The following is a 130,022-nucleotide window of genomic DNA, read 5'->3' as shown; positions in this document are numbered from 1 at the left end:
CTCAATTAACTGTTCTGTTACTGTTGTACTTCTGAATATGACTCAAGCAGATAATCTTTGGCATGGACAGCCTGCCTTTTCGGGTTTTGTAACTCACATAATCGATTCTCTTCAGTACAACATATGGGCTTTCTCAATACATGCTTAATCTTTGAATTTGTCCCTTCTTACAACATGGATTTGATAGCCATACAACATCACTTCAGTGGAATTCAGTCTTATCAGCATTAAAATCATCGCAACTTTTCATTTTATCACTAGCTGATTTAAATCTTTCTTGGGTAAAGTCATATATGACCTCAGTGGTTTTCCTTAGTGTCTCTAAATATCATATGTTAGACTCTGTTGAATTACTATCTTTTTCATGTAAGTACAAAAGGTCCCACGGTGCTTCATGTTCACTCCTAAATTGATGATGATGGTGTGCTGTCCGTAATTTTAGGCACAGCTGCTCAGTAATTTATAAATAGTAATGGAAAATATTGATTCTAAGCTTCCTGATTTTCCTCGCAAGATGAATGAAAGACTGTTGGCCTGGTCTTTTTTACTTTAAGACTCTGACTCATTTCCAGAAACAATATCTACACAAGATTTTGTCCCAAGTGTGAATGAAGATACACCGTAGGCATCCAAATCTTGAAACTTATTCATTGACGAATTGCCTTACTAGAGTTTTTACTTCACAATCATGATGTATTTTTCTCGCTGTTATTCTGTAGTAGAGGACCATACATATTGACAGCAACTCACTTAGGTAGTGATCTAGCACAATGCTACTGAAGTTGTCAGTGCTGCTTTCTCCCTAGGACATTTTCGCTCATAGCTTAGTTCATACGACTTACACCCATTCTCTCCATATCTCCATCTCTCAACTTAATATAGTTGCTCTTTCACGCTCTCTAGTGTCCAGTTGTTGGAAAGATTATTCGATGAGAGAATACCACAGAATGTAAAGACTAAAAATACCAATTACAATCGTTGTTTCTGTCTACTGGTACAATCTGATTTCCTATATAACAAACCTCTACATTTTTATAGCTTTAGCACTAAAGTAATAGCAAAACTAAGAACACTACTTTCAAGCCTCAGTTTATATATATCAGAAATTTTTCCTTTGTTCTGAGGGTTTCTTCATAATTTGCCCTATTCAAGATTTTAAATCAGTTGGAATGTATGGGAATATCACATTCACCTAAAGCAATTGCAAGTATATTAGACTTAATAAATAATCTTGCAGTGTTAATAATTTTCAGTAAAGCCAATATAATCGTGATGATAGTAGGGACAAGTAAATTTATAAAACACTAAATAAGACTGTAAAGTGTGTATTTGATTCTTGGATTTAAATAAAAAATTAAGAAATAGGCAACAATTTGGTTTAAAAATACATCAGCTGTATCTGCAAGTATGCCCTACGAATGGCATTTATCAACTGATTTTTAATAATCAAAGGATATTTATTTACTCATGTACTATAGACTAACGATCAAATGATTTCTAAATACATCAATAATACAAGATGTAACGACACTTCGCTTATTTAGATAATAAAAATGTAATCTGTCCATAAAGTAGCTTGGAAAATCATGTTTACACAGTAATTACTTGATATGCATGAATTATTTATATACACCATCAAATGCGCTACATATCTCATAAGCACAGTAAAAAGTACTTTAACTAAATTCTATTTAAGACATGGAATGAAGCTTGCAAAGTTAAAATGCGGTATTTAAAAAGTTTTTTCTTTACATTTAAATTGTTTGCTGTTATTATTAATTAACGTCCAAATATGGAAATTTGTGATTTCCCTGATTTTCTACGATAAACTTCATACTGCTGTTTTTACTGTTCAAACATTTAAAAAAATAGGAAGACCTGATCAAAGTTTTTTTTCAAATAGTGAAATGTTATCCACATTCCTGTGATAGTAGAATGCTTTAAATAAATCTCTTATAAGCATAACGTATCTCGTTGCACCCAGTATATCTTTATCTTCGAGCTGTTTGGAATGACTGTTGGCCATCAAGGTTTTACTATGCTGTTCTTAATTCACTGAATAAATGGTTTTACACTTGCATCGTCTAATAATAAATAATGAAACAAGTTTTTCTGCAGTAATAGAACGTAAAAATGAAAGTTAAAATAATGCAAATCAATTTGACAAGTTAATATATAGTCGGCGTTCCCTTAGAGTTCAGTACTGCTTCACATTGATATGGTATCTTTCAACGAGTTTTGTGCTGTGAGTGAATGCCATCATTCTTTGAGCACTTCAAAAAGTTCGTCTTCTGTGTTTGGCTTGTGGTTTTTATTTAATCACTTTAACTCAGATCATAAATTTTCAGATTGATATCAGGTGATCGAGCTGGTCATTTTATAGCATCAATTGTTCTTATTTCTAAGACTCCACAACTGCAGGAAACTTGTTTGATCGTTTATGTAGGCTAGTTAGGATAAAAAGATACAAGAAACTACAGCAGATGCACAACAATAGTATGAAAATATGTAACTAAAATCATGAAAAGTTTGGGTACTTACGAAAGCCAGGGTTAAAATTAGAATTTTAAAGTCATATTTGAACTGATCTCGTCGAGTACATTCTAAAACCTTTTACATATTTTTCTGTTATATAATAAAAGATATATCAAATTAACATTTTAAGAGGAGCCACTTTTTTGTCCACCTCCTATATATTTAATATTTGTATGGACTTTATTGTAACTACTTTATATACGTTGTTCCCCTATACAAAGAATGAGTTACATATTAAAATGACTTTAGAGCCCAACGACATCGTTACAATTCATGTCACCATGTCTCGTTATTCTCCACTTGCGTCTTGATAATATTACCGCAGCATTGTTTCTATTGCCAAAGGTTCCATCCTAAAGCTATCATGTTCATATCAAATCTCTCCTCCATGCAGGCTTTCAATAATCCGTCTAGTGTATAAGAATGATGATTTCCTAGTGCCCATTTCATCACAGAAATATATAAGGCCTGAGTCTGGTGTCTTGAATTTTGTATTTATACGTAACAACATAAATTTCTGTTTAATTCTGCGGGTGCTTGAATTACGAAAAGGTTGAACTAATATGGCAAGGAAATAGTATTTTACAGGGGACTTATATAGTTTTTTTCAACAGAGAAATTATTATTGTTGTACAACAGTAAGAGTACGGATTTACAACGCTGAAATTAAGGTTTCAATTTCCTTTTATAGACACAGCAGATTGGCAGGTGTGGCTTTGCTATAAAAAATACGCACGTACACATACACACATTTTCTTGGTTATGTTGCCTTGAATATATATGACCGAGTTTAGCCACTGATGTTCGTGTTTCTAGATTTTCACTACATCTTGTCGACCAAAGCTGGGATAAAACTTGTTGCATATCGCTTTCTGGTTGGTCCTGATGATCCAAGTTGATTCATATTCATTCGTTTTCCGAATTGTTAACTATGTATGTTTTGAATTTCGCGCAAAACTACTTAAGGTTACCCGCACTAGCAATCCCTTACTTTTAATTTTCATGTGATAGACGAGAGGAAAATAAGCTAGTCAGCACCACTCACCACCAACTCTTCACCGACGAATATTGAGGTTGACTGAACATTATAACGCCCCTACGACGGAAAGGGTAAGCATGTTCGGAGACGGAATTCGAACTATAACCCTCAGATTGCGAGTTGAGTACCATTAAGTATACAGTGTATCTCGAACATTCTAAATATTCTATCTGAACACATGTTTATAGTCTAAATAAATTTATGTTTTTCTTGGGAAAGAGCTGTTGCATCTCTACCTAAAAACAATTAATTTTTCGATGGCATCTCACTACCTACTAAACGATATACAAAGTTAAATATAGTTATGTTACATTCCGTTTCACCGCAACTTTATATTGGCTGTGTTTCGCTGAATTGCAAGCCTGAAATCGTTTCAATATAACATACTCAACCTTACATAAGAAATGAAGTGTTTAGTATACTCTTTTTTTCCACCCCCTCTACGTTACTGCAGTATCTTCTTGAACAGAATATACATTATCTACTTTAGAGAACATTGATAAAAGGAACTACAAAAATGCAATCTCAACAACTTTCTGTACAACATTGATGTTAAAACTGCAAAAAACTCCAGATCAAGAACGCTTGATATGTCTGCAACTGATTATCTATAACAAATTGGAGGTTATATAAATGCATTTTGAAGTAACAAAATATCATAATTTACTATATGGATTCGATAAAAATGCACTGAAATTTGTCAGGTTTCCTAACTAAGCTGGTTTGATTTGTTTTGAATTTCGCGCAAAGCTACACGAGGGCTATCTGTGTTAGCCGTCCCTAATTTAGCAGTGTAAGACTAGAGGGAAGGCAGTTAGTCGCCATTAGCTACCGCCAACTGTTGGGCTACTCTTTTACCAACGAATAGTGGGATTGACAGAACATTACAACGCCCCCACGGTTGAAAGGACGAGCATGTTTGGTGTGACGGGAATTCGAACCCGTGATCTTCAGATTACTAGTCGAGTGCCTTAACCACCTGGCCATGCCGGGCATACAAAGCTGTATTTTGGTTTAAAAAGAACAGCAACAAAAAAACAATTAATTTTCGATTATTATATCACCTTGATTTCATTTTACAAACTTGCATCTGTAAAGATAACTTTATCTGTGTAAACACTTTAAAAAGATTAGCAGAATTACTTAGTTAAAATGAGTATTTTCACTTAATTATAAACATGTAATTGAAAGAAGTGGGCGGAGGTAAACAAGTGTTTCCAAAAAAGAAAGAGAAAGAGATGAGCGTAGCTTTTCTGTTGAATTCGTTAAAAATAATATCTTAGCAAATATAAAAGATAGGAGACCATTATTCTATATCTTAGCTAGTCAATATCAGTAATTTGATTTTATATTTTGTTAGAAACTTTTCGCACTGTAGTATGGGTGATAAAATGATAATCTGAATAAAAGAGAAGAGGAAGTACAACGTGAAAGGCAGACATTGATATTTTAGCAATTTTATTCTAATATTTACTTTTAAATTAAGACATTAAAGAATCCTGACCTGGCCAGGTGGTTAAGGCACTCAACTCGTATTCCAAGGGTCGCAGGTTCGAATCCCCCGTCACACCAAACATGCTCGCCCTTTTAGCCGTGGGAGCGTTATAATGTAACGGTCAATTCCACTATTTGTTGGTAAAAAAATAAGTCAAGAGTTGGCGGTGGGTGATGATGACTAACTGCCTTCCCTCTAATGTTACACTGCTAAATTAGGGACAGCTAGCACAGATAGCCCTCGTGTAGCTTTGCGCGAAATCTAAAAGAAATCATAAAATATATGTATGTATGTATGTATATACATAGTAGCAATGATGAGAAGGCAATTATTAAAAAAGTACTTAATATCATCATGTGTATCTGGCGAAGGTTGTTGGTAATTATACAAAACTTAATGAAAATATCTAAAAATGTAATTCACAAATGTAAAAGTATAACACATGCTGAAGAAATCTCAAATTTTATACAGTTTTGAGAGATGTATAACTGCTTACCACCATTCAAATAACGTTGAATATAGTCTGTTCCAATGCTGTGAAACTAGTAGGGATCCTGGACCCCAACAACTGCTAAACCCAAATACTTCAAAATGTATTAATAAAAGAGTAATAATGTATAAGATATGGAAGGTGGAAATAAGTGAACAAAATATATAAACTAATAAAAATGATTATGTTCTCCTATTATAAATATCAAAGCAACCCATCTTTCTTTAATGTATGCGAAATAAAGAGATATGCTAAAGAAAGGGGACTGTGTAAGTAATTATAGGTAGGAAGTTACTGAAACAGTAAAATTATTAGGAAAATTTAATTAGTGTAGGCAGATTGAATTTCATCACTTAGAAGTCTGTCTTTTCAGTTATACTAGAAAGTAAAATAAATTAATTTGAAGCAAAGACAAGCAGAGATAAGGTAAACACTATTAGGGTTAAAAAACTAAAAAATAATAATGAAGAAACGAAAAAGGAATCCTACAGTATAAAATAAAGTCATATAATAACTTTACCAAATCGTCCAAGATCACGGGAGCAATGTCAGTTAAGGTGAGAAAAGATTAATACGTTCGAGGTGAAAATCATATCTTGTGCAGAATAAAAGCCATATCTGTTCATTGTAATTTCGTATATATTGACAAATAATATTTATACTTTAGTTATAGCGGGAAAGTCACGACAATCAAACCTGGGTTTTTAAGTTAAAAGTTTGACGTAACTAAAAGAAATTACAAATAAACAAATATTTTCGGTTGTGAAATAATTACACCTTTGCTTACAGTATTATAGGATATACGTTCAACAAAAGAAATACCCTATACATGGAATTTGAAGTAGTTTCTTTTAATATAAACGTTTAAGTTCAAATGTTCATTAGGCCAAGAAAACAAGTTGTTCACTAGTTATATCAAGTTTCATTTTTACAGGGTAAATGGAAGAGACAATTAGTTCAAAGCCTGGATCGTTCAGAAAAATTAGATTGTGTAGGTATCGGAAAGTCAAACGATTCGGACTTATAAGATTATTACATGCTCGTAATAGGAAAGATACATATTAACTATATTAGATGGGTCGTTAAAACTTATCGGAATTTCTATTTATTGTTTATAGATTTATGGTTCAATTCCACAAAATTATTAAACATACAGTAAGTGAAAAAAAAAAAAAATTATTTCTTTCCCTAGAAGTTTAAAGTCAATGTGGAATTTTAATGGTATAATCCGGTTTCTAGATAACGATTAACAACAAAGAAAAACGTTAGAGACTTTAAAGGTATTTTAATGAGAATAGTAGTAAAATCAAAAGAAATAAGCAGAAAGTTGTTCGTGGTATGTACGTTATTAAGGCAGCTTAGTACATTTTTTATTGTCAATGATCTCATAACCTTTATTATAAAAATTAATAATATTGATTTTAATATTAGCTAAGACATTTAGTATTTTATATAGTAGACTAAGGGATTTGATAGCCGTTCTGAATGTAATAGAAGTTTTATGCAGTTCCGAGAAAACGTAAAGAAAAGACAGATGTTTACAATTGCGATTGAACGATACTTTCAATTTTTTAATATTTTAACATAGAATTACTATTGGTTTTGCTTAAAGCAAAAGCGAGGTTAGTGTTGACATCTTTCCAGAAAGAGCATAATACTTTGTACAGGCGAAAGCAAAATTGCATCCAGCGTGAATTTGTATTCTTAGGTAATCTGAATTTAGATCCATTTTTACTGAATTTTTATACGTTCAGTATCTTCCAAACATTTTAAATCACCTGTAATGACATATTGATGGAAAGCATCAGTTCATTTATTGTTAAAAAACAACATAGCTGACCATAAGCCAGCAGGTTTTAAAGTGTTTACAAAATTCTTACAACTGTATGAAGGACAATTGGTTTATTGGATTTATAAATCAGAGCTATGTACAATGTTTAATCTGAAAATAATTAGTAATATTTTGTTGAATTAAGAACGGTAGAGACAGACAAATCATTTAGTATTTCATGCTTGAAATCAATCACTATAATGGATTTTTCATTATTCTATGTATCGTGAAAAGTGAGTTTTCTGCTACTATTATTCTAAATTATTTAAGTTTATCTGTGGTTGGGTTGTTTATTCTTCATCATTGGAAATTATTTTCCGTATTCGTCGCATACGGTGAACGTGTGGTTTGTTTCATAAAATGGTTTTAAGCATCTGAATCAGGCCCTTTAATAATTTAAAATTAGTTAATTTAATGTTGCACAGCAGATTCTCACTCGCATTAATGTATTTGAAGCTCGATCGCAGTTGTACACAGCTCATAACTATATACAATAGATTTTGCTATTTTGTTCGGAATGTGTTGTCCTTTCACATTTTTGGATTACATTTTAAACTAAATATACATGTATCAAAACGAAGATGATTTACTGTTACAAGTGCAGAGATATAGCTTATCATAAATACGCAGATTTTCGTAACTTTGTAATGCACGTGTTAGTCAGAGCCATAGGAAACGGTAAAGCTAATCAGGCCGTGGCCTGACTATTTTTTCATGACATTTATGGTTACAATATATGTATTTAAACTTGCTTATTTCAATTCAATACATTAAATTGTGTATATATAGTGTTTGTAGTTAAAATGGCTCAATATTTCAATTCATTACTATGGTTGTTGTTTAGAGGTAAACGCAAAACTATATAATGAGCTCTTTCCACCACGGATATCAAAATCTAGTTTATGGCGTTGTAAGTCTGCAGGAATACCGTTGAGCTACCGGAGATTTTGTACGGAAGAAAGTTGGCACTGGCTTGTTTATTGTTGAGCAAACTCTGTTTTCGCCACCAGGGCGGCATATACTCTGTGTCTTGGTTTCTGTCCGCCAGTCAAAGTAATCGAAATATTGACGTGTCAAATCTCCATACTAAGGGCAATCTGAACTAGGTATGCGGAACACATGGTGTTCATATGTGTGTTAGTAGGGTAACACGCTCTTGCGAAACAGAAGTTTAAGCTTCAGTGTTTACACTTACAGGAAACGAAGAAGGAGGACTGAAACTTCAACTGAAAGTAACACGCTAATTGAAACGAAAGGTTATCCACACGCAAGTGAAAAGAAAATGGGACTTTCTTATGAGGTGTGTTACTACTGTTAGCACAGTTTATCTCCTCAGTCTTATTTAATAATAATATCAAACTTAATCTATTGCATTACAGTTTATACTTAGGAATTTGCATTGTGAACATATTCTAATTTCATTATATTGATGTGGTTGTAAAAATTAAACTACAGTTACGTCAGTACTGCAGAAACAAAATATAATTATATATGAACCACTTTAATAATGTGACATTGTAAACATGTGCTGTTTAGATTTGCAAATTAGTTATAATAATTATTTATGGCGCATTAACATTTTTGCGTTAGAGTTAGAACTTAATTAATACTATGTCCATTGAAGGAAAATACTTCAATTAAGTCTTATCTGTATTTCAAAGTATCAGCTTTGTGAACATTTCATTGTAATACTAATATATTATCCATTCTTACAATTGCAGTTCTAGTTAAATTTGATGTTAATTGTTGTTAAACATTATCATAATATGCCTAAGGTACTTTCTGTTGCTTTTAAATAGTTAAAGTTATAGAATAATTGATTATATTACCTTCTGCTGTTTTGGAGGTAAGTATCCATATTGTACAGAAATAATTAAAGTAGGAGCCCCTTTTCATTATTAAAAGTAAAAAATAAATAAAAACATGGTGGTTATGGGATGGTGCCAGATATCATGAACTTAAGTTAAAATATGTTGTATTTTCAGTGATATTAATATAAATATTGCTGCAGTAATTTCTATTTTATCAAACTTCCTATTTACTGTGATATTTTTGAAAGGTACATTTTCCAGTTTTATGATTTTATTTAATGAATTTGTGTGTAAATGATTGGTTTTAAATAGACAGTATTATTCACAGAATGGAATTGAGAGTGAGCCACTGTTTGACCCAAACATCTTGAAAGTCTTAGATTTTGGCAAGAGTAAGGTGATTTTTGACCCACCCATTTCAATAACAGATCCAGGTGAAAACCTTAAGGTTCGTCCACTTTCTTCTGGAGATTATGATAGAGGCAAGTCTCTTGAAAATAAAAGGAATGAAAACAGTTACAAGTGATGGTATTTACTAAAAGCAGTGACAGTGTCAGGATGCAGTATAGCTTTAAAGGTCTAAAATCTGGGCAATCTTAAATTTAGTCTTTGACTGTCTATATAAATGAATAAATTAATTAAAAACAAGTAAATAATTCAAGAGTAAATCTAGAGTTTAATTAATTAAACAATAGTTTTACCATCACATTGTTGCCTTGTTTTTATATCACTCATTATCAGCAAGGTACAATTATCTAGTTGTTTCTTGCCTGTTACAACACTTGGTGTAAAGAAATGACCAAACAAGTTATAAAATCACATAATTTCTATGTAAAATACACAGTGTAACCCAACAGCTTGAATGCTTTTTTTTTTTAAAAGTTCTATGAGAGTTTTATATGATTAGAAATACTGTAATCAACTAAATCGTGGACCCATAAACAATGTCTCTCATAACTATCTCAGAAAAATATATATCCATCTGTCTTTTTTTTTTTTAACCTTCCAATCCATTAGTGATTTGGGGGTTAGAAGTACAAAGTTTAAAAACTAATTTCAGTCATTGCCAAAATTTTATTAAATGTCTGAGGAATAATAAGAGGCCATTTGGCCAATTTAGACTAATCCATTTTCTGCACAAAAAATTACTACAAACTATATCTGGAGCTGTTTTTCCTATGTCCAATCCCAATTTATAAAATGCTCATCCAATTTCTGCTTTAATTCCAGTGTTTTAGCTTCTACTACATCTAAAGGCAAACTATTACTTTCACTGCTTTTAGTGTTTAAACTTTGTGATTTTAACCTCATTTTTAGGTAAGTGTGCAACTTTTAAAATTACTTTCCATGTTAATTTGTTAAAGTAGCTGTTCTTATGACAGCCTTTCTTTATAGTGCATTTTATATAAAAGGTAATGACCTGTTTACTCATAGATTAAAAATTTATGTAAATTGATTTTAGAACTGTTCTTTTTTCACATCTAGAAACAGTTGGTTGAACTTTCTAATTTGATGATTAATCACTTAAATTCCTTTTTTTATGCACAGTATCGTATCTTCCTATTTAAAAAGAGCTTGAGCTTAGTTTCCTGTAAATTTTCATATCCTTCCCCCAAGTGCATCACTAATTTTATTGATGTTACAGATGCATGCATTTTTTTATAGTTATCTTTCAATTTGCTAATATCCTTTTCAATTAGAATATTTTAAGAGCATCAAACTTATCCAGTAGCTCCATTATATCACTAAATTCAGGCATTAAAAACTACTAACACAGGTTGATATCCAAGTTTATAAAAATCCCTGAATGATGTCCACATTGTGTGAGGTTTGTTGTTGACTTGTTTGTTTCACTGTATTTTAGGCACTTGATTGCAGAATTTATGAACATTTTGGCACAAATTTAAAAAATTAGAGTGCTTTTTTTAACCTATCAAAAGGAGATATTGACACATTTTCAAGGAGGGAGTTATTGAGTTTTATAGGTATTTCTTTAACTTGACTCAATTAAGCATATTTTAATCACTGAGAACCTAGGTAAGCACAGCATATTAAAAATACAACCTCTTTGTTGAGAATGTGTAAAAGTTAAATGAAATTTAATAAACTTGAAAAATGGATATTAAATGCTATAAATCAGTAGATAATAGTCAAAATATTAGTAGTTACAAAGGTTAAAGTAGCTTTGCATGTTTTGTAAGAAACTAATAAAAGTATTGGAATTTTTCTTACAGGATATTTAAAATTATTGTCCTTTTTGACCAAAGTTGGAGATATTTCAAGGAAAAAATTCTTGGGTATGTTCTGCTCTTTGTCTGTAGTCACACTTGATATCATTTCTGTGATAGAGCATGAATAGTTTAGATAGTGTTTTTGTTTTTTAGGTGACTTAAGTTTTATTTGCATTAATGGAATTTGTATGTTCAATGTTAGTAATAAGATAAGATAAACTGTGTTAAAATCTGTCATCAGAAGAATGATTTGACTTTTCTACCCAATTACAAAAAGTAAACATACCACACACAAGGTGTGAAAATGTACATGGATATTATGCAAGTGTTATCTAGAAATAAAGATATGCAAAAGAAAAAACACAGATAGGCTGTAATCACAAATTTGTTAAAATACCAACTGCAAGATTGGCTGCATGTGCTGAACACTTAGTTAAATAGTCCTCTGTATGCACTTGTATATTAATTACACATTGATTTGTTTGTAAAACCAAATGTATAGTGTAATATGACTCAGAAATACAGTGGCTGATTTTGTAATTTAACCACATACACACACAGTTAAGTACTCTTGAAACTAAAAAACATTTGTGAAGAAAAGTATTTCTATGGTTATAAGTAGAAATGATATTCAGCATCAGATAAGAGACAAGGTCACCTTCCTTTACATGCTGAAAAAAAAAGGCTTCTCATTTCATATTTAACATTGGATTGACCTAGATTCAGCTGCTGCTGCATAGATAATTTAGGCTATAATTTTTTTTTGTTATTTAGACAAGGTCCATGGAAGAAAACCTGTCTCTGGAATCTTTTCTCTTGACAGTTTCTTGTTTACCTTGAATTTTAGTTGAAAACTAGCTCATGGAAATATTTTTAACTGTAATTATCAATAAACTTGATTATTGACAAAATTTTTTTAAAACAAAGGTAGAATTCTTGTTATTTTTGTGTTCATTGTAGTAAATTTAATAGATCCAATTCTGATTTTTATATTTAAGTTGCATTTACATATGTGACATACACATGCAGTCACAGTTGGTGAATATTGATCTTAGTAGTTATTCAGATTTTACAGTATTCCATAAAATACTGATATACATTGTGTGTGTGGAAGCTGCTGTGCTTTTCAGCAATGCTTAAAAATTACATATTTTGTTTTTCAACTAGATAGTGTTTTTACATGTAACACATTTATCATTGCTTTCATCTTTTAAGAGCAATAAACATTTTTATCATGAATTAATATGAAGAAATAAGTATTTCTCATTATGAAATAGTTTATTTTATAATGTAAGATAATGTTAGTTTTGAATTAAAATTAGTTCTAATTTTATAGAAAGTAATACAAATATGGCTGTATGATGTTTCATCAGATAAGATGAAAACCTAATTTGAGGGTCGAAAAGTTGCATGGCCACATTTATATACAAATGTGTATTTCTATGTAATAAACGTTTCATAAGTTAGAAACAATGAAGCATGATGTTTGTTTGTGATTTAATTAATGCAAGTATTGTCTGTGTGCATATATTTTAAAGAACAGTTATAAAATACAGGAGGTTGAATGTTGTCCAGTTGTTAGTTGCCAGACTGTGGATATGTAAGTCCATTGATCATGTTCCATTACTGCAGAAAAGAAATGATACTCTGTAGTTTTAGGGCATCGGTATATTATAAGGGTAATGATCAGTAGGTGCTCCTAACTGTTATTTATATTTTGTCAGTCCAAAATTAGAGATGGCTATCATAGATAACTTATGAGTATCTGTGCAACTGTCCAATAACAAAATTACATCTGGTGTTGGATAAAACTTTAATTTGGTTGAATGTAATTTTTATGATCATTAAAGTTGTAACAGTACATTTTGGCAGGATTAAATTAATGCTAGTTAACTACAACTTGCTGGTTAATGTTGCAGTTTAAATATTAAAATATTGAAAGCTCTAAAAATTTTGAGTTCACATTTTAGGTGTAAGGTATATAAAGTCTTACCATCAAGTAGCAATACATCTGTGGTACATGCATTCCATTTATTCATTTATACTAAAATATTTTGACTACACAATTGTAATTTAAGATGGTAGTTTCACTTGCTGTACCCTTGCCAGTCTTGTGATTCAATTTGAGTTACCTGTCCTTTGTATACTAAGTATCTGAAAGTAGGGATGAAGAATCCTCACCTTCAACTCATTTGATTGGTCACCAAGGCAATTGGCATGTGGGCCAGTCAGCCAGACTCGAACCATCTGTCCTGTGTAGCATACTTTTGCTGAAAGCATGGTTAGAAATACTGTGTTCAAGTGGTTGCTTATAGGAGATAAAAAATAAATAAATCCTAAACTGCAGATAGTTTATCCATGTTCTTTTTATTCTGTGTTATTTCTTTCAATAATTTCAGTTAATTTATCTTATTAATTTATTGTGTTTTATTTATCTGTATTTAACAGAATTAGTTTTTGCACCTACATAAATATTTAATATACACATGATGTGATGTATACATTCCTTTTTCTTATAATGGTTATTGGCTCTAATTGATGAAGGATCTTGGCCCAAAATATTTTTATTATTTCAAAATAATTTTAGACTTGGAAAATTTCTTTATTTTCCAAACTAACACAACATTGCTAGAAATTAATGTGATAAACATCCTCAACACTGAATACCATTTTATGGATTCCACATATCTTAAAAAAATTAGGGTTGAATCTTAGATTAAGTTTTGATCACAACATGAGTATGTCTAGTAGATGTAAAATCAGTTGTAAAATTCACTTACTAAGAAATATTGTGTTGATGCTACTTAAACAAGGATATGTTGAATATGAAACATAACTTTTGGCTTATACTTTATTTGGAGGTTACATTATGATTAGATCAACCAAGTCTTAAAATATTTGGGAATGTTAATGAATGAGAGGTTTAGCAAAATATCTAGAACAATGATTGAATTATAAATATGGGTGAATCAGTCAGTTGGCTAGTTAACATTGCAGTGAAAATTTGAAGCATCACAAAGATGTTTGTTTTCTAGCTGGTAGAGTGAAGTAGTCACTATATATTTTTTTAAATCTATATTAATTGTTGGGCATATTGAGTCACTTTGTACAATAAGATGATTTTTTACTTTAGTGCAGATAGTATGGCGGTAAATGTCAGCTAACAGTTGTGTAACCTATAAATACGCAAGCCCATAAAGAAAAATTAAAATGACATAAACCTAATTATTATTGTTACATGGATTTGGAAATAATTCAATTAAATCAAAGAACAGTGGTACAATACTTGTTTCAAGAGTGGAATTATTTTGGTCAGCATGAAGTAGAACTTTGAATATACTTATTGAATTTCAAGTATGAATATGGCATCAACAAGGTCCAAGACTAAGAGTGCTTTACTTGAGATGAGATTTTTAAGACAATATTTAGAGGTAAAAGAAAATTGAAAAAGGAAACAAGAATAAAATTACATTAAATTAAGAGGACAAAAAGAAAGATATAGAAAAATAAAAGAAAGTTACTATTTAGAAAGGATTAAAATAAAAATGACTGGAGACAAAATCAGTGAAATTGTTGAAGATGTATACGATAATACTGAATAAGGATATCAAAGCTGTAATGACAAAACTTACACAGAAAGACATCAATAAGTATAAAAGAAAATCAGTGATAAAAAAAAACATTTGAAAAATGATCTGTAGATGCAAAGAATAAATCAACCATACTTATTTTTGCGTTGACTCGGCAATTCCAGCCTGGAACATTATTCACAACAAAGTAAGGATTATAATTTGTTTGGTTTACACTTATTACAAGTACTGCTTTTTTCACTGGTTACTGAAGGATCTTTCTAGAATACTCCATCCATAGCACTACTAAATCCAGTTTCATAATGTAGATAGTTCATTCAAATTGACAAAACCATCTGATTATAATAGAAAGGTATTGTGGGAGGTATAACAGGCTCCATTTGAAGTAATTTTCAAAATAAGTATGTGTAAGTAATAATGAACAAAAAAGCTATGCCATCTTATTGCCCATATGAAGAGCCATCTTTGACACCATGGAATAACCTTCCAGATTAGAGCCAAAACAACTGCCAAACAATTGTTTAATCTCATACCAGAAAGAAGTATTCAGAGGAATGTTACAGGATAGGGTATGGATTAAGGAAGAAACCTTGACTAAACGTATAGTACATTTGGAAAGGCACGTAAACTTATAAAACATTTTTCATGAAATGGATTTGTTGGCAAGGTATAAATTTATAAATGCCATAAGAGACAAGGATATCAGAATTTTGCTGAAACAAAGTATGTGTATGTCTTTAATGGAAGCTGTGCAGTTAAGAGGGGAACTAGAATCCATTAAGTTGCAGATAAACTGACAGTGGTACAGTCTAGTAGTTATGAGAATTTTAGATCCTGTAGTGTTGAAGCATCAGTTTCACCTATTGACACTAGAAGAACTGAAGGTATAAGTTAGGCAACTAGTTAAATAGAACACAAGATATAAACCACAGGATATTCGATGCTTTAAGTGTAACATAAAGGAATATATTACAAGGAACTGCTGACAAAGGTATGCATAGAATAGCTCTTCTCAAAGGATATTGCAAAGAGTTAGCTATTAAAGCTGTGGGGAACATGGCCATTACAGGTAGACATAAAATGCAAGAAAAGGGGAAGTTACCTTTACTGTAGAAAGCTTTTCTGTACCTCATGATGTGTGACTAATTGACACTGAAGGATAGAACTTATTCAGAACTGATTTCATGCCAAGACAGTGGATGTAAGACTAGGTTAGCTTCAAATAACTTAGCATTCTGTAACCTGGAACTCTCTGGGCAGTACATAACAATTATAACTCTGATGGTTAGAGTTCTAATGGAAATGTTGTCAGTGGTTATTGCATTACCAAGAAGTGAAACACTCATACCAAAAGCTATTAGCAACAACTCTTCATCTGGTGATTCAAGTGACTGAGTAGTATTGAAACCAAATGCTCTGGAATGTCCTGAGGAATTGATGGTTAGAAGAGTTCTCATGGATGTGAAGAATGAAGATGTCATGTATAGTTCTACCCAAATGCTGATAAAACTGGATCTTATCAAAACAATATGGTATTGCTCAACAGTTCTGATTATAATAGAAGACAAACTCTAAAGTTAAGTAGGTATTTGGAGAACAGGCATTCCAAGCCAAAGGTCACCCATTGTGATCTTTTTTGGAAATACATTGATGAGAAAACAGTGAACTGGGTAGCTACAGAAAAGTAACTTGTCCACAGAACTCAACCTGTGGAGAAGACTGGAGTTTCTATTCTGACTGCTTCCTGAAAATCATCAAGGAAGGAATTACCGGTGGATTCACTTGATCACCTATCCAGAAAGAACTCCTACAGCAATAGGACAACAAAGGACAAACTCCTTTCCATCTGTTTACCATTGGTGAAAGAAATAATAAAAACATGAAAAAGGCTTGGTGACAGAGTTTAGTGTTTTACTTTTGTTGTTAAGATTGCATGAGGGACTTCAAAATACAGGAATGGGGCAATGCTATAAGCAATACTTATATTTCAGTAATTTAAATATTAAGTAGTCCTTAAACATAATTTGCCATTTAGTTACTTCTAGAATATTTGGGGAAAGTAAGGGATGAGAGGCTTTGAAAAAATCTATAATAAAGATTAAATTATAAATACAGGTGAGTTAGTTAATTGGTTAGCTAAGCTTGTAGTGAAATTATTAAGCATCCAGAAGATAGTTGGTGGAGTGAATTATTTACTATTTGTTTTTTTAGAGCTCTTTTACCCCTTGCACATAATGAGTAACTTTGTACAAATAAGTTGATTTTTGTTGGTGTATGTTGTAGATTGCCACTGACATCAGTTTGCAACAGCTGTGGTATACTTGCACATAGTTTCCCTTTCTACTACATTAAGGGTGTATTTATTTTTATCAGAAAGTGACTCATAACATTTTTTTAAAAATTCTTTTTATTACTCCATGAAATTAAATTTTACTTCTTACTGGCACCATTTAAATTTGTTTTCTCCTTTGCTTTTCTCTGTGTTTATTCCTTCTTGCTCACAGCTACTGGGCTTTCCCTTCTTTCAGTTAAATGCTGTTTTTTTTATACCTTTCTCAAATTAACAATCATTTGAAAATGTATTCAAAAATTAATGTTGAGGCTTGTTCTGGTGGTGAGTGCTGTTGTGGTCATATATCTACATCATTGTGGTACAAAACTAAAATGATGGATTATGTTTAGGGATAATGTTATAGATTGTATTACATTACAAAAGCAATTTAGTAAGGTAATGAATTTGCAGTGTAATTATTTAGAGTATTAATATGTATTAATTATCATTTCAAATGTTGGTGTAGTTAAACTCTGAATAATTACAATGGCTGAAAGCAAACCACCATAAAGAGCACAAGTTATTGGTGATTAGTAATGGTGCCTTCCATCTATTATGTTACTTTAAAATTGGGGAATACCAGTAGAGACAGCTCAAAAAACAAATAACTTTATGAACCAAGTACAGTAAGCTGATTACTAACTTTAGATTTACTAATTTATAGGGGTTATATGTAGAGAACTCCTCTCTTCAAAATTGTATTTTCAGTGTGAACTGAACCTTTCACATTAAGTGGCCTGGTCAGAGATTCTCTAGAATCTAAGTATAACTACTGAACTATTTATGTTTGGGAGGACAGCTAACTAGAAGTACCTAGTACCACAAAGCTATGTTTTGATAATAAGATTAACTGTTGGCTAAAATCTGTGATGGCAAGGAGCCCACTTAAGTAAATATATACATTATAGTATGAATAGAAGTTTTTAATACCCAAGCATTTTTAGTGATATTGTGTTTTGATTCTTTGAATATATCTTAAAGTTTATACTAAGTTTTTAAGATAGGAAATTTAACAGAAAAGGTATTGCATTGAATAAATGTGGTCACTACAAAAAATATTACAACACAAGCACATAAACAAAAATTAATTTATGATTTGAACAATCATTGTTGTGGCAGTTGAGGGAAGTATTTATTTTAACAAGTAGCAGAAAATTTTTTTTGTCTCTATTGAACTTTCAAGTCGGATAAAAAACCTAGTATGGTATACCATAATTCTAGATTACTACACCGAGAGTCATTTTCATTATACATTTAAAAATTTTAACTTGCAAGTATAGTACTAGCTTATACAAGTGTCTGTACCATCCATCCATTTGGTTATGACCCACTCCTAAGTGGAGAAGAGGTATGGAGTCTGGCTCAAATAAGTATGATGCTCATGAAAGATTGCTGTAATATGTAACTTTAGCTTTAGAAAATGAGAAGAACAAGTCCACAACAACTGAAGTCCTATTTAAAAATGTATACTAACTTCAGAAATGGAAATACTTTGAGGAATTTATTTGAAATTTTTATCTAATTTGCAGATACATTTTATTGTGATTATCAAAGATTAAGATCTGCCAGTTTCCATCTATCATATGTATAATTAACTTTTTGAATTTTGCAAATTTTGATTGGGGCTTATAGATTGTTTTTATTAACTGCTACAAGATTTTTTACCTGTACATTATATAATCTCCAGACAGGTTTCATGCAATGAGCTCATGCAAAGGTATGCACTACATCATTGTAATTGAAGATACAGTCACTGGACAAATCATTGGATCAGCTACACTGGCTGTAGAACACAAATTTATACATGATGCTGGATTTGTAAGTTTTATTATTTTCGTAAAGTATATATATGTTCATATATATGTAAGAATATCATACTAAATTTATATTTACTTTGTATTTTTCTTTAATCATAACATTCTATTCATATTCAGTTAACTTCAATTGATTGCAGAGTTGTATAATTTGAAGAGTAAATAATATTATTTTTTTTATTTTGTGTGTTTTGATATGTTTATAATGAGAGTAAAAGTAATCACCTTAAATAGTTTAGTTTGCTTTCTTTATTTCTGGAAGTCTCTCTTGTTATTCCATGTTATATTGTTGAATTGTTATGGTGCCATATAGTTCATAAGCTTGTCATACTTGAGCTTCTTGGAAACAAGTCTAAATCATTAATACTAAAGTACATTTTATGTAAACCATCACAAGTTTTTATAAAAAAGATTATTAATGTAATCTTTATTTTGTGGTAATAAAGTAGAATGGTAAAACCTCATAGAATTTTCCGTCAACTTAGCACTTTGAAAATTTTGGCTTTTGTAAATTTGTGTTTGTAGCTTTAACAACTCAGTATTTTGGAATTTTATTTTCCTTAAGTATCCATACAAACAAATTGATAAGTTTTCTTAACCCTTTAGACACAGTTTTTGTTTTATTAAAAATATATTTAGGTTTATATAGATGTCCATAAGTGACATATACCTCTTCAATCACTTCAAAATAGTTCAAGAAACATATGGAAACACTATTCAATACAACTGGAAGATTCTAATTATTCAAGTAATTTTATCTAATTTGTTTCTGTGACATCACACTTCAAATATGGCTGCCATTTGAGAAATTTATTGATTTATTCTTTTTTTGTGTAATATGTCCACTTTTTGACTCAGGTAATACAAAAGCCTTGAATCCCCATTTATTTGGTTTCTTGTGGTTGCACTGTTTCAGTACACTTATCTTGAATGTAATTTGTCATTTCATTCAATTCCAAAACATTTTTTGGACCAAGAAGTTTTGCACATTTGTGAATTATCTTGTCAGTCAGTGGGTGCACCTTGAATAGCCTGAAGAAACCCTTCTAATAGTTTGATCACTATTGTTTAAAAAAGTGTAGGTGGCTCGAGACCACTTCAGATCTCTCGTTAGTAAAGACATAGCAGAAACCATGAGTTTCAGTTAGCCAAAATGTGTCCCAGTACTCATTTTTTTCTCTCATTTATTGACTAACTGCAAGATTGAAAGCAAAGGATGCTCTCATCTCTTGATAGTTAACAGGTATCCATTTAGGAGATTGTGAATGTGGTTCCAAATCATCACTTTTCCTTTGTTAAAACAGGTTTATTTTTATTACTTCAAACACTGTGTGTACAAGATCTTCTTTGAATTATATATATACCTTGCAGTTAGTCATCATCATCCCCTCCTCCATCATGGACCTAGTTTTGATATTACTACTGTATCTATCCACATCAGTCATATCATGCTAAAAATCACTGTCAGATAATTCAGGTTCAGGGCCATAATTGTCATCAGCTTGCAAAAGTTCAGTTTGGTTTTGTGTGCTTGATTAGCATTTCTTGTGGGAAATTGAAACTGCATTATGTGGTCACCATACTAAACTGGGTAGGTGTGCCTGAAAGTTTAAAGTGCAAGTCATTTTTTCTCTTCTCAGTTTTATAAAGTGTGTGTTGCACATAAAAACTTGGAATATTTATTTACTCAGAGAGGGAGATTGGAAGATGTAGTTGTGAGTGATGAATACAGAGGAAGACAGCTTGGAAAGCTGTAAGTTGTATTTATGCTTTATTTTTAATGTATTTAGTTAGTATGTATAGAATACAAAACAGGGGTCTCATTTAGCACTGATACCTTGTTTTATTACTAATGGTTTCTGCTGTTTACAATCATGATGAGTGAAGTTTATACTCGTGCACTCATCTAGTATTTCACTTTAGAAACAAATCATCTACAGGGAAGAAAACAAATATGAATAAGTAGTCAGTTTTATATATATTTTTATTCAGAAATTTCAGCTGAATCTGAAACTAAATCTGTATAATATTTTTATTTTTAGTTTAAGTGTAGTGTTTGTATTTTCAGTGGCAGACTTGAACTTTGAAACCAAAGATGTCTCATAAAGGCAATCTGTATAGTGGTAAAATTTTAGAATTTCATGGGCTTGTCGTTTTTAGTAACCTTTAGTCTGACAAAACAAGTTACAATTCACTAACGTGGAGACAAGGTAATATTTTCTCAGTTTTGTATATTGTGCTAATTGGATACTTTTAAAATTCTGTGCAGGTTGGTTGAAACTGTCCGATTGCTGGCTGAACACATCGGCTGTTATAAGATTACTCTGGACTGCAGGGATAGGATGGTCAAATTCTACGGACAGATGGGGTTTCACTTGGAGGAAGGAAATAGCAATTGTATGACCATTAGATTTCAAGACTGACTGGTGACCAAACATAAGTTGTAGTGGTTTTTGGTTGTAGTTCTATTTGGACTTGATGTAAGAAATATATCCTTTATTAAAAAAATTTAGCACTTTTTAAAATATGGCTTTCATTTAAATGTAAGCTGCAAGTATATTCTTTAGAAATGTTTGATTGATCACCTGCATTTTTCCTTTTATTTCTGGAAACAAAGATACAGTAACTTTGTTTGTTTTTTGTTGTTTTCTTTTAAAATTTGTGGTGCATACTGGAGGAATTTGCACAATTTAATAACAAAGATAGAGCAAAATTACCTTTCTATTCCAGCTAATTTATTTTAACTGCTGTTGCTCCCCAGAATCCAGGTTACAGTACCTATGATGGGCAGAGCACAGATGGCCCTTTATGTAGCTTTGTGCTTAGTTCCAATACAATAAACCAAAACAATGTAACTGCTGTTTTGCCCTTGTGGCACTAACCTTGAAGAGGTTGCAAAAGTAGTATTAGTTAAAATAGAATTTCTCTCAGTTATCTGGAGCATAAATGTTGTTTCTTTAACTATTTACCTAATTATTTTTTGTCTTACATTAAACATTTTGCCTATCTTTTGTTTCAGTTGGTCTTGTAAGTTGCTTTGAAAATGATCACATACTATAAATTGCTTTTTTATATGCTATGTTTCTCTTCTAAGTGCACTGCATGGGTGGTTCATCACTAGTGGAGGTAAATTACTCATCAAAAATTCATTTATGGTGTATATCAAATGTATTAACAGTGAGACGTAGGTAAATTTAAAGTCGAGTTTTATATTGAAATTTTTATATTATTGCTTTAAGAAATGATACTTTTATAAAATTCTCAGAAAAAAGAAAAAAAAAAGGAGGGCACTTATCTGGGTGATGTGGACCTGTTGTTGAAAAAGAAGAAAAAATAAATTTGAGGGTTAGTGAATAAAATGTCCCAGTATTAGCATTGCTGGAAAAAAAAAAAGATAATGTCCAGTACCAGCAGAATTTCACCCTTAAAATACATAGAAGAAAAACAATTTTGTGTAATTTGACTTTATAAAATTCAAGAATGACTTTGCTGTCACCTAGTTGGATTAATGAGAACTGATCTAGCCTGAAGTTGGTTCTTAGGTATTGTTTATTTCACACTTAAATATTTTCATATTAAATGTGCATTTGTTTTAAGTTTAATTCCATATAGTAATATATCTACTTGTACTTGAAAAAACTGCATCACAGTTAATCTTTTTGAGTGATTCCCCCACCATCTTGATAAACTAGTGTAGCTAATAAGTACATTTTGATTTTTTACTTTTCTAACTAAAAGGACAGAATTGAGCAACTTTAGAATGTGTATTAATAAACTATAACTATTCTTAAATGTACATACCTCTTAGAAGTATTTGTACAGTGTATGTGAAATATTGGTACTTATGATGTTCTTTAGTAATTTGTTTTTCTGATGTTATTTTTGATGAATGTGGTTTTAATGTGATTACAGTCTAAATTGTTAAGCACTTAATTATAGATAGTTGTAATAAAATATGAAAAAAAATGTCAAGCATGCTCAGCTTTAAATTCCAAACATGTATGTGATGTGATACTCCTGCTTAGATAGATTCTACTTCTTTCAGGTATCTTTCTTGATTTTTACCCCTTCTAACATTGTACTTCATGCCTCAGTTTTGTCTGCCATTTGTATACATGCTTTAGGTTTTGGTCATGGTGTTAGTTTGTAAAATTGTTTTGAAATATTAAGATATGTTATTTTTATGTTCTCTTCCTATTAGTTGTTAAAATTAACAAGATTGTTGTTGAATCTTCATGTTTGCACGTTTGTGTATCTGCCTTTACACAGAGTGTTATAAACTTTATGCAATACTGTGATTTTTCTAAGTTCTTCCCTTACAGCTGTTTGAAGTGTGAACCATATATGTTTACACTACATTATTCTTTCTACCAAATTGTGGTCCACTTCTACATATTCTTGCAAAGTTATTGACATTACAACCAGTTGCAATGTAAGAAAAGATGGTTAGTGAAACTAAATATCTTGTGATTGCATGTAATGGAATTATCAAGGTAAACCGTTGTTTACCTTGTAAACAAACTAGTGTTACTAAAGTAACTGTTTACTGTTTCCCTGAACAAAACATAAATGTGAACATTTAATATCCATAATACTTGTGAAAACAAGTACATTTTTCATTTTTCCATTGTAAAACATTTTGCATTTCAAATGTAATTGTACCCAAGTTCCTAAAGTTTATGTAAAAAAAAACTAGTGTAAAGATTGAATTATGAAATGTAAACATTTTACACTTTAGAGCAAAAGTGCATTTACAAAGTTTCTATAATGTGTATATTAATAACAGTTGTAATTTAAGGTTAATTGGACTTTTATGTACAGTGTTTAATTTCATGTTTGAATATGTGATTTTTTTTTCTTCAGTTAATATTCATATAACTCTTTACTATGTTAGTTTTTTATTGTTAATTTAATCAGTACTTGGCATATGTTCAAGACTGAATGTTAGATACCAATACATTAGTCAAGGACTGTTTTATTGTTCAAGTAAGTTTTGGTTTTTGTAGTGAGATAGGTGCTAAAATGTTCTTGAAGATTACAAAAAGTGTATGTGGAAAAAGAAAATTAAATTGAAACTGAGAAAAAATAGTGTATCTATGTGAAGAAAGACATCTTTTGATTGTCAAATAGTAGTTATAACAGGGTAACCCTAGGGCATAGTTGTTGGGTTCGACTCCACACCATTTACAAATGATTTATTTAAATTAAGGTTTTGCAGTTGTGATTGAAGCACACAAGTTATCAACATGAGAAAATTTGTGTGGAATAAAGGATGCACTCAGAGACAACTGAATACAAATTAGTTTTTTATTAATACACTGAAACAACTTGACCGTTTTTAAAACTCTTAAGATAATACTAATTAGAAATAATTAAAATCTTCATTTCAAAGGTCGGGTATTCATTAAAAAGTCCTACTTTATTTATAAAATGACATTAAATACATTATCAGTTAACATGAGAAATTCTTGAAGTTATCTGTATTATGTAACTAAGTTAGTTCTGATATATATTTAAGTAGTTAAATGATAAGTATTACTAAATCTACTATTTCTTTAATACAGCTAGTGTTTTTTACTTTCCTCTCTTTAGACATATGAATTATTGAACATTACATTGAGTGAAACACTATCAGACTAACTTAGAAATAGTACAACTTGGGTGTTTGTCCAGGTAACTTCTTGGAGAATATGGTATATTTATATCTTCAGTTTTTTGGTCAGTCGTTTGGAGGTGGAACAAATGAAGTTTTGAATACAAAAAATGGCACCATATGTAAAAGTTTTAGCTTTTCTCTGATTTTTTTTTCGAAGTTAAACAGATCTATATTTGAAAGTAGTTCTTTTATCTCGATTGATACGATTAGAATTTTCTACCAATAAGTATGCTATTCTATCAAATTGTGACTAAAATCCACTTTGTGATTGGTTCTTACAGAACTAATTGTTGACCATTATCTGATATCCTTGGTTAAACAACCCAAGATGAATGACTCAGTGTATAAAGACAAACCATGTAATTTCGGTCTGTTCACAAATACTACTCCACTCGTTAGTTTCTTCGTTGAAGTCTCATTTTTTATGACATTGCTTCCCTTAGTTACATGCTTAATCAAAACAACTGAAGCTTTACCTTGGTACGTGTTTTGTTCTAGGATTTGTAGTTGTTAATATCAGCATCTCTAAGGTCAAAATTTGGAATGCATATTAACTAACTCATGCAATGGGCTTCAAGCTTGTCTCCTCATTTGGTAATACAGCTAAATAGTTAGTCTGTATTTTTCAAAAGATTTTTCAATCTGCTGTTTTTCACTGTACCACATATACAAAAAAAATCTATTTCTTGAAAATGTACAAAATATTTAGTATATGAAATTGAGCAAAATAAAATTTCCTGGTTCATAAAAAGGATTGCTTTGAGTCAAAAATGGAAAGGTATGTAAAAATGATAATATAAATTTTAGTGTAAAAAAAAACAAAAGATTCATACTTAAAGATTTATTTTTAATAAAATTACAATATATGTATTCAAAATATAGTTTTGAAATATGCAATATATTAAGTTTTATATTTTCAATAATAAAACCTGTAGACCTTGATCTAGAGTGTATATAGGTATAAAGAACATATTTTGTAAGTCAGTCAGTCAATTAGGTTAAATATTTGTAGCATAACTTTTAGTTGTGTTCCTATCAATTTTCATTCTACAACATTATTTTTAATTGATAAAAAATTAGGGGATGTCTTACCTGGAGACCATGAAACTTGTAACCAGATTATATCCTTATAAGTTTTTGTGAAATATTCAGGTGTAGCATAAAGTCCATGATTGGATCTGTGATATTTCACTAAAAACACACAAGCACTTTTAGGGTTATCAAATATCCCAGTGAAACTGGGATTGTCTTAGTTTCTTTGTACTTCAAAGGACAGTTTATCCTTATGTACAGTTTCTTTAAATTTTCCTGAAAGAATCACCTGATAGGTATCAGTGTAAATGTTTCCTTTGTTTTTAATTATGTTTTCTTAACTGAGCAGCTTCAAGAACGTAATATTAGAAAAGTGGATTGATAATTCAAGTAAACAATTAGAAATGGATCTAAAGAGTTTAAAGTATTTCCTATGATTATATCTCCACATTTGAATGGTGTATATTCATTTACTGAATGTTTGGGTTTGAATGGGGGGGGGTGATTGGCAATTTTATTTTGAACTTGCAATGGACTATAGTTGTGTGCAACTAGTGGTAGTTTTCTGGAAATAAACTTTATAAATGACTTGTCATTTTGTTAGAACATTACCTAAGCCATAAACATTTTTGGGCCTATTTGTATAATCAATCATTGTGCTTAGTGAAAGTTTTTAATAATAAACCACTTTTGTAAAGTAATTACTGTATTGCATTTCAATAATCTCAATACTTTATGGAAGATTTTATCCTATAAATATGAAGAAAGAAAATATATTGTTTAGTAACATAGTTTTATATTTATTTACTGTGTCACATTGGTTTATAAATCATGTTTTATCATAGCAAAAAAAATATAGCTCTTCAATCTTTGTACTAATACCATCTACTTTCATACAAACAATTAAATGTGAAAGGTCACACTTAAGCTCCTTACAGTATCAAACTCGTCTACTACGTTGTTCAGTCTAAATGTTAAGAAACTGCCATAGTAAACTATATTTAACAAAAACAGCAAATATTTATTCTACACAATTTGTTACAAAATTAAAGTTATCCAAACTTTTATCAAAGTGCTTTTCTTCACACACCAACAATAAAGTTTGGAACATTATACATTTCATAGGCAAATTCTTCACTATGATTTCCGTCAAAATATACTCCGATGTAATCTATTTCTAGTTGGAATGGACCAGGAGTCTTCCCACCACAAGTAATTCCAACATGAGTGATTCTATCCAGGGGGATTGGGGTTTGTTTGTCCTGAATCCTTCCTTTACTTGAGAGAAAAAACTTTGAAAATGGAATCTGGTAAAGAAATGTCAACATAAACATGGATATCTGTGTAGTTTCTTGGCTAGATCTAAAATTTGGCAATTTCAGCACCCTTCACTTTTGTTTCACTATTATTTCTACAAGTAGGATTGTCACATGAAGATCTCTACTATAAGGAACAATTTTTAGCATTTTTATTAAGCTGCAAACTAAAGTTAAAAAAAATGCACCTTACACAAAATAAGAAATAATTTTCTTCTCTTATTTTAAACAGATGGTAACCCTACATAAAGTATAATTATGAAGTCCAAGAATGCAAAAAAGTCTTCTGGTATTGTGGATATTCCTTTCATATGATCATTACAATTTTCACCCTTTTAAACATCTCTAAAAATTTTAGTAACTTCTTAAAACAGTTCAAAGTTATTCAGGATTGTGAAAGCTGTAATATATTATTTTACTATCCCTAAATAAGCATGTTTGGGATGAATTATAGTAGCATGAGACACTTCCAAAAAATACAGCTTCCTGCAAAATACAACTGGTAAACTTGATACAATGTAAGCAAATAAATATCATACCTGATACAAATTGCATACAATAAAAACAAGGACAAAGGATTTCACATACAACTGGTTTTACAAGATTTAAATAAAAGAAAACTTACGTTGTATCAATAATTATAAATACATATTTTTATGAAATAAAAAACAGATGTACACACTAGTACTTTAGGGTAAATGTTCTATCACAGTGGTTAGTTTTTACAGAATTACATTCTGAATTTCATAATTCATGAATGTTAGAGAAAGGACTTTTAACTATTATTTTTCTAATAAAAATTACCAGAACTCAAATTGCAACCTAAGGGGATTTTACCTTTGCAACTTGCCAGTAAGGACCACCACGTGTGAAAAGTATGTAGTTGTATATGTCATGCCACATAACATCAAAGTATCCAGTAGTAGTGAGGTTAAGCATGTATGACCTTCCATCACCTCGGATCCTGAGTACAAGATGGGTAAACATTTGCCAATCGAAGAATGAATCTCTCTTGAAAGATTTCTGAAAGAAAAAGGGGTGAAATATTTTTAATTAAACTTACATTTACTATCAGTTCTACAAACTGCTTCCTATTTAAATTTTGATTACAGAGAAACATCTTTTAATTATGTATGCTCTAATATATTCAGTTGTGTATACATTCTTACCCAACATATTTGGACATTATTTTGATAATAAAAGTAATTTCAATTAGACAAATAGCCTGCAAAAGCTTGCTTGTTCTCACAATACAGTATCTGTAGTTTAAGAGAAAGTTATAATAATTCCAATCAAGTTAAAGTTAGAAACTTATTCAAATAATTTATTGTAACAACAAATACTTTATGGGTGGATAAGTAAAAATGGTTAGAAGTATTTAAAGGAAAAGTGCTATTTCCAATATATATTTATATATATATATACACATTTTTTATTCTTTACAAATAAAAGTGCTTACCCTGGCTCTATGACACCGAATATTACAGTATCCTGATTCTTTTATTTGGCCATCTTTGGGAGTCCTGCAGTCTAAGTAACCACTAAATAACCCTTTTTTGTTGTTGTTAAGAGTGAACTCACAATGACTAAATCCATCTTTATTATCACTGTCTGATGTGCACACCCACTTGTTCAACTTTTCCTGCAACACAGGATGAGAAAAAACATACTCAGCAAAGATTAGTTATTATCAAATGATGCTACAAGCTCTGAAAACTGGAAAACAATCTGAACTAAAACATACAACACTAAACTTCAAACATTTAAACCTCAAGGCATGTCATTTCTCAGCCAGTAATCGTAATTTTAAACTTTAGAGTTTCAAAGACAGAAAATGAAACTATGGATACAACTTCACATGTAATTAATTAAATATATATATCAGAAAAAACTTAGTAATGTATTTTCAAAGCTTGAAATTATTTGAAATCTAATTATATTTGCACAGTAAAGAAAGCAGACGTAGGGATCTCATTCTCATAAATCCATTTTTATACACATTGGTTACAAATATCATATGAAATAAAATAAATGATTGGTTGTAATTGAACATGTAGATTATTTGCTTTTAACATATGGAACTGTATGAAACAAATCATCTGTGTTTTACATGCACTGATCACGAATATTATGTGATATAAGCAATTCAGCTGGTTATGGTTGAACATGTAAATTATTTACTTTATGGAAGGTTGTGAAACTAACTCATACCTATTCATATCACTTACTTCAAAATTATTTTTTCTTAAGTTAAAATATAGATATGCATATGTTTGTCACACATTTATTTTAGCATATTTAAATGTACAAAACTGGAGAAAATTACATACAGAAACATTTAAGAATCATTATATATCTTCTACATGTTATGGCTGTCAAGAATAGTATGCAATTCTACTCTTCATACAAATTTATTAAATGTTTTGTTATATTCAAATTATGGTTTTGTTCTACTACTTTATCTATACCTAATTAAAAAAATACATTTTACACACAACCAACATGAAGTTACTAAAGAATTAAGATAAAAAGAAAAAACTTATTTTGGTACCTTTGTATCAAATGCCCATACAATCTCAGAATTCCCAGGCATGTAAAAATTATGTTTGTGTTCTACTATTTTACCTATACCTAATTACAAGATATAAGCTTTACCAACCACAAACAATAATATGAAGTTACTAGAGAAAAAGATTAGTGCAGAAAAAATTTTTTCTGGTACCTTTGTATCAAATGTCCAAACAATCTCAGAATCTCCAGGCAAGTAAAACTTTGGATCATATTGAAATTTTTCAGACATTTCTTCTTTCCATAGTTGAACTTCACTTTTAAGTTGTTTAATTCCATATTTCATTTCATCTAAGTAATTTCGCTTAGTTTGGTTTCGATAACGTGGACCTTTTATATCACGCTCCCAAAAAGATGCACGTATTGGCACAGTAAATAAAGGTGTGGAAATTTTTTTAACATAACCCCAAAATAAAGGTTTTATGAACTGTTGATGACTGAATAAATTAAATGTTGAAGTGAAAGAATGTAAAAAAAGTTTTTCCAAAAACATTCCTAGTTTTTATAACAATCCAAAAGATTAATAAAATATTTTCATTTCTATTATTTGCAACAGTTAGATTGGAGAGATGTTTTTGTCGTTGCCTTCTTTATAAATGGTTACATGCAATTCTTCTTACAAGACCCACTTCCTGTTTTAAATAAATATGAAAAATCAATTCTAATGAAATTAATAAAAAAACAAAAATGAAATACAAATAGGTGTTCATGGTATATGTAATACACAGCCTCATTCATTACAACTTCAATAAGACTACAAGTCTTCCATCTAGTCTAGTACCATTTATGTACAGCAATTTTTCTTAATAAGATCTCAAAGTAGCAGTAAAACAATCTAACATAAAAATAACCAAGATAAACAGAATTCTATCTAGCCAACTGAATTCACTTTGCCATTCATCCCCTAAAAAATCTTAATACCAAACTAAATGTAACTTTTCATACTTATATGTCTATGCAATAAAAGCTTAAACTAATGGTGTATGTTACATTATCAAACAAACCATTCCATACCATTACAATTTAACAGATTAATGCACTTGCCAAATAAAAACAAGAATGAATTTGGACTTTTAGCTCCTAATATATTTGAATTTCCAACTTATTATATGAAAAGTACAACTCCCAATTATATTACCAAAGTCACCTCTAGTTTTTAATTCCAAGAAAAAGACTAATTTTTAAAACTTTTTAAATTTTTGAAAGACATCCTCTGCCTCTCACTCACATGTAAGTGCAAATACATCTCATAATCATATCACTTCTTTTCATCATAGACAAATATTGTTAAAATTTAACACTGTTAGTAAACATATCCAAATACTCTTTTAAAGTTTTCCACTCAACACAAATGCTCCTCACACACTGAATGTCCTTTCCAAATTTTAAAACTCTAAATAAGCTATACTTATCAATATTAAAAACTACTTTTTATATTCTAAGTAGCCACTAATACTGTTTATTTATTTTTAATGGAAAATATAATAAATGTCAGCCTTAGCATGATCATTATCAAATTATGTAACTTCTCAAAAAAAAATCTATGTCAATAACATAAACAATGAACAAAAGTATAATTCAAAGGAAAGCCTTCAAAAGTAATATATACTTTTAATTTCAATAACAGGTAATTAACACTAAATCATATAAATACTATTAATTATAAGACATGATTCAATATAAGAAATCAAAAGGGAACTGACAATGTTATTAAAACAGGGAATAGAGTAAAATTTCTACGATGGTGCTGACAAACTACTAAATTATAATTGTAAATTTAATTAGATAATGTTACTAAATAACTAACTTAAGAACATGTACATATAAACATTTCACTCTCTAATGAACAGCAAAACTGGTTTGCATAATTGAAAATTGCATTTATCCATGGACATAAAAGAATTATTGTGTACAATTCTATTTTATGTTATCTTCCCTTGCACCAGCTACGTTTATAGTTAAAAAAAAAAAAAGGCATTGATTATGGGGGTTCAAAACTAATATAACAATTTTTCCTGAATAAAAGTCTGGAAAAGGTTCAGTTTTTGCCTAATATAATTAGAAAGTCTAACATTCTTTAAACACTTATTAGTTTATCAATACCTGCTATAAATATAACTTAGTAGATTGTTATTACATTAAAAATTGTACTGATTTTTTCTATATCAAGAATAAGTTTTCTAAATTCTAGATTGACAAGAATGATAACTTCTAAAAATTCTCAGCATATAAAACTAAATCTGTAAAAAAACATAAAAACACAATCCCAAAATACCCTTTAGTTTTAATTTTTGTATGTTTTAATACTCATACATATTTCATAAAATGTTATAACATTTAGAATAAACGTTGAGCTTTTAGTCTGTTTAAATATTACATGAAGAAAAAGGAAAGAATCACCTGTTTAGCTAACTTGTATTAAATTGAAGTTCAAAAGTGCTACAAAAAGAACAAATTAATATGTAATTTATTAATAGCTGTCTAGCTCTACGTACTGAAGCTATATATGAGGCAGTTTAACGTGTGACTCCTCCTGGGTCGGATTTAACAACCAGATAGAACTAACCGAGCTCCTCTTTGCTTTCGCTTGATGTATTATTGGTGAGAAAAGAACTCATCGGACCCCTTTTATTCATTTTTTGGTTTATTAGATATTTAGGCTCCCACACATGCCAAATAACAAATGTAGAAAGTTCCTTTTTTTTTGTAATACAAGTACTAGAATTAATGCTAGTTTGTTTGTGTTGTGATATTTAGTTCGTTCCTGGAATCCCAACCATTTCTTTAAAAAGTTTAGCTAATAATTCTTAATACTATTGTGTTTGTGTTTTTTCTTATAGCAAAGCCACATCGGGCTATCTGCTCAGCCCACCGAGGGGAATCGAACCCCTGATTTTAGCGTTGTAAATCCGTCTTATTACTATTAGAAATACACATCATTCAGAAGAAATCCAATGCATAACCTGAGCGTTTGTAGAAAGTAGACTATTCTTCATCAGAATTAAAGGATTGTATATAGCAAAAATAGTAAGATGCATATAATTATAAACAGATGATATGACTCCACCAATTATAAATACATAATTTACCGTATATCATGTGCTCAACGTAAGTTGGACACTATTATATCTTTCAATTTAAAACGCCCTCTATGTGCAATTCAATGGTTATTAATTCCATTTTACAAATTATTCCAAAAACACCCTAACTTATTGAGTATAACTTTTTTCATTACAGCTTATTTTTGACGAAGTTTGCTAAAATAAATTAGTAATTTTCTAGAATAATTTAAGTAATAAATGTTGAATTACGTATATCATGCACCTATCATTATTTGTTTTCACATAAATTAACACTTAAATGTAAAATAGAAATGTCACTGTTATTCCTGCTGTACAGAATGAAATAAGAGCTGAATGCTTTTATTCAAATGCATTCCAAAACCTTGTTGTCTTCCACTCTTTCTATTATGCAAAGACTGGAGAACCCCCTGCGTCAAACTCCTAGAGACAACTAACTATAACATAAGCCTGAGAACCACTGCTTCATAACCACAGTGGTTCATAACAATGGTAACACGCACCTACTTGTACACATAATTGTTCTCTGTTACGTCCTTCATTCTAAGTGAGCTGTACTTTACCTTTTTGCACAGAAAGGAATGGCTCCGTGCTACATTGGGGTCCTTCAGTTGCTATTCTCAGAACTCTTGAAACATTAATCATGGCATTCCATTTATTAATGAAATAATCTACTGTGTTAATTGTTGTAACTATTGCAGAAACTGTCTCAGTTCTCACGCGGTGTCCAGAGTACAGACATTCTACGAACAGGGAAAGACTCATTTAGCAAAACAATCTATCTGCTCTTCAGTGTTGTGGGCCTAAGTGAAAGTATGTGATTAAATCATAATCGTACAACGTTTTTATACAATGTACTGTCACTCTTTTGGGGTTCTTAAAGTCATCAACTTCTTCAGCAATGCACGGTCGACTTGAACAGTAAGCTTTCTACCATACAATTAATAACAAAAGTGTTTAACGAAGACAATGATGGCAATCAATTATTTCTTTGTTGTACATTATCTGCAATTAGAAGTTATGAGTGTATGGCTAGTGTATGCGCTTATGTTGTTCTCTTCTGTCATCTAACTGTGACAACATTGTTCTGATCCCATTATCATTGGTGTCTCGCAGAATTCACCGTCCAGTTGTGCATATGCCAACACTTTTAATAAAGTACACTTCAGGCATTGGGTTGCTTGTTTGCTTTTCTCATGCTATCTGAATAGCATCTCTAATTTAGTAAGAGCCAATAATGGTGAGGTGATTTTAGAGAAACTGGTCTCAAACCCTCAGTAATACGATGCAAAACCACGAAAATTATAGACTTTACATTTGGTCACAGGTTGAAGATAATCTTACGTAATTGCTATTTTAGCAGGATCCATGGAGGTTTCTTTTCTGGTCGCAATATGACCGAGAATTTTTACTTCTGTGAAAATTAATGCACATTTCTTGCTTTCAGTTTCATATATGTCTTTTTAATCAACTAGAAAACCATTTCATAGCTTTCAACTGCAACTTATACACGTGACCAAATGCCAAGACACCACTGACATAAATCAGCCATTTCTCCTGTTGCTCCTTCATTGCAAGCTTTTTAGCCTCTTGAAAGTGGTAAGCAAGACATAGGACATATTCATAAGACAAAACTTGTGCAATTGATTGTTCATACTAAAATGAATATGCTTTCCTTGTTATTCTGTTGAATTTGCCATTATCCAAATGTCAGGTCTAAATTATTGAATCAGTAGGCCCCTTCAGTCACATCTAGACATTTATGTGTTCAGGGATTACAAAGGTATAAACATAAATTATCTAATACAAAATCAGTACAGAACAATCTTTCCTGAAATTATTGTTGGAAACGATCAAGCATTCTCGAAGGCTGTGTCGTTCTTTAACATGCTGTACTTTAGCACTGGTTACATCCTTAGTACTTCAGAGAAGACTATTTTGTGGTTATTTAACAGGGTGTGTATCACCTGTAACTGCATGATGTTTTGTGGCATTGTTTGACCCTATAAGCCAGTTTGTTCCGTAAGTAAATTGGATTATTTGAACAATAAATCAGTGAGTTACTGTCACTAAGTTAAGTCTAGATTGCCTGCACAGCCCTCAACTAGCAATCTCAGATTCATTGATATCCATGCATTTATTTTTGGACAATGTGCAAAGGAAGAAACCGTACCATTACCACAAGTATCTGTTACTTCCATTTCATTTAGTGTGCCCATTACAGAATGCATTTACATAACTATCATTCATTATTAGAGATAAATACTGAGACTTCATCCTCCCTCAGACAGGTAACAGGGCGAGACAGTGCTGCTTGTTTCCTGAAGTGGAAACACTTTATATCAAGCATGTATTCAAAATTTGACTACACGGCACTGACACACCAGACACTGCTCATAGTAAACCATTCGTATACACTGAGATATTGCGACGTTCTCTCTTCGTACATCTATACCAATGACGCCAATGACACAACAAAAGTCGTCGATAACTAACTTAATTTTATAAGCTATACATCTTAGATATAACTAAAGTATGGACTTTCTATTCACATATGTTCTTCCTCCCCTATATTAACCAGAAACTCTATCTTTCGTTCTTGTATTTCTGCAGATAAAAACAGAGACCCATTTAACCTACAGAAAACTAGCCTGATAACCACAATTTTTGGTGCAACCTGTTTATTTCACACCTCCAAGCCAATTGACTTGGGTTCCTCTAGTTTTTCAAAGATATATCAATAGTATTTTACTATCTTGTATTACTATACTATCGACCATAACCATTAGTCTTGTGTACTTGCTGTTTGGCAAAGTATGGACAGTTCACACGAAAGTGCCATATTGCTCCTAAGACAAAGTCTGTGCTATGCTCTTCCCAAATAGAGGCATTGATAGTATAAGTTGCAGCACACTTACCATGGGAAGACTGAAAGAGAAGAGTCTTGCTCATTCTATGGATATCAGTGGAATTACTTTAATGCTGGAATGTGATGGCTTACCTTCAGTTGGGCTTGAACCTGGCATACTATGGATTTTTGGATAGAAAGGTTCTTTCAAGATAAAAACCACTGTAGCTGTTACTACGAGCTTTTTCCTCTCTTGAAACTTGTCCAAAGTTAATATTCCATATTTAGTGTGAGAAAAACCGGCTCAGTAACAATGAAAATATCTCTTACTATCAGGTATTGTCTTATTGCGCAGCCCTTCCACAAATTTACTTATCAAGGAGGGTAACCTCACACTCTGTTCAGACCATTGTATGAAATGTATAGAATCAAAGGCAGCTAGAATGATACCAACTTAACACCTTTAATATTGTCAGAAAAAGAGTATAACCCGAGCATTTTAGAAAGATGGACCTTTCTTCTTCAGACGCAAACTGGGAAACTCAAGAAATTCCAAGCCATAAAAATAAACACACAACAGAAATGAAGAAAAGATATTACGAGTCTAACAGACTTGAGTATGGCTAATGAAATGGAATTTTGGACTTTTGATCTTATTAGCAACCAAAATAACACAATCTTATTTCTGACCAATTCTCCATGAAATTTGGTGACAGATCCCTAAAATTCTACCTACTGGACGACTTCGACGTAAGACCTACCGATTGCACTTGCACGAATTACTTATGAATGCAGAGTGTAATGACAAATGGTCATTCACTTTTGTTATCAGTTATGCTAGTTAATAACAGATGATAAACTATTTTGCTTTCAAACCATAGAGACGGCAAGTGACTGGTTGGTAGACAATGTCTTTTTAGGGTCAAGAAACAACAATATGGCTAATGCACAGTCACTTTGGAAAGAAAACTTCTTCTACACCTGAACGAGAAAAGCCAAGCAATCTGGCCCTACCAAAACTGATCTTCTTGTGCTCATAGTTCAAAAGCTACGTCGTCGTATTTGCAGACTTATATTCAAAACTTTATAGAACTGCTATTTATGAATATAAGCCAATAAGTTTAGTATCAAATTGTAGATAATAATTCGTATCTCAGCATTATACATTAGTTAATTTCTTAATTTGCCCATTAAAAAGAAAGGTCCTCCTTTCGAAAGCGCTCGAGCTATAGGGTTTCTATTTCATTTTTCGAGAGTTGCTGGCTCGAATCCCCGTCGCACCAAACATGCTCGCCCTTTCAGCCGTGGGAGCGTTATAATGGTACGGTCAATACCACTATTCGTTGGTAAAAGAGTAGCCCAAGAGTTGAGGTAGGTGGTGATGACTAACACCTTCCCTGTACAAAACAAAACAAACCAAATCTAATTTATTTTTATCAAGACTTTTTGGACCTACGTGTTTTTAGAACGTTATTCATTTAAAAATAAATTCGGTATGTTGAATGAAGTATTGGTTCATATTAGATGTTTGTAATGTCGAAATACAAAGTTGATAGTTTTTGTTATTGTGTTTTCATATTTAAATTACCGACATTGAAAAGCTCAACATAAGTGAGCTCGAAAAATCATATTTTGTTAAACATTTTTTCTAATTTCACGCAAAGCTACTCGAGGGCTATCTGCACTAGCTGTCCCTAATTCAGCAGTATAAAACTAGAGGGAAGGCAGCTAGTCATCACCACCCACCGCCAACTCTTGGGCTATTCTTTTACCAACGAATAGTGGAATTCACTGTAACATTATAACGCTCCCACGGCTGAAAGGACGAGCATGTTTGTTGCGACGGGGAGTCGTACCTGCGACCCTCAGACTACCAGTCGAACGCCTAAACCCACCTGGCCATGCCGGGGCTTTTGTTAAATTTAGTGTGTTTTGTGTTTTTTCTTATAGCAAAGCCACATCGGGTTATCTGCTGTGCCTACTGAGAGGAATCGAACGCCTGATTTTAGCATTGTAAATCCGTAGACTTACCGCTGTACTAGCGGGGAACGTTAAACTCAGTCACAGCCCAGTTACTAAGCTTGATAAATTATAGTGAGATTACTATTGATATAGTAATTTACGATTTTTGTTATTTTAAAAAAAAGTATATACAAAACCTAAATATTTTTTTTCGTCCTCCATGTGCGAAATTTGATAAGGTTTAGCAACTTACAGAAAACAATAAATCAAGTACAAGGTTCGAAGATAATTGTATTTTATTCTTTTTTTTACTGTTCTCCGTTTCAAGAAGACTGAGATTTAATAACTTACTTGCAAATAGAAATAGTGCATATACATATATATTATAACTGAAATGTGGCAGTATTTTACAAAATACTAGTTCACTAAAATACTTGTGTGTTTTCTTTTAGCTAAGCCACATCGGGCTATCGGCTGAGTCAACCGAGGGGAATCGAACCGCTGGTTTTAACGTTGTAAATTCGTAGACTAACTGCCGTTCTAGCAGGGGGCACTAAAACGCAGCCAAGACTTTGTAAAAGCTAATTATATATCCTTTGATACGTTAACAAAAATGCACGTGTTCTGTGCTGTTGCAACTTATTTAAAGTGTAATGTTTGTCAAGCAAAGCTCAAAAGTCGTTGTTGTTGTTTGGAATTTCGCACAAAGCTACTCGAGGGCTATCTGTGCTAGCCGTCCCTAATTTAGCAGTGTAAGACTAGAGGGAAGGCAGCTAGTCATCATCACCCACCTCCAAATCTTGGGCTACTCTTTTACCAACGAATAGTGGGATTGACCGTCACATTATAACGCCCCCATGGTTGGGAGGGCGACCATGTTTAGTGCGACACGGGCGCGAACCCGCGACCCTCGGATTACGAGTCGCACGCCTTAACGCGCTAGGCCATGCCAGGCCCATCTCAAAGGTCAATGAAATAAAAATTATAAATATATATATATATATATAGATTTACAATGTTATGAGCTTTAAGCTATTATGCTAAATATTTGTGTCATGAATTTTATGCTCCCCAGTGGCTCATCGATATGTCTGCGGACTTACACGCTAAAATCCGGGTTTCGATACCCGTGGTGGGCAGAGCACAGATAGCTCATTGTGTAGCTTTGTGCTTAATTCAAAACAACAAAATGAATTGTATGGGGGCTTATTTTCTGCATTACCGTGTTTACCGGAGGTAAATCAGCCTTCAGAGAAATTTTAAAATAGTGTTTTAGTCAATATAAGAATACCTGAGTCACATTCAATACTAGTACAAATATATAATTACTGCAGTTTTGAAAATCAGTGACACAAGGTATAACTACCATTGATACCAGTGACAGGAAGTGCTGATTATATGTGTCGTTTATGGTGGCTGGTGCGGCGAGAACAGTTCAGCCTATCAGCATGCGTTGAACATCTTGAAAGTATATCCATGATGTCCTAAAAACACGTTGGTCCAAGAAGTCTTGATAAAAATGAAATTGAAGTCCAACCGCTTTCGAAAGCTGGACCTTTCTTCTTCAAACTCTCAAACTCCCAGTTTGCCCCTGAAGAAGAAAGGTATACCTTTTGAATGCGTTTGAGCTATATAGTTTTTATTTAATTTTGAAAGTATATCTTCAGGGTTGCGCTGCAAAGTTGGGTAGTTAATACCAAATAGCGCGAATTTAGTATTATTCATCATGCTTAATGCTAATTTATTTTTAGTTATGCATTTTTATGATAGTTTAGGATATTTTATATCTTTTGATCATTGTTATGCAGGTATATATATGTGCGTATGTATACAATATATAAAGTGCTATAAACCAAAGCCACCGATCAGGGTACGCCACTGACATGTTATAATTCTACAGCAAAAAAGCATTGATTGCGACATTCTGAGAAAACACTTGCAATTCTCCACTATGCAACGACCAATCACAGTACGATGGATTTGCAGTCAGAGGGACAAAAAATAATTTGGCCCTGCATGGCCAGGTGGTTAAGGCGCTCGACTCGTAATCTGAGGGTCGTAGGTTCGAATCTCTTTCATACCAAAGATGCTCGATCTTTCAGCAGTGGGAGTGTTACAATGTTTCTATCAATCCCACTATTCGTTGTTAAAAAGAGTAGCCCACGAGTTGGTGGTGGATAGCGATGATTTGCTGCCTTCTCTCCAGTCTTACACTGCTAAATTACGGACGGCTAGCGCAGATAGCCCTCGTGTAACTTTGCGCGAAATTCAAACAAACAAACCAAGAGAAAATTTTTTAAAAAAATATCTCATGTAGTGTGGTGACAAGACAACAATAGTTTAACAACTTGTCCTAAATGTCATATACTTCAACAATCGAGACAGTCTACGCTTAACATCCGAGAGATCTAATATATTGACTCTTGTTATAGGTCATCACCAAGGCTATAGTAATATCAATTAGACAGTGGTGCGTTAATTAATAGATAATAAGTGAAAGTTATATCGCGTCATATTTCATATTCCACTTAGGATTTTTTTTCTGTACTCAAGATTTTTGAAAAAGTAACTAACAAAATTTTAAAATCGTCAAATGTTGAAAAATCTTAATATTTGATAAAATTCGTAAATAATTACCAGTTTTCAAGACCAAGCTTCAAATACCAATATCTTGATTATTGCCATTTTGAGTGATGTGCACAGAGTTTATCTGATTTTCCATTTCTCTCTCTCTCTTTTTTTTTCTTGGAAAATCTGAATTTTATTTTTCTATCTATGTGAACTTAGTATTCCGTTTTGTGACAAATTTGAAAGTATAACACGCCATCCGTAATGACGAGAAAACTCACTTGTAGAGAAAATTATATATTTAAAGACGGCTGGTATAGGTTGAGAAAACATTAGTAGAGGAGCGAACAACGTTTCGACTTTCTTCGGTCATCGTCAGGTTCACAAAGAAAGAAAGGGTTACTGACCGGTAGCTGACCACTTGTTTCAAGGCGGTTGTGTAATTGAGTGTAGGAATGTAGAGGGCATGCTTAGATGTTGGATATATTTATTAATATAGGTATAAAGGTGTTCCTTTGTATTGTTTTTTTTTACAACAACTCAAACCCAAAATAAACCAATACAAAGGAACACTTTTATACCTGTATTGAGAAGGCATTCGACACTGTATGGCATAACGGTCTCCGGTTCCGAATGCAAGAAATGGGACTACCGCGGGGAACTATTTGCTGGCTGTCAAATTTTCTGGAAAACAGATCATGTGGAATAAATATTGAAGGGACCTTCTCTGAGAGTTTCACTTCAAAAGCTGGCGTTCCTCAAGGAAGGGTAGCTAGCCCTATCCTATTCATCATGTACGTGAATAATATGCCTCTAAAACATACAAATAATGGATACTCCTCACAGCTCGCAGACAATGTAGCAATCTGGAAAAGTACACCAACACCAGCAGTAGCAGCCACAAACATACAACCACAATTAAATAGAATAAGTGAATATTGTCAAAAATATAGAATCAAAATAAACACAACTAATAGTATTCACTGAGTTAACTAAACGTAAAAAAGCACAACCACAGATCTATATGAATGGAGAACTACTCCAGACTGCTACATCTGCAAAATTTTTAGGACTTACGTTTGACTTAAAACTAATGTGGGTAAACCACATAAATAATGTTAGAACAAAAATTTGGCGAAGAACAAACTATGCTAGAAGTCTAACTGGAAAAAAAACAGTGGAGCTACGGCAGACAACATCATAGAAATATATAAAACATACATTAGACCCGTCATTGACTGTACAGTCCCTACATAGATAAACGTAAGCAAAAAACTACTAAACTACTTCAAACAAAACTATAAACAATACAAAATACACTACTCACAACGGCTTATAAAGTACCCTGAACAATCCTCATCATGTAAACAGTACCTGTCAAGTTCGCTTACTAATTCATTTTTTCTCCAATTTTTGTCAAAATAATTTATTGTACTATGTAGGAGTCAATCTGCTACTGTTTACATGATGAGGATAGGCCTAAGCACCTCTCCCCAGTGAATGTATATTTTCTAAATAAATATAAGGCCACCTATAAACTAGACTCCACTTTAGTTTAGGGATTCATTACTAAACATTGAGAGGGTTTTTTATGTAAACGTTTTATAGTTAATGCCTAACTAATGAAAGTGCAAATAATCTATGGAACTATAAGAGAAATGATTTATTTGCACCAAATGTATGTGTAGATTGTGCATTGACATTGCCCTGAAAGGGGTCTGAGTAAGTGCGGATTACTCTAGCCCTCGTGTACCATATATAAATACACTTGACAGTAGTAAAACCAAAATTTCAAGGAAGGAGGAAGAGGTTAACAAAACCTGACCCTCTTGGGTAGATAAACATCAATACCCAAATACCTATACAAGAGAGAGAGAGAGAACGAGCATTGATAGAAAACAATGTACATTAGTTGAAACACTGACTTACGCATGAATTGAACATGTAAAATATGCGACCTTAAATAATCAATATTGAGACACCCGTATTAAATGATGTATGACCATTTAATAATTATATAATATCTCAGTTAATTCTCTTCTTTATATTTATTCAAAAGTTTCTAAGAATGTTGATTTTCAGTGTGCTCTAAAGAGTATTATGGTTGTGTGTAGAGTAAATTCTAATACAGATCATTTTAAAAGAAAAAATACAATTTCCATAATTTGTCCGTAATTCTTATGATGGCGCTGCGTACTCGGGCTGTGGTGATAAAGGTAAAAGAATATACTACAGTCAGCCATTCGTTTTGTAATGTTAAAGAAAGATGTTGTAGTTATAAACTTGTATCTTTTTTTAAAAATACTTAAATATAAAATACGTTATATGACTTTTATTATCCGTGTTATTAATTAAAAAGTATACTGCATTTTTCTCAATATTTGTTTGTTTTTAAAGTAGTAATTGCATTAAATTTGAAAGCGTGAAAGTAAAAGAAACTGTAGACTCGCGAAATGGGAAATAAGTCTTCTCTAATTCTTAAACCTGAAGAATTGGAAGAAATCAAGCAGGAAACAGGATGTAAGTTTATAACTTAAAATTTTATTAATTATAATGAAGCACATTTATATCAAAAGCTATAACTTATTTCTTGAAAAATATGCATTTTTGTCACATCTTTAATTATTGTAAACTTAAACATTATAAAATTTGCCAAGAAATGAACGTCAGAAGTGGGCAATTGTTTTGAGAAACGTACTAGTGATAGTCGTATTAGTGCTTGAAATACACTGGGAGCTACAGCCATAAAACATTAGTACAGTAATATTAGCAGGAGTTGCGTTAAAAAGGCGCAGTGAAACGTATCTTTCAACCACTATGAAATTAAAACAGGTGACACCCGTATTATTATTGCCAGTATTGGCGAATTTCTAAAATCTTATTGTGTCTTTACGTTTATTGATATTATTATTTTCACATGAACAGTGTTGATGGCTTTTGTTTATAACACTCAAATTCGTATCTTATTACACATAATGGACGCAATAATACAGATAGCCTGTTGTCTAGTTATGTGCTAAATGAAACAAAACCCCTTCATGAAATTATATTGAAAAGTAACCCTAAATAAAAGACATTAAGAATAATAACTGAACTTGCTTCTTCTGTTCAAAGTTTATAGATTTTCTGATAAATATTGCTTCCAATGCATGGGAAAGAACTTTTATTTTATTAGCAAGTCTTGCATTATTTTATGCTAAGTTTAAATTAATTTTCGTAAATAAGTTTGTATTAGATTTACCAGTTTCAGAAATATGAAAGTAAAATGGCATAGAGACTTCATACACCATTAGCTTATTTATAGGATGGTGATGACACAATTTCATAAAATTATTTATTATTTAGATATCTTAAAAAAACATCAATAGATATTGTAGTTTAGAGATGGCTTGAATTGAGTAACAAAAAAAATATTATGATGTACAATTTCCATTTTACAGATACTGTTTCAGGAGTTAGATATTTTCACTGTCTAAACAAGTTCCTCTGCTAAAGTATATAAAAAATGATACAAGATATTTTTATGTTTCAATGATACTAAAAGATAACATTAATCTGCTAACGGTAAATGAAACTTCACTAAAGAGGAATAGATCTTAACTAAGGTGTCATGAAACATTTTTTTACAATATTTTACTAATGAATGAGAGGAAAATGACAGATCTTATGAGTATGTTTAATAATGAGGGCAAAAACTAGCTTTGTTGTTAATAAAAAGATTATTTTGAAAACAATTGTTTTAAGACTTTTTGAGAATTTAACAACTTGCCTTTATGAAATTTGTTGTGAAACACTAGAGAAACTATGGAAGGAAGTAGTTGTAGCTTCTACAATTATACTTCAAGAGTGGAAATTTTGAATATTGTTAATACTATTTCTATTTAAAAAGATATTTGGCTATAAATGATAGACCCATGGGAAGATCATTTATATTGTTGAAAAATAAAATGGTTTGTTATTCTTGAAGAAATGTGAAGCACATGCTTGAATATTTAATAGCTGTAAAAAAGAATTTAGAAATTAAAAATAGCTTGGATTTCTACTTGTTTTGTTGAGAAAGTAGAGGAAACTTTGTTTGTATAATGAAGGGTCCCAAGAAACTGTCTGTTTGCAAGGTTAAATACCAAATTTGTAAATAGTATCTTGAATCTAAAGGGTAATAAACAACTTGGTAGTTTAGGGCAAGATTTGTCTCCCATAGTTATTTCTTTGTCACAAATATAAACTTGTGAAATAACCTGTCTGATTATAAATTGAATATCTGTGTTACCATGATTTTTTTTTTTTTTAAATTAAGATTTATAGGAGTGAACTTGATGAAACGTGCAGTAGTTTTGGTGGTTGGGTCGAACTACCTTTTACCCATGTTTTCTTACTCGTTCACTCTGTTATACAAGATGTATTTTATAAGAAACTTGAACAATGATTAGCAAAAGGTTAAATCTAATATACATGGCTAAAAACCATGACTTATCATGAAAGTGTGATTTTTATAACAGAACGATTCTGATGATCTTCATAAAACCATTGCACAATTCATAAAACTGTAATTTGGACATTCCAATGTTTTTATTTAAAATGGTTTCACAATAAAGTTTCACTTCTTTATCAACCTGGCTTTGTTTCTGGAAATAGTTTATCATTTGTTATATCTAAATCTTTGGGATATCTTGTACAAAGAACGACGAATAAAATATTACAGTACCGTTACTAGTAATTTCTGTTCAGAACAAGCTATCCGCAAAAACCATCACCAAAATGTGGCGTATAATGATGGCAATTTATTTTGCCAGCCTGAGTATACAGTGCCACTAAAACTTGTAACAGTTATAACGTGTTGATTCATCGGATTGAGTTTTGAAGGTTCTTGTTGAACGTATATGTGTGAAGTTAACGTAATTAGTCACGATCTAATTATTATAGTTAAGTCACTAAAACTTCAGAAGTAATAATAATGGAAAGACAAACTACGAAACTTTTAGTAATTGTTTGTCTATCATTGATGTCCTTTCCTCGTGGATCTGTATGTTTACAGACTAGCAACGTTAAAATCCAAGGCTCGATTCTTCGAGTACTGATAGTCCATGTTGCTTTGTGCTAAGACAGACCGTATCTTTCGTTGATATAAATTTAATAAATGGAAGTTTCTAACGTGACACTCGCTGTAACTATCTCTTTATATCTGAAATTGTCACTGTCTGTTTACGAATATTAATAAACCAAATTACAAATATATTAAAGAGTGGTTTACCTTGAACTGAAATCAAAAGTAGTATAGCAGAGTACGAGGTAATTTGGTCGCATGATTGAAGGGGAAAAAAAATCAGCCTGTATATCCAACAAACTGTGCACCTGCTCAACTTCAACTGTTGAGACAGTGGACCACTTTTACGGTACTTGAGTTCCTAAGTAAATTGTCTGAATACTTAAATTTAGACTTTTATTGGGTAAAAAATACATAGTTATCGTTAATTGTTTGTTACATCTGTGTGTGCAATAAAACTGTTATAAGATTTCACTTATACGTTAGTGAAACTGCTGTTAAAAAAAAAAAAAGCACTTGGGACAACCAATCGTGAAACAATTTATAAACAGTAAAATTCTCCATTTTACGATGAACGCCCGAATACTAAATGGGATATTTACGATGTAATAGGATTTTTTGTGGCATTTAACTTGTTTGAATATGTGTAAGCTCCCAATGCTTTTTAAATGTTTGCTTTGTTTTTATTTCAAGTGGTACGCACAAAAAAAAAAACAACAACAAAACAAAAACTTATAATAAACCTCAAGAGTAGGTTTAGTGTCTTAGCGGTCTACTGAAGGGTTATAACCCTAAAAACTTTTCAATACCCGTAATGGGCAGAGTATAGGTAGCTCAGTGCAGCTATATGCTTAAAAACAAAGCAAATAGGTTAACGATTATTTTTTCTATCTCCAAACATGTACTATATGTACTATCGGGAAATAACTTTTATTGTTTTAATTTTGAATGAGTTTTTTATTTCCTAATTTATTTCAGTAATGTTTGCTGCTGGTAACCGGTTGTAAATAAGAGAAAATAATCAACAGTTGGATTTCTCGTTGGGTAATGTTTGCAACAGTGTCGTTATGACAACGGCGATTTTAATCGTTTCGTAAAAACATTGTAATTTTTCATTATCATGCTCTTAAAATTTTTAAATAAATATTTGCTCGGCGTTTTAACAAGATTCATTGTTTTTACTTCATTTATACAAATTCGTTGTCATCATTTATAAATATTAGAATTAGTGTTCTATCTTCCCATCGCCTCTGTTTGCGTATTGTTCAAACTGTAATGGACTGTTCAATTGTACCTGACCTTATGAAATTTAGTTTTCAGGGACCTATCTTCCCCAACAAAACTTTTCCGAGGCCTCAAAGCCCTTAAATCCAGCTCTGACAAGTTTGTCATCGCTTCAGTTAATCGGTTTCGGTCTTGACCTTTGCAGTTTTGACCTCTTCCCCCACCCTTTCATATGAATGTTTATTAATGCTCGCAATATTTCAATTCTGTTTATTATATTTACATTAGAACCGGAATTTTTTTTTTTTTTTTTGCGATACTTCATCGTTGTAAATTAAACAACCTAAAACAGAGCGCTTCGTCATCTTTTTTTTCTAAAAAAAACTGATTAATAGGTTTAGAAGAAAATCTTTCGTAATGACGAGAAACCCACTTGAAGTAAAAATGTATCTCGGGACGGCTGCTACGAGTATTAACACTTTTACTAATAAAGTAGAGAATAACGTTTTGACCTTCTTGGGTCATCTTCAGATAAAAGAAAAAAATATTTACAGCCGGTTTCATAATGTTTTGTAAAATTCTCGCAAAATCGATGGCATTCTGTGCTAGCCGTCCATAATTTACAAGTAGTAATCTGAGGAGGAAGGCAGCTAGTCTATACTATCCACCGTCAACTCTTGGGAATTGACCGTCACTTTTATAATACACATCCCAAAGTGTGGAGCGCGGTTTTCTTGTTTGCTTTGGCGATAAAGGGACGCAATCTTATAATTTCGAATCTACAGTCCGGCGGTTTCGCAATATCCAGCCGGATTTTAATCTCTGAACACGCTTTTATGGTTTTAATAAAAACAAAATGTGTTTTATATACGTTGACCTAATTCTGTTGAGTAACACGTTTGTTTGAACAATTTCCAGTAAATGGAAGCTGTTGCTAACGTGATAAATAACATTTAGAAGCTTTCACAATATATATGTGTAGTTTTGTGTATGATTGCACCTACAATTGGTGTGACAAGGCATTTTCAGACTGTTGGACATGTATTTAAACTAAGCAAGTGATATTCTCGAATAATTCTTACAGAAGCGTTTTGAAATTTGAGTTTTAAACTGAATTTTCTTTAAAAAATATGCTTATTTACCGTACACGGTTGCGTTTGGCGAACTTTAATGCAGTATCTTAAGATTAACCCGAAAATTACCTGTGGCCCGTCTCTTAAAGTACAAGTTTTTCTAAATTATTCATCAAATTCCACATGCGTCCTTGACTTTTTCAAAATGAAGTAGGTGCAGAAATATCTTTGCAACTTTCCTGACATCTGACAAAGCAGTGTTTTAAACGATAATTTTACTTATTGTAACTAATACGACTATACAACGTTGTTGATATTTGAGGCTGTTTGTTTAGTCAAATAAGTTGTACTGAACGTATGGTACTTCAGATTTGGTTATTTATAATTTTCGTTAAATCATAAAATAATGGTTTTCAGTCGGAGAGTGGGTCAAGATAAAATATTTGGGAATCTGAAGTAGATTATTAGTTGCTGTAACTCGACAATGTTGGTAATGCATTAATGTAACTGACAATCAAATTTAAGTACAGCTTGTAGTTCGAAATAAGAAAATGAGATACAATTAAAAACTTTATTCAACTATGGCACAGCTAACCCACTTTCGGCTAATAACGAGTTCAACTTAAAAGGTTGAGAAATTTCGCTTATATCAGGTTATGACACATCGTAGCGAACGTAGTTGGCTTTTTCACACCCTTTGTATTCATAACCTACATTTGGGTCTATTGTTAAAACGAGCTTTACTTTTATAAACTTAAAGGGAGTATCTTATTGAGTTGAATCTAATTTAAAATGAAATATGTACGCGCGTTCATACAAGATGGAGAACAAAAGCTGCCATGTTAATTTCGAACCTTTTAACAGTATTTCTTGTAACTAGTGGACTTCTGATCACTTAGGGTTCTGTAGTTGTAATTTATCAAGTTTTGATAGAACTAGACGTTAGCAAATAATAAAATCATTAGTATTTTCATGTGATTACAACTTGTGTAAAGTGAATGATATTTTAAGAATTAGTTTCAATACTTAATAGATACTTATCTTGTATGATAACGAATTAAGAAAACTTAATTTTTACGTTTCATTTCGGGAAGCTTATTTTGATATTACCTTGTCTTGTTTGCACTATGAAATAAGATTTTAGTTTTTGAGTGCTAAGTCATACGTTATAAATTACTTTGTCGCTCTCAAAATGTATGTGCAATTGGTTTCGAAATTTTAAATTTGGTAAAATCAATGTACTTTGAAGTTTGTAGTTTAAAATTAACTGCCCTTTAAATTCTGCACATTATTATTCAAGAGTAAGTCTTTCCTGGAGGTGGATCCGTTTATGTTTGTTTGGAGTTTAAATAATTAATGAAAAGTAGGAACTAACAGGTAATAATGAAACAAATATATAAATAATAAATCTTACAAAGTAACTACCCTATGATAACCTGCTGTCCTTTGTAATACGTGTTATTTAAAAAAAAAAAACCCAGCTATTATGCTTTCTTACGGATGTGAGGAATGTAAAGATTTTATTTACACTTTCATTTCTACAGTTGGACAAATTTTAGTACGTACAGAGTAGGGTAACTTTTAGAAATTAAGTCGTTTCTATCAGTTTGTGACTTGTAATATGCAATTTTTTGGGATTAATAAGTGCTTTTATACACAGTTACACAGAACCAAATCTCTCGACTATATGGCCGATTTACAAGCTTGGATAAGATGAGCACTGGAACACTTAGGTAAAGTATAGTGTATTTATTATGATGCTAGAAGTAAGAAGAGTATGTTTAACAATGACCCAAATGAGTAGCTTACCAAAATCGGGAATTAATAACGGTTGAGAGATATCATTTTTCAAACTTTTATTATCTTATTTGGGTCTTTAGCTTTATAAACTTAAGAACAATCCAGAAACAAACGACTGGAGTGAACACTAGCTGAGGAACATCGTATCTTATACATTACACATACTGATTTTTTACATTGTTTTGGGCACTGACCGATGCATTAATTTACAAGAAAGTAATGTAAATGCTAACACTAATTATTAATCTGTCTCTGTTAAATCAGTTTACCCAGGTTGTAAAAGTTCGAGTATACATTTGATCCACCAGTCACTGAAAATGTGGTAGACTAAATAATAAAATTGCTATGACAGAATATTTGTTTTAATGGGCAATAGTAATTGTTAAATTGCGGCCGGAATGTAGTAACATCGCAGAAGACTTGAGGAGACAAAACAATTCATTTTAGACGTTAATTGTATTCATATTCAATTCCCCTCTCAACACAACCTTTCTCCTCTATTCCACTTCCGTGGCAGAATCTGTATCATTATCATTGTTCATTTTGCAGGTACACCTCCTGAGTAGGTATTAAACATGTTTGCTTTTACAATATTGACGAGGTGTCCATGGTCATTGGTTCAGTTGTCTGCATCAACCAAGTTTAGTGATGCATCTTATGACACAGATGAACTTGATGGTTCAACAATATTCGTCCTCTAGGTTCTTCTCCCCTGGGCAGTTGGAGAAAGAATAAAGATAGGTCTGTGTTTAACAGTATCATGTAAAATCTCAATAAAACCTGTACACTTCCTAACTGACTTTCGTTTTACTGAAATAGTCAATCTGCCATTGTAATCAGTGCCAAGTGACTTTTCTTATCTTGAATTTCATTGGCTAATTGATGAAACTTAATGTTCATTTCTTTGTATAAAGAAAAAGCATGTACTACAGTCTCAAGGGGACAAGATGAGTAAATGCTCATCAATAATTAGCTTATAATAAGGTAACCAAGAAAATTACACTCAACTTATTCTATCAAAGTTATGGTAGACCATGACAATAACTGACAAGAGAGGACTGATAGATGTGTAAAATTATTAAATCTTGTTTACTTCAGATAACCAGGAATATAAAAAGATTAAAACCATGTAAAATGCCACAAACCCGACTGACACTTAACGGAAGTATGATGATAAATTTACATAGTGTATCACTTGAAGGATATAGTTTTAGTGAGTCACATGTGCTGTAGAGAATGCCTTCTGAGGCTTTGCTCTGTACTAATGAAATGGAGTACTGACATTACTAACATCTTAAGTATACCTACATACTTTTAGATTTAAACCATTTGGTTATACAAATCTTAAATTGACAAACATCAATTCAAAGGGAAGAAAACTAATATAACTGAATAATAATAGTGTATTTTTAAACATGATTATAGGCTTGGTTAGTAACCTTAAAAAATAAAAGAAATACTTTTAATTGGCCTTATATTTCAAATAAACGTGTTTTGGTGTTTTTAAACTCTGTTCAGTATAACTGATCTATGAATTATAAACATGCCAAAAACTACATGTTCAGGCATACTGCAAGCTGATAAAAACTTAATTTTAACGTTAAATCCATTAACTCGTGTATTTTACCAGCTAGCATATGTTTAAACCACATGAACTGTTGCATAAAATTAATAATGTAGTTTTCACAAAACTGTTTTCAATAAGCACTTAAACACCAATTCATGCAAGATAAACAAATATTAAGCTAATACCTTCCATTACATTGAGACACCCATTTTAAGAATATTGCACAATAGATATCTAGGTTTATTTCTACAGCACAAATCTTATTACATTTAATTAAAATAAACCAAATTATCATGAATCCATTTCAGTCGAGAAGACTTCCTCAGGATCCCAGAGTTGGCTATAAACCCTCTGGGCGATCGTATTGTCCATGCCTTCTTCACTGAGTCCCCAGATGGCACAATCAACTTTCGACAGTTTGTACGAGTTTTATCCAGGTTCCGAAGGATAAAGGAGAATGAAAAAGACAAATTAAATAGTCGGGAAGAGAAATTGAGATGTGAGAATTTTATTTTTATAGAACCTTCATAATTTTGTGCTTAAATTTGACATTTAAAAGTACACACAAGCTAGTTGAACTTGGTTTTTTCAGGTTTGAGGTTGTATATTTTTCAGCAATTTAATAGTGGAGTATAGTGAACATAGTTACATCTGTTGATTCAGAGGTTTGCCTCTCATAATGCTAGAATTAATTTCATTTGGATAATACATACAGTTTTGCAAAATACCCAGTTGCTTGGTAGCTATTAGGTATATTTTTTGCACTTTTTATTATTTTGGAAACTATATTATCATTAGAAACTTTGCTTTTAAATTAAAGGCCTCATACTATCCATTGGATATGTTTATATATAGTTAAATTGCTTGCATACTGTGAAAATGTGTACAACTTAAAAAAAACTAGTGACTCTTTCTCTTGTCTTTTAATCTTACCATACACTAGGGTATTTGACTTAGTAAGGGTTGTGGGTTTGAATCTCTATTGAGTGTTTTCACCCTGTCAGCCATGGGAACATAATGGGGCCGTCAATAACCACTATTCACGGTATAAGAGCAGACCAAGAGGGGGTAGTGATGACTCCCTTCCTTCCCTCTACTCTATCACTGCTAAATGAAGGAGAGCTAGGGTAGAAAGATGTACACAAAATTCAAACCAATCATTTGTTATTAATGAAAGAACAAAAAACTATGGCAGATAACTAACTTCATTAGCACCAATATAATGTGAAATTAAGAAATTGCATGTACTGACTATCTGTGTGTTTGGCATGTCCAGTTGCTTTCAGGATGTATGACCTAGACGATGATGATAAAATATCCAGAGATGAACTCCTTGCTGTGCTTCATATGTTGGTTGGAGTAAACATATCTGAAGAGCAGGTGGGTTGAGAACAGCTTTATATGGGTAAATGAAACTTAACCTAACATCATAACTTTCTCGAAGCCCCATGTTTTGAAGGTAAATATCAGCATAAACACTTTCACGTTGCTAAATTCTAAAGGTGGAACAGAAAAGTTAAAGAATCGAAACAATTGAAAGCCCCAATAAAATTAAATGACACTTAACTTCTAATACATTATGGGAGAGTCCTTTATAATTGACATTCTATTAAATATAGGAATGTGACTATTTAACCATCAGTTGTTTCATTATGTTAGATAATGCTACTGATCATGTAATTATCAGCTAGGTGGGTAAAGGAGTACTGTTGTTGGGAAGGGAAATACATTGTAGATATTTTGTTTATAATAAATGGTTTTATATTTCCTTGATAGAGTAGTTTCAAACAATTTAAAACTAAATTTCTGCTCAATAATTTGATAACTTATCAGAACATGAACTCCCAACTTACCTTTAACTATTTCTGTGAAAGTGAAATAAAGAATAAAATATTTTAATACTAGAGTATGATTGTTGTAGCAAGAAGTACATTAATGATTAACATGCAAGTATTTTCAGGTATTTGGTAAAATGAACTGTCATGTTACCATTTGGTATATAGAATATAATAAATGAGCATTTTTAACAAATCTAAAATTATCAAATCCTTTGAGCAGCTTTGTACCTAATGGAAACTTTATTTTTTCAGCTGGCAAGTATTGCCGATAGAACAATAATGGAGGCAGATACAGATGGAGACAGGTTGATCTCCTTTGAGGAGTTCTGTGCCACACTGGAGAGAACAGACATAGAAGAGAAAATGAGCATTCGTTTTCTTCATTGAAATATTGTAAAGTATACAAGCAGCAATTCTGTTACAATCCAAACATGTGTAACACAGTAAATACAAAATGTATGCATATATTTTTTTAAAATTAGAAATATAGAATGCACATTTAACAGAGGCATAGTTTGCTCTGAAGATCTGTAACCTGTTCTCTCTCAATTTTTTGTTAGGCTGGGTACTGAGAGTTCAGTGCCACAAGGCTATTTATGCTTTGAATTTACAGATCATGTTTTTCTACTGTGAATTTTAAGGAAGGTTAGTTTTGAATTCTCTCCTTCAAAGGTGTTCTGGGTACAGAAATAGAATGCAAATGTATTTTGGGGAAGTGATATTCATCTAATTAATAAGTATAGCATGTCACATCATTTGTTGAAAACTTACAAAAAACAGACCTTTATTATCTTTCACCATTTTCTTAATGTTTTGTGATAAACTTGGACCATAGTGTGAAGTATGTTTCTTAGTTTCATAAAATGTATATATTGTAGCCTTGTATAGAAGAAACTGATTTATAGTTATACTGTTCGGTTTTGTGTATTTGAACAAATATTTACTAGTGTTGAAAAATAATGAATTGTCTGGAACCTGAACCACTTCTACATCCCCTACTACCCTCACAATATTTATGCAGGAGTAATTTTTATAAATATTCCATATATTAATTAATTACATTTATGGATAGTTACTCAAGAGAGCTTATGAATAAAAGTTTATATATAAGAAAGGCTGTGGTAGAGAATTGTTAGTCCAGATTTATGTATACTTGTTCCAGTTGGTGTAGCAGGTGTACCTCAGCTTAGGCACACAATAAAGAATTATAATATTAGAATTGTTTTAGTCCTTGATTATAGGAGCATCAACTGTAGGTAAAAAAACTTGATTTGTCATCTAGTTAGACACCTACAGTTGGGGATAGAAACCTTTATCATAGTGCTTATACCATATACATTTGCCAAGCAAGAACATTTATCAACCAAAAGCATACTGGTTTCATATAAATACATTTTGTAAAAGTTAAGCAGAACTTGATACTGCAAGCTTTTTGAGATGATCCATGAAAACTTGAAGACTGACATCATCTGTAAGGACTGGAGCACCACTCTCCTACAAAAAATAAATTACTCTCTACACAAAGAAATCTTAACCTTTTTCTATTGCAAGGAAAAGATTGAAGTATTATAGAATAAATGTTTCAACTTACAAATATAGTTTAAGGAACTATATCGACTAAACACATGCACCCACCACCAATATAGAAAAAATATAAAAAGATATACCGTTTGATACGAAGTCTTTGATGGGCAAGTGGCATGAAAAATAGGAAAAAATTAGAACCATCAATACAGCTCTTAAAAAATTCACATTCTAAACAGTACAAAATTGTAGCTGACTTCAACATTACCATGCTCATTTTAATATTGATCCACTCATATTTGTAAAAAGCTTAATTCCAGAGTATGTAAGTACAGATGCAGAGAATTTTAATTACTACTTTCTAAAAATGCTAACTTAAGTAATTCCAAGTAGTGAGGGCTCAGCACAGTTGAACCTAGCATCCTCTTTAATTACAGCTACTTATGATTTATATTTTGTAACTGTTACACACCCTCCATTACATGGAAGAAGTATATTAAGCAATCTCTTATGAAATATCACACATACCCAAAAACTTCCATCTTGGAAACTACTACACAAATCAGTATTATTATAGTTCAAAAATGAGATGTTTTAACCACAGGAATAAGTTTCAAATAGAAAAGCAAAGCACTTTTTGGTGACAACTGTATCTACAAAGCAAGCTTTATTCAATAAAACAAGATTCAATAAAATCTACTCTGGGAGGTAAAGCTGTGATAACTCATTTCTAAACTACAATTTCAATAAAATCCTGTTCCTCCTGGAGGGTTAACATTATTGAATGTCAAGGATGAGTAAATTCTTGTAGAACTTCAACACTACCAGAAAAGACTGCAAACCTGTCTTTGGGTCACAAACCCCCTACCCTTCTACAGAAACTAGTAGTTATATCTGCCCTACAGGCATGCATTTCCACTAATACATAACAATTATGAAACATTTTTGAAATGAACCAGAATTCTGCACAAAACTATAGTTGTCTTTCAAGGGAGTGACACATGCAGTGCTTGAAAGTATAAAAATACTGCAATCCTAAGATAATGGAGTGTAAAAAAATACAGCAGTGCATCCAAGTTACATAGCCATGGTGCAAAATTGCACTGAAAATAAACTTACTAAACATAACATCAGAAACTAGTACTGGTCTGAAGTAAACCTGCCAAAACATCAGTTGGTCTCACAGCCCCAGCAGGTGAGAATATTTTGAAGTACCTTAACTCAAGAGGTATCAATTTCACAGTAATATGTCAATATATATGTATAAAGTTAAACGAGGAAAAACATTTATAATATCAAAAAATTTCACTTCAATACAACAGTTGCATACAATGTCCTAACTAACACTCTTACAATAGAGAAATTCTATAAGCATGCAAACAATTTACATTTAGCTATAGCTAAAAACAAAATGGTACATTTTCATTATGAGAACAGTCCAGTCTGGCTAGCATAGTGTATGCATGTATTAATACCACATCATAAGATGTGTATATATCTGTGGATGCTTAAATGAAATATAAAAAAGGAAATATTTTAAAATGTCTGCAGCCAAATAACAATCTAATAAACTTAAGACTTCAAATCAAATTATATATAAGACAAATTTCAGACATTTACTGGTGGTCCACATTATTGATGGACATAACACAAAATTCACTTACCTGACCCCATCCATACATGTTGTTGTGAGTAATTGAAGGATTCACCTTAGACAGTAAAAATCTTGCCTGAAACATTGTGGAAATTATTAAACAATAAGTTACATTATAACTGATTGGTTAATGCAACATTTAACAAGTTTTGTTAAGTATAAATGAAATAAAGAATTAGGTTACATTTTATGGATGTGTAACACTTTATAAAGTAGAAACAGTTGAAGTTTAGTAATAACTGTTCACAAAAATAACAAAAAACATTTATGGAAATAATACAGAGTACAAAGTTATTTTTACTTGAAAGTGCTTTCCTAACATCATTTAACTTTATTTAAATAGTTAATTAGATGTAAATCTTTGGATAAACAGAAGGGTTCACAACTTTGTGGCACAACGTATGTCATTTCAGTTTTATAAAGTCAACTAACTAAAAGATCACAGAAGTCCAAAGTGACTAAGAAGCTGACAAGACAATTTAGATATAAAAACTAACAGAAATAATAACCATTACAAACAGCAAATAACAGACTGGGGAGGCTTTCACACAGCATTTATTTCACAAGATGTTCTTTACAAAATGAAATCATGCAATACCATCTTATTTAATGTGAAAAAGTGTAATTGACAAGAATAGTAAAGAAATTCTAGACATCTACTATTTAACATTTATTATTCAAAACAAATGTTTATATAATACACTACTTAAAAAAATCAGAAGTGGAATATTCTACAGCTATGAACATGAATACACTAAGTTATTGGTTATAATACTAGTAAACATTAAATTCAACACAGTGGTCAATACATAACATAATACTAGATGTACTTTTGAAGTTCATATATAATGCTGTATTGTAGCATACAGAATGTTAAATTCTTTGTAATTTATGGCATGTTTTACTGACATTGCAACACTTTCTTACTTGACTTTATTTTAGTGTCTACTTAACTCACAGACAACATGCTACTTTATAGTAAGTAGTTAAAACAGGAACCTTCCAGGTGGCCTTCAGCCTCCTTTTGGGGAAATTTACAAATTTCAAGGAATATCTTGAAAAGTTTGTATAGTTAAATATGAAGACTGTGGTTTGGGAAGGTTCTGGAGTTTAGGGTACAATATTTTATAAAGTGTACTGCTCAATGGCTCAAATTTCAATTTCCATCAGGCATATCATACAAAGTGTACACGTAAACTGTTGTGAGGCCACATAAAAGGCACAACAAAACATGATTTTACCAGACTTTTATCCTACTGAACTCAGGTATGAAATCAACAGAAGTAGAAATAAACAACATATTATGTAACTGTGACATTATATTCCTACAGTCTGGAATGGTTCCAACAAGAGTAATTTGGCAGAATGAGTGATACTGTGCAAATTTGTAAAGCTGTCACTAAAACCAAAGTTAGTATTTTAATGAATTTAATGTTCGACTGAAGATAATTAGGTGTACTTGAATGTGTTTATTTATACATGCTAGTCTCTACTGCTATTATATTAAACCAATTATTTGATTGTTAGTGTATGTGTGCATTTTAAATTTTGTTTGTAAAAATGCATGTTTCTACTATACTTTTGAAAGGTAACATATCATGTTACAGTTATGAAAATCTGGTAAGAATTTAAATTCAAAACCAAATTGAAAATTATGCATACTTTGAATGGGTGTTTCATAGTATTCAAAAGCCAATTTGAAATTTATATTAGTTATGTTTTTCAAAGAGATTAAGATCACAGCTAACTTATTGGGTTATTAATAAGTTTTCCAGCTGCAAGTCTTTGAACAGAAATGTTTCTTAATCAAAAATCTACAATCATAAAATTGTAGCAGGTATTTTGTAATTCCAATAATAAAATATTAATTTACATTTTTTTGGGGGGGAGGGGGGAGGTTTAAAGAGGTATAAGTTGTAACAGAAATAGGGTAATGAATTCTTTGACCAGAATAGTAAGCTTATATTTCAGTAATGTACCTGTGAGCCTCCCTGATCACAGTCAATGTAACGAGGCATGGGGAAGCGAGTCTGTAGGATTTCCTGGGCATCATTAACTGGAGCCTGAAGAAGTTGCCTGAAGTTCTCATGCTCAGGTGAGTTTTGATAACCAGCTTTTCTCCACTGCGCTATGGTCTAAACATACAATTAGACCATTAACCTCCTTAAAATGATACACATAGATTAACTGAGAATCATGTGGGGAATTACTTTAAAACTTACAATTCCTTCTTTCTTGGTTAGTAATTCTTTACTTTCTTGGATCTTTGCAAAAAATACTGATGCTGTTAAGAGACAAATACAAATGTGTTGCTTCCCTATACATATTTAACTGTTAATAAAACAAACTTGATAGTTATGTGGTTACAAAATAGTGCACAGCAGCTAGAATGCTACCCAGATATAATCTTTTAATGCTTTAATACCAGGATTCTGTAACTTTTACAAAAGTATTAAAGAACAACTGGCCACATGAAACATACCATAAGAGAGAAATTGAAAGGAACACTCTTAGCATTTTGGTTACTCGTTAGTTTGGCAAGTTGTCAAATGTCAATCCTCTTTGAAGTTACTATGATGTTTTTTTTTTTTTAGTTTGGGGGGGGGGAGATAGGAATATGTTTAAGACTAAAAAAATGCTTTAGCAGAAACTTTTTTTTTCTCCAATTAAAGTGGGAATAAAATTTGTACTAAAAACATTTCATATTTTAATCAAGAATGATTAGTATAAACATTTTTTCTTCTTCACAAGTTTTACTAATAATAATTTTGACCATTATGGCTAAAAATCAGGTCAGCATTAGTTTTTTTTGCACATTTCAAATAAGCAATTTACAAGCTAAAAACAGTATAGAGTTAATGTGTGGAAGATGATTTAACACTTAACCCTTCTGATATGGGTAAAAAGCAATGCCATTTTGTTTAACTCTCATTTCACACAAGAACTGTTTTCAACTATTATCTTACAAATATATGTCAATAAGTTTGACATTAAATTGTTCACTATGTTAAGTTTTAGTATCTATACATTAGTTAATTTCTTAACTTAAAAGTAAATATTAAAAAACACCTAAATATTGATATTTTGTGTGTCATGCGATATGTTGAGAGCAGCATTGGTTCAAGTTGGATGTTTGTGATGTCCAAATACATATTCCATAGGCTCATGAGTTACTGATATTGACAAGCTAGAATATAAGATAAGAACCTTTCATCTTTTCTACTTGTTGAGATATTGCTATATTTACAGACTCAATACAGTGGCCCCACCAACCTATCTATTTTTGGAAATACTTGTGTACACCTACTTCTATGATACATAAATAACCAATTCAAAGGTCATCCTTTCTCAGCCTTTTTGAAGTATTTGAGTGGAAAATTTTTTTTCTTTAATGCTAGATTCCAAGTAGTAACATGATTTTCATGAGCTTAAAATATTTTTCAGACCCAAATAAAGCTTAGTTACTAAGCTTGATAAATCTATCGTGTTGACATAAGTTATAAATTTTATTTATTTTAAAATGTATATACAAAACCTAAACAAAATTTTGTTTCACATCCTCCATGTATAAAATTTGATAAGGCTTAGCCATCCACTACAAGTAGCAAACAAGTATAAAGTTCGTAACTAGAAGGGATAATTGTTTGCTATACTTATTTACTGTTTTATGTTTTAAGGAAGACAAGTTTAAAAACTTATTTGTAAGTAGAAGTAACTTGTATACATATATAATGTATTATAATGAAAATGAGACTTTTACAAAATACTAGTCCAGTAAAACCCAGCCAAAACAGGTCACTTTGTAAGTGCCTCATGTTCTTGGATAAAGTAACATGAGTGCATGTGCACCTCATCATTCCAACTTCTGGAAAGTAAGCCAGACATGGGTGAAAGTCAATATTATAAAATATATATAGATGTATAATGTTAAGAGATTTAAGTTATTTAGACTAAACACTTGTGTTATCATTTGTAGTCATTCTAGAACAAAAACAAAACAAAACATATTTGTTTCTTAATCTGTTTATGGTGGTTGTGAGGTCAGTCAAATTGACTGCACCCATACTGAGATTTGATTGTGAAAAATAACAGATTTTGCATGTGAAATTTTTTTGACTGCATAAAAGTATTTTTAATCTTAAAATCAAAATTACTTCATATGTTGTACAGTCAACATTCAAAAAGTCATGAGTAAAGCATTATTTAAAAAATCTTAAAACTAATAAACAGAATCTGATATTGTGTGTATTAAAAGTCTTGTAATGTTTATTGATATGCTTACTAATTTAAAAATTATAGCATGAAAACTATAACAAGCACAAAATGGTTACAAGGCTGATTCATCAGAGAGCCTGTGCTGAGAGTTAATGTTGCTCACAAGCTGTTAAACAATCTAATCATGTTTTAATTTTGTTGTAACATCAATAAAATATTATAACATTATTGGAAAAAATTATTCTACCAACTAACATTAAACTGTACAGAATACTGCCTGGTAGAATATAAAAATAAGTATAACAGCTACATTCTCCTGCATGTATGAAGCTTAAAAAAAAAAAAAAGGACATTCTCCTGCATGTATGAAGCTTAAAAAAAAAGGCAGGGAGTTTTCATAAAAACAAATTAAGCAGATATTTTTGAATGATAACTGGAAATAAGAAAATCATACAAATTGTAAACATAAAACTTTCTTAATCTTACCTCTCCATGGAAAATAACAATGTGGAAAAATGTGTCCATAAGCAGGATTCTATCAGGTTGTATACTGTTGGTGTCTAGCAATACAGGCTGGGATATAAAAAAATATTCTTTCTGTTTAGAAACATACACACATCCAATGAATATTACAATTTCCTTGTATAATATGCTGTAAAATGTTTGATTTTTAATAAGTAAACTTCGTAAACCAAACAACATCTCAACCTACGTTTTTCTCTGGTTGTATATTTATGAAAATAAGCAACCCAATAACCATAGTATTTTCAGAACGTTTTTCTTCCTCTCTGAAGAAAGGTGATTTTAACCTATTAAAGTTCAGGTAAGTGAGTTTCTGTTGCCATAGCTTATCTTATTGATTGATCCCATGTTTTCTCAGTATCACTATTTAAAAAATTTGATTTGTGGAAATGTTTCTTATTAAAAACTGGATGATAAAAATCCTGGCAAGAGGAACACTTTCAAATTTTCTAACAAACTTTTCTCCTCATGTAAACACTAAAAAAACCTGATACATTGTTCAATACACCTGCACAAAAGTAAAAATCAGGTGCTAGTCCAATCACATGAGATCAGTCAGTAAATAATTGCCTGATGTTCCACATTACTATGAAATTTCATTACATATTGGTATTATATTTAAACCTCTCAGTCTCCCTATCATAGACAAAAAAGATACTTACAGATCAAATAAGATGGTATAAAATAAGTTTTTATTTTAACCAAAAACTAAGTAAGTGTTTTTAATAAAAAAAATACATCGAAAGGAAAAAGAAGCAACATACATTGGAAATACTAATATAAAGACAACTACTCACACAGTTACAATAAAAGAAAAATTAGTTTATTACACCATATAGTTTATTACCTTCAATTAATAAATTAACAAATATAAATAACCATTGTATTTTGTTAGTTACCTCAGGTGGACCATTGAATGAGTAAGCATAGAGAATAGGTTGGACCATGATCAGAGACTGGGTGAGGTCTTCTCTCATTAACAAATGTCTGTGGCAAGAGAAACAAATGTTTCAGTTTGTCTTGAGATTTATTTTTCTATATCCTTTATTTTGCATCTCACATTTATTTATAGAAACAAAAACGTTAATTTCTTTCATTAGGTTTATATTTGAAAGTGCAACAAATATTTCTAATATATTTTCATGATTTCTTTCTTCTTAAAACTTCCAAATTACTGAAGGTACTTCTCTCAACTTTTAAAACATCACAGTATCTTATGGCCATCTGAAACATTCTCTTGATCAGCTTTGAGTTTTAAAATTCAGCTTAAAATCTAAGGAACAAAGTTTCAGAATCCTTAAATGAATTAATTTGATTAAAATCAGATACAAGCAATTTGGTTATAATTATAGTGTTTCACCTAAATTTAAAACATGGATATTGCTTTAAATGATTTAATTAATAATTAGAGAGAATACATTTAGTTTTCTTTTCAATTTCTTTACACATTCAGCTTCTTTTCTTGCAATTATTTGTTTGATTGTAGTTAAGCACAAAGCTATATAATGGGGTTATCTGTGCCCACCATGATAATCATAAGTTCACAAAAATTTATTGCTGTGCAACTGAGGGAGTTTTTGCAACAAAAATTTTTAATTCTTAAAAACATACTAGGTTTTATATTTAAATCATTTAAAAGAAAATCAGGCTGAACAAAACAGCACCTATAATATGATGTCTCATCAGGGCTGTTATTAAATACTTGAAGAAACTGTGAACGACGTAAATGGAACATGAACTGAGGATAAAGTGAAAAATTTTCAGCAAAACGGAATGAGTTGGGGTCATCTTTGCTGTACTCTCCAAACTTCTGACACTGTAAAAACAAAGTGTGTTAAATATTGACATACAAAAATTTTCAGAAATAAAATTTATGCAACAATACATAAAAAAAACCTTTCACAATTTTCTGTTGCAAAACAATAGCTTAGCACTACAAAATTAAAAGGAAAAAAGTTGGTATTATTAAACTATTATCATATCAAGTTACAACATCATAAGTACACAATTTGATTTTCCAAGGTATAGACCATTTGTTTGTTATAGTTTAAGCACTCACCAGTTTTATCAACATCCGATCCAGCCATCTTAAAACATCTGCTCCATCATCACTTTCTGCACGGAAACATGCAATTCTTGCCATCAAAACAGCAGCAGCTTCCTGGTCAAACCCTGCAGCTATGTGGTGAAGATTGGTTGTTGCATCTGCCCAGCTGTTAAAGTGCATTAGGTAATGTACCAAAAAGTTTTCACATACTTCTAAAATAACAATTTTAAACAGTTTTTCAATAAAATAAAAATAGCTAAAATGTGTTTCATACCCTTGCCAAACTTTTATGCATAGGCCATATTTCAAGCAATTTTATCAGATATTTCTACTTTCAAAAGTTCTGTAACATTACTTGTGAATTGGATTACAAGTTTTTTGGATAACATTTGGCCAATGTGCAGGAATAACATTAACCTACAATCCACTAGTCTACTCAAACTAGTATGAAGATGTATTTACTTTATGAGACACAACTAGGGTTTTATTTAATAAAAATACATAGGTTTTTATAAAAAAATATGTTTTTTAGCACTTTTATCCTATTATTAAAAGATAAGTCATAAAGGAAATTTTAATGTTAAAAATTTTGTAGTTGTTTTTAAAGAATGATTATTCTATAAAGAATTATAAAAATAAGAGTTCCCAGTCTATAATGATAACAAATACAAATAACGCACTGTACAGGATTGAAATCAGTAAAAACAAGATGAGATTAGGAAATAGTTTCATACACTCAACCTGTTTCAACATGTATTAATGTGTCATCCTCAGGTTTGTATTGTATTGCAAAAATAATCCTTATTTATACAATTAACAGATGATCAATTTGCATATTAAAGAATTTCATGCCATCTACTGACATTACCATCAGGTCCATCCTTATTTAATAATTCAAGTTTTTTTTAGTTTTTTTTTTACATTTATCTCAATGGATTCACATTCATACCGATTAAATTTCCAGGTTGTGCTAAAACAAGTTTTTACAACTGAATTTTACTTTTAGTTTCACCAGCTTATTCTGCTAAAGGTTAAATAGTAATATTCTTGGTTTTTAACATTTTATGTTCATTTATTCTGAATTTAAAATTTCCTCTGATTTGCTCTAAAATTTTCAATTAAATCAATTTTATCTTTAACTGTATTCAAAATTTAACTAACTTTGTTTATCGGTTTGTATTTTAGAAAAACATTTGTTTTTAAAATTGTTTCACAGGATAGGCCTGGTAGAAATCATAGTATCAAACATTTTCAGCAAATGGTTTTAACTTAATATTTTTATCTCTGTTCTTAGTTTTTAACAGCACTGTCAATAACATTAGAATTAAAACCTCTTTGTACAGCTACGTGCTTAATTGTAGTACGGTATCCACATAAGAATAAAAAAACAATAGTCGGTTGAGATTTAGTGTGAAATGGGTTGCTTTGTAAATGGAAAAACAAAGCAATGATTTTCAGTTTAATACTTATATTCACACATACAACAAGAATGGGAGGAGGGGGTTCAACCAACCTCCCCATTTTTGTGATCTTAACATATTTTCTTAAATGGCTATAGTGCAGTTGTTTATTGTATTTAATGTTTTCTACAGTCCACATTATTCTGAAAAAGCATGAGCATTTTTTAGCTTAAAATAGTCATGCCTGAAGACCCGTATAGCATTAGCATGGTGATTGAGCTTTACACAATATTTTGGCTTTTGATCTCAAACATTCTGCTTACAGGCCTGATATTTCAAATAAATACAGCAGCAGATTACTTGAAACCATCAACAGTGTACACTACAATATATCAGTGTTACTCAAAGTACACCTTATCTGTTTTTACAGAGATGTAGTAGGTCTCCATAATACAGGACTTAATTATGGGTTTTATATTACATATAGCATTAGCATGGTGATTGAGCTTCACACAATATTTTGGCTTTTGATCTCAAACATTCTGCCTACAGGCCTGATATTTCAAATAAAATACAGCAGCAGATTACTTGAAACCATCAAACAGTGTACACTACAATATATCAGTGTTACTCAAAGTACACCTTATCTGTTTTTACAGAGATGTAGTAGGTCTCCATAATACAGGACTTAATTATGGGTTTTATATTACAAAAACAAGACTAAAGCTTTTAAACCCACTAAGAGGTTCATATTAACAAAGTTAATTATTTCACATAACAAATAATTCAATATTATGTAACAATTACCAATACAAAGATATTTATTATAAATGAAAAAGACTGGGTTTGGAATTTGTTTCTAAATTGATAATATTTTGAAGAATAGTTCCCCACTCCTCATTTCTAGTAGAAAAAGCCATACTAACAAAACTACAATTGTTTTTCTAAAGTAAATGAAATCTTACTTTCGGGCAACTGTTGTTACTCTAACTCGTTTCTGACCACTGGAATGCTGGTATTGTGTAATCAACTGAACACAACCTCTCCCACCTTGAGGAATGGGTGCATTGTGCTGTAAAAAAAAAAAAAAAATTGATTTTTATGTTTATAACTAAAACAAATAACATATAGGAGACATTTCACTGGAATTAAGGACAAACAATAATTACCTTTAAAACTGTAACTGGAGACACAAAATGCACGAAGTAAATTAAAGCACAAATTTAAAATTATAAGCAATGGAATAATTTTTTTACACATCCTACATCTTGCATGCATAAGTAATATAGCATATGACATGTGAGAAATTTGTCAAAATCATTACACACTTCAGAGAATCATGTGGCAGGTGACAGCACAGTAGCAATGAGCTGTATTTTCTTTGTGCAACCTTCACAAGTTTTTATCTCTTTTGATCCAGTTATTATTGCTCTTAACCCCCTCACCACATGTACTCTTTACTGTGTATGACAGTTTCAGTGGACTACATTCAAAACTTTATTACACTACTTTATATTTATGTTATACCAATTAATATGACACAAAAACTTAGCTAATTATCCATATTTTAATAGTATACAAGTTTTTAATTCTACAAGGCAATATTAAAAAAAACTGAACTTCTCCTAGTGACATGACATTTTCTCTAGGCATTTTTTCTTCTCTTTCATCCATCACCCCTTCAAAATGTACAAAATTAAACAAATTATTCCCTATACAGTTGTTATTGCTCAGAAAAACTAATTTTTATAGCTTCCAATTTTGTTTGGTTACAGAGCTATAGATAGAAAATCAGAACCCTCCTTCCACACTTACCTGTTACATCCTTTTTCAGAATTTGTTAATAGTTCTCTTATGTTTAATTATACTGTACCTATAACCAATAGAAAGTCAAGATTTTCATCTATCAAATGACATTGTATTACATTGTGTTCTGAATAGATAAGCATCAATTTCACTTATAATGCAACTTTGGTTCCCTCAGGAATCACAATGATTAGAGTTAGGGGATATTGGCTGCTTTTTGTATGTTATTAGTCTATATTCTTTGGTGCATAATTAAAATTTAACACACCACAAACAACAGTATAATATGCAAGCTTAAATGTTCTTGCTGTCGATTGTCAAGATGACCTAGGAAGGTTGAAACATTGTTTTCTCCTTATCATTAAAAGTGTTAATACCCATATCAGTTGTTCTGAGATATATAAAGGTAAGATTAAATTTCGTAAAATAAATAAAATAAAAATAGTTCATATAACATGATAATAGCCTAGCCTAACTTAAGTTTTACATGTCCCTAGTGATTAAAACTTATTGTGACATGGTTGAAGGAGCAATGAAAGAATAAAAGTTATTTATCAATAGCTGCACACTGTTACAAACTTAAGCTGGTTAGGATAAATTAATGTAGTTTCAAGTTAAACTCTGAAGCCATTATAAGAAGAAAAAAAAAGTATTTTAGATTTCAATTTTTTTTTTTATGGTTACGATTGATTGATTGATCCCATTTTTAGTTAAGATAGAGAAAATAAACAGATGAACTATAAAGTTTTAATGAAAAACATTTGGAATGTATTTAAGAGGCTTTTGGATTACACAAATGAAATGAGATTTTTGAGATGAGGAAAGGTATTCTTAATCTGAACATGAAAGTTACTTTGCACACAGACTATTCAAAACAAACGTTCAATATATTCATAGACAAATTTTATTACAGTTGATTAAAAATACTTCACTAAAAATATGATTTTTTCTATGTGAAAGACTTTTGGTTAAATTTACCAAACCTATGTTGAGTGTTATAGAATATATTCTTTGACATCTATGAATCTTAAGTCCTAATGCCACATGATAAGAACTCTAATATTTCCTCAGACAAACTTGAAAGCAATGATATTTCATGCAACATCACAAAAGAGGGACATAGTGAACATGCTGTTTACAGTTCATTTAATTTCTGGTGTGCAAAGTTTCTCATTACAAGCACAATGTGTAGAAGGCATAAAACATAACCCTATAAATTCAAAGGTCAATCTCTACATCACTCACAGCAATGTTTTCAAAATTAAGAAGCACAAGTGCACAGCACCTGATTAATTACTTCAAAGAATATTCCAACTGTGGTGTTAGGGTTAATACCACAGAATTTCCACTGACAGGTTCCTCCAATACCTAGTTCTGTATCTGATACACTAGCACTTTTTGTGTTCATGGAAATGCAGGATCCTATTGCTCCAGAAACTTTCAACTCCCTGGATGTCTAGAAAGAAAAAAACATTCTAAGACATTTTCTGAATGTCAAGGTAAGTGCTCTCACTTTGAGTTTAAAAAATGTTTGTTCTATAAAGGCTTGAAATGAATATTACATGACAGAATTTGATTTGGCCCTAAACTCCCAGCTGTTTTGCAGTTTAATAAATTTAAGTCATATTGAAAAATACCCAAACTTCCAGATCTTTAATAGAGTACTGGAACATCAGTTTTAAATAACATACACATCTTTAGCTGAACTCAAAGCATAAATATAAAAAGTATTAAATACTGTGTTTCCAGTTAACTAAAACATATGTATGTATGTATAAACAAACAAACACATTAAAACTTCAACTAATGAATTTTAAGTTTGGCCTACATGGAATAGTTTCTTTTTTCTTTATATAATGGTTCATGATAATACCTAAATATTTTTCCCTCTCCAACCATATTATTAATTTGGAAAATTTATATATTTATTCTTGCTTGTCAATACAGGAAAAACAGCTGCAAATATTGTCTTTCTATACATTTCTTTCTAACTCAAACAATAATTTTTTTGAAGTTGATTGCATGAAAAACAAAATGCACTGACTGAACTTCTTTCCTTTGCAATTTCCAAATTTTTTTAGCTAACAAAATTAAAAATATATCACTTGAAGAGTGGTAATTTAGTATCACTATTTTTTCCCTTCCATGGAATGTAAACATCTAAGGTTATGAAATCAGAAGCTTTTCTTAATTAAAAGCATTTAAATAGTCTAAATATATCATCTTTGCATTTTTATGTACCACAGACAATAAAATTGTATCATTTCCTGTGACTTGCTTATTTTGGTGAAGTAAGATTTTATTGCAAAGTATCTTTCAGTAATGCAGGCTAGCACATGACATTTCCAGACATGTGATTTTATCATTGCTGATATGCATTTGAAACTTGACTTTTAGGCCAACAGCTATAATGCACTGTATAAGAGCATAGTATACAACTATGTTACACAAGTTTTTTTTTTTATATATAAATGTTAAATTTGTCAATAAAATTTCATTTAGCTTGAAAATCTTTTAATATTTTTTGATTTATGCATCCAAAAACTTTTCCATTTCAGATATGTTGTTATTTAAGAGTTGTTAACTACTGTCTGTGCAAATGCAAAAATAACAGTATTATGCTACAAAGCCAAAAAGGTTAAGATTAATTATTCACACTTTCATAATAACAATTCAAAAATAATTTTCATTGTTTTGCAGAATACTTTTATTAATTTCATGAATTATTACAGTTTTTTAAATAGAAATTATAGCATAAAATTGGTAATCAATAGCCATAAAAGTGTATTTAAAACTACAAACTTATTTATCAGAAAACCAACACTACATCATTACAAGTATTTGTTATGGTTGCACAAAACCCACCAAATATCCATCATAATGGCTAAAATGACTAGAAGTGAATTGAATGACTCATTTCAACTACTGAAATGACAAGGAAATAACTTAAGGATAATAATCCATTAATAAAAATTCTTAAATATGATAAACACATAACTGAAAAAAAGTCAATATTCTTATATATAAAGTTCAAAACTTGGCTTGATTTACAAAACGCATACAAATCACTCTTCAAAATAGCTTTTATCATCAATGTCACATTTCCAGAGTAATTTTTATTGTTTTACTGACCACTTTTGAAAATCTGCAGATCTGTCAAATACACTGTAACATTTGTATAGATCATAAGAGCCAACACTGAGTAGCAACACAACAGTTACTCAACAGAACATCTTGAAATATTCTGTGGTGTGCCAAGTTTTCATTGGTTCCATGAAAGACAGTTGAAGCATGTTTCCAATCAGCAGTCCTATGGTAATCTGAATCACATCAAATATAAGAATCTGCTTTAGTATGACCTATAGAATTAGAATCAATTTATCTTGTTGCAACATAATATTCCTGAAATCTCACTAATACGTCTGTTTACTTCTTTTGAAGGTCTGCGTGTAGGCTTTCATAGAAAAAAAAACAAGACATACTCAGTTACATCCATGACTTTGCATGTTGACTTTCATAAAAACAAGATATACTCAGTTACACTCATGATTTTATTTTGAAATATGTTTGTAAACTATATTGTCTGGCCAAAGCAAGAAAGGTTCATTACTTTTGTTTCCCCATAAGTAAACTTATCCACTGGAAGGTAGTTAGTAAACAGCAGTTGTATTACAAAACTTATGCAATTACTAGACCTAAAGAATACCCAGAGCTGACAGGTTTCAGATTCCATCAAAATTCTGCATGTAAGGTTCCTATCTTGGATAAGAACATCGACGTGGCTTGTTTTGTTGGACTACACGTCAGTGGTGATGCTTCATTTCTTCTTTCTGCTGTTGACCTATCTAATATTGCTGGTGAAAGTTCTTTCATACTGGTGGCATGCACAGTTGTACTGCTAATGTATACTGCAGGTGAACACATCTTGTGTTTTTTGTTGTTCATGTGGCTAACAAGTTGCAAGGTCTTTACTGAATCAATGCCATTTATTTTTGTTGCAGTGGTTATATCTTACTCTGAGGGAATTTTCTTGGTCCTTTTCCAACCTAAGATAATGCTTTACTTGAACTGGAAAAAACAAACCCTATCAGCACTCATCTCTCTACTGTAATGGGCAGCTTGGGACATAATTAAGATTATGTATTAGCAGTAATACATACATCATATTAACTGTTTTTTGTATCATTTGTCTGCTACACCCCCATTTCTGGACTATCTGAGATTTGTTTCAATCTTCTGTCATCCAGTGATTTATATGTCTGTTTCTAGGTAATTAAAACTTTCATCTGAGTCCTTCTATTAACAGTAATCAAGCTTGTACAAAATTAAAATGAGAAGCATCTCACAAGTCATCTGGCTAAGTGCAAAATATATTGTTTCAATTTTTCGTTCATAGCAGTGGTACGGATTTCAAAACCAATAAACCTTCTTCACCCACCTCGCATGAATAACAACCTGATTTACAACAATATGAATATCAATAACATAAATTATATGCATAGGGTTAAGAATATGTAGCACCATAAAGTATTGACTGTCAAAAGATTTATCAAAAATCTGTATAAAAATGTCATTTCAAATAATCATGATCTGAAATTTTACCTTTACTTCAAAAACTCCATTAAAAGCCATCTGAAATTCTCCTTTACTGTCTTTTGCAAAAACTCTCTGAAATGTCTGCTTGAAAAGAGATGAATTGAAGGAGTCTCCCATTACTACGTGCCCTCTGAAATAAAACAAATAACTTTCAATTTCATTATTTTTTACATGGCACTTTAACATGAACAGTTTACTCTTTTACTAAGAAGGACTGAAACATTAACATCAGGATTCTTAAAAACCTTTTTACATAAGCAATAGAATTGATCTTCAAAATACTTAAATTCTTGTTGAAGAAAAAACAACAATGTAAATGTCTAAATTATCACAAAATTTGCATCATAAGTGTTTCAAATTCTGATTAATCATAACTCACAACACTTGAAATTTCTGAGTATCAACCAATACCCAACTTATTCACAATCCCAAACATCTGGTTGATCACCTTTCAGTTATCTTTCATTTGTTACCAGATGAAATTACATTCAACGTGGGATGATAACTGGCTATTGATAAAACATTAACTTATTTACACAGTATAACACACTGATTTAGATATAACAGTCACGATAATAATTACCACAGTATCACTCAGTCATTTTGCCTCACTATGAGAATACAATTCAAATGAGTCGTGAACTGGCATCATACATAAATAAACTTCAGATAAGCAAACCTCAACAATTTTATTACTGTTACTGAATATTTATCTTTGATGTAAGTGAACTACGTCCTTATACACACAAGACAAATAAATTTTATACAAAATACAGCCTGTGCATGTGTGGAGGGAGCACAAATGCTTCATACATGTCAGGGTGTGCTTCCACTCTCTATGGGGGAATGGAATGAAAAGAATTGTCCCCATTATTACAATACATAAACTCAGCTGAAGTCAACCTCAGTCATGCAAAGTGAGCCTGTCCTTATATACAAAACAGCTGATTGCAATGCCATAAATAATAAAACCTGAATTCAAAAGTTTATTTCTTGATAAAAATAAAAGGACCAATAGCAGGCACCTGCAAAACATAAGTGTCAGTGTTCTAGTATTCATCAAACATGAAGGACTAATGCCATATATGTTGAGTCTTGAATTAAAATGAACAATGTCAGATATTCCATGCTGGCATTATGCCATGCCAAATTTTTCAATAATGCAAAACAATTAATGAAAAAAACAGATAAAATTGCATATATTACACACCTAAAACTTGAGTCAACAACTTTTGACACTTATCAAGTTCTTATTTGTTTCTTCATCTTACCAAACATGGCCCATATTTTTTTCTACATTTTTTTTTTTTTATTTAAACATTAATGCTCAGTGAACTATGAAATATCTCTGCCTAAGAAACAAGTTCTCTTAACATTTAAAATTTATAAGTAGAAGAGGCTGATTTTAACAAATTATCAAGTTACAGCCATATGAACTGATTGGTTTAGTTTTTTTTCTCAAGCAACATTTTTTGAGGAAAAATAATTGCATAAAAGTTATAAATTATTCAATTTATAACAAATTTCTGTGGTAAATTTTATATAACTTGCTCATTATACATATAATTAATTAACAAGATTCAGAAAAAAGAATATGTAATATCAGGACCTTGTACAGTTAACTTGAATAGTATCCAGAAGGTATATATATATAACAGACAACCTGATAATAAATTAATCCTTAATTATCAAAAATGTAAATAAGTGTAAAAGTAAAAAAAAACAAAAAAAAACTGTTTATAATTTTACTTACCCAGTTAGATTGGTGCAAGATTTCATTTCATGTAAACCTGTTTGGTCCAGTGCACAAGAATATATGTCGATAATGTGTCCATTGCTGGCAGCTCGATTTGCTAACCCATCATAATGCTGTGGAAGTGTTAAAATATCATAAAAACATGAGATTAAATATATGAAAAGGGAAATTTAATAAGTTAGATATTAATATCACTTTTATGCACGTGCATTAAAAAATCACCAAATAAAGGATTAAAATTTAATGTCTTGCAGAATCAGAAATATTTTATTTTTTTTATATATATGTGTACCATTTGCTTGATTGCTATCCCAGTATTAGAGCAACAACAGTGTCACCTAGTACAAGCTGCTACTACCACTACTAATGGAATTATATCACTAGTAAAAACAAACAAAAACCAGCAATTTTTAATTATCACAGCAAAAATTACAATAAAGAATGTGGCTCTGTTTTAATACGTTACTAATGATTCTAATTTTTTTTATTAAGCAAACTGTTTTTACACACAAAACTATTGACTGGTTTCACAGTGTGTATCATCCAATCAATTCTGTAGCTGCACTACACAAATTTTCCAGTTTTTATAACAGTACTGAATGGAATTCTTTTTTTTCTTTTACAGACACTTAGTAAACTAATTCTCTTAATAAAAGAAACCGTAAATGTACAGAAACAAACGTGCTCCCATTAATAACAATAGTAAATGAAAATTCACATACAACTAAAAATTACTGAAATTCAATTTTTAACAAACACCACTAACACAACATTGTGGTCACAAAGTATGAGCAAATATTATTTTATTATAAGTATTGATAACAACAAAAAATTTTCAATTTAACATTAAAGGATTTGTTATAGTAATAAATTAAATATTAAAGGTTTGATAATGATGGTTACTTGAATGTTAAAAGGTACAACTATGATTATAAAGTATTACAGGTTACAGCAATTTTTAACCTAAAGAGACTTGAAAAATAAATGTTACTCACTTTTATAGCTTTTTTCATGTGTTTACAATTATCTTTCTCAATGTCATGATGAGACCGAATGGTGTTTTTTAATTCATCACCGACAACCATACCTGGGCCTTGTGTACAAGCTCCACCCACAAATAACATTATTCTAGCTCCAGCATTAGGATAGGTACACTAAGAGAATAAATAAAGGTGTACAACTATAAACCAGGAATAAATTAGATTTATACTAATTATCTTACAAATATTGGGTCACCAAGTTTCAAAACTGAATTTTAATAATACTAATTAAAACAATGTTATATTAGTGTTATATCACCTTTAACTTTTCCTCTTTAAACTACAATTTGATTTCATTAAACTATAAACTGCATGAAAGCATACTTCTAATAGTCCAACAGCAATTGACATGGCCACTCCTGTTGACCTCAGTGGGCGTTTACCTTGAGAAACCGGCCAAGGATCACGCTGGAGTTCTCCAAGTAAGTCAGTTAAGCTCATGTCACATTTATGAACAGGTTGCAAAAACCTAAATTGTTTGCATAAAATATTTAACAGGAAACATGTAAATTTCATGGTTAACTGAAAAGAATCTCGATTATTACTATTTTATAGAGCTTTTAAGTGCAACAATTTACTGTTAATTGTAACATACCTATAAAGGAACAGTAATATTCAAAGTTTGTGAAAAAAACCCACAAAACTTGTATATGCTGGCAACCAAAAAACTAGATAAAAAACACATACTATAAGAAATTAAAAAACATCCCAGTGTCCAGTCAAAAATAAAACCCATACAAAGAAAATATTTAATATCTAGGAAAATAAAAAAAGTTTCACAAGGTATTATCATTGAAATCAGAACACTGATTTTATGATCAGTTTTAAAATTATTTAATTTATGCTAATTTATTATATGTATGAAATATTAACTAAAACTAGAGGGATAACTATACAAAATGTCAGAAAACCAAACAAAATTGATAAAATTAAGCATAAGCTTTTCAAATTTTATGTCTGAGTGCAATGTAATTGGAAACAATGTCCTTTTGTAATGTAAGAAGTGGTTAAAATGAAAATTTGTTACATAAACATATGCTTTCAACTTATGTCCATGTTTGGCATTACCATTACAAGTCACTGACAAAAACTCCTGTTGAAGTTTTTTATTTTATATTATAAAATGAACAAGGAAACATTTTCTCCATGAAATAATAAAACACAGCATATTAATATATTTTCTTATTTCGAATAGTATCTAACTAGCGTTAATACTGAATTTAATCTTTCAACAAGCTCATTTGGAAAAACGAAAACAAGATGACATTGGTCCAAATTAATTTTACTTCAGCTTTCTGAATGAAGAAATAAATATCTACATACTTTCTACAAATATTTTGCAAGTACAAAATTTTTAAAATCTCACTTATTAGCAGCTGGAACTGGCTGGCCTGGTGCTGGAGGCTGCTGGTTTGGGGGTTGCTGTTGTTGGTGGAACTTGCCAATCCCTAGCATATCCTACAAACGAAATATTCTCTTGTATCACGAGAAATGCGTAATAAGAGATATAATTAAGATGCAGAAATGGATATGTTATTTGGAACTGTAGGTTTATTAAAGACAACAGAAAATACTTGTTTTTTTACAGGTTCTTAAAGTAATTTTACCAGTGATTAACAGCAAATGCTAAACCTTAACATTTTCTAACATTATAGATATCAAATTTACATTTTTTCTCTATATTGGATTAATATCTACCACAAAAAATTAAATTAATACACACACATTTGTATTACATATTTCTACCTGTATTTGTTTGGCTGTAAGGTCCTTTGTTCCTCTGAAAACATAGCTTTTAGAGATTCCTTCACAGCCAAGTTCATGAACCTGAACCATCTTGCCAAAAGTTATCAAGCCAATAAGAGCATTTGGTGGCAACAGAGAAAGAGACATCTGTAAGGATTCCTTTGGAAAAACAACTGGAGATTACAGATAAACCACACTTGGTCCAAAAATTCATTGCTAACAATTTTGCCAAGTTCTTAAATTTTAAAGACTTTTACTTTAATGAAATGATCAAACTATAAAAAATTATAATAAACAAATCAAATGTGAAGCACCTATGTTTTAGTTGCAACAGATTTACTGTTACATTTATCTTAATATCTGCATTTGTTTCAGTTTAATGCATGTAATGTATACTATTAAATGTGTATCACACAAGTCTTACCCATTTTCTAAATTTATAGAAGATTCTTGAGTGTAAGAATCAACAATTGTGTGTATAAACTACTAGCGATTGCCAATATTATTTACAGCAGAAATTAAGAATCTCATCTAACAAGTATAAAAGCTAGCTGTTGCAAGATACAGAGAAACAATAGAATATTGTTATTCTGCTAAACCCTTATTAATCGGAAAATTACAGATATCTGACCAGGAACATTTATAAATTTCGAAGGCACAGCAGTTACCTTTAGTGCTGTAAGCTCTTCATCATCCACACAAGTGTCAACAACAAAAAGGAAAATAGGTGGAAGACAAGTTGCCCTCTATTAATGAGAAATGTAATATTAGCACCAATAAAATTCTAATAATTCTACATTTCAGATAACATGAAACCCAAACTGCAACCAACGATCTTTATAATATCCTATCCATTTCATAACATTTTAAACAAGATCAAAAAACAAAACATTTGATGCTTGATGCATTTTAGCCAAACTATTTAAAATACTCGAAATATAAGTTTCATTTGGTACAATTTAGTCATGCAAAGCTATTTAGTGTCACATAAGTATATAATTCCACATAGAATACCAAAATTGATACAAAGAGTAATGTTGAAGTTATCAACAGTTTTTGGTTTCAACAAATTATTCGCACTTTATTTTACATTGTAATAAAATGTTGTATGTGAGCTCGTACACAGTATCAATTAATATAACTTTGACAAGTAAAATATTTAAAACAACACAAGGGATTAACTCAAGTCTTTGTTTCACAATATATGCTAAAAACAAATACGTAATATGTAAAACACCTTCAGCATTCTACATGTTGTATAGAAAATACTAGTCTGTTAAATGAGTAAGGCTGAAAAAAACAAAAACTGTAGCCTGTGTCATTAATAAATAACATAAAAAACATTTCATACACATACACACAATACTCTACTTACACTAATTGTGTATTCAATTGTAGAGAACTGTGGAATAAGTTCGGCAGGTTGGTGGTGTTCTGAAATAGCTGCATATTGAGGAGGAAACTGCAGACAAAATTACACAAGTGTTTAAGTCTTTTTAAAACAAATAGGTTTCAAAAAAAGATTTTCTATTAATATTGCCTTAAGTGTAAAATTCATAACATCCCAACAGCTTTGTACAAACTACTGGTTTCAATAATTTTTAGTAATGACCAATAAAAGAATCAATAACTTTGAGAAAAACAAAAAAAAAACTTTCTAAATACTTCCATAAATTTATACAAACAAGCTGCTGCAAGATAGGAACATATGATTAACCAAAATACTTTGAACTTACTTGGTTTCTTTGAAAACAAAAGTTGCACACCCAAAGCTTGGCACGATAATCAACTTGGCTGTGGGAATAAAACATACAAGTAATGAGAATAGATTTCTTTTCAGATCACAATGCTATCTTTATATGAAACACAAAAGTAAATGAAAATGGTTTAAGTAACTTTTTGGTACTGTAGAAATGACAGATGTTAGGGCTGTTATGAATTAATGCACCACTGAAATAGCTGTAAATGTTTCTTTAATTGCTAGAAAAGTCCAGAGCCAGTTTTTATCAAGTCCATGCTAATTCAAACATCTGCAAACTAGTATGTTTTTGAAAGATAATGCTACAATATTTAAGATAAATCTTTGCTTATAAAAAAAATCACAAGAATATTCACTCAGAAATAGCAGTCACTTCATATCAATAATATATTAATTCAACAACAAAAATATTACCAGTTCATGTTCAACTTACTTTTTGATAAAAAAAATGCACATTAAACCTTGTCTAATTATGCATAAAGCAACACAACTAATAGTTTGAAAGCCAAATAAGGCAGTAAACTGGTCTTTTAAATTGTATAAAAGCCTTTGTTATAAGTAAAACATAAAAAACACTGACTAGCTCTAAACAGACCACAAACATATACAAAAAATAAACTAATCTATTTCTCTTATCACAATATTGCTTATTATGAACAAAACCAAACTAAATGATAGTAAAATGACAAAACCAAGTACTCACTATCTTTGAGGAAACTTTCTTCATAAGGTGTTCTTATGAAACAAGTCAATAAAGACAAAACTACACTGTATAGCACTGTACATTGTAAGGATAATCTACTAATTAAGTGTTAAACTAACATAAATACAGAATTAGTCAAAATAACAACAGAACAATTTAACCATGATATAAACATGTATCATGTCTGCTCATAGTATCAAACTCTGGCTAGTACTAGAATACACTGTACTACTTTATAAAAACATAATACATAAAATCATCAACTGTGAAAGACAACCAATTTTTGGAAATTTTTAAACTACCCTGATTTAATTTGACATTAAATGGTGTAATGAACAATGATAAGCTATTTGTTCAAATAATATATTCCAAGAACTTGAAACACTTCCAATCTCTTGTAAAACATGCACAACAAATGACACCAATAAATGTTCAAAGCACTGGTGACCCCTATAATCCTGGCTTTTCTCTATTTACACAAAAACAGAATTTCTCTCAAAGGTTTGAGACCTCAGGCCAATGTGTGTATATTCCTCCTAGTTTTAACAGATTATACTTCACATGAAAAACAGCATCAAAAACATTTTGTTACCCAATTCAAGTTACGTACATATATTTTTGAAAATTACTAATGGTAAAGCCAGGTTATCTGTACAAGTCTTTACATTTCTGGATTAATAACATTAAAACTGATGACCTGACCATTTAATATAAATATTTTTGTAACCTAGTTCCTTGCTTAAGTAAAATTTCTTGATGCAACTTTAACTTGAGAAAGGGTTTGTTATATATTGTGGTGTAATGATGATAGCTTAGATTTTTGTCAAGTACACAGAAAACAAATGTTACATTTATTTAGATGGCTTGAGATTTGATCCTTGTCATTTAAAAACCAACAATCATGATAAGCTGTATAACCTGTTAATTATTTTCACTTGTGTTCTTATAAGATAGGTATTAGTGGTATGTATAAAACAGGGTTTAGCACATTCTTACCATAAAGGATTTAGAATGGCTCTACAAGTTGGACGATTACAAAGCACAGGATCATATTGTACTGGAGGGAGGTCAGGTCTTTCTTTTAACGGCGTGAACAGTGAACCAAGTGGAACCACTAATCTTGTAGCTTCAAGTCGACTAGAGGGCCAAACATTCCAACTAAATCGAATTCCATCTCGATCTTCATTCTGTTGGATAAAATCTTGGTATGTCTGGTAGCCAGTCATTCTCCCTGTTAAATAAGAAATTAACAGGTTGAATACACACACACACACACACACATTTTCATAGCTTGTAGTTTATTCTAAGAGTGAAAAGCAAAATAACAATCTTAAGTAATTAATGTAATACAGAAGAAAGTTCATTTTGATTTCTAAAACAAATATAGTTTGTCAAAGTACCTTTATTTGCATGTCATTTATTAGCAATTCAAGTGTATAATAGTACAAAAGAAACCCTTGTATCAAAAATGTTAATTTTGTTAATCTTGTTGTATTGCAGATTAGTTTTGCTACAGCCAACAATGATTAAACGAGGGCTTGATCACAGAATATTTAACCAAAAATAAGGCCACTTCTGTTAAGTTCAAAATAAAATTTGAAAAATCTACATAATAACTAGTTTGAGAAAATAAATACTCATCATTTTTATAATACAGATATAACAATATTTCACATAATGGTTATACTCTTGGGTTAAACTTGTTTTGATCTTCTATTTACATTCACAATGTTGTATGACCTGTATCATCTGTGATATACAACTTACAAAATGTGTTCAGAGTTAATGATATCCCAAATACACTAATTCTATTAACACAAAATTTATATCAGGTACTTTAATCCTTTAAGGATAGAGGATTGGGGGGAAGGAGGTTACTGATATCCACTAATTTTTTCCTCCTTGCAGTAGAAATACTCAATAAAATTGCATGAAACTTACTAAAAGCTGACTGAAAAGTTGTACTTTTAAGTTTTAAGAAATTTATGTGGTTTAGTTTTCAAATATTTTTATGTTACAAAATTTTCAAAAATTTGTTGAGGCACTTTTATAAAAGCATCAAAATGCTTCTTACAATTTCATTTTTTGTTGTTCATAAAAGTTCCATTTTATATAACCAGTTAATTAACCTAAATTGATTATCGTGTTTCTTATGAAGCTTTAATTTGCTAATTGAAGTTATCACCACATCTAGCTATAAATTGCATAAAAAACAAATTACATAAACAAAGATTTATCACTCCCTCAGACCTGACGTCCAACTAGCATCAACCAAAGCTAGATATTTTGTTAAAAATCAATTTATATTAAATAGATGCAGTATGGTTTAAAAATATACAATTTATTTCACTTATGTATATTGTTTGATTAATATTCAACAAATAAAAACTTGAACAACAAAATATTTTACCATTACTTCTATACTCTCTAAACGTAATTATGTTTACCAAGCATTTGTCATAGAAAAATTGTCAAATATTCTTACAAATGTAATGTAACAATATTTTTAGTAACAAAATATATGTTTAAAGAAACTATACAAAAATTCTAAGTTTGTGGTTTGTTTCTGAGGTACCCAAGTTTCCCATTAATTATGATCTTTTGTTCTCTATAAAAGATATATCTTATTACTTTTATAATTTAATTCACCCTATAACGATGTAATTTTATAATTTGTTTTATCCAATGGTATTTAAACCTCATCACAGTTATTTAAAAGCTGGGAACCAAGGGACTGTACTGATAAATTGTAGAAAAAATCAAACAAGATAATCATATTTGTGTAGCATACAAAAATGACAATTTCCCCATGACTACTTCAGTTTGATCATATGGAAACCTATATGGACTATGATGGCATACTAAGTTCACCTTATTGTTTTCTAAACCCTTAAACTGACCCCAATGCAGTATCAAGCAGTGAATCATGAATCACTTTAAATAGGTTTGTGACATCATATACCATTTTTTAAAACTTTTTCATCCACTGACATGTTGTAACTAGTGTGTAACATTTTAGTTATACACACACTCATTATTGAATAACATCATGTGCTACCACTTTCCTTTAGCTAGGTGATATTCATAGTTTTCTACACTAGGTCTTTTATTTTTCAGACATGTTGTGAAGCAATGGTGTTGCTTTTCCAAACTGATATCCTTTTGATTATGTTGTGTAGTGTTCCCTGGGGAATGTGGATTGTTTTCTCTTACATATTTGCATTTGTAGATTCTCATGTATCACAAGGTAAAGCACTCATTCAACACTGTAAGAGTACCTTTCTGAATTGTTCTAGTGCTCCAAGTTGATTCATATTCATTTGTTTCATAATGCCATTAACTATATGTAAGCAATTTTGGAAATTCTAAATTCCCAAACTGAACATATCTTTATGATGACTTTCTACAAATATTTTTGTGTTGGAAAAAGCTGTTGCATATTCTTCCCAAAAGGATTAATTTTTGGTGACATCAAGAAAACAACTGAATACCAAACAATGTTAAAACATAGTTCTGATACATGATGCTCCAATACCATGACTTTATATTAATGTGGCTGTCATGTGACTTACTGACTCATTCACATGTTCAAAATTGTTTAAATATAATACAGTTCTCTATAATTGAATATCATTAGTATATCCTGAAATGATGAAATATCTATTAGGGTGTAATGATCACAAAACATATAATATAAATACTACATACATAACTGTTTATACTGTGAAAAGTTCTAAAATGCTTACACAGTCATTGATACTATTTCATGCACTTAATTATATTTGCAAGGAATGTACACCACAAATTGAACTGTTGAAAATAGCCACAGCATAATTTCTATTATATACTTTTAAGATTCACAAAAGAGAAAAATTAGAAGCTATGAATTTCAATTTCAAATTTTTGTCCACAATGAGCCTTAATTCACAAGAAGCACCAGTCAGCCAGTTGTAAGATATAGAATTGACACTGCTAGTACTAGGTCTCTTAATAAATGTAGTCATAATTAAAATAGTGTTAATCTAGATTTTCTTTTATCAAATTTTGCAACAGACTTAAATCTGACATACTGGTCAACATATTTAATACAAAAAGAGTTTTAGCTAAGACTAATAATAGTTTAGCAAAATGGATTTTTAGTAATTTCTTATAAATTTATATTTTAACTAGTAACACAATTTTGTTTTTAATATAATAAATGGGCAACATAATAGCAGAGAATGGGATCTGGGTGAAGTATCAGACAAATTATTAAAACTGATTTACAGCCTAAATTCTCTGCAAACTAGTAGCAATAATATTAATACATCACTGGTATCAATACAATATTACATGGGAGGTATTTCTCAATCTATATAACTGAAAACATACGAGCATCAATTACACAAATTAGAATAGTATCACAAATTATGGAAAAAAATCAAAACTACAATTTAGTTTATTAATTTCATAAAAATGATTAAAAAAAATCAATTTTAGTATTTCCTAGTTTTCCAATTATCCCAATAATTCAAATTTTGCCAATATGATTTTCAATTAATTCAAGGTTTTTAAGCTTAATCTACTGGAGTTATGACACGTGAAAAATAATCAGGTAATAGAAATAAGTGTTTCCAGTTATCACTATTCATGATTATTCCAACTACCTAGGCAACCATAATATTGAAATAAAGATTTTAAAAACTATTTAAGTTAATTCAGCTTTAGGTCAACACAATGTGGTTGGTGATTATAACATTTGTCCCATGATCAGACTCATGTTGTTATCAAATATACTTGTTCTTTTTAGCTGTATCAGTGTTATATTTGTTTCTTTGGTTTCAAGCTGTGGCAAAGTATTAAGGCTATTTGTTGCCATGCCCAATTCTAAACTGTTGACCAATGAAACACCCACCACACATTCTTAGGCTATTCTTCAAATAGTGGAATTTATGATGACATTATAATGTCCCTATGCTTGAAAGGACAAACATCCCTGGAGACAGAGATAACCACTCTAACCTTGGAGCAACTTTATTTATTGATAAAGAGTAGCTCAAGAGCTAGTGGTAGATATTGTTGGTCTGTTGCATCCTCTGGTCAGCAGTTCGACATTAGAGACAAGAGCAGACAGTCTTAGTAACAATGTTATAATATAAATTTGTTCAGCTTCAGCTATGTAAGAACTAAGTGCACATATACATATCACAGTGATACATACTACAACAGTTTGTGCAACTGAATGCAATAGTATGCTTGAATTGTGCTTGTACTCAATTTCTATATATATAAAAAAAGAGTGGTCAAGTAGCTACAAATTACACTATTACCCACAGTGATACCTGGTCTTCATGTTTACTTCACTGGAGTAAACAATAACCCAGCTTGAAACATAACCATTGTAACCAACTGTAATATTTATTTAATAAAAAATAGTTATTCTTTAACTGTTCAAAGAAAACATTCACTGTTCAACAATTTAATCATTTAACTGTAGCTGTCAGAAGTTACCATCCATGGTCTAATAACAGTAACAGTACTGTTAACATAGTTAAACAAGCAGGACTATTTAATCATGACTACCTCTAGCTAGGTATGAAATAACTTAAAATGGAAGACAAAGGTCTGATTATGCATAAATAGGCTGTAATTACAATATAACTCTTATTATGTGCAATTATAAACATATAATGAGTTTACAGTGTAGAATCAATTACCATTTGGTTGATTTTTGGCTTACTTCACACTGGAATGTTGTAAACAATACAATGGCTAATTTTCTACTCATAGCACTAACAATCTTATTATCTTTTACCTCTAACAAGAGGTCCATGCTGTTATCTTTACAATCCTTTTGGACAATGATGATATGCTAAGTAATCATGTGCTCAGTTACCACCACTTAAGGCCCAATCACCTTAGTATGGTTATAAAATTGTAAACTGATCTACAGAACTAAGTGTATGTGACTTGTACTTAATAAAATTCCTACTAGTAACTGTTAAGTTTACTATTTTTTTTTTTAAATATATAATCGATGTCATAAAGCAATTACTTTGCCAATGGAAATTTGGTAGTTTAGTAAAATAATCTTATTAATATTTGTGGCAAGAAACCTACAGATTAGTATAATAATTTCAACTTGTAAGAGGTTTCATACTATGTTGCTTGTGTGATACATTTCCCTATGCAACAGATAACGATTTCGAAGGGAATTTGGTCCTAGCTTGTTGTACCTAAAGATGTCTTTCATATTAAACGAGTGGTACTTCAAAAATTTCTTGAAAAACCCTTCATTTTAAAGTATAAAAATTAATCTCATGTGCAAATATCAGTTGAATGTAATAAGTTAATGATATTAACAATTAATCAGATACAAAATTCTACTATTCACCCAGTTTTTGACTTGAATCCTGTCCAAGGATCTCATATAATAGATTTAATAACAAATAATGGTCAAGTACTTTAATTATAATTCAGTTTTTTTGGTAAACACCACACTTATTACCAGTGGCAACAACATTAATATTTACATAAATACTTAAATATGTCTGCCCAGTTGTAGTAAGCACTATGGCACCAATAATAATAAATTTTAAGACTGTTTACATCTAATTAATAATTAAATATTTAATTTTAACACTAACAATCACTACAAGCAACAAGTTATTCTATGCATCATTAATATGATCACCGATATAATAATAACTATTGTTAGTAAAATAGTAATATTATACCATTTCGTTACTTCAACGAACTTTAATATTTATCACTACTAGTTCTACTAGCATATAAATTATGAAAAAATAATATATATATATAATTATCGATTAATTTGTATTATACATACAAGTAAGCTTTGCAATTTTAAATTCTACTTTTTTATAGTTCAACTAAATTGTAATCAATACAAAATAAACAAAATCACCATATAAAACGTAACTTACCTTGCTACTGAATAGTAAATTGTCTAATAGAGTAATATTACTATACTATTGAAGAATAAATAATATTAGGCTTATTTTATGCCTCGACCCTCACGTACTGTTACCACAGATGCGCAAAAACTAGAAGACAATTCTAGTCTGACTTCTAACACACACGTCACTCCTAGCCTCATATGAATATTGCCACGTCAGCTGGTATTGATAAGCCGCGACATCTACAAGTATGTTATGAAATAAATAAAATAGCTGTACAAGTCTGTTCGCTTTTGAATTTTGTGCAAAGCTGCATGAGGGCTATCTGCGCTAGTCCCTAATTTAGCAATGTTAGACTAGAGGGAAGGCAGCGAGTCATCACCACCCACCACCAACTCTTGGGATACTCTTTTACCAACAAACAGAAGGATTGACTGTCACAGAATTATGTCCCCGCGGCTGAAAGGACGAGAATGTTTAGTGTGACTGGGATTTGAACCCACGATCTTCATATTACAAGTCGAGTGCACTAACTACCTGGGCATGCCGGGCCAACTATATAAGAGTGTTTTGTTTTTTTCTTTCTTGTAGCAAAGCCACATCGGACTTACCGCTGTCCTACCCGGGGACAGCTATATAATAATAAATTATTAATTTTTATGTTTGTTTGAAGTTAAGCACAACGCAACACAATGGGCTACCTGCTCTCTGCCTATCACCTGAACCGAAACCCAGTTTCCAGTGATGTAAGTCCACAGAAATACTGCTGTGCCACTGGGGAGCATTAACCGATAAGTTATAAAATTACACTACGTTTAAATTCTCGCTTTATAAATTTCTAGTTTAATATACGTCAATCCAAATACCATTTTCATTGTCATTGTTTTCATGCAAGATAATCGTATAAGACTATGATGCACTGTCTTAAATCTTGATTCATTAAAATCCATGATGACGATATTTTCGGCATTTGTTTTCCATGAACTGCAATAATGAAATTTCGTTAGATAAACACTTCAAGTGATACTAGAGTATACCCAAATAAAAATGAATTAACCACGTATATTAACTATATTTAAGATTTCTTGGTGTTATTTAATATTTTCAGATGTGGCAACATATTAAGCACATTAAGACCCAATTTCATAGTTTCTATACATGAAATACAATCTAATAACTGTTTTCACTTTTCAGATGCGAATATAAAAAGAAAAAAACGATAAAGTTACAACCGGTACATAGAGAAAACCTTATCCCGTCACCACACTACTACACATAAGATCTAATTTCTACCTATCACTGAAAAATCCTCCTACTTCGTCACCTATGTAAATTAAACATGCTGTACAACTTTGCACTCACAAAGAAGACATATTTATTCAATTGAACTACCTGAAGAATATAGCACAATTTAGAGGATTCAGTTTTCACAGATAGAGTTTGTATCAATCTACGAAACAGTGAAAACTATGTTAAATTTAACTTTTAACCTGTCAACAACACAAAACATAACAACTTTGTTTCATTCCCTTTTCTGCCAGAATTTGCTAACGAAAGTACTAGTTTTTTTAAAAAAATAACTTGAGCATTCGTGTACAAACTGTTTTCAAACCTACACATAAAACTGACATCTTACTGTCCAATCCGAAAAAATCCATAGTAAAAAACAAAACGAAAATAGGACATATAAAATATCCCATGTGGATATGTAAATAAATACATAGGCCAAAAGTCACTTTCCTTAGAAATAAGTCGCAAAGTACATCAAGGCCACATGCGTAAAGATTAATTCCAGATACCTACCTTAACATATTACCAATATAAAACAGGTCATAAAGTTATCTAGTGTGAATTTTTTTCTCTTACACCAACCCAAAACTAAAAAAAAAAAAAAAAGACTCTTTGAAAACTATAGAAACCACTAAATCATGCACCGCTCACAAAACTGTGATAATGGCCCTAACAATGTCACAAGGTATATTCACTGTTCATACATTTGACCAACTTGACATCAATCTATATCCTGCCACCTACTGACAATTTCCGTGACATTTAATCTTTGTGTCTTTTGTCTTTCTAACAATATATAAAACTTGTATTACTTCGTACTGATCATATCTAAAGAAAGTAGACCAATGATCTATTGAAAGTAGTAGTATATTTCGCCATCAATAAAACTCTTTCTTGTGCTTCTAAATCGTTGTTTGCCTACCTATTATTATATTAACATAATGTGCTTCCATACTTAAGTTTACTAGATTAATGTAAAAATAAACTCACTTGTATAACTTTGCGGCTGGTCGATCATGTAGCTTTAAACAAAACACTGATTGAATGATCACTAGCTGAAGTAAAAAAGTATAACTAATGGACCCTACTGAATAGAATCAACTCTACTCAATATTTCACAACCAATTATTTTATAATATACTTTTAAATTCATTAAAACTGACGTTAGGCGTTTTAACACTTTATGCTTACATGATTAAAGGTTTTGATATTAACGTAATGTGCCCTCTAGTAAACATATAAATCACAATATTGAAAACATACAACACATAGTACTAGTCCCTTCCTAGGTTATGAAGTTTTTTGAACAACCTTCATACTAAAAATAAAACACTACAGTAAGCTGTTCATTTACCAAGTTTTTTTTTGTAGTTTTCTCTTAAGTTGCCATGATATAGACATGAGATGACGTCTTGTTTCTTGTTATCACTGTCCATCTTGTTAATGGGAAAATTTTTCTCAAGTAGGTGTTTGAGTTAATTATTTGAGTATTCCAATTATTTTGCCATTATAATTCCTTGTTTATTTTTCAGTTAGTTCAAGTATTTTCAGCTATGCTTGATGGTTATCTGGAAGTAGTCTGTACAGGAAATTCAGCCTCCGTAGCAGGTTGATTTTCTATTTAAAAGTTTTCTCTGGAGTTACCCAGTTGTCCATTCTCTCACCAACATACTCTCAAAGACAATCACAGTCGATAATTTTTGCTTTGGATTGCCTATTCTTCTGAATTCTATAGTCCATATCTCTGATTCTATTCATTACGATGTAAGGCCCTTCACAAAACTCACTTACTTTAAAGTTCGTCTTTTCTTGTAACGATAACTAGTCAAGTATATCAGATTACTTTGATACAGTTTTATGAGTATTAACATCATAGCAATCTTTCATTTTATCAGCAGCTAACTTTAGTGTTCCCTGGTAAAGTTATATCTAATATCTTTATCTTTCACATCCACGAGAGCTTTTACATCAGTCAATTTCTCAGGACATGCCAGAGTATTTGATTCCTAAAACTCCAGTTATTAAAGGTAGATCTATTGCTGATTAACTCATGGTATGAATATTTCATTTATTTATGGTAAAATGACTACCCTCCCTGTTTTAATAGGGAGTTCAACCTTTAATAACTATAAAGTGCATAGTGCTTTTCAGGTCATAGCCTATGAGTTATCTGATGTTAGTTGAACCTCGCGTCCATGTCTTTGTACGAACTTAGCACTTAATAAGCACTGTTTTTCAATGTAAGTTGCTTAGATATTTTAAGGTATAGAGAAGGGTAACTTTTAATTTCTCTTTTGCTGGAACTTTATTTTAATCTGCTGTTTGCATCATCTCCTCTTTTTTTCTCCATCTCTGGAGCAATTTTCCCCCTTTCATTAACAAATCAAATAACTTTAGAACTAGTGCCAATTAGCATCCTGCAAGGCTTTTCTATAATTATGCCTATGGACTCTTGGAACATTTTCCTCAAATAATAAGCTTCTTTTCTCACTTGAGGTAGGTATTTCCAGTTGAACTTCACCTTATAATTCCAGCTAGTTACTCTGTTTTTGTTGTCTGACTAGTTATTTGTTGTTCCTTTTATTTGACTGGACTCTGACATTTATTCTCAGTGTATTGTGTTTTTGGCTTGATAACAGCTATTGATTCTTTGCAATATCGGCTGTAATGACCATGTTTTCTAAAATTATAATATTCCTTTCTTTCTAATATCCTATGAGAGGAGTTTTATTTTATTCTAGTATCAAATTAAAAATCTTTGAAATATGTCATTTTAAGTTAGACTTGAAATACATATTTTGTTATGTTTATTTCTTCCATTCCGTGTGACTGTTTGATCAGTTATTTCAGTTTTTCTAGACTATTTTTAGAGGGATTAATGATTCAGTGCTACAGGATCAGATATTTTTGGAACCTTTATATAATTTCTTAAGGAGTTGATCTACAACTTTAATGGATCCAGGTTTCATGGTTAACTGTAGATCCTCATTTAAAGATGCTTACTTACTTTGTTTCAACCTAATTTGCATATTTTTGTCTGTAATGGCATCTAAAAATTGGCCACCTACCAATGAATCCATTACTTCTCAAGGAGTATCAACGTAAAATAATTAGAGAAAATATTTCCAAATATTCTACAAGTTTGGCTAAAGCCTTTTTTTTTCCCTTTTTTGTATCCCGTTTCTGCTTTGTTCTGAATATTTACTTATTGTGAGTAACTCAAAACCTGTTGGATAAGGCAGGTACTAATGCTTGGTACTTTTTTATTACAATTGGAAAGCTTGTTGAAGATAGTCCTTTTAAATGAGAAGTAAGATTAATTATTTGTTATTCATTATTAAACCAATTAACCCCAGAAATGATTTAGCGCTTTATAGTCTGGCCTACCTCATTATTTTTTCAAGTGGCCTGTGTTGAAATTCTGGCTAAATGTGTAACTGAAAATGACAGTGTCATGGCTGGAGTAACCTAGGAAGCTCCACCAGTAATATACTGCACGATAGTACTCGTAAAAGATGAAGACCAATTACATTTTTATATTATATATTTTGACATAGATGGTGTTTTAGGTTGGAACTCTTGAGCCAATACAGAAAGAAGTGTAACTGGTTTATTCTTTGCATTTAATAATTTGTTTTTCAGGTGCTTTATCTTCTAACTAAAGTTTCTATACTTCAGTGATGGTCATTTCTACTTTGTTGATTTATTTCTTTACTTCTCTTTTGACTTTGTCAATCTCCCTTTGTTCTTTCTCTTTAACTTTGCCGCTTTCCTTTTGATTTTGTTGAAGTCTGTTTGTATTTTACTGACGTCCTTTTGCATTTCTTCAAACTCGCTGTTTTAATTCTCCTGCTCATCTCTTGGAGTTTCATAAATATTGGTTTCTAGGAGATTTATTTTTCTTTATTATTCTCTAAGTATTATTTTACTTTCTTTAGATTCGTCTCTTAAATTCCCGTTCTGTTCTTCTAATTCTCTGTTCGTTTCTTCTTGTTCTTTCCTCTTGATCTTGTCTTAATAATTTCATCACCTCAAGTAATACTAAATTATCGTTCTTTGCCCTTGTAGTCATAATATTCAATATTCTAAGTGATATTTTATATTCGCTTGACTAGTCCCACTTCTGACATAAGCTAGTGGATTCTTTTAAATTATCTGGTAATAAAAATTAAATTTTCAGTTCCTATAACTACAAAAGTTTGGTATTTTCCTCGTTAAAGTTTTCTATAAACTTAAATAGTGTTTTATTTAGTTATATTTAGGTTGGATTACACTAACTTAAAAATAAACTTACTTGTGCATATTCATGGCTGAATAATCAAATAACGGCAAACAAAACAATGATTGATTCAAAACTAGCCAAAACAAAAATACACTCTAACAGATTCACTCTATTGGCTAGATACAATTGTAAACAACAGTTCAGTGACTCCTGTATTTAAAGTTTCCTGATCGAATTTACGAGAAAAATTGACAAGAATTTTTTACAATATATTTTAAGTATTAAAGTATTAAACTTTTCGACCTTAATTATGCGCCTTCTGTTGATACGTGCTTTATTCATTGAGAGCACATGCACAAAAATATTCCTAACTACAGGTGGCAGCACTTATCTCAATATTCTTAACACTTCCACTTAATTTTACACAAACTTACAATTACTGTCAATGATTTAACCATACACAGCCATTCTTTTCATCCTGAACAACACTGAGTCCAAGGATGTAATGGAGCTTTCCAAGGTCTTTCATGCGGAATTTTTCCTTCAGTGCTTCCTTTATAGTGATTATTTCATCATCACTATCAGCAACCAAAATAATATCCTCCACATATACTGTAACTATTGCTAGATTTTCACCCTTCCGTATGTAAACACATGGATCTGCTGAACTCTGAACAAATTCCAGTTCCGTCATCTGTTTATGAAATGATTTGCTCCAACAGCATGGTGACTGTTTTAATCCGTACAGTGATTTTTTCAGCTTACACAAAAGGTTTTCCTTCCCTGGAGCAGCGTAGCCTTCCGGTTGTTCCATGTATATCTCTTCATCCAGATTTTCATTAAGAAATGCAGTTATGACATCCATCTGGTGAATTTTAAAGTTGTTCTGCACAGCAAATGCAATCAAGGAGCGAATTGATGCATAGCGCACCACTGGAGAGAAGGCTTCCTCGTAATCCAGACAATAATTTTGTGAGTAGCTTTTGGTTATCAGCCTACTCTTGAACCTCTCTACATTTCCAGTATTTCCATACTTAACTTTGAATACCCACTTACAACCTATAGGTTTTCTTCCAGCTGGTAATTCCACCAGATCCCAGATGTCATTTTCTTGTAAAGACTCAAATTTCAGATCTGTGGCTGACTTCCACTCCTTTGCATTGTCACTTGACATTGCTTCACTTAATGTGCTTGGCTCTAACATACTGCATAAGTTTGCAGTGTGACAAACTGATTCATTTGCTGCTGCCATACCAGCATACTCATCATATCCATAGTGGATGGGGGGTTTCCTGTTTCTTGCTGGTCATTCAGCTTTATCTTTAGCTTTAACTTCTGTTTCCTGGTCCACTATCTGTTCACTTGATGAGATATATTCATTTGTCATAGGCTCTTGACCAAATTCTGTTTCATTAAAGATAACATATCGCCGTATGAAAATCTTTCTAGATTTTTCATCATACAGTCGATATCCCTTGATGCAGTTATTATATCCAATGAAACGTACCTTCACAGACTTCATGTCTAATTTCTGTCTTGACGCATCTGGAACATGTGCATATGCAAGACATTCGAACACTTTCATGTGTTCTACATCTGGTTTCTTCCCATACCATTTTTCATATGGTGTACTACCATCTTTTATTGCCGATGTGGATACTCTGTTACCCATATACACTGCAGTAGCTACAGCTTCCGCCCAGTGCATTCTTGGTAACTTAGCATGTGACAGCATGGTTCTTGTTGATTCCACAAGAGTTCTGTTCCTTCTCTCAGCAACATCATTTTGTTCTGGACAATATGTTACTGACATCTCATGATGAATGCCTCTTGACTTCAAATATTGCTGGAACTCATTTGACGTATATTCTCCACCATTTTCTGTGTGTAGGGTTTTATGCGCTATCCAGATTTATTTGAGAACAACTTCTCAAATTCCTTGAATTTTTCAAAGACTTCTAACTTCTGTTTGAAGAAATACACTCTGCAGCATCTTGAGTAATTATCAATAAATGTAACAAAGTACTTGCTACCTCCAATAGATGGAGCTTGCATAGGACCACAGACATCATTGTGTACCAGTTGCAGTCTTCCCTTTGATCTGATTTCTCCCACTGACTTAAATGGCTTCCTGTGCATTTTACCTTCAGTGCATCCCTCACAGAAACTGGTTTCATCAGACTTCTGGAATTTGATTCCACTTACATTTCCACTCCTGACAAGCTTCTGTAACTGTGGAACACTGATATGCTTTAGTCGTTGATGCCATATATCCAAGCCATTCATGCTGCTGTTTGAGGCTACTAAGGCATTCTCAATAACATTGGTCTTACAGTCCAGTTTGTACAGACCATCATTCTTTCTTGTACCCATGCCATGGAGTTGTCTTGATTTACCTCGGATATAACAGCGATTAACTCCAAATTGCACAATATTTCCTTTTTCAGTAGCAGCCCTCACTGAAAATAGATTGCTAGCTAATTTTGGTATATGAAGGACACTCTGCATATGACATGCTTTAAATTACTGACTTTAAATGTCATTTCTAGTTTAGTTTCCAACTCCAAGAGCTTCAACAGTTCTTCCATCACCAATCCTAACTTGCTGAGGTGTGCTGAACTTGTGACAATTTGATAATATGTTCCTTTGGTGTGTCATATGCCTAGACGCACCAGAATCCACCAACCATTCCCCATTTCCTATTCCTTTATCCTGGTTTGTTACAAAGGCAACACCATTGTTTCCATCAGTATAATCTTCCGCCACATTAATATCCACATTCTTAGCTTTGTGGATCATTTCCTTCAGAGTTGGACAATTGCGTTTTATATGTCTCTCTCTGCCACACTTGTAACACTTGAAGCTGTTACCCTTTTTCTTTGTTTTTTGTGTTCCATGTGGTTTGAAGTTGCTGCGAGTGGCTAATGCAGTTGATGGTGTTTCATTTGATGTGGTCTTTTTCTTCTTTTGTTCTTCATTAATCAGTGCCTGTTGCACAAATTCTAATGAGACATCATCAGTTTTGGTTTCCAGGACTATTACAATTGTATCATAGCTAGCTGGCAGACTATCAAGAAGGTAACAATCTGATCTTCTTCTTCTATTTCCGCCCCCAACTGCAGCAAGCTGATCCGTTAATTCCTTCATTTGTTTCAAATGTTCCTGGACCGTCATGCTTTCTTTCATCTCACATCGAAAATACTTCTTTTTTTCAGGAATAGTTTATTGGCTAGTGTGTTCCTATCAAACTAAGCACGCAGTACATGCTTCCTTAGGAGTTGTGCATGAGGTGTATGAGGTTGTGCATGTAAAGACTTCTTCAATCACATGTTGTGTGAAGTTTGCATAGATACAAAACGAAACCAATATTAAAAGATAGAAATGACTGCTATATTTATACAACACATCTCCCATTTTCCATACTACAGGCTTGCCTAAACTTACAATTACTATTAATTTAACAACCAACAAATTTTGAATTTATCCTTGGGTTTTTGCGGTACTTCTTCCATTGAGGTGGACGCTCTTCATTCACTTCATACTTTTTGCTGGTGATAGCTTCTGTATCACTATTGTGGCTGGATAATTACTTTACCAATGGTGGGGTGGACACAATTAAGGTCTCCCTTTTTGCAGCTCAACCTTATTTATTTGACTATGAAACACTTAATTTTGATTAAATCTTTTTCTAAATCTGACTCAGATTCAATTATGGGATGCAAGTGCACATCTGTGGTGTTTCTATGATGTGGTCTTGAATTTACTGGCGTGTTATTGGATGAGCGGGGTTGAGTCTACTGGTTTCTTTGTCATTTGTACTAATACATCCGTAGTGGTCTTAGCTTTCTTTGACTAGTCTGTGATTGACAGAGGATTTTTTCCCCTGCAGATATCAGAGATAGCCTGTGAGGTTTCCTACATAAGTGCTCATACGTCAAAATTCAGGCCAATTACTGGATTCTTGTAGTCATTCTGAAACGTTAGTTAATCATTGAGGAGAAAATTCTTGATATAATATATTTTCTAATCATAGACGCCTCCTTTCATTGAGATCTTTGAGAAGTAAAAAGGGCTTCAGCGCAATATGGATATCACAATTGATTAACAGAAGACAATATATCAAAATTGGTGTAGAAATTGATATGAAATAGTAAAATTCCAAACTAAAAATGGAAGGATGACGAATTTCAATTAGTCAAAAGATCAGCTAGTTGTGTGAATGCTGAAAAGGGGCCATAATTAGTACCCTCTAAAAACTATCATTGAGGCCTGGCATGGCCAAGCGCGTAAGGCGTGCGACTCGTAATCCGAGGGTCGCGGGTTCGCGCCGGCATCGCGCCAAACATGCTCGCCCTCCCAGCCGTGGGGGCGTTATAATGTGACGGTCAATCCCACTATTCGTTGGTACAAGAGTAGCCCAAGAGTTGGCGGTGGGTGGTGATGACTAGCTGCCTTCCCTCTAGTCTTACACTACTAAATTAGGGACGGCTCGGTGCAGTGGGCTAACAACTTACTCACTTAAATACCTGTTGAAGAATCTGCAAGCGATTGCGGCCCTATGTTCCTTGATGGAATCTAATGGTGATAACTAACTAACTAAAAACTATCATTAGAGCATTTGTAATTAGCAGACTTCCTTGTTTAAGCAATTTTTCTATGTGTTACACTTTTTTCATGTTCTAATCAATCATAGAACATGAACTTCTGGTGCCTGAAAATTGCTTGGTCTACAGGCCTCACTGAGTCTTTATTTGGCCAATAAATATTTTGTCACGCCACCCTCTGTTGGCATTCCCGTGAGAATGAACAGTATGCTTACCTTTCGACCAAGATTTGTTTTTTTATTGCCATCTGGGTGTTACGTAAGTAGTGCCTATTTCCAATAAGAATAGAATGTCATCAAAACTGCAAAACTAGATCCTATACGTATATACTTATTCGAAGGGCCTGGCATGGCCTAGCGCGTTAAGGCGTGCGCTTCGTAATCTGAGGGTCGCGGGTTCGCGCCCGAGTCGCGCCAAACATGCTCGCCCTCCCAGCCGTGGGGGCGTTATAATGTAACGGTCAATCCCACTATTCGTTGGTAAAAGAGTAGCCCAAGAGTTGGCGGTGGGTGGTGATGACTAGCTGCCTTCCCTCTAGTCTTACACTGCTAAATTAGGGACAAATAGCCCTCGAGTAGTTTTGTGCGAAATTCCAAACAAACAAACAAACAAACAAACAAACTTATTCGAATTAAGTAATGCTAACCTTTGTTCTTGGCTTATGTAATCTACCATCCAGTGGCGTATTTAGGTGTGGGCTAGAGGGAGCTCAGCTCCAGGGCCCATGTTCTTAGTGGGAGCTCAATGATAATTATATTCTATGTAAAGTTATATGAGATGTAGGGTCCATGTAAATTATTATCCCTTGAACCCACACATCTTTAAATCTGCCACTGTTAACATCACTTTTCTTTCATTGTCTTTTCTCAGAGACCTTCTTCAAGTTACAAACTTGGTACTAGTTACAGTGTGATTTACAAAACTTCAGCATTTGGATGTTACTTTATATTTCACCCTAAAGCACAACTTTATACATTTTATTCGTCTCCTGGTGGGACAGTGTTAAATCTACGGATTTACAGCCCTAAAATCAGGGTCTCGAATTTCCTTGGTGAACACAGCGGATAACCCAATATGATTCTGCTATAAGAACACACACACACACGCGTACATTTTATACTGTACCTAATACTGGAATAATGTAAAAGATATTTTTAGAAAATGATTGCTTTCCTATTTATTTGTTTGTAATGAAGCACAAAGCTATACAATGAACTATCTGTACTTTGCCCACCGCGGGCATCGAAACCCAGTTTCTAGCGGTGTGAGTCCGCATATATACTACTGTATCAATGGAGTGCTTACTTTCCTAAGTATTTCAACTTGCATAATTGAAAATATGTTATGACAACCAAATAAAATACTAGGTACAGAAAATTTATATTTGTAATGAAATTTAAGCTGTTGTTTATAAGTTTTGTTTATTAGTAGTAATTACAACTACTCATAAACCTTTAAATTCGAAACGATCAGATTACTTTGCACTACTACAACAGAAAAACAACAGGCAACACGGTATTTTCTTTTAACCATAGTACGAGTCTCTCTATTACTCATATTTCTAGGTAAATCTACAACCTGGCAAATATTTTAATGTTGAAATTTAAACACCTTCTCAGAACCGTTGATGAAAATAACAGGTACATTGTATTTGGTATACAATATCTTACAGGTCAGTAATCACAATTAACTTCATATCACAAAATTTTAATGTCTAAATGAAATTCTTTATTTCTAATTATATACGACTTCTTTATTGTGTGCGTTATTTAAGTGATTAATTTATGTTAAACAAACTCATGAATGTCTTCATGCAACGTTTTTTCATATGTATGGGATCATAAACACATGTAAACATATGTTGGGCATATACATTTATCTCAGTCTAGTGTCATCATATACACGAATAACCTTTAACTTACTGCTACTGGCTCTTGCTCAAATGAATTTATAACCATTTTGGATTACTTCTCTGAAGACACTTTTGGTTTAATATATATGTAAAAACGGCTCGTTTGAGTTGAGAAAATTTTTTGCGAGCCGTTTTTACATATATATTTATCTACAAGGGGTTTTCTCGACTAACACTTTTGGTTTGTTTGTTTTGAATTTTGCGCAAAGCTACACAAGGGCTATCTGCGTTAGCCGTCTCTAATTTAGCAGCGTAAAACTAGAGGAAAGGTAACTAGTCATCGCTACCCACCGCCAACTCTTGGGCTACTCTTTTATCAACGAATAGTGGGATTGACCGTAACATTATAATGACCCTACGGCTGAAAGGGCAAGCATGTTTGGTGCAACAGGTATTCGATCCCGCGACCCTCAAATTACGAGTCGAACGCCTTAGCCCACCTGGCCATGCCCGGCTCTGACAATTTTGGTATCCATTGCTTAGTAAAATGCTGTCAATGGTGATCTGTCAGACTTGTGCAATTTGCTTCATGCATTACAAATACATAATCTTCGACTGAGTCTCGTTGATCTAAGACTTTTCATCTAAAGTTCTGATAAATCAGGATTAGTTATTTGTGTTGTTACTTTAGCAAACACACACAAACTTAAATGAAAAACATACTCTCTCACTGGATGCGGAAAAGTTATATGCCTTTTTGGTGAAGAGACAAAAAGATATAGTTAAGATTATGTGGTCTTCTTCATTGAATTATTACAAATCAAGTCGGTCAGATGAGTGATTCTAGACAACTGTATCTAGCACTTCATCTTGGAAAAAATTACTCAGTTGCTCTGAAAGTGTGAATTGCAAAACTCTTTCTCTTATTAATAAATTGTATTTTGGAACTACAGTCTCAAAAACTGTTAGTGTGTTGGATATTACATCTACTGGCACTTGCCATCTTAAACTGTATTATTAATAAAGCAGTTACATTAGATATAATATGGATACCATTTACAAAGAAAATATGTTCAATAGCTCAGAGAATAAAGGTTACAAAGCTCTTTTTGCCCCATTAATCTTGCATTAAATAAATCATTCTAATTTTAGATGTTCGAGTAGTATCCATACAATGTAGAACATACACTGTAATTTGCGTAATCACTAAATAGCTCAGAAAACAATAATTAAAACACTCTTTTAAGCTGAGTTTTAAAACTTCTGGGATCAATTTGAGCTAAAAACTATTTATGCTTTAGGTATCATATCTACCAACACCAGCCATCCTTGTTTAGTGGATCAAGTGGAAATTACAGAGTCTAATGTAAACACTATTGAGTGAACATAATTTGATAGTTTGAAGTAAAATAATCGACTATTTTTTTTAATCATCAGATGCTTGACTAAGCCTAATGATCATTATAGCTATTATTATATTATTATTGGCCAGGTTTATCGCAGTTATATTGATCGAATGGCTTCAGCAGCATCTTGATTGACAGGTGGAACTGTTTCTCGTCTCTCGGTCTGGTGCTTCTTCACCTTCTTTACAGTGAACAAAAAACTGCTCTCACCTCTTTCCTCCTTATCGAAAGGCTTTATTGAGTGAAACACTAAACTATGCAGATCCATTATCAAATATTGCACTGCCTTTCCTTGACTCTGTTCATTCCATATAGTGACCTGTCTGAAATGCGTAAGAAAACAATCCAGACCTTCTTTGCTGTACCCTTAAATTTTGAGAAGCAATGTGCTTAGTCTTATTCGAAAGAACCTGGGAGGGTATCATAAGTTTTTCCAGTGTCGACTCTTCTTTAACACATCGATACACCCTAAACATTTAGGGGACCAGTTGGAAGAGGTTTAGAGACATCGATTCTCTGATGATCAGAGGCAGATCTATTATCGAATATTGCACTGCCTTTCCTTGAATCTGTTCATATCAAAGGCCCTTGATATAAAGTGGCAGAATGGTGACATGTTCTATGTAGCAGATCCATCAGTTCTGCTTGACCCCAAACTCCTCCATGAATCACTAGCATGAAAAGGTTTAAGGTTTACCACTGCACCAGGGTCTATCAACTTTGTCATTTAGTATCTTCCATCTCACCTACTGGTGAAATAACTTTGGTTGGCAGACGTAGACCACTTAAGGTGACTCCAGTATTTCTTCAACGTTTTCAGTTGACTTCAACGAGAGCTGACATTGAATTGTTTTGGTTGTTATGTCTTAGAGTCTTGTAAAGATTGGATTACCTGATCTCAGACTTACAAGATGCCATACTACAACAGTAATCTTTAGTCTATGTTTTATTCACACTGAGGTTGATTGATCCTCAAGAGAATGGATTGATCAGCCATTCTGGATGCATCAGATTTTAACAGTTCTTCCAAGTCAATAGCAGCAAAAGAAAGAAATCGTGGTATTGGCAAAAGTTCTATATCGAAGAGAAAATTTCTCTTAAAACCTACACCTCTTTTGAGCAACCATTTTCCATTGACCATTTAAATGTGAAAGACCCTATTTCCTCAAACAGAAGCCTTTTTAAACTTAATAATATAACATTTCTAGTAAAGGACAATATACACTAAAGGAGATATAACAAATGCTGCAATAACAGTATCCTGCATTCACGGCACCAAAAGTGTTTCCCTTTTTGCTTAATATATCGATTATATGGAGTGATATTAATACCTTGCTGGCTGAGTTGTTCTAAGACGAGAGTGGACACATAGCGTAATGCAAAAATGAACAATCTCTACTCAATGCTAAACTCAAATACAATGTGTAAACTTGCTGTTATTTACACTGGATGATTACATTTACTAAATCGTAAGATTGATAACTGAAGATAAACTTTTACTAGAATATACTGATTAACTCGTATTCCAGATTAGATTGACCAAATACGTTGGCCTTCAGTTTACAAGAAACCTCACATTCACTCAAGGTAACCTGTTCTATCCACATGAATAGTCATTCTTGTTACAGCAAAGATGGGGCTGTAATTTCTACATATGCCTGAACGACTGAGAATATCGGTAATAGAATTTATACATTTTTGAAACAACAACAACAGAGAAACAGTGGTATACTTAGAATAAGTTTAAGTTGGTAGCATCCTCAACCAAGCATTATACGAAACTTGCACATATATAAAACAAATAATAAGTTCAGAAAAAATATTTCAATGTCACAAGAATATAGAAATACATGGTATATTAAAATATCACATCATTATAAAGTAGAGTTATCTAAAATTTATGCTGAAATAAGTTGCGCTTGTGAAAAACACTAGTTTTCATCATAAAATAAAAAGTTTAAATGTAGAAGACGGATTTTATATATAGAAACAATTTTCTCTGTTAACATGTGATATTTTTAATTTTTGTGTATTTTCTTATTATTTCTATGCATAGAAATTTGCAAAACTGGAAACAGCTATTGGAAACTAAAAACCTGCAAGGCAGTGAAGGAAGAAAGAATTGAAATTTTCAACCTAAATACTATTTTATGTGCACATTCAGGTACAGCCATCCATTATTCAGAACAACTGGCTAGAGGGAGGGAAGGTAATCACAACGCATTAATTACAGTCACAACGGCTTTGTCCATCTCTATGACTGAATAATAGGATTGACTATTTCTTCTGTAACATGTCCATAGCTGAAAGATGTTTAGTGACATCATACCTTGAACCCCGCGTTTCTCGATCTGCATCTTGACATATAAATTTCTATGCCACTTCTGCCCTTTAGAAAGTTTAATTCATTTGTTGAAATATGCACAAACCTTCAAGGACTACCTGTGCAAGTCATCCCAAATTTTGGAATGATAGAATGGAGGAAAAGCAGCTGGTCAACAACATCCACTGCCAACACTTATACAAGTCTTGTCACACTGAATAGTAGAATTTGACTGACACTCTTATACCACACCCACGAAATTTCTATTATAAAATTCAGTATACTAACCACTTGGCCACCCTCGGCCTAATTTTAGAAAGAATGAAAAACCAAATATTTTACTGATAGTATGCATGAATAAAGAAATAGACAGTTCTTTATTTGTAGGGTATATTTGTGAAAATTTGATAGGTAACATAAATTATGAGCACTTTCTATATGGACAGTAATTGTTATTTATAGAGATGCTTTAATCAAAGGAAAGTAAAGCATTAAAAAGAAAAACGACGAAGTGAACATTAAGTATAGACTTAATAAATCTTAAAGTAATTTATGGAACTGTATAACAGTTTTATTTTATACATCTTTGCATTTTAATGGAAAATAAAAATGTGAAAGGGTTTTATTACAATTTTTATAGTTGAAAATTCTTTAAAAAATTTAGATCCTTTTTTCAGCATGATTCTGTCATGAAAGAAAATTTTGAAATACTCGTCTGTTAACAATAAATATAAAAACTGAAACACTGTAAAAACAATTGTGTGTAGATGTTTATTGACGATAAGTCTGGAAAATTAGTGAACAATTTTAAAAAATAATATACTGTTACAATAGAGCAAGATTCTCGGTTTCGAAAAATAATATTGTTATAAAGTATATTTTACATGTATCTTATAAGTAAGCTAGAAATAGCTGTAGGTCGTAATATGATGATGTTAAGATAGGCCTAGAAATCTCTAAAGACTTCTAGATTATATAGCTAGTACATTTGAAGATAGATTATAAATACAAGATAGTTTCTTTAGGAATAGAACAAGGAATACACTCAAAAATTGGTGTTAGGTGTGTATGTGTGAGGAGGGGGTTGTTTCAAGAGTATATTGTGTTTAAAGGTAGTCAAGGAGAAGACAGTAGAGATAGACTGAACTGTTTGAGGATAGAAGGGTGAATTAGGAAGCAAATTTTTGTGCGTATATATACCTATGTGAGCTATCATGCTTCTTTGTACAAGTAAGTTGATTTTACGTTAATCATTGTGTTGTTAGTGATGTTTGAACGCCATTTGTAACGCAGAACTACAGCAATTTACGACATTATACAAATGCTTAAGCTTTTTTTTTTTTTTTAAATATTGGGCCCAGCATGACCAAGTGTGTTAAGGCGTGCGACTCGTAATCTGAGGGTCGCGGGTTCGCATTCCCGTCGCGCCAAACATGCCCGCCCTTTCAACCCTGGGGGCGTTATAATGTGACGATCAATCCCAATATTCGTTGGTAAAAGAGTAGCCCAAGAGTTGGCGGTGGGTGGTGATGACTAGCTACCTTCCCTCTAGTCTTACACTGCTAAATTAGGGACGGCTAGCACAGATAGCCCTCGAGTAGCTTTGTGCGAAATTCCAAAAACAAACAAACAAACACACATTTTTAAATACTAAGGAAGGAAATAAACTTATTTATGATTACTAGGAATAGTATTTCAATAATCTTCTTTGATGTATTCTTCAGCTGAAACTACCCAAATGGAAAAAAAATGATTGGTTGTGAGACTACAGATTGCCAGTTTCTTCTCTCAGATTACAGGGGTATTTATAACCTTAAGTTATGCGATAAATTTTTAGAATAGAAGAAAACGTACTGTAGTAGATAAGCATTTTCTATCTATAGATGCAAAGTGAAATTATAAACCGCCACAAGCACAAATTTTGTCCGGTGATTAGAAATTTATAACGTAAAAACCAAGTATTCGATTGCCTTCAGTAGACAAGGTAGATAGCCCAAAGTGGGTTTTATATGAGAAATCACACACGCTGATAAAAGATTAGGGATAATAAAGTACGTGTTATGAGATTTCAAAGATATTACAACAAACAATAACAAAGAAAAACTATGCATACTCAGAACAAACAAATAAGTTGTCATGTGGTTTACAATATTCATTTCCCATATCCATCTTTATTCTGTCATTCTAGAGAAGCTTTGCCTCATGCTTTCACAACCAGATAGGAGTAACTCAGCTCCAAGCTGAACATCACAGCATTTTATCAATAGGTATTACACGAATTCCAAGTCAGATGAGCGTATGGTGTTCGCTTAATTGGGTAAACACACGATGTCTTTCTATCACTTGAGCGCGTTCTACCCAATTACAGTCCTACTCATTCGAAACCAAGTCGGTCAGACTCTCAAATTTACTGCTTCGGATTTAAAATAACGGATTCAGGTTAATTGCGTATTAATTAGTTTCCATAGAAGTAAAAATACCAATGAAGATTAAAGGGTGGAAAATGAAAAAAAACAGAGAAGAAAAATATTACTTTTTAAAAACAAAATGCCCGAGAACTAGATAACACAAATATTTATGTATCGATGGCTTACAGCTTCCAAAATTAACACAACAATCATTCACCATCTGTTACAACCACCTGTTTCGAACACATCTGCGCTAGCTGTGGTGATGGATATAAATAGAGCCTGAAAAGTCGAGTCTTGAGTTTTTCGTTATTATTTTATCTGTAAGGAGTATCGAGAAGAGAGTTATTCTCCGATTTTTCTTATTAAATATTGTTTTAATCAATACTGTGAGTTTATCTGCCAAAAGGTAAAGTCACGAAAGCTGCTTTTCTTGTGCAGAACAATACTCAAGCGGGTAACATGTGTGTATGTATTTGTGTGCATGCAACAAAACGTAGCTTACTTGAAATTAAGTAGATGATATAAGTCTTTCAGTTATTTCATAGCAAAGCAAATATACGATTTATTGAAATTATTTAATTCCAGACAATATATTAACATAATTATAAACAGGATCAAAATAAGTGCCACAATGTTTTATTAAGTCCAAAGGTGAGGTAAGTCAGTAAAAATTGCAGTATTTCTTTTAATTTAATTCTGTTTTAAATTTTTGAAATAATGTTTTGTTTAAATTTCACTCATATGAAGGGAGAATGACCAAGGACACTTATTTGACCCCTTTGAAGCTGGCGTTACTGACAAGCACCACTCTTGTAATTATTTATTTCTTCATGGAACGAGGTAAATGGTCGTTTATTATTATTTAAATGTTCCGAATTTATAACATAAGCTAACGACATAAATTCTTATAAAAGGTATTTTACTGAAACCAAAGAAAGTAAGAATTTTTCAAAATAAAAAGAACAATACAATTAATATAACAATGAAAATATAAAAACAAAGAATAATTATCGTGTCAATGTTTTGTTGTTGCGGAGGTTTCCAGTTTTCCGTGTTTACTTATTGTGATTTTTCATTATGTATTAAACTATTCCAAAGATAAAGCTAATCTGAATAAGTATTTCGTAGTCTGAAAACTATTGGTGATGTTTCAACTTTCGATAAAACAGAACCGCGGTTACCGGAAAATGCACCCAAGCGAGGCTTCGTCACCCAGAGGAATATCTGTTCACTCCATGTTGTCACTCCCACGAACCCTCGACCTCCTCGTTTGGCCGACTTGACTCGTTTGTCGCAGACTCTTCGACAAGTTTCCAGCTTACATTGGGTGTTGGTGGATGACACCGAGACGCCATCAGTACAGGTTCAACAGCTTCTTCGTCATAGCAAAATAGAACACACCTATCTTACTTATCAAAAAAATGTTACTGATTGGGATTGCCCAGAAGGATTCAGGGACCCAAAAGGGCAACTTCGTCGTTTGGCCATTCAATGGATTGTTGAGCATGCGCATAATGGTTCAGTGATGTTTGTTTTGGAAGACAGTGTTGTTGATCTTCGACTCTTTGATGAGGTGAGTAGAGGAAATTATTCATAGTGAAATTAAGACAAATATATTGGATTTAGAATTATAACAGAGACGTATTTAAACTTTTAGAAGGTTTATTTAGTGTTATAATCAATATTTTGAAAAATATTTTGAGATTTTTAGATGTTTGGTGTAGCGCCTATCGTCAGTCCTGGAATATTCCCAGTCAAGTGTCGAAATAAGCTTGGTGAGTGAATCAGTGAAGTCTAGATAGAGAAACTTTTATCAGTTTTATTTTGTGTCACTTGGTGTTGCCAAAGATTGTCCTTTTAAATGAGCAGAAAGATGAATAGTTTGTTATTCACTATTCAAGAAGTTAATTCAGGAAAATGATTTGTAACTGAACCTAGTATGACACCTATGGTATCTTCCCATCATAGTCCATTAGACACTTGATTGGACAATGTTGAACTGATCAGTTAAAATATGAAGCTAGTGTTGGTAATTTGAGGTTGGAGTAGTCCTGGAAAGCCTTTCAACGACAGGTGGCAAAGCAGCAGCAGTAATTGTTGTAGAAGAAATAAGTTTCCTTATTACAAATTGGTATTGGCTTAATCTTTGCATTTAATAATTTATTTTCCAGGTGTTTTACATTATTGATGTCCTTTTCTTTATTTTTAAGCTCAGATATCCCTTGTGTAACTTTGCGAGAAATTCAAAAACAGACAAAACAAAAACAAATTCTTTATTTTTGACTTCATAAATTTTATCATTACAGCTTTTCCATACTTCCTCAATGTTATCATTGTAATCTCGCTGTACGTTTTCGACTGTTTTATCAATTTATCTGCAGTTAGATTAATTTTTGCTTTAATTCTTCTTTAAATAACATGTCCCTTTTTTGTAACTCCACCCTTAATATCATGTATCTTACTTCTTTAACTACATTTCATTTTTTAAAACTTATTTTTGGTCTAGTTTCAATAACTTTATCATCTTTAATAACACCCGGGTTTCACCATTTGGTTGCCATGTTCAACAATTGTAGTTTCGTACACAGTTCTATTTTATTTTCGCTAAATAACCTACTTCAGATATCAGTGTAGTAATGTTGTCCTTTCGTTGGTGGACTTTTTAATATTGTCTGATTAAAAGTTTAGTCTATGTACTGATAACAAATTAATTAAGTTCTTTCTTAACATTTCTACAAGCTTAATTACTGTGGTAAGTTGTAATCTGTAGGCCTAAGTATCTTTATAATCAAATTAAAACAGAAATACATCATGTGATGTGAAAAATAAATTTACTATACGCATTGTTGGAAAAGGGGCGGTATGCCATATTAACTTCTTTTCAGGATGGTCCTAAACCGTCCTGCTACCTTTTAGTAGATCGCAAGCTTCTCAGAAAGGAAGTATTTAATATACAATGAAAACATTTTAAAGCAGCAAATAATTGAGTGATAGAAACGATATTTTATTTTTCTAAAAATGCCGTGTAAGAGTGAGGCAAGAAAGAGATAAAATAGTACAACGATGGAGCTAATGAACCTTCTTGCTACAAGCTTGGTAGGTTTTGTTTGTTTGTTTTTGAATTTCGCACAAAGCTACTCGAGGGCTATCTGTGATAGCCGTCCCTAATTTAGCAGTGTAAGACTAGAGGGAAGGCAGCTAGTCATCACCACCCATCGCCAACTCTTGCTACTCTTTTACCAACGAATAGTGGGATTGACCGTAACATTATAACGCCCCCACGACTGAAAGGGCGAGCATGTTTGGCGCGAAGAAGATGCGAACTCGCGACCCTCAGATTACGAGTCGCACGCCTTAACACGCTTGGCCATGCCGGGGATCAGTTTGGAAGGTGTAATCCAATTTGTAACAGCAAAGTAACCATCAGAATTTCTATACTGTAACTTGTAACAGTATACATATGTTTATATTAAATCTTACTGCCCTTTGAACCATATTTATCTTGCAAATCTCACATAAAAGTTGTAAATTATTTGACGAATGTGAAGTTCACATTACAGTATTGAATTATGTAAGGCACAAGTTGCCCGCAAATTTACCTCTTGAATAATTTTTATTATTATCATTGTTTTTCAATATCTTACTTTAACTACCCTAATAACTTTCTAATTTTTACATTATAGTTACCTTTATAATAATAAATACAGAATAAAGATGGAAAACAAGAAATTTAGTTCTCAGTTTCAAAAAATTCCACAAGCTACCCCGCTTCATTTTTCTACATTTCAAGCACTGTTTGTGCACCTTTATGGCTGATCAGTTAATTAACTGAAACCAAAAGAAAAAGATAAAAACAATGTTTGACTTATTATCTATGCTTTACTATTCTACTTCGTAAGCTTATTTACTAATTTACTACCTCACCTGTATTTAAACTAATCCTTGATCTAGATATTTTGCAATGCCTTTCGTTGATTAATATTCCCGAATATTCTAGGACGAACTCTGAGTCCTGATGCTAAAGTTAACAATGAAGCCAGACACAGAGTGAAATGTGTGTGCATTTACTTTACGGTACTGTGTGCTATTATTTTTATTAGATTTTTCCAACTGTTCGATACTTATTATGCTGTTCCAGACTGTCTAAAAGCAATGCTTTATAGTTTGCAAAAAAATGTCATATTTACCCAAAGCGATTAGCGCTACTACGTATATGATTATTCCCATTACAAAATTGGTGAGGCTATAACATTAAGATATGGCCTAAATGAGTAATAAAGGCTCCTGCTATCGGCATCCTCGCACAAAGTGCAGTATTGTAACAACACTATTTCTCGTAGAACGAGTACTATGCATTCAAAAACAATAAAGGAACCTGTTTAGATTTTTTCACATTTTATAAACTACACGGCACATGCATACATGAAAATACATGGGGAAACATATTCTTAAGCAAATACTTTACTGTGACGTTCAACTATATAACTTGGTAGTCGAGGTGAAAATACAGAGAAGTTCTAATTATTGATTTAAATCACTTTTCTTCTCTTCTCTGTATTCTTTTTATTACCACAGGTTAAATCAACAAAAAACATATCTGTTTGGCCTGTCGGATTCACCTCACCAATTGGTATTAGCACTCCAATTGTTAGTAATGGCCACGCCAATGGATTTCATCCGCCTAGTTCCTTGTCGTCAAACAACATACCAGCAGACATGATGGGATATGCAGTTTCTGTTCAACTACTGCGTCAGAATCCTCAAGCGATCTTTTATTGTTCTGATGAAAGTCCAGAAGAACAGTTTCTGCAGCGTCTTGGAGCTGGATTTGATAATATTGAGCTGAAAGCACAGAACTGCACTGAAGTAAATATATGTATAACTATTATGAACACAATATCTTGTCTCTCGAAGTAAGGTGTATTTATTAATTTTAAGATGGAATAGAATAGAAACATAAAAGTCTATGAAGCCTTATCAATACGCCTAGCGTCCAGAATCTGGATTAAGGGCCAAAATTAACGTTAATAGAAGAAACAAATTTTAGTAAACCCCTATATAGAGTACACTTCATTGTTTTAAAATTTGTGCTTATTTTATTAAACCCAAATACCACAGAAAAGAATAAAAAGTAAATATTATATATATATTATATCTTAGCCAATAAAGTAGTTATAAGAAACATATCGACATCTTAAGAAACGTTTGAGTTCAATCACGTTATTTGTTTTCCCTCTATTTTTTTTTCAGATATACGTATGGCGAACCCGAACAAAAAAACTAAGATGGCCACAAAAAGTCAACATGAAGAAAGAACATAATCCCCAGTTTACAAATCTACCCACATTGTATCTCAATGTTCTGGAAAACAACAGACCCTAGAAAAACATCAAGTGATGAGGATTTTTTTTTCATCTTGTTAGTCAAACAACAAATAGCATGATTGTATGGTTAAAGAAATAATAACATTAGATGAACAGTTTGTGGACACTTGTGCAAAGCTACTCACAGGCTATCTGTGTAGATGTCTCTCTTTTTGAAGTGATGGAAAAGAGGGAAGGAAGCTAGTCAACACCACTATTCAGCCCTCCTCCGTTTATAGGCTACGCTAATCAAATAGTGGGGTTTATCACCACTCTGATAATTATCTTACGGGTTCCAAGAACACAGTGCTATGTTTTCTTGCGATAAGAGGGCGGAATCACGAAACGATAGTTCAGTGCCAATCACTGAGCTACACTCGACACAATCAATGGAACAGATTTGCTTTCACATCTGTATAATTTAAAAAACTTACACAAACAGAGTTTGAGTAGAAGTAGCGTGAATCGAGTAACATGTCATTATACAGACAAGTATGAAATTAGACTAAAGATAGTGCAAGAAATGTTGATGAAGATACTTTCACAGGATATTTTGTTTGTTTTGAATTTCACATCAAGTTACACGACAAATATCTACGCTAGCCGTCCCTAATTTAGCAGTGTAAGACTAGAGAGAAGGCAACTAGTCATCACCACCCACCGCTAACTCTTGGGCTAACCTTTTACCAACGAATAGTGAGATTAATCGTCATATTACAGAGATGTAAGCAGTATCGTACATTCTAACAAGTGTCACCATGTCTTGGGAATTCACATAGAACTTCGCTAGGGGACATTTGTTACCATTTAGCACATTCATGTGATCCAGGAATAAAAACATAGAATTTTTTTACAAGTGAGCCTTTTTCAGTTTAGGTATAGGTTTCACAGTATCGACAAGGACAAGATTTAAACGGTGCACGTGACGATGTACACACATAGCATGCTTTGCTAGTGCTTTCATCGTGGTTGTAACGCCTGAGCGTTTTGTACTTATAAGAACAGTTATATCGTAAGCTTGACCAACAAGATATCCGTTTAATTAAGTCCAGCCGACTTAAGACAATTAACTATTGTGTTAACGATTCCTTCTGCTACTTTGGAAACAAAACTCACGTGCACTTTGCCCTCACGATAGTATCTGAGAACCAATGGAATCTGCTCAATATATATATATATACGACGTTTTTAACCCTAATATACAATTATTACAAATTGTCCACCTCCAACTTTTGGGCTACTCTTTTACTAACGAATAGTGGGATTAACCACAATCACATTATAAAGCCCCCACGGTTGAAAGAACTAGCATGTTTGGTGTGACGAGGATCCGAACCCGCAACACTCAGATTGCGAGTCAAGCGCCCTAACCACCTGACCATGCCGAGCCGAAAGTGAAAGGAGGTGGATAATTTGTATTGAGCAGATTCCATTTGTACAAAAGTTAAGTTTCTTCTCCACTCCAACTCGAATGTCTTTAGAAATGTTTGCTACACAGAAAAAAGAAAAAGAAAATTTATTTGTTTGTTTAGAATTTCCAAAGACATTTGAGTTGAATGAGAAACTTAACTTTTGTACGAACAGAAAGATCCATCCCTCGCAAATAATTTAATTATCGTAAACAATATATAGTTAATCTATTCTCGTTAATGTTGGTTAAGAGATAAAGAATGATAAAATTAGTTTCTTTTTTCTTTTCTTTGAAAACAGCGGCAAATAATTGCATATAATACTCTCCGAATTATGTAAGTATAGAATCAACGAGTCAGAAAGCAAGTTATTTTAAATTACTTAAAGCAATCTTTACTGAAGTTACACTGCATTTTGAAAAAGAAACGCTCCAAAAAACAACGATACATTATATACGCTATGATATCATATAATATTATGTTAGAACATCAGTTGAATAGGTTTTGATTATTATACTTTATTTTTTTATTTAATGTCTCGAAATTAAATGAAAGGTTGGCTAATCGCATTTTGATTCTTTTAGCATATTCCAAACCGTTTTCGATTATTTCACATATATATATATTCATATACATACTGCTGATTAAAAATGTAAATATGTTAACAGAAAAGTTGAATTGTTGATATTCTTCTTTCTGTGGTACAATGTTGTTTGTTGGTATCTAAGTAGAAACCTACACAATAAGCTATATGTATTGTGCGCACCACAGGTATCGAAACCTAATTTTTAGAGATAGTCTGTAGACTTACTGCTGTTCCACATATATGAGAAGTAAAATAATGGGGAGAAATTATTTAATTTTCAATGTTGTGAGTTAAAATGTTCAACTTAACATGTACAAGTTTAGGCCAGGTTAAAAGATTCGTTTACTTCTGCTTGACTTTCGATGTTAAAACTACTTTCTCTCACTCCAAGACTACTCTTTGTTCAGTTTTTTTAACTCATAAAAGAATTTCGACTTAATAAAGTAAAGATTAGCTTTTTGTTAGCTTATGAAGCTTTTCGTGGATAACATCATATTTTATCTGTGTAAAGCTTTAGTGTTAACAAGAGTGTGTCCAGAAGGGTGGGCTTGGAGGCTTCAACCTCCAAAGTTTTCAGCACTAATATAAAATTAATTACAGATGGATACAATAAGTCGTTACGCGCGTATCTATTTTAAACTCTTATCAACATATAAGCTCCCCAGACCCCCTTCCCACTTTCCAACTCATGTCTACGCCTTTGGCTTTGGTTAAGTTTGTTAAATTTTGTTTTCAGTCAGTTTCAGATTAAGTAATACTTTTGATCAGTGACGGCTCGTCACGTTCTAAATCATTCTTTTTTTCTGTACTGTTAATTTGAGTGTGTGTTTTCCATCGAGGGAAGTCGAATGTTAATTTGAGAAGCGCGTCATTCGAATACTACTACTATAGTTTTATATATTATTATTTATAGAATTATGATTTACCTCTGGCCCCACGCTAGTACAGCGTTAGTCTTTGGATTCACAACGCTAAAATCAGCGGTTCGATTCCCCTTGGTAGGCTCCGCAGATAGCCCGATGTGGCTTTGCTATAAGAAAATACACGTTACCTCGGACTTGTTGAATATTTTCAAACGGACAACTCGGCTCTTCTGTAAATTCACATGAATCTAATTAATAAAATATTAATAATTAATATTTACACTGCTAAACTAGAGACGGCTAGCGCAGATAGCCCTCGTGCGAAATTCAAAACAAACTTTTCAGTCGTGAGGGCTTTATAACGTGACAGTCAGTCCCACTATTCGTTGGTGAAAGCGTAGCCCGAGAGTTGGTGATGGGTGGTGATCACTAGCTACCTTCGCTCTAGTCTGTTACTGCTACATTAGGGATCGGCTAGCGCAGATAGTTCTCTTGTGGTTTTGCGTAAATTCAAACGATTTTTTTTAAAACAGATACGTAGCACTTTCAACTTATAATACCTATTAACGGAGTTTAAAATTTTTACTTTCCTGAGGAAATCAAGTTTCATTAGTGGAAATCAGCAGAGAGATTTGGTATTCTGTATTCGAAACTATCTGTACCAGATAGTTAGGGCATTTGACTCATAATTATGAAGGTATCAGGTTTGTTTGTTTGTTTTGAATTTCGCGCAAAGCTACTCGATAGCTATCTGCGCTAGCCGCCTAATTTAGCAATATGAGACTAGAGGGAAGGCAGCTAGTCACCATCACCAACAGCCAACTGTTGGGCTACTCTTTTACCAAGAAACAGTGGGATTGACCGTAACAATATAACGTTCCCACGGCTGAAAGGACGAGCATGTTTGGTGTGACGGGGATTCGAACTCGCGACCCTCAGATTACGAGTCATGCCGGGCCAGGTCGCGGGTTTGAATCCCCGTTTCACCAAACATGCTTGTCCTTTTAGCTATCGAGGTAAAGTAAAGTTTCGGTGAATCTCCCTATTCGTAGGTGAAAAAGTAGCCTAAGAGTTGATGGTGATGACTAATTGTCTTCTTTCTAGTCTTTCACTACTAAATTAGGGACGGCTAGCGCAGATAGACCTCATGTAGTTTTGCGTAAAATTCATAGCAAACCAAATCCGTACAGGAAATTACTGAATTGTCGTTTATTTCCCGCCAATTTGCGGGAAATAAGACCAATATGTTAATTATCTAAACCACAACGACCTTATTTTACGATGCACTAACACTGTGTGCGAAAATACGTCCTTTATTTTTTCGAAGTTTGGCAGAGCCTGGAAGCAGGTGGACAGTATTTTTTCAATCAGTGGAGTCGCAATTGAAAACATGCAGTAGTCGCAATATCGTTTTTTAATGTTTGTTTTCATTCCAATACAAATATAAATAAATAATTTCATTATTTTACCAGATTTATATGTTACCATTGGGTCAAAATAAATTAAAATTTATTTAGTACGGAGTTCAATTTTCTTTGTTGATTTCCAGCAATCATGTTTTTCGAGGGAAATTATCTAAGAAATGTGACGGAAAGTGAAAAAAAAATCTTCCCACGAGGGAAGTTAACTTTTCTGGAACATTTCACCCTCTGTTTGTTTGTTGGAATTTCGCACAACGCTACTCGAGGGCTATCTGTGCTAGCCGTCTCTAATTTAGTAGTGTAAGACTAGAGGGAAGGCAGCTAGTCATCACCACCCACCGCCAACTCTTGGGCTACTCTTTTACCAACGAATAGTGGGATTGACCGTCACATTATAACGCCCCCACGGCTGGGAGGGCGAGCATGTTTGGCGCGACTCGGGCGTGAACTCGCGACCCTCAGATTACGAAGCGCACGCCTTAACGCGCTAGGCCATGCCAGGCCTATTTCACCCTCTAACACAGCTGCTTTGTGACGTTCAGATATAACTTGCAGTAATTTGTGCAGTCAGTACTTTAGGATTTTCAATTAAAATAGACTTAATCAAATTCGATCTCTTTAGCACTTGTCACTATTTAGCTCTTTCTATTAATATGCTGTATATGTATATAACATTATATAACTTCATAAATGTTTATTAAAACATATCCAGTAAACTTCATAGGAAACATATTACTAGTTATGCGATTTTGTTGTTATACATTTATTGGAAGTCTTCAGTGGTACAGCAGTATGTTTGCGGACTTAAATTCTAGAGACCATGTTTCGATACCCTTGTTGGGCAGCGCACAAAATTCTTTGCTCCTTTCAAAGTAAGCACAAAGCTACACAAAGAATTTTATTGTGAACCCTGTCAAAACTTACTGTGTATTTGTCCTTCAATATATTTTGTTCGTTTCAGAATTATCGCGAATAGCTACACGATGGAATTTTTCGCATAATCGTCCTTACTTTACGAGAGAGAACATCTAGTCAACAGCCACATCGTCAACTCTAGAACCATTTGCAATAGTGAAATTTAACTGGGACTCTTGTAGCTTACCCATGGCTCCAAATGGCGGGGCCCGGCATGGCCAAGCGTGTTAAGGCGTTCGATTCATAATTCGAGGGTCGCGGATTCGAATACCGGTCGCACCAAACATGCTCGCCCTTTTAGCCGTGGGGGTGTTATAATGTGACGGTCAATCCAACTTTCGTTGGTAAAAGAGTAGCTCAAGAGTTGGCGGAGGGTGGTGATGACTAGCTGCCTTCCCTCTAGTCTTACACTGCTAAATTAGGGACGGCTAGCGCAGATAGCCCTTGAGTAGCTTTGCGCGAAATTCAAAACAAACAAATACACAACGCAAATATATATTTATCGGTATTTAACAAGAAACGCCACAAGTTGTGGTTGGGTATAATTTTGTCACAGGTATATACGTATGTCATTACAACGAATTTTGTAACCATGTTTTTCCAGCAACTCACTATACTTTAATAGGGATTATAGGCACACTTTTCATTAACATAAGTGTATCTTGATAAAAATATAATAACGTTTCTCTGAGATGTTATAGTACTTCATAATATTTCTTGTTCTTTCAATTTTCTGTCTCATTCCTGTAAATTTCTTCTTGAGTTTATTTTTAGTTGTCTTATCATCTCTAGAAAAGTTCAATCTCTATTCTGGATGTGGTTGCCACGTTGAAATTGCGCTAAGTTATATATTTTTTTACCTAAACAATCCCACTTTAGACATCAGTATTGTAATGTGTTTTTATTGTGTATGTTCTTTTGTATTACTTAGTGGAAATAATGTGAAGTCTAGTTCACATAATGATATGAATTTAGTTTATTTCTTCCTCAGTATTTACTACAGGCTACTATCATTTATACATAGGTCTAAACCTAATATCATCATGTTATCATTTTTTTCTTGCCAAATATAAATGAAAAATAGTTTACAAAACTAAATTTCTTTTCGTTGTCTAGTTTTGTGTTTGTTTTAAATCTCATTTGAGACAACCTAGGAAAGTTCACTTTCAAACTTTATAGTTAACGGTACAAAAATGATTTATCTGATAGGAAGATAATACTTTTAAAATCATATATCAATAAATGCAACGTAGCTCCACCTTAAGGAATGTAATCAATATAACATTGGAATAGTTACAACTTATAGCATGTATTTTAATGTATGAGTTGTTTTTTTCCACTGCAAAGACTAATGTTTTTCTGAACTCACACTTTTCAAAATATACATACCGTGTGACATTATTTCATTTTTTAGCAATCTCCATAGGGACTGAATCTTGCCAGAAACGGATTCCAAAACATTCATTGTAATAACATTAATTACAAATATTAATAATTGTACCAAAATATGGTGACACAAGAAATCTAGTACATTATAGTCAGCTCGAAGCATTTCATAAGATTCTTTATTAGTTTGGGACGTGTTATGCTGTACTAAGCAATCGAGCTGAAAAATCTTATTTTAAAGGCATAATAAAGGTTATTTGGCTATTCCATTTTTATTGACTACCTTATTGAGAAAATCACATTGATAAGGATTGAGAAATGGCTAGTACAATGGACTGTAGAGAGTTTGGATAAGAAAAAGCAAAAGGCTGTTATTAATTTAATCCTGTCAAACTATATTTCTTTACAAATACAGTGCCTCATGAGATAGTGCTCAGGTATTGTCTTTTTCTTATTTGCATTAATGTTACTGATAATGGCATAATTACTAAAGTATCTCTAAACTGAAGATGTTGGGCTAATACAGCACAGTTCTATTCAGTTGCAAGGTGAATAAATACTTAACAAATTACCTTTACATTAAATTAAATACATGGTAAAACTGTTGGGTTACCATAATTTGGATTGTAAGCTTAATATAATTGGAAACACATCCAATAATCTGAATAAAATATTCCTGGCGTATTACTGTGGTGTAGTTCTTTCATTATAGGGGTCTTTAAATTATATAGTGAAAATAATTCAATGTCCAGTCTATGTTATTATAATAAATTACACTAATTCATCCTTTAACATTTTTACAAACTAAAACTTTTGTACACATCTACAAACTATGATGCAGCCTTTGTAGGCCTGTATTAGTAATGACTAATGCAAAGCAAATTAACTTAGCTAAAAAGCTGTAAATAATATCCCAACTATAGCTTATATTGTATAAAACTGCCTCCTACCTAGATCGTGAAAAACAATGAAGTGGTCTCAACTATATATCTGAGCTCCTCAGTACGTGTTCTTTGCCGGAGGTGTTTCACCAAAACCATTCAAATCAATGCATATTCCTACTATTGAATCCAAGGTATCTCTCATGGGTATGAAGTAAAAACTCTAGCAATGTTCCGATTGGAAGTTTTATTAAGGTGACTTAATATTTTACAAGCGTCAATAAGTACGAATTACCTGTACTTGTGTAATTTTAAAATCAGATAAATAATTACAATACAACGCTTTACGTTTTCATATTTAGAAGAAATCTTTGATATTTATGCACCTGTTAAAAGTCATGTTGTAATACATTATAGTACCAATATTAGGCACTAGATGGAACATCATTCCTTTAGCATTCATCACTCTGTGTCGAAATCTTTCGTTTACGACAAAGTCTTTTTCTGTTTACAGATATATTTATATTCGTTGTTCTGCACACTTCTCTAATCACGTATCTTGGGAAATTTATTTGTATCCTTTAAGATATTTTATAATTTTAAATAGGATACACATGCTAGCTTTACCGTTTGTCTGTTCGACACAATATACGCTCAATATCCTCGAGGATGTATATTTGGCCCGTGGCTCACTTTAGCTTTCCCCTAGTTATTTTCTTATTCCTGTCGTGTTCAGTTGATGACTCCAGTTACTACTTGTTTTGTCTTTTGTACTCTTGTTTTTCATTCACTTTCTAAGCACATCTCTAAATTATTCAGACTATAGAATTTATAATTATTTACTTGATATTTCGGATCAAATTAGATAAAAATATTTAGTATGATACATTGCAATAGTAATCTATTTCTACGGCATAACTAATTATCCTGTAAATTTATGATAAACAATTTATCATTTACTGTCACTATGTTTTAGCCTTTTGTGATAAATATTTTTCATAGCGGTAGAAATTCTCTTTTTCTCTTTGTCTAACGCAAAAAAAAATTGTATTTTTTCTTTTTCTAGCTGTAAAAGTCCCATAAAATAAATTCAGTGTTCATTCTCTGTAAAATACACAAGAGGCTGGCTGGTTCCCAGCGTTCTTCTCTCAGAATAAAGTAAATCTTCTTGTATGTGAATGTCAAAGATTTATAAATCACGAAATGACCGTGAATCAGACTTCAGATTTGTATAATGTGTATAACACTTTTTAATGTTATTTTTTCACCCCACTAAATGGCTCGGCATGGTTCGGTGGTTAAGGTAACCTGAGAGTCACGGATTCGAATGTCCGTCACACCAAACATCCTCGCCCTTTCAGCCGTGGTGGCATTTTAATGTGACGGTCAATCCCACTATTTGTTGGTAAAAGAGTAGCCCAAGAGTTGGCTGTGGGTGTTGATGACTATATGTCTACCATCTAGTCCTAAACTGCTAAATTAGGGATGGCTAGAGCAGATAGTCTTCATGTAGCCTTGTGTGAAATTCAAAACAAGCCAAATCACCCTACTAAATACTAATCATGTTTCACAACTGTGCAAAAAAAAAAAAAAAGATAAATCGAATTTTTACTTTTTTTTTCTCTAGCACAAATTTGTTTCAAACAATACTACAACAGAAAAAACAATTTATTTAAATTTATAAATCAGTTACAAAGAATTCGCAAGGTCATGGAATTCTTTTACTTTCGGAAAGTACGTTCTTAAAAACTCTCGCTAGAACTCCAAAAATCTCTCAGAGTAGCTTAACAAAGATATTTAATGATTTGACTATTCCTGTAAAATCAGATAGTGAAATGGATCTTTTTGTGAGCCTTTCCGTTGAATTATCGACAACATTCCAACCACAATAATCGAAGCTAGCTTAACCTGCAAGGACTGTTGATCGAGTTGTTCTGGAGTACAAGTACACCGGCTTCCATAGTGGATGTGTACTAATTCATTCGTGTTTCTAAAAGCTGTAGATAGAAATTTACAGTTTCTGTAGCGTCTAGATAACATAAAATAATTATATTTTGGATCGGAGAGAACGTGAATTTATTTACTTGAACTCAGTATTGAGTTTTGCAAACTACTGAAAAGTATTTGTTTTGCTTTGTTTTCCTACATTTTGAATGAAAACAATAAGTGTACAATTTTTATCTAAGGTTTTAACATGGAAAAACTGACCATCTTTACGTAAAATTGTGTTCACGATGAAAAGGCTTAACTTTTTTCATAACTTTATTCTTCCTTTAAAGATTAGTATCTGAAACTGATAGGAAATTCCTATCTCTCCATTCACCACATTGATATTAAATAATCATTATTCGTTAATTTGATAATTTCAGTGAGAGCGATCGAGAATTTTTTTTTAAATTTCAACAGTTGCTTTCTCGTATGTGTTGTTACAATCCCTCAAAACGCTAAAATTAGGGGTTCGAATCCCTTCGGTGGACTCAAAAGATAGCTCAATTTGGTTTTGCTATATAAAAAAAAAAAAAAACACTTATACGCACAAGCCCTCAAGTTTACTGTTTAGGCACAGGGGCAGTGTCTAAGGATTTTACTCAGAGCCATGATATTAAGATTTTCGAGGTTAACATTTTCTATGTAGAATATCTAATTTTTTTATTGGTTTATTTCAACCGCTTATATCGTGAGATATCAGATGATTTACAATCTGTATAAATTATCAAATTACAAAATAAATATTGTATAGATTATTAGTTTACAAGTTAAAATAATAACTGTTTCCGAGCAACATAGCTATTGACGATAGTTAACCAAACAAAGCCATAAACCCTGATTTGTTTTGGTGTATCATATCTCATGCATTTTGTTAGTCAGTATAATAACATTCGATTACCTTACTTTGCTGTAACTTAGTTAAAAACAAGAAAAATTTCAGAAATATCTTTTATTGTAAATCTGGTTGTAACGCATTATAAAAATGTTTCAAAGTTATACTATATCAAACTAAATCCCAGATGCAGTCCAGTTAAAAATTATAAGTTTACATTTTGTACAACACTCACCTAACATCAGTGCGCAACCTAGCTACGCAATGCCATCAGTTTCAAAGTTATACAATGTTCAGGCAACATCAAAGTGACCAGGATGTAACTGAGGTAAACAATGTTACGAGTTTCAGAGTTATACAATGTTCATCTGATACCAGGATAGAACCCACTTAAACAACGTCGTAAGTTTAAAATTTACATAATGTTCACCTGACACTCAGATATAACCCAGTTAAAAAAAATTCACAAGTTTCACAGTTATACGATGTTCATCTGACATCTGGAGGTATCGCTAGTAAGCAATTTTATGTTTCAAAGTTATTCAAAGCTTATGTGACACCAGCGCTCAACCTAGCTAAACAACAACACAAATTTTAAAGTGTACAATATTTACTTGTCACCAGCACTCAACCTAGCTGAACAACAACACAAATTTTATATTATATAATATTTATTTATCACCAGCACTCAACCTAGCTAAACAACAACACAAATTTTAAAGTATATAATATTTACTTATCACCAGGACTCAAATCTAGCTAAACAACAACACAAATTTTAAAGTTTATAATATTTACTTATCACCAGGACTCAAATCTAGCTAAACAACAGAAATTGTAAAGCATACAATATTTACTTATCATCAGGATTCAACCTAGTTAAACAACAACACAAATTTTAAAGTGTACAATATTTACTTACCAGGACTAAATCCAGCTAAATAATGCTTTGAGTTCCTGTTTTTTGAATTTGAGACTTAATTTAACTAAACAACACTATAAATTCCTAAGTGGGTCTTTGCACGCTATTTTAAATGTCCATTTTTGGCTATTTCTATCTCTGCATATCAAATTCATTTGGACAAAATCTCTACATCTACAGTATCATGAGTAGAAAAATGTAGCGACAAAACAGTATATGTGTCCGAATTAAGATAAGCACTAGAACACAGAGCTCCATCTTGAACTATTTCTTTTGGCTGTGCCAACCTGCCCACCAAAATACACTTCATGTGATACCTTATGCTATTTATTCTACATCTAGAAGTATTCTAGCTAAGCTATGCTACAAACTTCAAAGTCGAAAGAATCATTGACAATGTAAACTTTTAAAGTATATGCAAGATGTAGTTGTTTTCTACAATTCTACTTGTATCTAAACTAATTAAAAGAAAATCTATTAATAAGAGGACAAGAGTGTGAGTTGTATGGCTCCAACTGTTTTATGATATATTTGTTTTATGTAAAAATGTATATGAGAGGAAAAATTAACTATATGATTTATTTATGCTATTAGCTGCTATATACATAACTGAAAAACTTCAACGTAGCATCATTAATATTATACATTCAGTATTAGCTTTTATAGTAGGTATGGCGAAATGTTTTTTGAAAAGTCATAACACTTAAGATGTTTTCGGAACAGCTGTTCTAACTCATATATTTACACAGAAGTTTTATGACTTTAGTATCTCTCAAGCTTTTATGGCAAATGTGTAAAACAGGCTTTCCAAAACACTCTGAATTGGTTTCAGAACTTTTAGAATATAAGATCTTTCTACTGTAAAGTTGCTTACTTAACTTACCATTACACACTGGACTACAGGTTAATTAAATCTACAAGTTATTACAATCTAATTGTTAGTGTAGCTGTAACCTCTACACAACTAGATAACAACGTTCGATGGTTTATGGAAATTTGTTCGATAATAAAGGCACTCTTTCTGGAGGCGAACGAATAAAGCAGATCAAATGAACCATTTGGAGCATAGTACATTCTTTTATGAACTACCGTTATTACATTATAAGGCAATTTCATTTATCTCACACGTCAATTCGACGGGTATGGGAGCAATATTATGTTTTGTAATTTAGTTGCGTATTATAACGTAATTAAACCATATTTGTCGTTATCATTTGTTGCACAAAGAAATATTAGCTACTTTAATAGAATGCTACTGGTTTGTATATTATCATCCGTTATTACTTAATGGTTTAGTGTATCTAGTGTATATGTATTTTATGCAATTTCTCGTAGATAAACAAAATGTTACTAAGATAATAAAATCCATCAGACCGAGTCTTTCAGAAATTAAGCACTTATGAGTGTCAATCAGTCTTGAAATTGTTTAGCTTCGTGACGTAAGGAAATCGTAAATATATAAACTACTGTTAGAGATTCAGGAATCCTATTTGTAGTGTTCATAAAACAACAGCAACAAAACTGTTCTTCTTTTGCACGAACACAAATATTTATATTATCATAGCGGTAAGTGGAGAATGAATTCGAGTTTCTACATATTTATTTGAACAGTTCGATAAATAGGTGATTTTTCTAGCAACATTTAACAGCGCTATCCTACATGTGTTTACATTTGTTTGCCCATGAACACTTCCTTTACTTCTTGAAGACGAGAAATGGCTGGTATGGGTATTAACACTTTTATTGATAAGTGAAAGTGTTAATACCCATACCAGCCATTCTAAGATAAACTCTTCCTTTAGTTTTGGAACCAGCAGGACTAAACATGGTTTCCTTTGGGGTGGCAGCAGAAGTAATTGGGTATAATGGAGGAGTCTGAAATGTACAGTTGGTCTTTATAAATCACGAGATGAGTGTGAATATTTTATTATAGTTAGTACTAATGCTGCTTCATATCCGAACTTAAAAATATAAAATGTTAACAGTAAAGCAAATGTCCAAGACTGACGTGAGACAAGTTATAGAAACAATAAATACAGTGGGTTAAACGTTAAAATAACACAAGTTACAGGAAATATAAATACAGTAGGTTAAACGTTAAAATAACACAAGTTACAGGAAATATAAATACAGTAAGTTAAACGTTAAAATAACCAAAGTTACGAAAACTATAAATATAAAGGATTAAACGTTAAACTAACACAAGTTACAGGAAATATAAATACAGTAGGTTAAACGTTTAAATAACCAAAGTTACGAAAACTATAAATACAAAGGATTAAACGTTAAACTAACACAAGTTACAGAAAATATAAATACAGTAAGTAAATGTTAGAATAACACAAGCAACAAGAGCTATAAAAACAGAGGATCTAACGTTAAAATAACACAAGTAACAAAAACATAAATACAGAGGGTTAAATGATAAAGGAACACAAGTAATAAGAACTATAAATAAAGAGGGTCAAATGTAAGAATAACACAAGTTACAAGAACTATAAATTTAGAGGGTTAAAAATAATCAGTTGTTTGGTTTGGTGTTTTATAGCACAAAGTAACTAGGCTATCTGCGCAAAAGTAATCAGAACACAAGGTACAAGAACTATAATAGCAGAGGATTTAACATAGAGAGCACCCTATTTTGAGTAACTATAACACAGAGGGTTAATTATTGACATAACCCAAACTACACTAATTATAAAGCCTTATCAGAACACAAATAACAGGAATTACATATAAATACAAGGGTTAAACATTCACAGAACACAAATAACAGGAATTACATATAAATACAAGGGTTAAACATTCACAGAACACAAATAACAGAAACCAGAGATACAAAGGGTTAAACATTAACAAATCATAGTTTTAAGGAGTTGAAAATACATAAACTTAACTATTAAAACACGAGGTGAAGAAACTGTAAATACAGAGCGATAGATATTAACATAGTTCAAGGTTTAAGAATTATTAATACGTGTCTAAGTTTGAACCCATATCTTGAGTTATAAGGAATAAATAAATAAAGATACACAGGTAATAAGAGTTGCAAATAGCGAGAAAAGGTTGCGCAACAATTATGTAGGTAATACTGGTCTACGATCAAGTACTAGTTCAGAGGCAGGCTTGAAGACTCGTAATATTAAAAACCGGAGTTGCGCAACTTTCTGTTTAACAAAAAGGAAATAAACGTAATGTGTTTTAATGTTCAACTAATATGTGAATCTTGATTTACCAAAGAATTGTTTACTATCCACGATAGTAAACTCTTCGAAAAGCGATTTCTTTACAGTCATAGGGGAATATCTTTGTGACTAATATCAGGTTATTCGAATATACTGAAGAATACAGTCTAACGAAAATATATACTCTGTGATATCACAAACATTTTACTATCATTACAATAAACGTTTAACATAATATTACTTTATTAAAGCAAAAAAATAATGCTTATTCGTACATACTGAGTAAAACTTCACATAATTGTAACTTAACGTATAACATAACATAACTATCCATGCATTTACAATATTAAAAACCAGTTGAAAGTTCAGCTACTAATCTGGCTAAGAATAGTTTATAGTATATGTAGAAATGAATTAAAAATACACAAACTACATTTAAAGCTATTTATAATTCAGAGGAAGAATCAAGTAAAAAAAATAGCTGTTGTTTTGCTTGGCATTAAACTGTACAACGGTTTAATCGAACTGTGTCCAACGCGGGGATTAAACAGCAAATTCTAGCGTCAGAAAATGAGAGAGTGTGCTGGTACAAAAGAATGGTTGAGATTTTGAAAACGTACTGAATTGTTGGGAGTTTTGTGGACAATTGAGAATGAATTCGGCGAATCTGTGTGTTGTGTTATATTTAAGTCTTGTCCTTCGGTTGCAGTAAAAAAAATAAACGTCCATTTTGGAAGAAAAAGCAAACCTGGGAAGGAATTGGATTCCTATTTTTCTAAGGAAATTAAATGTATATTCCTGTCATACATAAACAAAGTCAGTAACTAGAATTATGTAGTTGTTTCTTACAAAACTACACATCATATAACTATGCACAGACGTCTTCAATTTTGAACTCACTAGAAGGAGGGCAGCTAGTCGACAGTACCCACCGCCAACTCTGTTATTTTTGTTTGACGTCTAGTGGAAATTGATCTTTACCCTTATAGCTCACTCATGATCCCAACATTTGTAGCGTGTTTCTTTTAAATTTTCGGCAATGGGACGCTAATTAGGAATCTATGACTCGGACACAATACATATGAGACGGGAGGGATATATTAACGTTCTTACCCACACTACGATGAGAGTTTCAGAATAAATCTTTCTATAGGAATGTTAAAAATATATTTTTAAAACAAGTACCCACATTATATTTAAATGCAAATGTCTTCTTATGATCAAATTCTAAAACTAAAGATTTGGGAGGTGTTTTAGTGTCCATACTTTCCAATACTTTCGTGAACGCTTTATATTACATATACATGCACTCTAGGGCAATAAAAGTGCTTTATTGTTCATTACGATAAATCGCATAAAATTCGTTTAGTTTAGGCCTTGTACGTTTGTTTGTTTGCTGCAAAGCATAAAGCTACACAATGGACTATCTGTGCTATGCTAGTCAAACTTAAGTTTTTATTGTCATGAGTTCTCAGGCTTACTGCTGAACTGCCTCGAGGCGATTTTTATTTTATATATGTTGACGGTTTTTCTGTGGGGGGAATTGTTTCTTATGAAATGGTTTAATTGATTCAATGTTCTTAAACTCTTTACACCCGAATGTCCTGTTCCCTAATAAGAACGACGAGGGAAGTTCTTTGAGAGAATATACATTTATTTCTAGTGGATTGAGCTTACACATCATTAGTCTAAGAAAAACAATAACTTTACTAAAACTTTGATGGATACTACTCAAGTTATTTGCAATTAAAACGGGAAGGGCTGCACCTGAAATAAGGTATTTAAAAAAGAATGGCTGTCTTAATTAGGTTGTGTAAAAATACTGAACTACTGAGTTAAGAAAAAAAGGAATAAAGCGAAAATTGTTTCATGATGTTATTATTCCATTTAACATTTTATAGCCAAGAAAAAGAAAAACTGGTTTAAATACACACAGTGGACAGAGCACAGATAGACCACTATGTAGCTTTGTGCTTAGTAGCAAACAAACCATTACATTAAACCTGACCTATCAACTTCTTAGAAATACAACAAATTTTCTTTTCGGGTACCTCCACAGTTGCTAATCGGTAAGCTGGAGGGCTTATACGCTAAAAATCCGATGTTTGATACTTGCGATTAGCAGACCGAAAATACCTTATTGAGTTGCTTTGAGCTTAAACAAGAACAAAATCTTTCACGTGTTTTTCTAACAACATAAGTGATTGAATTACGGTGTTGCTAAAAAAAATTAAATCTACACTTGTTGTATATGTGTTTCTCTTATAGCAAAGCCACGGGTTATCTGCTGTGTCCATCGAGGAGAATCGAAACCCTGATTTCAGCATTATAAATTTGAAGACTTACCTCTGTCCCAGTGGAGTCTCTAGAAGCGTTGTAAAATAGATTAAATAGTCCAAGAGTTGGCGATGAGCGATGATGAATAGCTGCTTTCCCTCTAGTCTTTCACTGCTAACTTAGAGATGACTAGTGCAAATAGCCCTCATGTAGATTTTGCGCGAAATTCAAACCAAACCAAGCCGAAACAAGCTTGTAGAATTGAAGAACGTGGATCAACTAATTTAAAAACATAAAACAGAATACAATAGTGAAGCCCCCCAGTAGCACACTGGTATGTCTGAGGACTTACAACGCCAGAATTAGGGTTTCAATACACTTCAATACACTACATTACGATTAGTCCATTGTATATCTTTGTGATTAATTACAAACAAACACAATAATGAAAATACAGAGAACTACAATTTCTTTGTTATCAAAATTATACCAATGAATGTGAAAGAAGTAAAGTTATTCCAACAAAGTAAGCAAAGTCTATTATGAATAAGATTTCTTGAATACAGATAGTAAAAAATACTATATACCACAAATGACGTATTTTCTACATGTGTTTTAGCGTAATAAAGTAAACTTAATACAAAGCCTAACTGTACCCTATAAAAATGATTTATATTGATAATTGTCTTCATGAGGTTTTTAAATTTTTTCCAGATATCTGCAGTTTTCATATAAAAAGTGGTCATGAAAGTCGCTGTTGCAGCTTTTTGTCATTCTATCGAGATAATACCTGGTTTAGACATGGGTGTGTGGTTGTAATGCTGCACATTGTAGAAGAACACAGACAGCAGTGTTCTTCAATGGTAAATCAGGTGATGTTTCAGTGTTACGGCCCCTGTTAAGTTTGAATGAGAACGAAAATCTCATGTTCAGCACAAGCTGCTCTAGGTAACTACGATATTATTTTTAAAATTAAGTAACGAATGTATGCGATCTCGATCGATATAGTTTGAAGAGAAAACACTTTATGATCCAGTGATCAGAATCCTAAACAAGTACATTCATTATTTTGATATTATTAAATAAAGATTATTCATTGTGTTCAACATTTTTCCAGTCTCTTCATATCACTCTTACGATCTTACTCAATTTCAGAGGTATTTGAGCTCTCTGTAATAAAAATGCTGTCGAATCTCCTGTCATTCCGTGGACCACTCAAATCGCTTTAAATTAAACCAGTTTTACTTGAAGATACCACACTACTTAATAGTTCATTAATTAGTAATTATAAAAGAAGAGACCGTAGAGTAAACTAACGGCAATAATCAAATACACAAGTGTACATGAAAGTTTCAGTTTAATGTAATGTCTAACGGTACAAAATTATTAAAGCTTTTTCATCGCGTATCTAGTTTAAGACTGACTATTAATATTTTTTAGCAAGTTTTAAGAACTTTGAAATTGTGTGAATTTGTAATTTTCATCTAGCAATGATACAAAAATACGAGAACTTCATATTTGACTAAGATTAATAAATAATAGATGGGAAGATTTCGATGGTAGAAAAACATATACTATATTTAAATTTTAGGTATTTCTGTAGAGGCACATACACGGACCAAGCAACAGTAATTTTTATTTGAATATAAATTCAGGCAATATGAGCTAACATTATTTAATAAGAGATGATCCAGGCGAATAATGGAGTTTAGACTATGATGGTGTATATATATATATGTACATGCATGCATACTAAAAACAAAGTATATATGTATAAAAAAATTAAAGTATCTTACATTTTATAGGTCACTATAACATAAAGAAAAATATTTGAAATCTCCATACCACATACTCATATACCTTAGTAATGATGGAAAAATAATATTGAAATATCAAGAGCAAACGTATGAAGCTATCAGGGACTCAAAGGCCAGCCCCCTTTATATGTTACTATGGAAACATTTTCCAGTCACCTTGTTGTGGTTGTTGACACTGTGATTGATGACAAATTGACGAGAAATGGAAGATGATCAATACTACACGTTTCATTTCATCGTTCGAGATGATGACACTGCTGATGTAATAGCTGCACGTCTTCTGTAGACATAAGCACATATTATGACTGTTCTTTGTCTTTTATCTATCTTAGTCGGGGTGTAGTTAGCATCTCACACGTTAGTAACTTTAATACTTTCCCGATCTATAGATTGTTTTAATTACTGAGACATTTCTCGGAAGCTTCATTCTTTGTATCTTTATCACGTAAGGATTTTTACGAAGGAAACGCAGTTAGATACCGTGAGAAACTTTTTGTAGGATTAAAGAACACGAAACAAAATATACATTATTTATGAACTACAGGATATTCGCTCATAGGCTTTATTACTCGAGTAAAGCATATTATACGAGCTTCCTTTGTCTTTTCTTCATTTTATTCTTACACTTAACAGCTAATGCTGTGGCACACACACGCAGTCATATTTCACTGTTGCGCACTGTATTTCCGAAAATAAATACCATTTTTCATATCGCTAAGTAAGCTTTGTGATGTTTCAAAAATTACAAAAGAATTTTGGCAATCAGGAGACCTCTAACCTGTATTAACGTTACGCGAACTGGCCTTGCGAATACATTAGATACGAAGCTCTTCAGTGCTTTGGTCTGATTAACTCAGGAAATATTATTACCTTCAGATCATGACATCGCTCTATATTCTATTTCCCAGAGAACCTAATCAGCTGTAATCCGCAGTATGCTCTCGTGCCAAAGCGAGCGCTCACAAGACCCTCGTGGTATCAGATTGCGTTGCTGAGGGAACGGAGAACATGCAGGTGCGTTTATCATGTGTAAGTGATTTAAAATGAAAGTCGCGTGGCATTCAGCAATTCTGTACCATCGCTGAAACCCTTGAATATATATTTGGGGACACCGAAGTTCAATGTAAAGCTCTTGTAAACCTAACCTTTACGCATAGTGACAAACCGTAAAGACAAGGACGTGAATGCTTAGGAACTAGCAAGGCAGGAACTCTTTCAAAAGCACAGATGGAACATATTCACGGAGTTTTATAGGCTTCTGCGATTACATTTCCTCTTGAAAAGCACCAACCATGAAATTCCGTTTGGTGTTCCGAAGAGCTTGACTCAGGTAGCGTGGTAAGAAGGACGAGAGCAAATGAATGCCGGCGAGCCTCAAACAAAAAGCCCGCACGAGCTCTAAGTGAAATATTGTACCACCTACAATATTCTTCTCTTTGCATTTCCCGTAAACCAAGCAGGAAGAGAAGGAATACTAGATTCAGTTTATTACAATATAACTATCTGTTTTCTTAGGTATATTTCACAACATCTAACTGTTGTGTGCAGAAAGTGAGAAAAATATATCCAGATACAATGTTTAAACCGAGAAACTTACTTTGAAAACTTGAAATAAATCTAGTTATTTTCGAAAAGAGAAAGACACATGGTTATTAATAAACGAAAGTCGATAATCGAATGTACGCATACTGACCACGATTAGTTGTTTCTTATTAGTGAAACAAATAACGTCTTCATCGAGTAACAACAAAAAATTAAGTTAATTTAACTTCTTGTAAAAAAAATATAATTTGTCACTAAATAACATCTTCAACATTGATAAATATAATACATAGACATAATTTGTCACTAAATAACATCTTCAACATTGATAAATATAATACATAGACATAATTTGTCACTAAATAACATCTTCAACATTGATAAATATAATACATAGACATAATTTGTCACTAAATAACATCTTCAACATTGACAAATGAAAGGGATGAAGATTTTAGAAATATAAAGTTCTGACTTTCTGATGAGGTAGAACACTTCTAGCTGGGTGTGACTTAGTTGCTGCGTGCTGGGATGCAGTCGGAAGGTTCAAGGCTCGAATCGCGATGTTCCATTTAAAAGTTAATGAAAGTAAATCCTGCTATTTATTCAAGAGTAGTCGCATAATAAACGATGGGTGCTACTGATTGGTCGCCCTTACATTTCTCAGTAAGTCAAAATTAATTATGTCTGTGCTTAAATCTGATGGTTCTCTTATGCCCTATAATTAATAGATCGTATAAGGTGCCGTTGAAAATATGAAAATTGAACTACATTTAAGATAACCTATTGACAGTAAGATAGCCTTTTATTTGAACCAAACATTTCTTTCTCGGAAACAAAAGTAGAGTCACCTTGTGTTTTAAGTGACGCCATGGTTTGATGTACTCTGTATTCGTGAGCTGCTATTGTGTAAGTTGCTTGTGAAGTCACTTTATATTTTAAAGTTTTTACTCACTCTTCACAGTTGTTTAATTTGCTATCCCTGAAGTGACGCCATGGTTTAAGATGCTCTGGATTGTCGTTGTGTAATTTACCTCTAAAGTAATTTCATAGTTTAAGGTTTTATCTGTTTTTTATTTAGTTCTTTAGTTTGCTTCTCCTGAAATAATGCCACCATTTAATGAAAGTCTGATTTATAAGATTCATGTAAAATGAACTAATAGATTAAACGACTAAAACAATTTATCTTGTTACTTTGTTGAAGATAACTCTTGATAAGAAGCAGTGTTTTTGAGACTCAATAAAAAAAGAAAACCGTTTCATTCGACTCGTGGCTACACGCGTTAGCCACTGAAGTACATTAACAGTTCCTTTTAAGCAACGTAGTTTATCCCTCAGTTGCACAGCGGTGTGTCTGCGGACTCATGCCGCTAGAAATCGGATTTCTATACCCATGGTGGGCAGAGCAAAGATAGCCCATTGTGTAGTTTTGGGTTTAATTCCAAACAAAAACAACAACAACAAGAAAACAAATAAACAATGTATTTCAAGGCAATAGTGATTTTTCTGTGTATATTTTCGCACCTCCTGAGAGATGGGTAACAAACTTATTATAATAATAATCGTATGTTTCTAAGTGGCAATGCTAGAAAAGTAAAAAGAGAAAAAAGAAGAGATATATACTTAATACTTCTCTCTTTGGCTCATTACAATATATGTGAACAAAACAAGTTTGTAGTGGGATAGAAGACCTGCAGTGTGATTCCTTCAGAAGATAGAATGCGCTAACCCATCATTAGAGCGCAAATAGCCCTCGTGTAGCTTTGCGCGAAATTCAAAACAAACCAAACCCATCATTCGAGAACTACAAGCCACGCGACGATGTTTATGTCTCAGAATTAGAATGGCGGCTTCGCTCAGTCATTGAAAATTTAAATTTTAAAATAGCATTTAGCTTACTGTTGTGCTCGTGCAGTGCCTTTATAATTTAAAGTTTAAATCATTTTTACACTTATTTATTTAGTATGCTATCCTCGCTGATTTTTCCAAGCGCGTTCCCTTGACTGTGGTTTCGCTATAGAACAGATAGAAAGAACCCACTTATACGTAGGAAGCATTAAGTACATCTTAAATATCATTCATACAGAAAATAAGGATATCAAACTAAGTTATATA

The 130,022-nt window shown here is 32.0% G+C and overlaps 5 protein-coding genes across 11 annotated transcripts; 3 read left to right on the top strand and 2 right to left on the bottom strand.

The window, feature by feature from the left end:
• Window positions 1-8,411: 8,411 nt before the first annotated feature.
• On the top strand, window positions 8,412-21,648 carry Gnpnat (glucosamine 6-phosphate N-acetyltransferase). 2 transcript variants are annotated; one of them, XM_076455597.1, is made up of 6 exons: window positions 8,412-8,690; window positions 9,530-9,683; window positions 11,436-11,498; window positions 19,042-19,172; window positions 20,860-20,921; window positions 21,438-21,648. In XM_076455597.1, exons 1-6 carry the CDS (start codon window positions 8,673-8,675, stop codon window positions 21,589-21,591), a joined length of 582 nt encoding a protein of 193 aa, XP_076311712.1. In that variant the 5' UTR covers window positions 8,412-8,672; the 3' UTR covers window positions 21,592-21,648. The 2 variants fall into 2 exon arrangements, with proteins under 2 accessions (XP_076311712.1, XP_076311713.1); XM_076455598.1 differs by lacking the exon at window positions 11,436-11,498 and having other exon boundaries at window positions 8,424-8,690.
• Window positions 21,649-21,955: 307 nt separating this feature from the next.
• On the bottom strand, window positions 21,956-32,903 carry CIA30 (complex I intermediate-associated protein 30). Of its 4 annotated transcripts, none has more exons than XM_076455596.1 (5): window positions 32,830-32,903; window positions 29,895-30,372; window positions 28,632-28,814; window positions 28,010-28,195; window positions 21,956-27,163 (listed from the first exon to the last, which is right to left on the bottom strand). In XM_076455596.1, exons 2-5 carry the CDS (start codon window positions 30,231-30,233, stop codon window positions 26,939-26,941), a joined length of 933 nt encoding a protein of 310 aa, XP_076311711.1. In that variant the 5' UTR covers window positions 30,234-30,372; window positions 32,830-32,903; the 3' UTR covers window positions 21,956-26,938. The 4 variants fall into 4 exon arrangements, with proteins under 4 accessions (XP_076311711.1, XP_076311710.1, XP_076311709.1 ...); XM_076455595.1 differs by having other exon boundaries at window positions 32,236-32,892; XM_076455594.1 differs by having other exon boundaries at window positions 32,704-32,843.
• A 9,485-nt stretch (window positions 32,904-42,388) lies between these two features.
• Window positions 42,389-53,963, top strand: LOC143225711 (calcineurin B homologous protein 1-like). The gene is made up of 5 exons (XM_076455591.1): window positions 42,389-42,718; window positions 49,200-49,272; window positions 51,215-51,405; window positions 52,183-52,286; window positions 52,997-53,963. Exons 1-5 carry the CDS (start codon window positions 42,652-42,654, stop codon window positions 53,129-53,131), a joined length of 570 nt encoding a protein of 189 aa, XP_076311706.1. The 5' UTR covers window positions 42,389-42,651; the 3' UTR covers window positions 53,132-53,963.
• A 77-nt stretch (window positions 53,964-54,040) lies between these two features.
• Window positions 54,041-84,632, bottom strand: Sec23 (transport protein Sec23). Of its 2 annotated transcripts, XM_076455589.1 has the most exons (21): window positions 84,439-84,630; window positions 78,509-78,743; window positions 76,787-76,844; window positions 76,426-76,512; window positions 75,719-75,796; window positions 75,051-75,209; window positions 74,671-74,762; window positions 73,629-73,773; window positions 73,260-73,418; window positions 72,262-72,377; window positions 70,515-70,638; window positions 67,198-67,368; window positions 65,072-65,178; window positions 62,719-62,872; window positions 62,324-62,475; window positions 61,559-61,646; window positions 60,624-60,710; window positions 57,902-58,057; window positions 55,933-55,998; window positions 54,412-54,426; window positions 54,041-54,238 (listed from the first exon to the last, which is right to left on the bottom strand). In XM_076455589.1, the coding sequence occupies exons 2-21, from the start codon at window positions 78,736-78,738 to the stop codon at window positions 54,149-54,151; spliced, it is 2,334 nt and encodes a 777-aa protein (XP_076311704.1). In that variant the 5' UTR covers window positions 78,739-78,743; window positions 84,439-84,630; the 3' UTR covers window positions 54,041-54,148. The 2 variants fall into 2 exon arrangements, with proteins under 2 accessions (XP_076311704.1, XP_076311705.1); XM_076455590.1 differs by lacking the exon at window positions 54,412-54,426 and having other exon boundaries at window positions 84,439-84,632.
• An 18,154-nt stretch (window positions 84,633-102,786) lies between these two features.
• Window positions 102,787-115,123, top strand: LOC143225709 (galactosylgalactosylxylosylprotein 3-beta-glucuronosyltransferase 2-like). Of its 2 annotated transcripts, none has more exons than XM_076455587.1 (5): window positions 102,787-102,925; window positions 103,267-103,359; window positions 103,689-104,092; window positions 107,095-107,385; window positions 107,770-115,123. In XM_076455587.1, the coding sequence occupies exons 2-5, from the start codon at window positions 103,272-103,274 to the stop codon at window positions 107,899-107,901; spliced, it is 915 nt and encodes a 304-aa protein (XP_076311702.1). In that variant the 5' UTR covers window positions 102,787-102,925; window positions 103,267-103,271; the 3' UTR covers window positions 107,902-115,123. The 2 variants fall into 2 exon arrangements, with proteins under 2 accessions (XP_076311702.1, XP_076311703.1); XM_076455588.1 differs by having other exon boundaries at window positions 102,851-102,984.
• The last annotated feature ends 14,899 nt before the right edge of the window (window positions 115,124-130,022 follow it).

Source organism: Tachypleus tridentatus, chromosome 9, assembly GCF_004210375.1.
Source record: "Tachypleus tridentatus isolate NWPU-2018 chromosome 9, ASM421037v1, whole genome shotgun sequence".
Taxonomy (NCBI): Eukaryota; Metazoa; Arthropoda; class Merostomata; order Xiphosura; family Limulidae; genus Tachypleus; species Tachypleus tridentatus.
This window is presented reverse-complemented; position numbering and strand designations above follow the sequence as displayed.

Bases quoted from the DNA above. Each gene is read 5' to 3' on its own strand.
- Gnpnat (XM_076455597.1), top strand. The intron at 9,684-11,435 runs GCAAGTCTCTTG...TTTTTCTTACAG, and splicing joins TTCTGGAGATTATGATAGAG to GATATTTAAAATTATTGTCC. The intron at 19,173-20,859 runs GTAAGTTTTATT...TTATTTACTCAG, and splicing joins TTATACATGATGCTGGATTT to AGAGGGAGATTGGAAGATGT.
- LOC143225709 (XM_076455587.1), top strand. From the start codon at position 103,272: ATGACCAAGGACACTTATTTGACCCCTTTGAAGCTGGCGTTACTGACA. The intron at 103,360-103,688 runs GTAAATGGTCGT...TCGATAAAACAG, and splicing joins TTATTTCTTCATGGAACGAG to AACCGCGGTTACCGGAAAAT. The intron at 107,386-107,769 runs GTAAATATATGT...TTTTTTTTTCAG, and splicing joins AAGCACAGAACTGCACTGAA to ATATACGTATGGCGAACCCG.
- Sec23 (XM_076455589.1), bottom strand. From the start codon at position 78,738: ATGACTGGCTACCAGACATACCAAGATTTTATCCAACAGAATGAAGAT. The intron at 62,873-65,071 runs GTAAGATTTCAT...GCACTTTAACAG, and splicing joins GTAACAACAGTTGCCCGAAA to CTGGGCAGATGCAACAACCA. The intron at 60,711-61,558 runs GTAACTAACAAA...TTTATATCCCAG, and splicing joins CATTCAATGGTCCACCTGAG to CCTGTATTGCTAGACACCAA.
- LOC143225711 (XM_076455591.1), top strand. From the start codon at position 42,652: ATGGGAAATAAGTCTTCTCTAATTCTTAAACCTGAAGAATTGGAAGAA. The intron at 49,273-51,214 runs GTAAAGTATAGT...AATCCATTTCAG, and splicing joins ATGAGCACTGGAACACTTAG to TCGAGAAGACTTCCTCAGGA. The intron at 51,406-52,182 runs GTGAGAATTTTA...TGGCATGTCCAG, and splicing joins TCGGGAAGAGAAATTGAGAT to TTGCTTTCAGGATGTATGAC.
- CIA30 (XM_076455596.1), bottom strand. From the start codon at position 30,233: ATGTTTTTGGAAAAACTTTTTTTACATTCTTTCACTTCAACATTTAAT. The intron at 28,815-29,894 runs GTACCAGAAAAA...CCTGTGTTGCAG, and splicing joins TTTGGACATTTGATACAAAG to GAAAAGTTGAACAAGTGGGT. The intron at 27,164-28,009 runs GTAAAATCCCCT...TTTCTTTACCAG, and splicing joins CTTACTGGCAAGTTGCAAAG to ATTCCATTTTCAAAGTTTTT.